Raw genomic sequence first — 143,601 nt, 5'->3', positions numbered from 1 at the left:
GTTGTTACTGTGTGTAGGCAGGGGTCAGTTCTTATTTTTACTGTGTGTAGGCAGGAGTCAGTTCTTATTGTTACTGTGTGTAGGCAGGGGTCAGTTCTTATTGTTACTGTGTGTAGGCAGGGGTCAGTTGTTACTGTGTGTAGACGGGGGTCAGTTGTTATTGTGTGTAGGCAGGAGTCAGTTCTTATTGTTACTGTGAGTAGGCAGGGGTCAGTTGTTACTGTGTGTAGGCAGAGGTCAGTTGTTGTTACTGTGTGTAGACGGGTCAGTTCTTATTGTTACTGTGTGTAGGCAGGGGTCAGTTGTTACTGTGTATAGGCAGGAGTCAGTTCTTATTTTTACTGTGTGTAGGCAGGGGTCAGTTCTTATTGTTACTGTGTGTAGGCGGGGGTCAGTTGTTACTGTGTGTAGACGGGGGTCAGTTGTTATTGTGTGTAGGCAGGAGTCAGTTCTTATTGTTACTGTGTGTAAGCAGGGGTCAGTTGTTACTGTGTGTAGGCAGGAGTCAGTTCTTATTGTTACCGTGTGTAGGCAGGGGTCAGTTCTTATTGTTACTGTGTGTAGGCAGGAGTCAGTTCTTATTGTTACTGTGTGTAGGCAGGACTCAGTTCTTATTGTTACTGTGTGTAGGCAGGGGTCAGTTCTTATTGTTACTGTGTGTAGACAGGGGTCAGTTGTTACTGTGTGTAGGCAGAGGTCAGTTGTTGTTACTGTGTGTAGACGGGGGTCAGTTCTTATTGTTACTGTGTGTAGGCAGGGGTCAGTTGTTACTGTGTATAGGCAGGAGTCAGTTCTTATTGTTACTGTGTGTAGGCAGGGGTCAGTTCTTATTGTTACTGTGTGTAGGCGGGGGTCAGTTGTTACTGTGTGTAGACGGGGGTCAGTTGTTATTGTGTGTAGGCAGGAGTCAGTTCTTATTGTTACTGTGTGTAGGCAGGGGTCAGTTCTTATTGTCACTGTGTGTAGGCAGGAGTCAGTTCTTATTGTCACTGGGTGTAGGCAGGGGTCAGTTCTTATTGTTACTGTGTGTAGGCAGGGGTCAGTTCTTATTGTTACTGTGTGTAGGCAGGAGTCAGTTCTTATTGTTACTGTGTGTAGGCAGGAGTCAGTTCTTATTGTTACTGTGTGTAGGCAGGGGTCAGTTGTTACTGTGTGTAGACGGGGGTCAGTTGTTATTGTGTGTGGGCAGGAGTCAGTTCTTATTGTTACTGTGTGTAGGCAGGAGTCAGTTTTCATTGTTACTGTGTGTAGGCAGGAGTCAGTTCTTATTGTTACTGTGTGTAGGCAGGGGTCAGTTGTTACTGTGTGTAGGCAGGGGTCAATTGTTACTGTGTGTAGGCAGGAGTCAGTTCTTATTGTTACTGTGTGTAGGCAGGGGTCAGTTGTTACTGTGTGTAGGCAGGAGTCAGTTCTTATTGTTACTGTGTGTAGGCAGGGGTCAGTTGTTACTGTGTGTAGGCAGGAGTCAGTTCTTATTGTTACTGTGTGTAGGCAGGGGTCAGTTCTTATTGTTAGTGTGTGTAGGCAGGAGTCAGTTCTTATTGTTACTGTGTGTAGGCAGGGGTCAGTTGTTACTGTGTGTAGGCAGGAGTCAGTTCTTATTGTTACTGTGTGTAGGCAGGGGTCAGTTCTTATTGTCACTGTGTGTAGGCAGGAGTCAGTTCTTATTGTCACTGGGTGTAGGCAGGGGTCAGTTCTTATTGTTACTGTGTGTAGGCAGGGGTCAGTTCTTATTGTTACTGTGTGTAGGCAGGGGTCAGTTGTTACTGTGTGTAGGCAGGAGTCCGTTCTTATTGTTACTGTGTGTAGGCAGGAGTCAGTTCTTATTGTTACTGTGTGTAGGCAGGGGTCAGTTCTTATTGTTACTGTGTGTAGGCAGGGGTCAGTTGTTACTGTGTGTAGACGGGGGTCAGTTGTTATTGTGTGTAGGCAGGAGTCAGTTCTTATTTTTACTGTGTGTAGGCAGGGGTCAGTTCTTATTGTTACTGTGTGCAGGCAGGGGTCAGTTCTTATTGTTACTGTGTGTAGGCAGGGGTCAGTTGTTACTGTGTGTAGATGGGGGTCAGTTGTTATTGTGTGTAGGCAGGAGTCAGTTCTTATTGTTACTGTGTGTAGGCAGGGGTCAGTTGTTACTGTGTATAGGCAGGGGTCAGTTGTTACTGTGTGTAGGCAGGGGTCAGTTCTTATTGTTACTGTGTGTAGGCAGGAGTCAGTTCTTATTGTTACTGTGTGTAGGCAGGGGTCAGTTGTTACTGTGTGTAGACGGGGTCAGTTGTTATTGTGTGCAGGCAGGAGTCAGTTCTTATTGTTACTGTGTGTAGGCAGGGGTCAGTTCTTATTGTGTGTTGACGTGGTCAGTTGTTACTGTGTGTAGGCAGGGGGCAGATGTTATTGTTACTGTGTGTAGGCAGGGATCAGTTCTTATTACTACTGTGTGTAGACGGGGGTCAGTTGTTACTGTGTGTGGGCAGAAGTCAGTTGTTACTGTGTGTGGGCAGGGGGGAGATGGTATTGTTACTGTGTGTAGGCAGGAGTCAGTTCTTATTGTTACTGTGTGTAGGCAGGGTTCAGTTCTTATTGTTACTGTGTGTAGACGGGGTCAGTTGTTACTGTGTGTAGGCAGGAGTCAGTTGTTACTGTGTGTAGACAGGAGTCAGTTCTTATTGTTACTGTGTGTAGGCAGGGGTCAGTTGTTACCATGTGTGGGCAGATGGTATTGTTACTGTGTGTAGGCAGGGATCAGTTGTTACTGTGTGTAGAGGTGGTAAGTTGTTACGGTGTGTAGGCAGGGGTCAGTTGTTACTGTGTGTAGGCAGGAGGCAGTTCTTATTGTTACTGTGTGTAGGCAGGGGGTCAATTGTTACTGTGTGTAGACGGGGTCAGTTGTTTCTGCGTGTAGGCAGAGGGCAGATGTTATTGTTACTGTGTGTAGGTAGGAATCAGTTGTTACCATGTGTAGGCAGGGGTCAGTTGTTACTGTCTGTAGAGGGGGGTCCGCTGTTACTGTGTGTAGGCAGAGGGCAGATGGTATTGTTACTGTGTGTAGGCAGGAGTCCGTTCTTATTGTTACTGTGTGTAGGCAGGAATCAGTTCTTATTGTTACTGTGTGTAGGCAGGGGTCAGTTATTGTTACTGTGTGTAGGCAGGGGTCAGTTATTGTTACTGTGTGTAGACGGGGGTCAGTTGTTATTGTTACTGTGTGTTTGCAGGGATCAGTTGTTACTGTGTGTAGGCAGAGGGCAGATGGTATTGTTACTGTGTGTAGGCAGGAGTCAGTTCTTATTGTTACTGTGTGTAGACGGGGGGCAGATGTTACTGTGTGTAGACGGGGGCAGATGTTACTGTGTGTAGGCAGGGGGCAGGTGGTATTGTTACTGTGTGCAGTCAGGAGTCAGTTATTGTTACTGTGTGTAGACGGGGGTCAGTTGTTATTGTTACTGTGTGTAGGCAGGGGTCAGTTGTTACTGTGTGTAGGCAGGGATCAGTTGTTACTGTGTGTAGGCAGGGGGAGATGGTAATGTTACTGTGCACAAGCAGGGGTGAAGTGGAAGGTGGGAAGTGTGAGGGTGAATCCAAGGAAATGTCACAAGTCAGGCCACTTTGTTAGTTTCCAGTGGTGCTGCTTGCCTAGCCGCTCTTCCTGTCTGTGGCTGGAATAAAATAAGGAATTACCAGTGCTATGTCAGTTCTTATTGTTACTGTGTGTAGGCAGGGGTCAGTTCTTATTGTTACTGTGTGTAGGCAGGAGTCAGTTCTTATTGTTACTGTGTGTAGGCAGGAGTCAGTTCTTATTGTTACTGTGTGTAGGCAGGGGTCAGTTGTTACTGTGTGTAGACGGGGTCAGTTGTTATTGTGTGTAGGCAGGAGTCAGTTCTTATTGTTACTGTGTGTAGGCAGGGGTCAGTTCTTATTGTTACTGTGTGTAGGCAGGAGTCAGTTCTTATTGTTACTCTGTGTAGGCAGGAGTCAGTTCTTATTGTTACTGTGTGTAGGCAGGGGTCAGTTGTTACTGTGTGTAGGCAGGAGTCAGTTCTTATTGTTACTGTGTGTAGGCAGGGGTCAGTTCTTATTGTTACTGTGTGTAGGCAGGAGTCAGTTCTTATTGTCACTGTGTGTAGGCAGGAGTCAGTTCTTATTGTTACTGTGTGTAGGCAGGGGTCAGTTCTTATTGTTACTGTGTGTAGGCAGGGGGCAGTTCTTATTGTTACTGTGTGTAGGCAGGGGTCAGTTGTTACTGTGTGTAGGCAGAGGTCAGTTGTTGTTACTGTGTGTAGACGGGGGTCAGTTCTTATTGTTACTGTGTGTAGGCAGGGGTCAGTTGTTACTGTGTATAGGCAGGAGTCAGTTCTTATTGTTACTGTGTGTAGGCAGGGGTCAGTTCTTATTGTTACTGTGTGTAGGCGGGGGTCAGTTGTTACTGTGTGTAGACGGGGGTCAGTTGTTATTGTGTGTAGGCAGGAGTCAGTTCTTATTGTTACTGTGTGTAGGCAGGGGTCAGTTCTTATTGTCACTGTGTGTAGGCAGGAGTCAGTTCTTATTGTCACTGGGTGTAGGCAGGGGTCAGTTCTTATTGTTACTGTGTGTAGGCAGGGGTCAGTTCTTATTGTTACTGTGTGTAGGCAGGAGTCAGTTCTTATTGTTACTGTGTGTAGGCAGGAGTCAGTTCTTATTGTTACTGTGTGTAGGCAGGGGTCAGTTGTTACTGTGTGTAGACGGGGGTCAGTTGTTATTGTGTGTGGGCAGGAGTCAGTTCTTATTGTTACTGTGTGTAGGCAGGAGTCAGTTTTCATTGTTACTGTGTGTAGGCAGGAGTCAGTTCTTATTGTTACTGTGTGTAGGCAGGGGTCAGTTGTTACTGTGTGTAGGCAGGGGTCAGTTGTTACTGTGTGTAAGCAGGAGTCAGTTCTTATTGTTACTGTGTGTAGGCAGGGGTCAGTTGTTACTGTGTGTAGGCAGGAGTCAGTTCTTATTGTTACTGTGTGTAGGCAGGGGTCAGTTGTTACTGTGTGTAGGCAGGAGTCAGTTCTTATTGTTACTGTGTGTAGGCAGGGGTCAGTTCTTATTGTTAGTGTGTGTAGGCAGGAGTCAGTTCTTATTGTTACTGTGTGTAGGCAGGGGTCAGTTGTTACTGTGTGTAGGCAGGAGTCAGTTCTTATTGTTACTGTGTGTAGGCAGGGGTCAGTTCTTATTGTCACTGTGTGTAGGCAGGAGTCAGTTCTTATTGTCACTGGGTGTAGGCAGGGGTCAGTTCTTATTGTTACTGTGTGTAGGCAGGGGTCAGTTCTTATTGTTACTGTGTGTAGGCAGGGGTCAGTTGTTACTGTGTGTAGGCAGGAGTCCATTCTTATTGTTACTGTGTGTAGGCAGGAGTCAGTTCTTATTGTTACTGTGTGTAGGCAGGGGTCAGTTCTTATTGTTACTGTGTGTAGGCAGGGGTCAGTTGTTACTGTGTGTAGACGGGGGTCAGTTGTTATTGTGTGTAGGCAGGAGTCAGTTCTTATTTTTACTGTGTGTAGGCAGGGGTCAGTTCTTATTGTTACTGTGTGCAGGCAGGGGTCAGTTCTTATTGTTACTGTGTGTAGGCAGGGGTCAGTTGTTACTGTGTGTAGATGGGGGTCAGTTGTTATTGTGTGTAGGCAGGAGTCAGTTCTTATTGTTACTGTGTGTAGGCAGGGGTCAGTTGTTACTGTGTATAGGCAGGGGTCAGTTGTTACTGTGTGTAGGCAGGGGTCAGTTCTTATTGTTACTGTGTGTAGGCAGGAGTCAGTTCTTATTGTTACTGTGTGTAGGCAGGGGTCAGTTGTTACTGTGTGTAGACGGGGTCAGTTGTTATTGTGTGCAGGCAGGAGTCAGTTCTTATTGTTACTGTGTGTAGGCAGGGGTCAGTTCTTATTGTGTGTTGACGTGGTCAGTTGTTACTGTGTGTAGGCAGGGGGCAGATGTTATTGTTACTGTGTGTAGGCAGGGATCAGTTCTTATTACTACTGTGTGTAGACGGGGGTCAGTTGTTACTGTGTGTGGGCAGAAGTCAGTTGTTACTGTGTGTGGGCAGGGGGGAGATGGTATTGTTACTGTGTGTAGGCAGGAGTCAGTTCTTATTGTTACTGTGTGTAGGCAGGGTTCAGTTCTTATTGTTACTGTGTGTAGACGGGGTCAGTTGTTACTGTGTGTAGGCAGGAGTCAGTTGTTACTGTGTGTAGACAGGAGTCAGTTCTTATTGTTACTGTGTGTAGGCAGGGGTCAGTTGTTACCATGTGTGGGCAGATGGTATTGTTACTGTGTGTAGGCAGGGATCAGTTGTTACTGTGTGTAGAGGTGGTCAGTTGTTACGGTGTGTAGGCAGGGGTCAGTTGTTACTGTGTGTAGGCAGGAGGCAGTTCTTATTGTTACTGTGTGTAGGCAGGGGGTCAATTGTTACTGTGTGTAGACGGGGGTCAGTTGTTTCTGCGTGTAGGCAGAGGGCAGATGTTATTGTTACTGTGTGTAGGTAGGAATCAGTTGTTACCATGTGTAGGCAGGGGTCAGTTGTTACTGTCTGTAGAGGGGGGTCCGCTGTTACTGTGTGTAGGCAGAGGGCAGATGGTATTGTTACTGTGTGTAGGCAGGAGTCCGTTCTTATTGTTACTGTGTGTAGGCAGGAATCAGTTCTTATTGTTACTGTGTGTAGGCAGGGGTCAGTTATTGTTACTGTGTGTAGGCAGGGGTCAGTTATTGTTACTGTGTGTAGACGGGGGTCAGTTGTTATTGTTACTGTGTGTTTGCAGGGATCAGTTGTTACTGTGTGTAGGCAGAGGGCAGATGGTATTGTTACTGTGTGTAGGCAGGAGTCAGTTCTTATTGTTACTGTGTGTAGACGGGGGCAGATGTTACTGTGTGTAGACGGGGGCAGATGTTACTGTGTGTAGGCAGGGGGCAGGTGGTATTGTTACTGTGTGCAGTCAGGAGTCAGTTATTGTTACTGTGTGTAGACGGGGGTCAGTTGTTATTGTTACTGTGTGTAGGCAGGGGTCAGTTGTTACTGTGTGTAGGCAGGGATCAGTTGTTACTGTGTGTAGGCAGGGGGAGATGGTAATGTTACTGTGCACAAGCAGGGGTGAAGTGGAAGGTGGGAAGTGTGAGGGTGAATCCAAGGAAATGTCACAAGTCAGGCCACTTTGTTAGTTTCCAGTGGTGCTGCTTGCCTAGCCGCTCTTCCTGTCTGTGGCTGGAATAAAATAAGGAATTACCAGTGCTATGTCAGTTCTTATTGTTACTGTGTGTAGGCAGGGGTCAGTTCTTATTGTTACTGTGTGTAGGCAGGAGTCAGTTCTTATTGTTACTGTGTGAAGGCAGGAGTCAGTTCTTATTGTTACTGTGTGTAGGCAGGGGTCAGTTGTTACTGTGTGTAGACGGGGTCAGTTGTTATTGTGTGTAGGCAGGAGTCGGTTCTTATTGTTACTGTGTGTAGGCAGGGGTCAGTTCTTATTGTTACTGTGTGTAGGCAGGAGTCAGTTCTTATTGTTACTCTGTGTAGGCAGGAGTCAGTTCTTATTGTTACTGTGTGTAGGCAGGGGTCAGTTGTTACTGTGTGTAGGCAGGAGTCAGTTCTTATTGTTACTGTGTGTAGGCAGGGGTCAGTTCTTATTGTTACTGTGTGTAGGCAGGAGTCAGTTCTTATTGTCACTGTGTGTAGGCAGGAGTCAGTTCTTATTGTTACTGTGTGTAGGCAGGGGTCAGTTCTTATTGTTACTGTGTGTAGGCAGGGGGCAGTTCTTATTGTTACTGTGTGTAGGCAGGGGTCAGTTCTTATTGTTACTGTGTGTAGGCAGGGGGAAGTTCTTATTATTACTGTGTGTAGGCAGGGGTCAGTTGTTACTGTGGGTAGACGGGGGGCAGTTGTTATTGTGTGTGGGCAGGAGTCAGTTCTTATTGTTACTGTGTGTAGGCAGGAGTCCGTTTTTATTGTTACTGTGTGTAGGCAGGAGTCAGTTCTTATTGTTACTGTGTGTAGGCAGGGGTCAGTTGTTACTGTGTGTAGGCAGGGGTCAGTTGTTACTGTGTAGGCAGGAGTCAGTTCTTATTGTTACTGTGTGTAGGCGGGGTCAGTTGTTACTGTGTGTAGGCAGGAGTCAGTTCTTATTGTTACTGTGTGTAGGCAGGGGTCAGTTGTTACTGTGTGTAGGCAGGAGTCAGTTCTTATTGTTACTGTGTGTAGGCAGGGGTCAGTTCTTATTGTCACTGTGTGTAGGCAGGGGTCAGTTCTTATTGTTACTGTGTGTAGGCAGGAGTCAGTTCTTATTGTTACTGTGTGTAGGCAGGGGTCAGTTCTTATTCTTACTGTGTGTAGGCAGGGGGAAGTTCTTATTGTTACTGTGTGTAGGCAGGGGTCAGTTGTTACTGTGTGTAGACGGGGTCAGTTGTTATTGTGTGTAGGCAGGAGTCAGTTCTTATTGTTACTGTGTGTAGGCAGGGGTCAGTTCTTATTGTTACTGTGTGTAGGCAGGAGTCAGTTCTTATTGTTACTGTGTGTAGGAAGGAGTCAGTTCTTATTGTTACTGTGTGTAGGCAGGGGTCAGTTCTTATTGTTAATGTGTGTAGGCAGGAGTCAGTTCTTATTGTTACTGTGTGTAGGCAGGGGTCAGTTCTTATTGTTACTGTGTGTAGGCAGGGGTCAGTTGTTACTGTGTGTAGACGGGGGTCAGTTGTTATTGTGTGTAGGCAGGAGTCAGTTCTTATTGTTACTGTGTGTAGGCAGGGGTCAGTTGTTACTGTGTGTAGGCAGGGGTCAGTTGTTACTGTGTGTAGGCAGGAGTCAGTTCTTATTGTTACTGTGTGTAGGCAGGGGTCAGTTCTTATTGTTACTGTGTGTAGGCAGGAATCAGTTCTTATTGTTACTGTGTGTAGGCAGGAGTCAGTTCTTATTGTTACTGTGTGTAGGCAGGGGTCAGTTCTTATTGTTACTGTGTGTAGGCAGGAGTCAGTTCTTATTGTTACTGTGTGTAGGCAGGGGTAATTTCTTATTGTTACTGTGTGTAGGCAGGGGTCAGTTGTTACTGTGTGTAGACGGGGGTCAGTTGTTATTGTGTGTAGGCAGGAGTCAGTTCTTATTGTTACTGTGTGTAGGCAGGGGTCAGTTCTTATTGTTACTGTGTGTAGGCAGGGGTCAGTTCTTATTGTTACTGTGTGTAGGCAGGGGTCAGTTGTTACTGTGTGTAGACGGGGTCAGTTGTTATTGTGTGTAGGCAGGAGTCAGTTCTTATTGTTACTGTGTGTAGGCAGGGGTCAGTTCTTATTGTTACTGTGTGTAGGCAGGGGTCAGTTCTGATTGTTACTGTGTGTAGGCAGGGGTCAGTTGTTACTGTGTGTAGATGGGGGTCAGTTGTTATTGTGTGTAGGCAGGAGTCAGTTCTTATTGTTACTGTGTGTAGGCAGGGGTCAGTTGTTACTGTGTGTAGGCAGGGGTCAGTTGTTACTGTGTGTAGGCAGGGGTCAGTTCTTATTGTTACTGTGTGTAGGCAGGGGTCAGTTCTTATTGTTACTGTGTGTAGGCAGGGGTCAGTTGTTACTGTGTGTAGACGGGGGTCAGTTATTGTGTGTAGGCAGGAGTCAGTTCTTATTGTTACTGTGTATAGGCAGGGGTCAGTTGTTACTGTGTGTAGGCAGGGGTCAGTTGTTGTTACTGTGTGTAGACGGGGGTCAGTTCTTATTGTTACGGTGTGTAGGCAGGGGTCAGTTGTTACTGTGTGTAGGCAGGAGTCAGTTCTTATTGTTACTGTGTGTAGGCAGGGGTCAGTTCTTATTGTTACTGTGTGTAGGCAGGGGTCAGTTCTTATTGTTACTGTGTGTAGGCAGGAGTCAGTTCTTATTGTTACGGTGTGTAGGCAGGGGTCAGTTGTTACTGTGTGTAGGCAGGGGTCAGTTCTTATTTTTACTGTGTGTAGGCAGGAGTCAGTTCTTATTGTTACTGTGTGTAGGCAGGGGTCAGTTCTTATTGTTACTGTGTGTAGGCAGGGGTCAGTTGTTACTGTGTGTAGACGGGGGTCAGTTGTTATTGTGTGTAGGCAGGAGTCAGTTCTTATTGTTACTGTGTGTAGGCAGGGGTCAGTTGTTACTGTGTGTAGACAGGGGTCAGTTATTGTGTGTAGGCAGGAGTCAGTTCTTATTGTTACTGTGTATAGGCAGGGGTCAGTTGTTACTGTGTGTAGGCAGGGGTCAGTTGTTGTTACTGTGTGTAGACGGGGGTCAGTTCTTATTGTTACGGTGTGTAGGCAGGGGTCAGTTGTTACTGTGTGTAGGCAGGAGTCAGTTCTTATTGTTACTGTGTGTAGGCAGGGGTCAGTTCTTATTGTTACTGTGTGTAGGCAGGGGTCAGTTCTTATTGTTACTGTGTGTAGGCAGGAGTCAGTTCTTATTGTTACGGTGTGTAGGCAGGGGTCAGTTGTTACTGTGTGTAGGCAGGGGTCAGTTCTTATTTTTACTGTGTGTAGGCAGGAGTCAGTTCTTATTGTTACTGTGTGTAGGCAGGGGTCAGTTCTTATTGTTACTGTGTGTAGGCAGGGGTCAGTTGTTACTGTGTGTAGACGGGGGTCAGTTGTTATTGTGTGTAGGCAGGAGTCAGTTCTTATTGTTACTGTGTGTAGGCAGGGGTCAGTTGTTACTGTGTGTAGGCAGAGGTCAGTTGTTGTTACTGTGTGTAGACGGGGTCAGTTCTTATTGTTACTGTGTGTAGGCAGGGGTCAGTTGTTACTGTGTATAGGCAGGAGTCAGTTCTTATTTTTACTGTGTGTAGGCAGGGGTCAGTTCTTATTGTTACTGTGTGTAGGCGGGGGTCAGTTGTTACTGTGTGTAGACGGGGGTCAGTTGTTATTGTTACTGTGTGTAGGCAGGGGTCAGTTCTTATTGTTACTGTGTGTAGGCAGGGGGCAGTTCTTATTGTTACTGTGTGTAGGCAGGGGTCAGTTCTTATTGTTACTGTGTGTAGGCAGGGGGAAGTTCTTATTATTACTGTGTGTAGGCAGGGGTCAGTTGTTACTGTGGGTAGACGGGGGGCAGTTGTTATTGTGTGTGGGCAGGAGTCAGTTCTTATTGTTACTGTGTGTAGGCAGGAGTCCGTTTTTATTGTTACTGTGTGTAGGCAGGAGTCAGTTCTTATTGTTACTGTGTGTAGGCAGGGGTCAGTTGTTACTGTGTGTAGGCAGGGGTCAGTTGTTACTGTGTGTAGGCAGGAGTCAGTTCTTATTGTTACTGTGTGTAGGCGGGGTCAGTTGTTACTGTGTGTAGGCAGGAGTCAGTTCTTATTGTTACTGTGTGTAGGCAGGGGTCAGTTGTTACTGTGTGTAGGCAGGAGTCAGTTCTTATTGTTACTGTGTGTAGGCAGGGGTCAGTTCTTATTGTCACTGTGTGTAGGCAGGGGTCAGTTCTTATTGTTACTGTGTGTAGGCAGGAGTCAGTTCTTATTGTTACTGTGTGTAGGCAGGGGTCAGTTCTTATTCTTACTGTGTGTAGGCAGGGGGAAGTTCTTATTGTTACTGTGTGTAGGCAGGGGTCAGTTGTTACTGTGTGTAGACGGGGTCAGTTGTTATTGTGTGTAGGCAGGAGTCAGTTCTTATTGTTACTGTGTGTAGGCAGGGGTCAGTTCTTATTGTTACTGTGTGTAGGCAGGAGTCAGTTCTTATTGTTACTGTGTGTAGGAAGGAGTCAGTTCTTATTGTTACTGTGTGTAGGCAGGGGTCAGTTCTTATTGTTAATGTGTGTAGGCAGGAGTCAGTTCTTATTGTTACTGTGTGTAGGCAGGGGTCAGTTCTTATTGTTACTGTGTGTAGGCAGGGGTCAGTTGTTACTGTGTGTAGACGGGGGTCAGTTGTTATTGTGTGTAGGCAGGAGTCAGTTCTTATTGTTACTGTGTGTAGGCAGGGGTCAGTTGTTACTGTGTGTAGGCAGGGGTCAGTTGTTACTGTGTGTAGGCAGGAGTCAGTTCTTATTGTTACTGTGTGTAGGCAGGGGTCAGTTCTTATTGTTACTGTGTGTAGGCAGGAATCAGTTCTTATTGTTACTGTGTGTAGGCAGGAGTCAGTTCTTATTGTTACTGTGTGTAGGCAGGGGTCAGTTCTTATTGTTACTGTGTGTAGGCAGGAGTCAGTTCTTATTGTTACTGTGTGTAGGCAGGGGTAATTTCTTATTGTTACTGTGTGTAGGCAGGGGTCAGTTGTTACTGTGTGTAGACGGGGGTCAGTTGTTATTGTGTGTAGGCAGGAGTCAGTTCTTATTGTTACTGTGTGTAGGCAGGGGTCAGTTCTTATTGTTACTGTGTGTAGGCAGGGGTCAGTTCTTATTGTTACTGTGTGTAGGCAGGGGTCAGTTGTTACTGTGTGTAGACGGGGTCAGTTGTTATTGTGTGTAGGCAGGAGTCAGTTCTTATTGTTACTGTGTGTAGGCAGGGGTCAGTTCTTATTGTTACTGTGTGTAGGCAGGGGTCAGTTCTGATTGTTACTGTGTGTAGGCAGGGGTCAGTTGTTACTGTGTGTAGATGGGGGTCAGTTGTTATTGTGTGTAGGCAGGAGTCAGTTCTTATTGTTACTGTGTGTAGGCAGGGGTCAGTTGTTACTGTGTGTAGGCAGGGGTCAGTTGTTACTGTGTGTAGGCAGGGGTCAGTTCTTATTGTTACTGTGTGTAGGCAGGGGTCAGTTCTTATTGTTACTGTGTGTAGGCAGGGGTCAGTTGTTACTGTGTGTAGACGGGGGTCAGTTATTGTGTGTAGGCAGGAGTCAGTTCTTATTGTTACTGTGTATAGGCAGGGGTCAGTTGTTACTGTGTGTAGGCAGGGGTCAGTTGTTGTTACTGTGTGTAGACGGGGGTCAGTTCTTATTGTTACGGTGTGTAGGCAGGGGTCAGTTGTTACTGTGTGTAGGCAGGAGTCAGTTCTTATTGTTACTGTGTGTAGGCAGGGGTCAGTTCTTATTGTTACTGTGTGTAGGCAGGGGTCAGTTCTTATTGTTACTGTGTGTAGGCAGGAGTCAGTTCTTATTGTTACGGTGTGTAGGCAGGGGTCAGTTGTTACTGTGTGTAGGCAGGGGTCAGTTCTTATTTTTACTGTGTGTAGGCAGGAGTCAGTTCTTATTGTTACTGTGTGTAGGCAGGGGTCAGTTCTTATTGTTACTGTGTGTAGGCAGGGGTCAGTTGTTACTGTGTGTAGACGGGGGTCAGTTGTTATTGTGTGTAGGCAGGAGTCAGTTCTTATTGTTACTGTGTGTAGGCAGGGGTCAGTTGTTACTGTGTGTAGACGGGGGTCAGTTATTGTGTGTAGGCAGGAGTCAGTTCTTATTGTTACTGTGTATAGGCAGGGGTCAGTTGTTACTGTGTGTAGGCAGGGGTCAGTTGTTGTTACTGTGTGTAGACGGGGGTCAGTTCTTATTGTTACGGTGTGTAGGCAGGGGTCAGTTGTTACTGTGTGTAGGCAGGAGTCAGTTCTTATTGTTACTGTGTGTAGGCAGGGGTCAGTTCTTATTGTTACTGTGTGTAGGCAGGGGTCAGTTCTTATTGTTACTGTGTGTAGGCAGGAGTCAGTTCTTATTGTTACGGTGTGTAGGCAGGGGTCAGTTGTTACTGTGTGTAGGCAGGGGTCAGTTCTTATTTTTACTGTGTGTAGGCAGGAGTCAGTTCTTATTGTTACTGTGTGTAGGCAGGGGTCAGTTCTTATTGTTACTGTGTGTAGGCAGGGGTCAGTTGTTACTGTGTGTAGACGGGGGTCAGTTGTTATTGTGTGTAGGCAGGAGTCAGTTCTTATTGTTACTGTGTGTAGGCAGGGGTCAGTTGTTACTGTGTGTAGGCAGAGGTCAGTTGTTGTTACTGTGTGTAGACGGGGTCAGTTCTTATTGTTACTGTGTGTAGGCAGGGGTCAGTTGTTACTGTGTATAGGCAGGAGTCAGTTCTTATTTTTACTGTGTGTAGGCAGGGGTCAGTTCTTATTGTTACTGTGTGTAGGCGGGGGTCAGTTGTTACTGTGTGTAGACGGGGGTCAGTTGTTATTGTGTGTAGGCAGGAGTCAGTTCTTACTGTTACTGTGTGTAAGCAGGGGTCAGTTGTTACTGTGTGTAGGCAGGAGTCAGTTCTTATTGTTACCGTGTGTAGGCAGGGGTCAGTTCTTATTGTTACTGTGTGTAGGCAGGAGTCAGTTCTTATTGTTACTGTGTGTAGGCAGGACTCAGTTCTTATTGTTACTGTGTGTAGGCAGGGGTCAGTTCTTATTGTTACTGTGTGTAGACAGGGGTCAGTTGTTACTGTGTGTAGGCAGAGGTCAGTTGTTGTTACTGTGTGTAGACGGGGGTCAGTTCTTATTGTTACTGTGTGTAGGCAGGGGTCAGTTGTTACTGTGTATAGGCAGGAGTCAGTTCTTATTGTTACTGTGTGTAGGCAGGGGTCAGTTCTTATTGTTACTGTGTGTAGGCGGGGGTCAGTTGTTACTGTGTGTAGACGGGGGTCAGTTGTTATTGTGTGTAGGCAGGAGTCAGTTCTTATTGTTACTGTGTGTAGGCAGGGGTCAGTTCTTATTGTCACTGTGTGTAGGCAGGAGTCAGTTCTTATTGTCACTGGGTGTAGGCAGGGGTCAGTTCTTATTGTTACTGTGTGTAGGCAGGGGTCAGTTCTTATTGTTACTGTGTGTAGGCAGGAGTCAGTTCTTATTGTTACTGTGTGTAGGCAGGAGTCAGTTCTTATTGTTACTGTGTGTAGGCAGGGGTCAGTTGTTACTGTGTGTAGACGGGGGTCAGTTGTTATTGTGTGTGGGCAGGAGTCAGTTCTTATTGTTACTGTGTGTAGGCAGGAGTCAGTTTTCATTGTTACTGTGTGTAGGCAGGAGTCAGTTCTTATTGTTACTGTGTGTAGGCAGGGGTCAGTTGTTACTGTGTGTAGGCAGGGGTCAATTGTTACTGTGTGTAGGCAGGAGTCAGTTCTTATTGTTACTGTGTGTAGGCAGGGGTCAGTTGTTACTGTGTGTAGGCAGGAGTCAGTTCTTATTGTTACTGTGTGTAGGCAGGGGTCAGTTGTTACTGTGTGTAGGCAGGAGTCAGTTCTTATTGTTACTGTGTGTAGGCAGGGGTCAGTTCTTATTGTTAGTGTGTGTAGGCAGGAGTCAGTTCTTATTGTTACTGTGTGTAGGCAGGGGTCAGTTGTTACTGTGTGTAGGCAGGAGTCAGTTCTTATTGTTACTGTGTGTAGGCAGGGGTCAGTTCTTATTGTCACTGTGTGTAGGCAGGAGTCAGTTCTTATTGTCACTGGGTGTAGGCAGGGGTCAGTTCTTATTGTTACTGTGTGTAGGCAGGGGTCAGTTCTTATTGTTACTGTGTGTAGGCAGGGGTCAGTTGTTACTGTGTGTAGGCAGGAGTCCGTTCTTATTGTTACTGTGTGTAGGCAGGAGTCAGTTCTTATTGTTACTGTGTGTAGGCAGGGGTCAGTTCTTATTGTTACTGTGTGTAGGCAGGGGTCAGTTGTTACTGTGTGTAGACGGGGGTCAGTTGTTATTGTGTGTAGGCAGGAGTCAGTTCTTATTTTTACTGTGTGTAGGCAGGGGTCAGTTCTTATTGTTACTGTGTGCAGGCAGGGGTCAGTTCTTATTGTTACTGTGTGTAGGCAGGGGTCAGTTGTTACTGTGTGTAGATGGGGGTCAGTTGTTATTGTGTGTAGGCAGGAGTCAGTTCTTATTGTTACTGTGTGTAGGCAGGGGTCAGTTGTTACTGTGTATAGGCAGGGGTCAGTTGTTACTGTGTGTAGGCAGGGGTCAGTTCTTATTGTTACTGTGTGTAGGCAGGAGTCAGTTCTTATTGTTACTGTGTGTAGGCAGGGGTCAGTTGTTACTGTGTGTAGACGGGGTCAGTTGTTATTGTGTGCAGGCAGGAGTCAGTTCTTATTGTTACTGTGTGTAGGCAGGGGTCAGTTCTTATTGTGTGTTGACGTGGTCAGTTGTTACTGTGTGTAGGCAGGGGGCAGATGTTATTGTTACTGTGTGTAGGCAGGGATCAGTTCTTATTACTACTGTGTGTAGACGGGGGTCAGTTGTTACTGTGTGTGGGCAGAAGTCAGTTGTTACTGTGTGTGGGCAGGGGGGAGATGGTATTGTTACTGTGTGTAGGCAGGAGTCAGTTCTTATTGTTACTGTGTGTAGGCAGGGTTCAGTTCTTATTGTTACTGTGTGTAGACGGGGTCAGTTGTTACTGTGTGTAGGCAGGAGTCAGTTGTTACTGTGTGTAGACAGGAGTCAGTTCTTATTGTTACTGTGTGTAGGCAGGGGTCAGTTGTTACCATGTGTGGGCAGATGGTATTGTTACTGTGTGTAGGCAGGGATCAGTTGTTACTGTGTGTAGAGGTGGTAAGTTGTTACGGTGTGTAGGCAGGGGTCAGTTGTTACTGTGTGTAGGCAGGAGGCAGTTCTTATTGTTACTGTGTGTAGGCAGGGGGTCAATTGTTACTGTGTGTAGACGGGGGTCAGTTGTTTCTGCGTGTAGGCAGAGGGCAGATGTTATTGTTACTGTGTGTAGGTAGGAATCAGTTGTTACCATGTGTAGGCAGGGGTCAGTTGTTACTGTCTGTAGAGGGGGGTCCGCTGTTACTGTGTGTAGGCAGAGGGCAGATGGTATTGTTACTGTGTGTAGGCAGGAGTCCGTTCTTATTGTTACTGTGTGTAGGCAGGAATCAGTTCTTATTGTTACTGTGTGTAGGCAGGGGTCAGTTATTGTTACTGTGTGTAGGCAGGGGTCAGTTATTGTTACTGTGTGTAGACGGGGGTCAGTTGTTATTGTTACTGTGTGTTTGCAGGGATCAGTTGTTACTGTGTGTAGGCAGAGGGCAGATGGTATTGTTACTGTGTGTAGGCAGGAGTCAGTTCTTATTGTTACTGTGTGTAGACGGGGGGCAGATGTTACTGTGTGTAGACGGGGGCAGATGTTACTGTGTGTAGGCAGGGGGCAGGTGGTATTGTTACTGTGTGCAGTCAGGAGTCAGTTATTGTTACTGTGTGTAGACGGGGGTCAGTTGTTATTGTTACTGTGTGTAGGCAGGGGTCAGTTGTTACTGTGTGTAGGCAGGGATCAGTTGTTACTGTGTGTAGGCAGGGGGAGATGGTAATGTTACTGTGCACAAGCAGGGGTGAAGTGGAAGGTGGGAAGTGTGAGGGTGAATCCAAGGAAATGTCACAAGTCAGGCCACTTTGTTAGTTTCCAGTGGTGCTGCTTGCCTAGCCGCTCTTCCTGTCTGTGGCTGGAATAAAATAAGGAATTACCAGTGCTATGTCAGTTCTTATTGTTACTGTGTGTAGGCAGGGGTCAGTTCTTATTGTTACTGTGTGTAGGCAGGAGTCAGTTCTTATTGTTACTGTGTGTAGGCAGGAGTCAGTTCTTATTGTTACTGTGTGTAGGCAGGGGTCAGTTGTTACTGTGTGTAGACGGGGTCAGTTGTTATTGTGTGTAGGCAGGAGTCAGTTCTTATTGTTACTGTGTGTAGGCAGGGGTCAGTTCTTATTGTTACTGTGTGTAGGCAGGAGTCAGTTCTTATTGTTACTCTGTGTAGGCAGGAGTCAGTTCTTATTGTTACTGTGTGTAGGCAGGGGTCAGTTGTTACTGTGTGTAGGCAGGAGTCAGTTCTTATTGTTACTGTGTGTAGGCAGGGGTCAGTTCTTATTGTTACTGTGTGTAGGCAGGAGTCAGTTCTTATTGTCACTGTGTGTAGGCAGGAGTCAGTTCTTATTGTTACTGTGTGTAGGCAGGGGTCAGTTCTTATTGTTACTGTGTGTAGGCAGGGGGCAGTTCTTATTGTTACTGTGTGTAGGCAGGGGTCAGTTGTTACTGTGTGTAGGCAGAGGTCAGTTGTTGTTACTGTGTGTAGACGGGGGTCAGTTCTTATTGTTACTGTGTGTAGGCAGGGGTCAGTTGTTACTGTGTATAGGCAGGAGTCAGTTCTTATTGTTACTGTGTGTAGGCAGGGGTCAGTTCTTATTGTTACTGTGTGTAGGCGGGGGTCAGTTGTTACTGTGTGTAGACGGGGGTCAGTTGTTATTGTGTGTAGGCAGGAGTCAGTTCTTATTGTTACTGTGTGTAGGCAGGGGTCAGTTCTTATTGTCACTGTGTGTAGGCAGGAGTCAGTTCTTATTGTCACTGGGTGTAGGCAGGGGTCAGTTCTTATTGTTACTGTGTGTAGGCAGGGGTCAGTTCTTATTGTTACTGTGTGTAGGCAGGAGTCAGTTCTTATTGTTACTGTGTGTAGGCAGGAGTCAGTTCTTATTGTTACTGTGTGTAGGCAGGGGTCAGTTGTTACTGTGTGTAGACGGGGGTCAGTTGTTATTGTGTGTGGGCAGGAGTCAGTTCTTATTGTTACTGTGTGTAGGCAGGAGTCAGTTTTCATTGTTACTGTGTGTAGGCAGGAGTCAGTTCTTATTGTTACTGTGTGTAGGCAGGGGTCAGTTGTTACTGTGTGTAGGCAGGGGTCAGTTGTTACTGTGTGTAGGCAGGAGTCAGTTCTTATTGTTACTGTGTGTAGGCAGGGGTCAGTTCTTATTGTTAGTGTGTGTAGGCAGGAGTCAGTTCTTATTGTTACTGTGTGTAGGCAGGGGTCAGTTGTTACTGTGTGTAGGCAGGAGTCAGTTCTTATTGTTACTGTGTGTAGGCAGGGGTCAGTTCTTATTGTCACTGTGTGTAGGCAGGAGTCAGTTCTTATTGTCACTGGGTGTAGGCAGGGGTCAGTTCTTATTGTTACTGTGTGTAGGCAGGGGTCAGTTCTTATTGTTACTGTGTGTAGGCAGGGGTCAGTTGTTACTGTGTGTAGGCAGGAGTCCGTTCTTATTGTTACTGTGTGTAGGCAGGAGTCAGTTCTTATTGTTACTGTGTGTAGGCAGGGGTCAGTTCTTATTGTTACTGTGTGTAGGCAGGGGTCAGTTGTTACTGTGTGTAGACGGGGGTCAGTTGTTATTGTGTGTAGGCAGGAGTCAGTTCTTATTTTTACTGTGTGTAGGCAGGGGTCAGTTCTTATTGTTACTGTGTGCAGGCAGGGGTCAGTTCTTATTGTTACTGTGTGTAGGCAGGGGTCAGTTGTTACTGTGTGTAGATGGGGGTCAGTTGTTATTGTGTGTAGGCAGGAGTCAGTTCTTATTGTTACTGTGTGTAGGCAGGGGTCAGTTGTTACTGTGTATAGGCAGGGGTCAGTTGTTACTGTGTGTAGGCAGGGGTCAGTTCTTATTGTTACTGTGTGTAGGCAGGAGTCAGTTCTTATTGTTACTGTGTGTAGGCAGGGGTCAGTTGTTACTGTGTGTAGACGGGGTCAGTTGTTATTGTGTGCAGGCAGGAGTCAGTTCTTATTGTTACTGTGTGTAGGCAGGGGTCAGTTCTTATTGTGTGTTGACGTGGTCAGTTGTTACTGTGTGTAGGCAGGGGGCAGATGTTATTGTTACTGTGTGTAGGCAGGGATCAGTTCTTATTACTACTGTGTGTAGACGGGGGTCAGTTGTTACTGTGTGTGGGCAGAAGTCAGTTGTTACTGTGTGTGGGCAGGGGGGAGATGGTATTGTTACTGTGTGTAGGCAGGAGTCAGTTCTTATTGTTACTGTGTGTAGGCAGGGTTCAGTTCTTATTGTTACTGTGTGTAGACGGGGTCAGTTGTTACTGTGTGTAGGCAGGAGTCAGTTGTTACTGTGTGTAGACAGGAGTCAGTTCTTATTGTTACTGTGTGTAGGCAGGGGTCAGTTGTTACCATGTGTGGGCAGATGGTATTGTTACTGTGTGTAGGCAGGGATCAGTTGTTACTGTGTGTAGAGGTGGTAAGTTGTTACGGTGTGTAGGCAGGGGTCAGTTGTTACTGTGTGTAGGCAGGAGGCAGTTCTTATTGTTACTGTGTGTAGGCAGGGGGTCAATTGTTACTGTGTGTAGACGGGGGTCAGTTGTTTCTGCGTGTAGGCAGAGGGCAGATGTTATTGTTACTGTGTGTAGGTAGGAATCAGTTGTTACCATGTGTAGGCAGGGGTCAGTTGTTACTGTCTGTAGAGGGGGGTCCGCTGTTACTGTGTGTAGGCAGAGGGCAGATGGTATTGTTACTGTGTGTAGGCAGGAGTCCGTTCTTATTGTTACTGTGTGTAGGCAGGAATCAGTTCTTATTGTTACTGTGTGTAGGCAGGGGTCAGTTATTGTTACTGTGTGTAGGCAGGGGTCAGTTATTGTTACTGTGTGTAGACGGGGGTCAGTTGTTATTGTTACTGTGTGTTTGCAGGGATCAGTTGTTACTGTGTGTAGGCAGAGGGCAGATGGTATTGTTACTGTGTGTAGGCAGGAGTCAGTTCTTATTGTTACTGTGTGTAGACGGGGGGCAGATGTTACTGTGTGTAGACGGGGGCAGATGTTACTGTGTGTAGGCAGGGGGCAGGTGGTATTGTTACTGTGTGCAGTCAGGAGTCAGTTATTGTTACTGTGTGTAGACGGGGGTCAGTTGTTATTGTTACTGTGTGTAGGCAGGGGTCAGTTGTTACTGTGTGTAGGCAGGGATCAGTTGTTACTGTGTGTAGGCAGGGGGAGATGGTAATGTTACTGTGCACAAGCAGGGGTGAAGTGGAAGGTGGGAAGTGTGAGGGTGAATCCAAGGAAATGTCACAAGTCAGGCCACTTTGTTAGTTTCCAGTGGTGCTGCTTGCCTAGCCGCTCTTCCTGTCTGTGGCTGGAATAAAATAAGGAATTACCAGTGCTATGTCAGTTCTTATTGTTACTGTGTGTAGGCAGGGGTCAGTTCTTATTGTTACTGTGTGTAGGCAGGAGTCAGTTCTTATTGTTACTGTGTGTAGGCAGGAGTCAGTTCTTATTGTTACTGTGTGTAGGCAGGGGTCAGTTGTTACTGTGTGTAGACGGGGTCAGTTGTTATTGTGTGTAGGCAGGAGTCAGTTCTTATTGTTACTGTGTGTAGGCAGGGGTCAGTTCTTATTGTTACTGTGTGTAGGCAGGAGTCAGTTCTTATTGTTACTCTGTGTAGGCAGGAGTCAGTTCTTATTGTTACTGTGTGTAGGCAGGGGTCAGTTGTTACTGTGTGTAGGCAGGAGTCAGTTCTTATTGTTACTGTGTGTAAGCAGGGGTCAGTTCTTATTGTTACTGTGTGTAGGCAGGAGTCAGTTCTTATTGTCACTGTGTGTAGGCAGGAGTCAGTTCTTATTGTTACTGTGTGTAGGCAGGGGTCAGTTCTTATTGTTACTGTGTGTAGGCAGGGGGCAGTTCTTATTGTTACTGTGTGTAGGCAGGGGTCAGTTGTTACTGTGTGTAGACAGGGGTCAGTTGTTATTGTGTGTAGGCAGGAGTCAGTTCTTATCGTTACTGTGTGTAGGCAGGGGTCAGTTGTTACTGTGTGTAGGCAGGAGTCAGTTCTTATTGTTACTGTGTGTAGGCAGGGGTCAGTTCTTATTGTTACTGTGTGTAGGCAGGAGTCAGTTCTTATTGTTACTTTGTGTAGGCAGGAGTCAGTTCTTATTGTTACTGTGTGTAGGCAGGAGTCAGTTCTTATTGTTACTGTGTGTAGGCAGGGGTCAGTTCTTATTGTTACTGTGTGTAGGCAGGGGTCAGTTGTTACTGTGTGTAGACGGGGGTCAGTTGTTATTGTGTGTAGGCAGGAGTCAGTTCTTATTGTTACTGTGTGTAGGCAGGGGTCAGTTCTTATTGTTACTGTGTGTAGGCAGGAGTCAGTTCTTATTGTTACTGTGTGTAGGCAGGGGTCAGTTCTTATTGTTACTGTGTGTAGGCAGGGGTCAGTTGTTACTGTGTGTAGACGGGGGTCAGTTGTTATTGTGTGTAGGCAGGAGTCAGTTCTTATTTTTACTGTGTGTAGGCAGGAGTCAGTTCTTATTGTCACTGGGTGTAGGCAGGGGTCAGTTCTTATTGTTACTGTGTGTAGGCAGGGGTCAGTTCTTATTGTTACTGTGTGTAGGCAGGGGTCAGTTGTTACTGTGTGTAGGCAGGAGTCAGTTCTTATTGTTACTGTGTGTAGGCAGGAGTCAGTTCTTATTGTTACTGTGTGTAGGCAGGGGTCAGTTCTTATTGTTACTGTGTGTAGGCAGGGGTCAGTTGTTACTGTGTGTAGACGGGGGTCAGTTGTTATTGTGTGTAGGCAGGAGTCAGTTCTTATTTTTACTGTGTGTAGGCAGGGGTCAGTTCTTATTGTTACTGTGTGCAGGCAGGGGTCAGTTCTTATTGTTACTGTGTGTAGGCAGGGGTCAGTTGTTACTGTGTGTAGATGGGGGTCAGTTGTTATTGTGTGTAGGCAGGAGTCAGTTCTTATTGTTACTGTGTGTAGGCAGGGGTCAGTTGTTACTGTGTATAGGCAGGGGTCAGTTGTTACTGTGTGTAGGCAGGGGTCAGTTATTATTGTTACTGTGTGTAGGCAGGAGTCAGTTCTTATTGTTACTGTGTGTAGGCAGGGGTCAGTTGTTACTGTGTGTAGACGGGGTCAGTTGTTATTGTGTGCAGGCAGGAGTCAGTTCTTATTGTTACTGTGTGTAGGCAGGGGTCAGTTCTTATTGTGTGTTGACGTGGTCAGTTGTTACTGTGTGTAGGCAGGGGGCAGATGTTATTGTTACTGTGTGTAGGCAGGGATCAGTTCTTATTACTACTGTGTGTAGACGGGGGTCAGTTGTTACTGTGTGTGGGCAGAAGTCAGTTGTTACTGTGTGTGGGCAGGGGGGAGATGGTATTGTTACTGTGTGTAGGCAGGAGTCAGTTCTTATTGTTACTGTGTGTAGGCAGGGTTCAGTTCTTATTGTTACTGTGTGTAGACGGGGTCAGTTGTTACTGTGTGTAGGCAGGAGTCAGTTGTTACTGTGTGTAGACAGGAGTCAGTTCTTATTGTTACTGTGTGTAGGCAGGAGTCAGTTCTTATTGTTACTGTGTGTAGGCAGGGGTCAGTTGTTACTGTGTATAGGCAGGGGTCAGTTGTTACTGTGTGTAGGCAGGGGTCAGTTCTTATTGTTACTGTGTGTAGGCAGGAGTCAGTTCTTATTGTTACTGTGTGTAGGCAGGGGTCAGTTGTTACTGTGTGTAGACGGGGTCAGTTGTTATTGTGTGCAGGCAGGAGTCAGTTCTTATTGTTACTGTGTGTAGGCAGGGGTCAGTTCTTATTGTGTGTTGACGTGGTAGGTTGTTACTGTGTGTAGGCAGGGGGCAGATGTTATTGTTACTGTGTGTAGGCAGGGATCAGTTCTTATTACTACTGTGTGTAGACGGGGGTCAGTTGTTACTGTGTGTGGGCAGAAGTCAGTTGTTACTGTGTGTGGGCAGGAGGGAGATGGTATTGTTACTCTGTGTAGGCAGGAGTCAGTTCTTATTGTTACTGTGTGTAGGCAGGGTTCAGTTCTTATTGTTACTGTGTGTAGACGGGGTCAGTTGTTACTGTGTGTAGGCAGGAGTCAGTTGTTACTGTGTGTAGACAGGAGTCAGTTCTTATTGTTACTGTGTGTAGGCAGGGGTCAGTTGTTACCATGTGTGGGCAGATGGTATTGTTACTGTGTGTAGGCAGGGATCAGTTGTTACTGTGTGTAGAGGTGGTAAGTTGTTACGGTGTGTAGGCAGGGGTCAGTTGTTACTGTGTGTAGGCAGGAGGCAGTTCTTATTGTTACTGTGTGTAGGCAGGGGGTCAATTGTTACTGTGTGTAGACGGGGGTCAGTTGTTTCTGCGTGTAGGCAGAGGGCAGATGTTATTGTTACTGTGTGTAGGTAGGAATCAGTTGTTACCATGTGTAGGCAGGGGTCAGTTGTTACTGTCTGTAGAGGGGGGTCCGCTGTTACTGTGTGTAGGCAGAGGGCAGATGGTATTGTTACTGTGTGTAGGCAGGAGTCCGTTCTTATTGTTACTGTGTGTAGGCAGGAATCAGTTCTTATTGTTACTGTGTGTAGGCAGGGGTCAGTTATTGTTACTGTGTGTAGGCAGGGGTCAGTTATTGTTACTGTGTGTAGACGGGGGTCAGTTGTTATTGTTACTGTGTGTTTGCAGGGATCAGTTGTTACTGTGTGTAGGCAGAGGGCAGATGGTATTGTTACTGTGTGTAGGCAGGAGTCAGTTCTTATTGTTACTGTGTGTAGACGGGGGGGCAGATGTTACTGTGTGTAGACGGGGGCAGATGTTACTGTGTGTAGGCAGGGGGCAGGTGGTATTGTTACTGTGTGCAGTCAGGAGTCAGTTATTGTTACTGTGTGTAGACGGGGGTCAGTTGTTATTGTTACTGTGTGTAGGCAGGGGTCAGTTGTTACTGTGTGTAGGCAGGGATCAGTTGTTACTGTGTGTAGGCAGGGGGAGATGGTAATGTTACTGTGCACAAGCAGGGGTGAAGTGGAAGGTGGGAAGTGTGAGGGTGAATCCAAGGAAATGTCACAAGTCAGGCCACTTTGTTAGTTTCCAGTGGTGCTGCTTGCCTAGCCGCTCTTCCTGTCTGTGGCTGGAATAAAATAAGGAATTACCAGTGCTATGTCAGTTCTTATTGTTACTGTGTGTAGGCAGGGGTCAGTTCTTATTGTTACTGTGTGTAGGCAGGAGTCAGTTCTTATTGTTACTGTGTGTAGGCAGGAGTCAGTTCTTATTGTTACTGTGTGTAGGCAGGGGTCAGTTGTTACTGTGTGTAGACGGGGTCAGTTGTTATTGTGTGTAGGCAGGAGTCAGTTCTTATTGTTACTGTGTGTAGGCAGGGGTCAGTTCTTATTGTTACTGTGTGTAGGCAGGAGTCAGTTCTTATTGTTACTCTGTGTAGGCAGGAGTCAGTTCTTATTGTTACTGTGTGTAGGCAGGGGTCAGTTGTTACTGTGTGTAGGCAGGAGTCAGTTCTTATTGTTACTGTGTGTAGGCAGGGGTCAGTTCTTATTGTTACTGTGTGTAGGCAGGAGTCAGTTCTTATTGTCACTGTGTGTAGGCAGGAGTCAGTTCTTATTGTTACTGTGTGTAGGCAGGGGTCAGTTCTTATTGTTACTGTGTGTAGGCAGGGGGCAGTTCTTATTGTTACTGTGTGTAGGCAGGGGTCAGTTGTTACTGTGTGTAGACAGGGGTCAGTTGTTATTGTGTGTAGGCAGGAGTCAGTTCTTATTGTTACTGTGTGTAGGCAGGGGTCAGTTGTTACTGTGTGTAGGCAGGAGTCAGTTCTTATTGTTACTGTGTGTAGGCAGGGGTCAGTTCTTATTGTTACTGTGTGTAGGCAGGAGTCAGTTCTTATTGTTACTTTGTGTAGGCAGGAGTCAGTTCTTATTGTTACTGTGTGTAGGCAGGAGTCAGTTCTTATTGTTACTGTGTGTAGGCAGGGGTCAGTTCTTATTGTTACTGTGTGTAGGCAGGGGTCAGTTGTTACTGTGTGTAGACGGGGGTCAGTTGTTATTGTGTGTAGGCAGGAGTCAGTTCTTATTGTTACTGTGTGTAGGCAGGGGTCAGTTCTTATTGTTACTGTGTGTAGGCAGGAGTCAGTTCTTATTGTTACTGTGTGTAGGCAGGGGTCAGTTCTTATTGTTACTGTGTGTAGGCAGGGGTCAGTTGTTACTGTGTGTAGACGGGGGTCAGTTGTTATTGTGTGTAGGCAGGAGTCAGTTCTTATTTTTACTGTGTGTAGGCAGGAGTCAGTTCTTATTGTCACTGGGTGTAGGCAGGGGTCAGTTCTTATTGTTACTGTGTGTAGGCAGGGGTCAGTTCTTATTGTTACTGTGTGTAGGCAGGGGTCAGTTGTTACTGTGTGTAGGCAGGAGTCAGTTCTTATTGTTACTGTGTGTAGGCAGGAGTCAGTTCTTATTGTTACTGTGTGTAGGCAGGGGTCAGTTCTTATTGTTACTGTGTGTAGGCAGGGGTCAGTTGTTACTGTGTGTAGACGGGGGTCAGTTGTTATTGTGTGTAGGCAGGAGTCAGTTCTTATTTTTACTGTGTGTAGGCAGGGGTCAGTTCTTATTGTTACTGTGTGCAGGCAGGGGTCAGTTCTTATTGTTACTGTGTGTAGGCAGGGGTCAGTTGTTACTGTGTGTAGATGGGGGTCAGTTGTTATTGTGTGTAGGCAGGAGTCAGTTCTTATTGTTACTGTGTGTAGGCAGGGGTCAGTTGTTACTGTGTGTAGGCAGGGGTCAGTTCTTATTGTTACTGTGTGTAGGCAGGAGTCAGTTCTTATTGTTACTGTGTGTAGGCAGGGGTCAGTTGTTACTGTGTGTAGACGGGGTCAGTTGTTATTGTGTGCAGGCAGGAGTCAGTTCTTATTGTTACTGTGTGTAGGCAGGGGTCAGTTCTTATTGTGTGTTGACGTGGTCAGTTGTTACTGTGTGTAGGCAGGGGGCAGATGTTATTGTTACTGTGTGTAGGCAGGGATCAGTTCTTATTACTACTGTGTGTAGACGGGGGTCAGTTGTTACTGTGTGTGGGCAGAAGTCAGTTGTTACTGTGTGTGGGCAGGGGGGAGATGGTATTGTTACTGTGTGTAGGCAGGAGTCAGTTCTTATTGTTACTGTGTGTAGGCAGGGTTCAGTTCTTATTGTTACTGTGTGTAGACGGCGTCAGTTGTTACTGTGTGTAGGCAGGAGTCAGTTGTTACTGTGTGTAGACAGGAGTCAGTTCTTATTGTTACTGTGTGTAGGCAGGGGTCAGTTGTTACCATGTGTGGGCAGATGGTATTGTTACTGTGTGTAGGCAGGGATCAGTTGTTACTGTGTGTAGAGGTGGTAAGTTGTTACGGTGTGTAGGCAGGGGTCAGTTGTTACTGTGTGTAGGCAGGAGGCAGTTCTTATTGTTACTGTGTGTAGGCAGGGGGTCAATTGTTACTGTGTGTAGACGGGGGTCAGTTGTTTCTGCGTGTAGGCAGAGGGCAGATGTTATTGTTACTGTGTGTAGGTAGGAATCAGTTGTTACCATGTGTAGGCAGGGGTCAGTTGTTACTGTCTGTAGAGGGGGGTCCGCTGTTACTGTGTGTAGGCATAGGGCAGATGGTATTGTTACTGTGTGTAGGCAGGAGTCCGTTCTTATTGTTACTGTGTGTAGGCAGGAATCAGTTCTTATTGTTACTGTGTGTAGGCAGGGGTCAGTTATTGTTACTGTGTGTAGGCAGGGGTCAGTTATTGTTACTGTGTGTAGACGGGGGTCAGTTGTTATTGTTACTGTGTGTTTGCAGGGATCAGTTGTTACTGTGTGTAGGCAGAGGGCAGATGGTATTGTTACTGTGTGTAGGCAGGAGTCAGTTCTTATTGTTACTGTGTGTAGACGGGGGGCAGATGTTACTGTGTGTAGACGGGGGCAGATGTTACTGTGTGTAGGCAGGGGGCAGGTGGTATTGTTACTGTGTGCAGTCAGGAGTCAGTTATTGTTACTGTGTGTAGACGGGGGTCAGTTGTTATTGTTACTGTGTGTAGGCAGGGGTCAGTTGTTACTGTGTGTAGGCAGGGATCAGTTGTTACTGTGTGTAGGCAGGGGGAGATGGTAATGTTACTGTGCACAAGCAGGGGTGAAGTGGAAGGTGGGAAGTGTGAGGGTGAATCCAAGGAAATGTCACAAGTCAGGCCACTTTGTTAGTTTCCAGTGGTGCTGCTTGCCTAGCTGCTCTTCCTGTCTGTGGCTGGAATAAAATAAGGAATTACCAGTGCTATGTCAGTTCTTATTGTTACTGTGTGTAGGCAGGGGTCAGTTCTTATTGTTACTGTGTGTAGGCAGGAGTCAGTTCTTATTGTTACTGTGTGTAGGCAGGAGTCAGTTCTTATTGTTACTGTGTGTAGGCAGGGGTCAGTTGTTACTGTGTGTAGACGGGGTCAGTTGTTATTGTGTGTAGGCAGGAGTCAGTTCTTATTGTTACTGTGTGTAGGCAGGGGTCAGTTCTTATTGTTACTGTGTGTAGGCAGGAGTCAGTTCTTATTGTTACTCTGTGTAGGCAGGAGTCAGTTCTTATTGTTACTGTGTGTAGGCAGGGGTCAGTTGTTACTGTGTGTAGGCAGGAGTCAGTTCTTATTGTTACTGTGTGTAGGCAGGGGTCAGTTCTTATTGTTACTGTGTGTAGGCAGGAGTCAGTTCTTATTGTCACTGTGTGTAGGCAGGAGTCAGTTCTTATTGTTACTGTGTGTAGGCAGGGGTCAGTTCTTATTGTTACTGTGTGTAGGCAGGGGGCAGTTCTTATTGTTACTGTGTGTAGGCAGGGGTCAGTTGTTACTGTGTGTAGACAGGGGTCAGTTGTTATTGTGTGTAGGCAGGAGTCAGTTCTTATTGTTACTGTGTGTAGGCAGGGGTCAGTTGTTACTGTGTGTAGGCAGGAGTCAGTTCTTATTGTTACTGTGTGTAGGCAGGGGTCAGTTCTTATTGTTACTGTGTGTAGGCAGGAGTCAGTTCTTATTGTTACTTTGTGTAGGCAGGAGTCAGTTCTTATTGTTACTGTGTGTAGGCAGGAGTCAGTTCTTATTGTTACTGTGTGTAGGCAGGGGTCAGTTCTTATTGTTACTGTGTGTAGGCAGGGGTCAGTTGTTACTGTGTGTAGACGGGGTCAGTTGTTATTGTGTGTAGGCAGGAGTCAGTTCTTATTGTTACTGTGTGTAGGCAGGGGTCAGTTCTTATTGTTACTGTGTGTAGGCAGGAGTCAGTTCTTATTGTTACTGTGTGTAGGCAGGGGTCAGTTCTTATTGTTACTGTGTGTAGGCAGGGGTCAGTTGTTACTGTGTGTAGACGGGGGTCAGTTGTTATTGTGTGTAGGCAGGAGTCAGTTCTTATTTTTACTGTGTGTAGGCAGGGGTCAGTTCTTATTGTTACTGTGTGCAGGCAGGGGTCAGTTCTTATTGTTACTGTGTGTAGGCAGGGGTCAGTTGTTACTGTGTGTAGATGGGGGTCAGTTGTTATTGTGTGTAGGCAGGAGTCAGTTCTTATTGTTACTGTGTGTAGGCAGGGGTCAGTTGTTACTGTGTATAGGCAGGGGTCAGTTGTTACTGTGTGTAGGCAGGGGTCAGTTCTTATTGTTACTGTGTGTAGGCAGGAGTCAGTTCTTATTGTTACTGTGTGTAGGCAGGGGTCAGTTGTTACTGTGTGTAGACGGGGTCAGTTGTTATTGTGTGCAGGCAGGAGTCAGTTCTTATTGTTACTGTGTGTAGGCAGGGGTCAGTTCTTATTGTGTGTTGACGTGGTCAGTTGTTACTGTGTGTAGGCAGGGGGCAGATGTTATTGTTACTGTGTGTAGGCAGGGATCAGTTCTTATTACTACTGTGTGTAGACGGGGGTCAGTTGTTACTGTGTGTGGGCAGAAGTCAGTTGTTACTGTGTGTGGGCAGGGGGGAGATGGTATTGTTACTGTGTGTAGGCAGGAGTCAGTTCTTATTGTTACTGTGTGTAGGCAGGGTTCAGTTCTTATTGTTACTGTGTGTAGACGGGGTCAGTTGTTACTGTGTGTAGGCAGGAGTCAGTTGTTACTGTGTGTAGACAGGAGTCAGTTCTTATTGTTACTGTGTGTAGGCAGGGGTCAGTTGTTACCATGTGTGGGCAGATGGTATTGTTACTGTGTGTAGGCAGAGATCAGTTGTTACTGTGTGTAGAGGTGGTAAGTTGTTACGGTGTGTAGGCAGGGGTCAGTTGTTACTGTGTGTAGGCAGGAGGCAGTTCTTATTGTTACTGTGTGTAGGCAGGGGGTCAATTGTTACTGTGTGTAGACGGGGGTCAGTTGTTTCTGCGTGTAGGCAGAGGGCAGATGTTATTGTTACTGTGTGTAGGTAGGAATCAGTTGTTACCATGTGTAGGCAGGGGTCAGTTGTTACTGTCTGTAGAGGGGGGTCCGCTGTTACTGTGTGTAGGCATAGGGCAGATGGTATTGTTACTGTGTGTAGGCAGGAGTCCGTTCTTATTGTTACTGTGTGTAGGCAGGAATCAGTTCTTATTGTTACTGTGTGTAGGCAGGGGTCAGTTATTGTTACTGTGTGTAGGCAGGGGTCAGTTATTGTTACTGTGTGTAGACGGGGGTCAGTTGTTATTGTTACTGTGTGTTTGCAGGGATCAGTTGTTACTGTGTGTAGGCAGAGGGCAGATGGTATTGTTACTGTGTGTAGGCAGGAGTCAGTTCTTATTGTTACTGTGTGTAGACGGGGGGGCAGATGTTACTGTGTGTAGACGGGGGCAGATGTTACTGTGTGTAGGCAGGGGGCAGGTGGTATTGTTACTGTGTGCAGTCAGGAGTCAGTTATTGTTACTGTGTGTAGACGGGGGTCAGTTGTTATTGTTACTGTGTGTAGGCAGGGGTCAGTTGTTACTGTGTGTAGGCAGGGATCAGTTGTTACTGTGTGTAGGCAGGGGGAGATGGTAATGTTACTGTGCACAAGCAGGGGTGAAGTGGAAGGTGGGAAGTGTGAGGGTGAATCCAAGGAAATGTCACAAGTCAGGCCACTTTGTTAGTTTCCAGTGGTGCTGCTTGCCTAGCTGCTCTTCCTGTCTGTGGCTGGAATAAAATAAGGAATTACCAGTGCTATGTCAGTTCTTATTGTTACTGTGTGTAGGCAGGGGTCAGTTCTTATTGTTACTGTGTGTAGGCAGGAGTCAGTTATTATTGTTACTGTGTGTAGGCAGGAGTCAGTTCTTATTGTTACTGTGTGTAGGCAGGGGTCAGTTGTTACTGTGTGTAGACGGGGTCAGTTGTTATTGTGTGTAGGCAGGAGTCAGTTCTTATTGTTCCTGTGTGTAGGCAGGGGTCAGTTCTTATTGTTACTGTGTGTAGGCAGGAGTCAGTTCTTATTGTTACTCTGTGTAGGCAGGAGTCAGTTCTTATTGTTACTGTGTGTAGGCAGGGGTCAGTTGTTACTGTGTGTAGGCAGGAGTCAGTTCTTATTGTTACTGTGTGTAGGCAGGGGTCAGTTCTTATTGTTACTGTGTGTAGGCAGGAGTCAGTTCTTATTGTCACTGTGTGTAGGCAGGAGTCAGTTCTTATTGTTACTGTGTGTAGGCAGGGGTCAGTTCTTATTGTTACTGTGTGTAGGCAGGGGGCAGTTCTTATTGTTACTGTGTGTAGGCAGGGGTCAGTTGTTACTGTGTGTAGACAGGGGTCAGTTGTTATTGTGTGTAGGCAGGAGTCAGTTCTTATTGTTACTGTGTGTAGGCAGGGGTCAGTTGTTACTGTGTGTAGGCAGGAGTCAGTTCTTATTGTTACTGTGTGTAGGCAGGGGTCAGTTCTTATTGTTACTGTGTGTAGGCAGGAGTCAGTTCTTATTGTTACTTTGTGTAGGCAGGAGTCAGTTCTTATTGTTACTGTGTGTAGGCAGGAGTCAGTTCTTATTGTTACTTTGTGTAGGCAGGGGTCAGTTCTTATTGTTACTGTGTGTAGGCAGGGGTCAGTTGTTACTGTGTGTAGACGGGGGTCAGTTGTTATTGTGTGTAGGCAGGAGTCAGTTCTTATTGTTACTGTGTGTAGGCAGGGGTCAGTTCTTATTGTTACTGTGTGTAGGCAGGAGTCAGTTCTTATTGTTACTGTGTGTAGGCAGGGGTCAGTTCTTATTGTTACTGTGTGTAGGCAGGGGTCAGTTGTTACTGTGTGTAGACGGGGGTCAGTTGTTATTGTGTGTAGGCAGGAGTCAGTTCTTATTTTTACTGTGTGTAGGCAGGGGTCAGTTCTTATTGTTACTGTGTGCAGGCAGGGGTCAGTTCTTATTGTTACTGTGTGTAGGCAGGGGTCAGTTGTTACTGTGTGTAGATGGGGGTCAGTTGTTATTGTGTGTAGGCAGGAGTCAGTTCTTATTGTTACTGTGTGTAGGCAGGGGTCAGTTGTTACTGTGTATAGGCAGGGGTCAGTTGTTACTGTGTGTAGGCAGGGGTCAGTTCTTATTGTTACTGTGTGTAGGCAGGAGTCAGTTCTTATTGTTACTGTGTGTAGGCAGGGGTCAGTTGTTACTGTGTGTAGACGGGGTCAGTTGTTATTGTGTGCAGGCAGGAGTCAGTTCTTATTGTTACTGTGTGTAGGCAGGGGTCAGTTCTTATTGTGTGTTGACGTGGTCAGTTGTTACTGTGTGTAGGCAGGGGGCAGATGTTATTGTTACTGTGTGTAGGCAGGGATCAGTTCTTATTACTACTGTGTGTAGACGGGGGTCAGTTGTTACTGTGTGTGGGCAGAAGTCAGTTGTTACTGTGTGTGGGCAGGGGGGAGATGGTATTGTTACTGTGTGTAGGCAGGAGTCAGTTCTTATTGTTACTGTGTGTAGGCAGGGTTCAGTTCTTATTGTTACTGTGTGTAGACGGGGTCAGTTGTTACTGTGTGTAGGCAGGAGTCAGTTGTTACTGTGTGTAGACAGGAGTCAGTTCTTATTGTTACTGTGTGTAGGCAGGGGTCAGTTGTTACCATGTGTGGGCAGATGGTATTGTTACTGTGTGTAGGCAGGGATCAGTTGTTACTGTGTGTAGACGTGGTCAGTTGTTACGGTGTGTAGGCAGGGGTCAGTTGTTACTGTGTGTAGGCAGGAGGCAGTTCTTATTGTTACTGTGTGTAGGCAGGGGGTCAATTGTTACTGTGTGTAGACGGGGGTCAGTTGTTTCTGCGTGTAGGCAGAGGGCAGATGTTATTGTTACTGTGTGTAGGTAGGAATCAGTTGTTACCATGTGTAGGCAGGGGTCAGTTGTTACTGTGTGTAGAGGGGGGTCCGCTGTTACTGTGTGTAGGCAGAGGGCAGATGGTATTGTTACTGTGTGTAGGCAGGAGTCCGTTCTTATTGTTACTGTGTGTAGGCAGGAATCAGTTCTTATTGTTACTGTGTGTAGGCAGGGGTCAGTTATTGTTACTGTGTGTAGGCAGGGGTCAGTTATTGTTACTGTGTGTAGACGGGGGTCAGTTGTTATTGTTACTGTGTGTTTGCAGGGATCAGTTGTTACTGTGTGTAGGCAGAGGGCAGATGGTATTGTTACTGTGTGTAGGCAGGAGTCAGTTCTTATTGTTACTGTGTGTAGACGGGGGGGCAGATGTTACTGTGTGTAGACGGGGGGCAGATGTTACTGTGTGTAGGCAGGGGGCAGGTGGTATTGTTACTGTGTGCAGGCAGGAGTCAGTTATTGTTACTGTGTGTAGACGGGGGTCAGTTGTTATTGTTACTGTGTGTAGGCAGGTGTCAGTTGTTACTGTGTGTAGGCAGGGATCAGTTGTTACTGTGTGTAGGCAGGGGGAGATGGTAATGTTACTGCATGTAGGCAGGGATCAGTTGTTACTGTGCACAAGCAGGGGTGAAGTGGAAGGTGGGAAGTGTGAGGGTGAATCCAAGGAAATGTCACAAGTCAGGCCACTTTGTTAGTTTCCAGTGGTGCTGCTTGCCTAGCCGCTCTTCCTGTCTGTGGCTGGAATAAAATAAGGAATTACCAGTGCTATGTCAGTGCCTCTCTCCCCTAACATGCGGTACCCCTGCTATTCCACCACTGTGCTCCACCCGCCGCTCTCTCGATGTACCCCGATCCTAGCCTGCAGGACCCCCTGCTATTTCATCACTGGGACCCACACACAGCTGTCGATGCCCCTCTCTCCTTGCCCGCAGTTCCCCTGCAAGTCCACCCCTGATACCCACACATTGTTCTTCAGTGCACCCCAATCCTAGCCTGCAGTACCCCCTGATATTTCATGGCTGAGACTCTCAGATTGCTCTGTTAATGGACCTCAGTCCTCCACTCCAGTACTCCCTGCCAAGAGTCTGCTCTGACTAACAGAGCCCGTGTGCTAGCCTAGAATTAAACATATCTAGCATGTAAATCACGCACCACAGATCATCTTGGTATCAGATAAATTGTCTCCAAAATGTTAACAAAAATGTGTATTTCTTCAACACAGTGAAGTGTTTCATTTTAGCACATTAGATTATATGACTCTATTGAGAAGCATTTATTAAGAGTGAGAGTTTTTAAACAAGTTGAGAAAATTCCTGACCCTGCTCTCTTGACAATGTTGTTAGTAAACTTAGAATCAATTCAAGGGTCATGTGTGTCCTATATGTAGAATAGACTCTTATCATACATGGAGCAAAACGTTAGACTACTAAATCAAAGAAAATACTTATTTTTTTCTAGAGCACAAACGTAGAATTTTAATATTGGAAGGCTGTGTTATATATGATAGCGAACAAAAAGGAGACCCTGTGAAATAAAGTGTTTGGCTAAGATCACACAGTTTAGTCATGCATGGACGCTAGGATTTATGACATTTTCCAGCTTGATGCAGCAGATTGGTATCTCTTTCTGACATCAAATCTTCATGGTTTTTCCTCGATTCTTGGAAGATAACAATTCCACTCGTGGGATAGGCACAGCTCTGGCAGATCACCTCAGTACAGTCCTTCAGTACCTCAAACTGGTCCAACACTGGGTCTAGCAAACAGCTCTGTCGGGACACCTCGGTCCTGACCTGCGTGACATCTTCTTGCTTGTTAGGTGCCAAGGCCCACCGGCATCTCTACGACATTTCACTTCAGAGACTCACACACATTGTTCTAGCGCCGCTGCCGGCGGAAGCGAAGCACTGACCTTCACAGCGCTTGGACCCACACACAGCTCTGCCAATGTACCCCAAGCCTAAGTGTCTAATTCCCTTTTTCCCTCCCACTCTCTTTCTAAACCGCGTCTTCGGCGCGTTGAGCTCTGTTTTGGGTGCATTACAGACCGTATATTTTCATTCATTCATGCATACATTCATTCTCTGGAATGCGTGTTGGCCCATCACTCGGGGTGGAGGTGAAGGGGTGGGGGTGAAAGGTCTTGAGGGGGCGCACAACCGAAGGTCAGCATGAATAGCCCACCCCTCACCACCCCTCCACCCCCGCCCCCCTAATGACGAGGTGTCATGGCGTCTGTGTCCTGATTAATGGCGGATAAAGGAGATCAGGCCTCAGTGTGACGAGGCGTTTATTCACGACCATAACTCGCCTCTCTGCCCCCACGAGAGTGTGTGTGAATACATGAATATGGTATGTGATTGATATCCGTCCATCATCCATCCTCTGGAGTCAGTTCTCCCTCCTCCTCCCCCAGTCCTCATTTGGGGAATAGCGAGGGCGCTTCTACCGAGAAGGAGCCGTGGACCCAGGCAGGGCACTGGAAACGTCGACTGCTTACGTAGCTCCCAACGTTGGGTTTATGTTGTTTCTAAGCGCTTCAGCTTTAATATATAAAGAGACAGTCGACGAGGAAGAGGTAATTGGTGCAAGATCCTAATCTAGGTTCAGGGGAGAAGCCGAGATTATAACTTCTGCTCTCGCAGTGTGAATTTTAGCCACTAGATGCCACGTATCACCTGTCTAGGAGCTGCCTTCGGATTGGTGATGGTTCCCGAAGAGGCCACTTTATGCCATGGCAGACAAGATCATCAACACAAGCCCAAAGGCGCAGTCGCCATCATATTCAAAGACACCATATGCTGCACCAACTCCCTGGACACTGCAACCAGCTACGAGGAGCACCTCACCTTTAAACTGCAAATCACAGCTAGCTTTACCCTGTGCGGAACCCTCAGATATAAATCACCAGGACCCCCTGCCAACTTTTCCAGTGACATCATAACCTTGTCTCGTTCCTCTCATCCACTCCAGCACCTCCAATCTCTCCGGAAACCTGAACCTACCACCTGGAAAACTGCACCAAGACCTACTCAATCACCCTCTTGAAAACTCCCAGATACCTCAGCTCACCCTGCAAGTCAGTGGGCCCACACTCTCCAATCGACACCTCCTGGGCCCAATTTTCTCCTCCTTCAACTACATCATGGTCGACAAACCATCAGCTATCCCCTGGACAGACCATGTCCTTTTCAGCTTCAGAATTCCCGTACCACAGGAGACCCACCACCTCTGGACACTGCTGTAAACACTTATTGGAGATGGACTGGGCTGCCGCTCTCTCCACGCACCGACTTGAACCCATCAGAAACTTGATAAGTGACAACAAGAAGGTCAACAAATGGATCATCGTGTGCACCCACTCTGTGGCCCCGCTCAAGCACAGTAATATAGCAAGAAAATGCAGAATGCTCAGCACAACTGGAGATCGAGCTAAGACTCGGTGGACAAAGATGTTCAAAACCACCCTGAGATGATACCTCCAGCAAAACTGGAAAACCAAGCGCACAGCCCTCGCAGCCTGCATCAATGCAAGCACCAGCAAGGAAATACTCCAACAACATCGCCTGCTCTCAAAACCTCTGTAACAATCTATTGGATGTCTTCTGTGAAAAGATCCCATCCATGTAAAGCAAGTTTAACCTGCAACAAGGTCCATTTGACCTTACAGCAAGTCTCCCCATCTCAGGTGAAAAACTGACCCTTACCACATAGTCCACCATCACCATTGATGACATTGCCACAACCATGATATCTATCTAGTCCAGAGCCCACTCAGACTCCTGCCCCCACCACGCCTTCCACAAAGGACTCACCGTTATCAGCAAAGCCCTCACTCCTCCCTAAATCCATCGGCATCTCCAAGTCTCCATCAACGCAGCCACCATCCCTAAAGCTTGGAAACACCGCAGTCACCTCCCTACTCTAGAAAATCTCAGCAGACCCAACCAAGCTCAGCAACTACAGACCGGTCTTCCTCCTACCATACCCAGCCAAGGTTTTATGGAAATTCATCAACAGACCCCTTACCAACCACCTTGTCAACCACCAGCTCCTAGATGCCACAAAGTCTGGATTCAGTCTTAAACATAGCACAGAAACGGCACTAATTGCAGCAACAGATGACATCTGTATGATCCTGGGCAGAGAAAAGACCACAGCTCTCATCCTTCAGACACTGTGGCTGTCGACATGGTATCACACCCCACTCTCATCACAGGCCTACGCAAGATCAGTACTCAAGGACCCCCTCTCTGCTGGATCTGCTCCTTTTTGATGCAAAGAACTCAAATGGTCAGACTAACACCATGCATCTTAGAAGCCCGGAAACACCTCTGCGGAGTACCTCAAAGTTCAACTCTCAGCCATATCTTCTTCAGCACATATTATTATTTTTCATACAGCAATGACACATGACCCATTTTGTCTCTCTCAGACAAAACACCCAAAACAATGAACAAGTTCACCAGCTGCAGGACCGAGGTTGCCACCTGGATGAAGTCTAACTGTCTCAAGCTCAGAAGTAGTGACCGTCCTAAAAACACCTCACCATAGGACTCCACCTGATGGCTGGCCAAACCCGAACCCACACCTAGCCCCACCTTCCACACCAGGAACCTCTGGATCATCACTGACAGCAATCTAGACAAGTGTGCACCAGTCAACGCTGTCTCAGATTTCTGGTTCCAAACCCCCAAGGATGCTGAGTAAGATCTTCAAATGGCATCTGAGCAACAGAAGAACCGCCACCCACTCCCTCATCACCAGCAGGCTGAACTACAGGATCACCCTCTGTGCCAGAATCACAAAGAGACTTACCGGAAGACTAGAAGCAATCCACAGCGTTACAGCCAGACTCAACCTCATCCATCCGCGCAGGACTCACACCACACCTCTGCGAGCTCCACTGCCTCCCAAAACACAAACGCATTCAGTTCAAACACTTCACCAACAAATTCAAAGCACTACATCGCACAGACTGGTACTACGCAAACGATCACCTCTCCTTCCATCAGCCAGGCAGACACCTGCTCTCATCCAGACTCCTACTCAAAAACATTCCCACATATACAGAAACAGAGCCGGAGATGGAGCCTTCTCATCTGTCCCCTAAAGCTTGGAACAACCTCCTACTACATATCCGAGCCCCCTCCTCTCTGCTTGAGCTTGGCAAGAAGCTGAAGACTCCGCTCTTTGAGTAACCCTCGTGTCCCGCCCTCAAAGCAAGACCTGATCAGTGCCAAGGCCCCATTACGGGTGATAGGGCACTTACAAATGCACATAACGTGCTCTGTTACAATCTGAGCTCCTCTCAAAAGTGTAATGTTTCTGAGAGCCTTCATCTCCAGCAAAGAGACTCCTCACAGGCAGTTTACACTTGCACCTCGGAGATCTCTGTGTGACCCACAGATCACAGGTCTAAGCCCCAGAAAAGGTAACTCAGCCTTCCATCATTCTTATGTTAATAAAATAATTACATCAGAGTAGAGTGATGCTATCACCCACTTAAAATGTAACATACATTTTAGGTTGTGCATTGGTCCATATATAAGCATTACTGACTGTGCCCGTGGGCAATACTGTGTGTTAATTAGGGGTGGGTGGGACTGATGAAATTTGATTCCTGAAAATTCAGTGGAATTGCATTAAAATTGAGTGAGATTTTGGGGAATTCTGCGATAAGGCAGAGTGGGCATCTGGCGCAATTTTCTCAGTGCAAAATGCACCTTTGCATCCAAAAATGGATGCAATAATGCATTTTGCGCTAAAAAAAATAGTGCATCACCTGGGGCCTTTAAAAATCGCCGCAGTGCATACCTCTCGGTACCCTTACATACTCTGCAGTAATCTGTACTTTTTAGAAACAAATTTAATGTAGATTAATTTTGCTGGTGGATCAGCAGAATTTATAAGTAATTCTGCGTTGCAAGAGTAGTTAAGAATTACCAAACTCCTCTGATTCCACTGGCGGAATCAGTAGTTCTGCCCAGGCCAGGTGGTAATTATTCCCCCTTCCCATGATAATGAGTACAAGCTGCAAAGAAGGGCCAATAATGAGAGAAGGATATTTAAAAGCTCTTATTTCATACAATGTATCTATTTGTAAAGTGTAGCTGACGCCCAGACCTTTCCTACCACTAAGGAGCAAAGCAGAGAAAGCCTGGAGGCAGATAAGAATGCAAATTTAGCGAAACAGAAAAGTTTTGAGGGAATGTAGACCCCAATGCTGCAGAACAGTAGGAAAAAAGTGTTGGTTTGTTTATCTCTCTCTGTACTGTTCTCCAGTATTTGTACTTAGGTTTCCCCTTGGGCAGAGGACCGGGTGGGGGTGGTACAGGGTGGCAGCGAGAGAACCTTCTGCGGTGATGTGTGTTGCTGCAAGACGGGGCAGGGCACCCTCGAGGAGCAGGGAGCTGGCAACCACACAGTGGTACCTTGGGTGATAATGGTGCATAATAACCACGCCCCTTTAAAGAGTAAAAAGCCACATTATTAGGGCAGGTGAACAGTCAATGCTTAAATACATAACAGCATATGTCAACATTGCTGCCTCACTGAAACCATTTTTAAAACTAGGTCTGACTCCACCCTTAAACACCCCCCCACCCCCCAACATGAACACCCCCCAGCCACACCATTGGAACCTTCTCATTTCATTCACCATCCATTCACCTCTGGCCCAACCATCGCTCCCCTGTATTCCCTCTGCCAAGGTCTTACCTGCCCCAAATCTTCCGGCCCATTTGGTGATCCATATGTTTTCTTGCCATCCAGGAAAAAACACTGAACAGGCATTTTTCCTGCACCCCCCCCGCTCTCAATGGAGCTAATGTACATGACAGGGTATTGTCTCCCAAACAGCCTGCAATATTGAAGAGTACCATTGAGACACCGTCAGTTTCTTTGCTAAGCTATTTTATACTTCAAGCAAGTACAATTAACTCCCCACTAAGGAAAACTTACCCCATCCCCCCTACGGAACATGGAATCTATACCTTCAAGATCTCCATGCTGTCGCCACAATCCCCTACCTTGGTAGAAATGCTCCACCTCTATATTAACTTTCCTCATGGCTCTTTCGATTGCCTTATATGTCACTGCTCCACACCACACCACCAAGCCACCAAGGCTGTCCACAATCTACATGTACACGACCACAAACGACCGATTGTATCCAAATCTTTTTTTATCTCCTTCAACAACCCAAAATCATACAACTGCACCAAGTTGTTCTCTCCAAGGTGAATTATCAATATATCCAGACAGGGTCTTCCGTACGAAAAGGTAGACAGCTATGGTAATAGTTGACCCCGCTTCATACCACCTCTTACCCACCATTCAATCTTAGTTTCAGTGGACCAAAATCCTACGTTCGTTCCCGAAGGCTGGGCTTCTGCCTGCTTTGCCGCTCACTTAGTATAGGAATGCCCAGTAATCCAAATGTAGAAACACGCCGTACCAGGACCTGCTCTACAACCTGAAATCAAGAGAAAACATATCAGGATCATCAACTTAATAATGCATCTCAATATCCCTAATATAATGTTTACAACACGTAGAAGACCATCTACCCAACTTCATAACTTCATTAAGCGAAAAGCCCAGCCTATTCGCCTCTGATGCTGCACCTATCTGAAATGAATTGGTACCAAAATCCAACGGGTTTCCCCCATGCGCAATATTCACTTCGACTTATTGCCAAAATCTGTGCAGGGAGTGCTTTTTCCTATCCCTATGGCAACAAACTCAAACCTGAATTAGCCCCCCTTCCTCTCTGAATCATAACCAAGCGCCCATTGGGCAGATACTATTTTACGCACATAGGATAATCCTCGCTGCTTTTCCCCAGTAATTTCCCCAGTAGATTACGTCCCACCTCAACTGCTGTTGCTTCGTAACCCCATAAAAAGTGATCCCTGCCTATTTACCTGTAATCGTTGTTGCTAAACTCACGTGTCAGTATTGAACATAATGAATTTCACAACATCCTCTCTTCTGTCTGCCAACCTAGTAATGTTTTTATCTCTTTTACATGCCCCACTGTTAAGAAATTCCTCCCAAGCTTGCCTCTACGCCTATGCTTTGCGCAATAGAATTTTCATTCAGTCTCAGCATTTTCACTCTCCCAGGCCTCATCTGGCTGCTTGTACCTCTGCCTTCCGAAAATCTGCTCTGGGCACCAAACCACGGAATCTCTGCCAAGGTGGATGAGACAATGCATCTGTAATGTTATTTGCCAGACCTGGCAATACTAAACCCAATATTAAACATTAAGCAACCGAGCATGAAGCTCTGCAACAACTTCAGCAACCTCTTCTCTTTTGCCTTCTGACCACTCACAAGAGCTAATACCATAGAGTTCTCAGCTTGAGATGTCACAGCCTTGCTTGTCAAATACTTTCCCCACAAGGCTCAAGCAACTAATAGGGGAAAAAAATCGAAAAATGCAATGCTCCTGCCTTCTGCTGTCCAGTGCCTAGGCCAATGATCCGAACACGACTTGTCTTCCCAAAACAGGCCAAGCCGCTGCCCCAACTCCATCTGAGACAATCTCAATCTGCCAATGAAAATCCTCGTCTGCAAACCACATGCTCACACCTTCGAAACGTTTCAAGAACATTTCCAAACTTCCAAGTCCACCCTTACTGCTGTTGAAAGGCTGATCCTATGGTGCAGGAGTTTAGTGGCTGCCACAGAGAAAACAATTCTCCTGCAATAGGACCTGGCAGCTCTGACCACTCTGCAGGCAAAGCTAAGGTGGCTGAGCAACTTCTGTACCTGTCTAAGTTGTAACTTTGGTGCTGCAATAGCTTCATCCAACAGCCGTAGCAATTCACTTATTTTGGTGTCTGGTAATCTAGCCACCGGGTTTACTGTGTCAAGTTCAATGCCCAGAAACACCAAAGTAGTGCTGGGATTTCCATCTTTTGGGGTGTTAGGGAACCCCAAACGCCTCAGACAAATCCTGCCAATTCTAAAATGCCAAACCACACTATCTGGTACCTCCAACTACCACAAAGAGAAAATCATCCAAATAATGCAGAGCATCTTCATATTTGTTCCTGTCTATGAAGCACCATTGCAGAAAAGTACTGAAACAGTAAAACTTTATCCACATACACTCTTCCTTCGAACCGCAGGCCCAACAATTAGAAATCGCAGGGGTGCACTGGAAGAAGTCGGAAAGCGGATTTTATGTCACATTTAGCCAACTCTGCCCCAACACCACAATGCCGAATCCAGGCCATAGCCGCATCCACTGACACAGTTTGCACCATGATATCCTCGTTTGCAATAAAGTAATTTACTGAGTAACCTTCTGCCCGGGACAAGTGATGTATCGATCTGTATTCTCCTAGAGCTTTTTTTGGCATGACGGCCCAAGGTTGAAATTATTAAATCCTGCAATAGTCAATAATCAAAAGGACCACCCTACTTATGAATACTTATGGAAATTCTTTGGCCAATTTCAAATTGTCATCAAATCTTTGCTGTCATGGTGCCTGGTACCCTATCCGAAAACCTTCTCGAAACCTCCATTCCATGGTCAAAGCTTCCTCTCTACGCAGATAAGATGCTAGCCATGAGATCAATACATCAACATTAATTGGCGTCAAAGCCTTTTTTGTCCAGGTTAGCTTTGTTTACTTCTCCATCTGCCTTGTCCAATGTAGCCAAAATTTGCCAATTCACCAAAACATTACAATCCTGCAAATGTGCCTCCACATTTTGCACATTTGTGCTTGTACTTACTATGGGCTTCTAGGACAGTATCTCCTGTTAAAGCTCCAGCATGCACCTGAGTTGGGTGGGGGTAACATACTCCATGAACCCTCCCTTGCCCATCTTACTTGTGTCTCTGTTTTCCTTAGTTCCACTGGGATTGTCACTTGGAGAAATTAACACCACTACCTCATACGTCCCAACACCTTTGTCCACCACCTGTGTACTCACGCCCTTGTCCATCAATTGTGTAATATGGTGTTTATCCTTTAAATCCCATAAACTTCCCAACCCGTCTCACCTGGTTTTAAACATTGACTCCTGCACGTTTGACGTCTCATGTAACCAGCTCCACTCTGTGTTTTCTGTGAACTTGTTCAAATCCTGTTGTCACGCCCCCGTTGTGTAGCACCTGAAAAATATCACTTCTCATGGACATATTATTTGCCACCTTTTTACCCTCCTCCCACTGAAGTTTTTCTTCATGCCAATGTGGACTTTCCCCCTCTTCAAGTTCTCCTTCCTCCTCTTCATAATCCAATACAATCTCATCCTCAATTTCCCACGCTTCCTCATTCTTACTCCCACTAGCATGTGCACCATCCCCACATCACCATCAAATTCTTTCCAATAAATTTTGCGCAAGGCTCCACATTTCTGGAGATGATTCTCCTCCCTCGATGTTAGAATGGTTGCGGCAGACCTCTCCCTCACTTCGGACCGGTGCCCTCAGGCCGCTTAAAGCATGACCGTTGGCTGCAAAACCATGCTTGCACTGCGTATCCAGCATTTTCCTATCGCAGCCCGTCAGGTTGCCTCAACCTGATGGGGTGTGGTCCTGCTCTCTTTACTGACCTTAAGCAGTGCCCTTTGTCAAACCAGGTACTCAAACCCAGTGTCCCTCTTTCTTCTGAAGCCTGACTATCATTGCCTCATTTACCCCAGCCTTTACTCAATCAAAGAAATACCCTTTTCCCCAATCCCTCAGTTCAAATATATACTTCCGTCCCCCCATGAACTTCTTGCAGCCGTGCAGCCTTCACTTCCCCTTCGTTCGCTCTCTCTGGGCTTTTATGCTTCTCAAACCTTCCTCGCCCTTCACTGAAACTGGCACTTACTCTCAGATTTACCACTGCACTTGCTATTTCGCTACTCATCCGACACCACCTGATGGCCCTTTTCAGCCAATGCGCCCTGAATAGCCGGAATCAGGTCATGCGCCATCTGCTACCCGCTTCCTTCTACTGCGGTTAGTCCACGCGTCGCTGACCCCGCTCAAAGGTGAGCATTTTCTTGCATGACTCCTCGTGCCTAGCCTCCAACGTTTTTTGCCATCTTCCCTTTTTCTCCCGAAGCGCGAGAGCGGCCGTGAGGAGCCACACCAGCCTCCTGCAAATTCAAATCAGGTCAAGCCTCTAGTTTTGAGGGGTCACTATGCTACGGCGAGGATACCGCTACCTCACGTTTTAGCTTTTCTTTTACCTTTGCCATTACCTTATGTTTAAGGGGTGAGCAGGCCAAAACCATAGCCGCTACCCCCACTCGCCACTTCATGTTGGGCCTAGTCAGACCCACCCAAGCCTCCGACACGACATCAAGCCATATCACATCTTCCCACTCAGTGTGCAAATACACCCTCAATGACTCAGGAACAGCTGCCCCGTCATCCGACATGGCACACCCAGTCCCTAAAAACTGTTGATGTTGAAATCAATCAATGAGCTATACTGGCCTAAGTCACCAAAAATCACCTCAAAACTAACCTCGCCAATCTGCCTGTCTAACAGGACCACAGTGTGACATAAATAGTCCCAGTTGCCACCTCAAACCTTGAACTGGCCTTCTAACCCTGCCCGCTGCCCCAAAGGCCAATCCACTGCCAACTTGGGCCTGGATTGTACCTCTCGCCCGAGGCATCCTGGGGCTGGACTACCTTGCGAATGCCACGCCCGGAGCCCATAGTCACGGGCCTGTAACCAGAACCACTGGAATTATGCAGCATCTGAGGATCCAATTATGCGGAAAGGATGACGAATTTAAGTTGCCAAAAATTGGTAAATTACGCAGCGTAATGGGGTACAACCGGCTACAGAGTATTATTACATTAGTCTCATGTGAGACCACTGTAGAGAAACAGACTACAGGGTCCAATGTGCAACAAGCAACAGAGACAAACCCCCTTCTAGCTCCATGAACCGGTATTATTATCCAGGACATAACCCTTGAGAAAGCCCCAGATGAAACTTGTTTTCTGTGGTGAAACGTGTAGGTTCTATGTGTTTTTTTTCCATAGCTCAGAAAGAAATAAACAAAGATGTGATACAATTTAATAACATTATTTTATGTTCAGTGCCATTTTCCTTCCAGTAATTACTCAAGTAAATTTGAATTTGCGGATTATATTAATTTGGTGTTTCAAACGTATTCTATTTTATTTTCTTGGATTTTGTAGAGCACATGGCTACCCAGTGGGCCTTCCAGCACTGATGACCAACAGGCACTAATCCAACACTAAGGGGGTCATTCCGACCCCGGCGGGCGGCGGAAGCCGCCCGCCTGGCGGGAACCGCCAAAAGACCATACCGCGGTCAAATGACCGCGGCGGTCATTCTGACTTTCCCGCTGGGCCAGCGGGCGACCGCCAGAAGGCCGCCCGCCGGCCCAGTGGGAAAGCCCCTTCAACAATGAAGCCGGCTCCGAATGGAGCCGGCGGAGTTGAAGGGGTGCGACGGGTGCAGTGGCACCCTTCGCGATTTTCAGTGTCTGCACAGCAGACACTGAAAATCTTTATGGGGCCCTGTTAGGGGGCCCCTGCACAGCTCATGCCAGTGGCATGGGCAGTGCAGGGGCCCCCAGGGGCCCCACGACACCCGTTCCCGCCATCCTGTTCCTGGCGGTAAGAACCGCCAGGAACAGGATGGCAGGAAGGGGGTCGGAATCCCCATGGGGCGCTGCAAGCAGCGCCGCCACAGAGGATTCCCTGGGCCAGGGGAAAACCGGCGGGAAACCGCCGGTTCCCCTTTTCTGACCGCGGCTTTACCGCCGCGGTCAGAATGGCCCAGGAAGCACCGCCAGCCTGTTGGCGGTGCTTCCGCGGTCATTGGCCCTGGCGGTCGGTGACCGCCAGGGTCAGAATGACCCCCTAAGTCTAAGTACTTAAATTTTATGGGTTAATCTAGCTTCGGGCGCAAATAAGAGAAAGAGGGCTCTCTACATCTCATTCTACAAATTTTTGGGGTATTTATGAGTCTTTCCACCTCAAAGCCCTACTTGGGGTGTAATGCTGCGCTAAGGACTGTAACAGCTGAGGGCATTTTTTGTGAAAGGCCCTCTGCACAATGCAGAGGGCCTTAAACTGTACTTGTTGTTCAATCAGGAGCCAGTGCAGTGGTGTAACAAAGACTCCCGCAGCTTCTGTGGTGCGGGGTGGCCCCTCAGCACAGTACCCTGGCCTGAGAGCTCCTGAGCGAGTCCACAGGTGGGGGACCTCCGTGTACTGTGCAGGGGGGGCCTCAAGTTTTGTTACGCCACTGAGCCAGTGTAGCACTGCAAGCGTGCTGATGTGTCGGAACGTTCAGAAGGCGAGCTGCTGCATTTTGTACTACCTGTAGCCCCTAGAGCATATAGGGGATCTCAAATACAGGGAGTTGCCATCGTCGGGGTGTGTTGTCACCAGCTGCTGTAAAACACGCCTTCTAGCAGGAAAGGGAAGAAGTTGTAATACTTTTCTAAGCATTTCAAGATACCCATAGCAACTGGCTGTGAGATTTCTAGCTTGGGATTCCATGGTGAGTGTGTTGTCTAGCCAGACACCCAAGTTTTTTAGTTTTTTTAGGAATAGGGGATTTCCCTAAACAATGTCGCCAGACGCACAAAGGCTGGTTGTTGAGGTGTTTACCTACCATCATGATTTCAGTTTTGTTCCCATTGAGTTTAAGACAGCACTTGGCCATCCAATTTGCCACTTCCATCAGGCAGGGTGTAAGTTGTACTTTTGAGCAGTGCTCTGAAAAGATGCACAGTACTATTTGGGCATTGTCTGCATGTTTGACTATTGAAAGCCCAAATGCTAGTACAACCTCAGTTAGGGGACACATATAGAGATTACAAAAATCAGGCTCAGAGAGGATCCCTGAGGTACCCCACATTTCAAAGGGAACATATTGAAGTAATAAGTTTTGTCTAACACTTAAAAACTCCTACCCTCAAGAAATGACGTAAGCCATTTATCGGACTGGGTTTTACACACATATTTACAACTCTATGTGTAAAGTCTGAGTGGTCTACAGTGTTGAATGCAGCACTTAGGTGTAAAAGAGTGACTGCAGCGGCACCTCCTTGGTCCAGGAACATCCTAAGTTCTTCTGCTACCCGAGTGGTGCCATTTTGGCACTATCTTGTTGCCTAAAACTAGTTTGAGTGAAGTGGGGAGTCTTATCAGATTGTGTCAAGAATGATAGATGTTGGTTCACATACACCTCCAGAACCTTCCCCACTCCTGATAGTAGGGATTTAGGTATGTAGTTTTTGAGAAGTAGCCGGTCCAACTTGTGATTTTTTAGCAAAGGGTTCACATCTGCATGTTTCCACGATGGGGGCTACCCCGCTCTTTAAAGACAGGTTAAACAGTTTCTGCAAGACTGGGAAGCCAGACTCTGCCCTTGTGCTTAATTTGTAAACAACAGAAGTGCCAGGGCCCACGTCAGGAGGCTGGTACAGCTTGCACCATCCATTGCCCCCTCCAGCTTTGCCAATGACAGTACCAACATAATTACTAAGCATCACACTCCGACACGTCTTGCCATTTCAGACTATTCCAGGATCCCAAAAATGTAAGAATGGCAAGCAGAAGTCATTATTATTGTATATTTAATTATTAATCAACTGGTGTTATGCTCACACCTAAATTGGTCAGACAGCGCCGCCCTCAAATCCGCCATCCACAGACATCACCAGCTCATCCAGACCAGCAAAAGATCTTTCTACAAAGAACGAATTGACAACAACGCACACAACAGCAAGGAGCTCTTCAGCATCATCAAGGAACTCACCAACCCCAAGTCCTGCTCTGCCGACCTCCCCCCACTCGCAAGACCTCTGCGACTCGCTCGCTACCTTTTGTTCACTGCAAGATCACAAACATCCATGGAAGCTTCGCACCGCCGTCCCCCACCACCACCACTGCCAAGGCCGACCACGACGCACCCATCCACAACAACATCCTGAGTGCCTGGACCCCCACCAACGACGAGGAAACCACCAAGACCATGAGCACCATCCGCTCTGGTTCACCCGCCGACCCCTGCTTCACCACATCTTCAATAAGGCCAGCCAAATCATCGCTCCCCAGCTCCGGACCATCATCAACAGCTCCTTCGAGACCGCCATCTTCCCGGAGAGCTGGAAACACGTCAATGCTCTGCTCAAAAAGCCCAAAGCCGACCCTGAAAACCTCAAAAACTACCGGCCCATCTCCCTACTCGCCTTCCCTGTGAAGGTCATCAAGAAGATAGTCCTACAACCAACTATCTTGCTTCTTGGAGGTCAACAGCCTACTCAACATCTCCCAATCTGGCTTCCGCAAGAACCACAGCACCGAGACCGCCCTTATCGCTTGCACCGTTGACATCAGGAGCAGGCTCGACAAAGGAGAAACTGTTTCCCTCATCCTCCTTGATCTTTCCACAGCCTTCGACACCGTCTGTCACCACACTCTTCGCAAAAGCCTCCACGACACCGGAATCCGCCACAGAGCATAGGATTGGCTCACATCCTTCCTCTCTGGCAGAACCCAAAGAGTCCGCCTCCCCACATTCCTGTCAAAAGCCACCAAGACCATCTGCAGAGTACCCCAGGGATCCTCACTCAGCCCCACCCTCTTCAGTGTCTACATGGCCCTGCTCACCAACATCGCCCGATCCTACGGCCTTAACATCGTGTCCTATGCAGACGACACCCAGCTCATCCTCTCTCTCACGAAGGACCCCACAACCGCCAAGACCAACCTCCACACCGGACTTCACGCCATCGCCAACTGGATGGAGGCAAGCTGCCTCAAACTGAACTTGGAGAAGACCGAGTTCATCATCTTTGGCTCCAACAGATCAGCGTGGGACGACTCCTGGTGGCCTGCCACTCTGGGATCTGCCCCAATGCCCACCACACACGCACGCACGCAACCTCAGCTTCATACTGGACTCATCGCTCTCTATGACCCAGCAAGTCAACGCCATAACATCCTCATGCTTTAACACCCTTCGCATGCTTCGCAACACCTTCAGAGGAATCCCCGTTGAAACCAGAAGAACAGTCACTCACGCCCTCGTTAGCAGCAAACTGGACTACGGCAACGCTCTCTACGGAGGAACAATGGCCAAGCTCCAGAGGAAACTTCAGCGCATCCAGAACGCCTCAGCACGACTCATCCTCAACCTCCCCCGCCACGAACACATCTCAGCCCACTTCAGAGACCTCCATTGGCTCCCCGTCAACAAAAGGATCATCTTCAAACTCCTGATCCACGCTCACAAGGCTCTCCACGACGCCGGACCTGCGCACCCCAACGAGTGTCTCAACTGCCACATCCCAAAACGCCAACTCCGCTCCACCAACTTCGCCCCCGCGACCGTCCCCCGGATGCACCGGACCTCAACTGGTGGCAGATCCTTCTCCCACTTTGCCGCCAAAACCTGGAACTCCCTCCCCGTCAACCTACGCTTGACCCAGGACCTCCTGACCTTTAGGCAGCACCTCAAGACCTGGCTCTTCGAGCAGTAGCACCCCCCAGCGCCTTGAGACCCTTGCAGTTGAGTAGCGTGCTTAACACATTACTGATTGATTGATTGATTGACAGCACCACCATGTGGGAGATTGTCACAAGTGCTGGTGCTGACATTTAAGTTCCATTGCTGGGCACTAGAACCCACCGGCTCAAATTAAGCAATGCTCTGCCCCATACTCCAGAATATAGGGGTGGGGCAGGAACAAGAAGTGATCCTGACTTGACTGTGCTAAATAAAGATCTTCAGAACTGAGAGCAGGGAAGGCCGATAGACATTTTCCAGGGCTCAGAGATTGCAGTATGTCCTTGCAACACTTTTTTCTTAGTGCTAATTATGTCATAAATATATTATGACTTGGAACCGACAGTCCGAAATATTAGCATTGAAGGTGGTAGATGAAAAGAAAACAAATGCACTTTCAGTGTAGAATATAACACATTCTTATGCGTTTTTCAACAGCCAGAAGCTGGGCTCGTCACAAAGGTGACCCCTTCCCTCAGAATTCAAGCGCCTCGGTACTTTTGGAATGTAGCAATGTGCATTGACTCTGGAGAGCAATGTGCAGTGTAAAACCTGAAATGTGGCCCACAAAGATTTACAAAACCACAAAGATAAATAGCCTCCCAAATGTACAACAACTGGGATGCTAGCAGGGCTGGAGCCGAGTCAGTCACTGGCGGGGTGCCAGTCAGATGCGCCTGACTCTGCCCACACCCTACCATCCTTTCGCCCCCACCACAGCCTCATCGCCTGCTGGCGGCTGTCCTCCCAAATCGAGCTGTATCTCTACATGGGGGTACATTTGCATCCCTTCCTCTGACCCGTCACATAATGAGCCTTCCCAGGAGTGATGTGCGCGCGGGAAACTTTGGCACCATTGATGGGTCCTCTATCAGCTTATCAAAACGTCATTCCGGTGACCCCTGACCCCCACTGCATTATCCAGCTGCCATTCTTGCTGTCACAGCCCGTGAGGGAAGGGGCGCAGGAACGGGCGCCCCCACCCACGCGGCCCAATCCGCCTCTGATTGATATCTGATTATGCGCAGCCAGAGTCCCCGCCAAATACATCTCCCACTTGGAAGGCGCCTCGAAAAGGCATTGACATATCCACTGACACACGTCTCAGGCACCTGCGCCTGTCACCGCCTCCGCTTCCGGCTGGCAGCTGCTTGTCCAGCTCTCCATCATGGCGTCCAGCGCGTGTTTACATCTTAAATGCGTTTTTAGTACAGCTTTTCAAACATTGGATTTATTTGTTTATTTATTCTGGCATCCGTGGGACCCCGAGGTCTTTTAGGACTCTGTGCACTGTACTCAAGCTAACCAGTACTAAAATGGTTGTGCTTTCTCCCTAAAATACGGTAAAATTGGCTTTCAACAAATTGGCACATTTAAATAACTTACAAATCCCTAGTAAAGTGGTACTGTATGTACCCAGGGCCTGTGCATTAAATGCCACTAGTGGGCCTGCAGTAGTTATTGTGCCCCCACTTAAGTATCCCTTTAAAACATGTCTCAGGCCTGCCTCTGAAGTCTGTGTGTGCAGTTTTAAACTGCTAATTCGACTTGGCAAACATTTAGCAGGCATAAACCTCCCTTTTTAATAAATATGTCAGGCTAAAGGTAGGCCCTGAACAGCCCAAAGGGCAAGAGCAGTATATTTAAAAGGTTGGACACTCCTCAGGACTAAGACATCCTCCTGAAAAGTTACAGGGGCAGTCAGGCTCCCTCACTACACCCCCTTAGAGGTGTGGTCAAAATGGCGGGCATTTTTATTTTCTGACTACTCCCTTGTTGACTTGTTAGTGGACTGGCCCTGTAGCACCCATGTAACAAATGACATAGACGACTCCCCCAGGACTGTGGATTGAAGCAGAGAGACAAAGAGAGGTGACATGACGTCTGGTAAAATGACACTATGAGAACAGGTTTGGACATGCCGGAAAGGGGACCCAAGGAACTAGAAAACAGGCAGGACAGAGAGAAGAGAACAGATCTATCCAATTGCAAGGTGACAGGAGAGCACTAGAACCCAATGCAAAAATACTGTAGAGGTTGATAACGCAGTCAAACCATGTGTTGGTGTCCACATAATGGGGTGCCAGGGATCTGGCATTGAGGGGGCTCGAGAGCACCAGGCATAGGTCAAAGTGAGAGATCAGTTGAGGTCTAAACTGATGTCTCAGTCAATGTAGGGGCCCTGGATGTTCCTAGGCGCAGCACCCACAAAGCCCTTCCTCGCAGGTACCGAACATTGGTGGCCCCTTTCTCAGCATCATGTGGGTTCGGCCAGTATTTTCTGTCTGTAGGGTCACCCATGAAGCCCATGACCACAAGCTCACCCATCTGGAACTAAGAACCCGTATGTAGTGTGATGGTCCAATGAAGACTTAAAAATGTGGTACATACAGAACCATAAAGCTAGACACTCTTCAGACATTTCCAGCATAGGGACGACCAGCTGCTTCCAGTGGGTTATTACCCCAAGACCTGGGGTCAAGAAGAACACAGTCCATGTCTCCTTGAGGCAAGGAAATAGCCGATACTGGCTCACATGGGCTCAGGATAGTGCAAAGCAAATAAAGAACACTGGCTCAGCACTTTGATCCTCTGGTCCACATATTCTTGGGACAGTTACAGCAAGGTGAAGTTCAGTATCCTGGCTGGTCCGCGGCGACTCAGGTCCTAGCTGCATCCTACACGTGCCGTCTGTCAGCCGGGCCTTGCTCAGGTCTTCCTTGGAAGCAGATCAGCTTCTGTTCTCACACCTGGCAAAACAACACCTTCCTACGAGGTTCAAATCAGCCGTCTTCACCTCTGAAGATTTGTTCCCAGACCTTAAAGTGGGACAGCAAAGTGTAGAGCCCTGTTAGTGACAAAAAATCACTGTTCAGGTGCAAGGAGTGTTTACTGCAGTCCTGGACTATTACTGGTTGGTGGGGGCAGTATTTAAGCAGATGTGGAAGAACTGATGGCAAAGCAACCAAGATGGGAGTGTCCTCAGATTTTGAGCACTCGGCAGGTCAGGTCAGACCTGGATAGACCTGCTCCTATCCAGGCATTTGCAGAGGATGGGGAGCAACTGGTATAAATAGATTGAGGCATTTTGTGCATTTGCACGGCCAATACCTCAACAAAGGCCTAGGGATGTGAGGAAACACCCAGTACAACACTTTATTGTATTGGATGAGCACTGTTTTCAATCTGGAGGCCACAGGAATCCTGACCAACATTTTCACACCATTATAGGCCATGTTCAGAGTCTACCCCAAGGGACACTGAAATTCAGAACTGTGTGCCCCCACTTTAAATGCTAAACTTGCAGTCCAATCCAGGGAGAACAGGAATCCAGGTCTGCATATTGACCCAATTATAGGGCGCCCCCATCTTCCATTCATGGGACAGGTGAACTCACCTTAGAGAATTTACCCAATTATAGGCCACACCCACAGTCCATTCCAGGGGACACAGGTGCCCAGGGTATATACCCGATTATTGGCCACACCCATAGTTCATTCTCATTATCCATTCCAGGACACAGAGACCCATTGGAGTATATCCACACAGTTAAAGCCACCTATACAGTTCATTTCAAGAAATTTGGGAATCCAGCCCAGAGTGTTTTCTCAGTTATAGGCCACAGAGGACACGCAACTCAAACACAGGAATTCCAAACCATGACAGGTTAGGGTGGGCGTAACTGGCGTAATTTTCTCCAGCATTGCTCCTAATTACAGCAAAATTACTTGCAATTATGCACAATTACGTGAGAAGTGTAATCCAGCATCTAGCACTATTTTCTGCAAAATGGGCCTAAGGATGCATTTTGCGCAAAGAAAATAACACTTAATGCTACAGGACACAAACACAGATGCCAGCAGCCACTCACTCTCTCTTAGTTCGTTGTTCCTGTGCTCCTGCTGTAGGATTATTGCACCAAATTACTCAGGCTGGCGTAATCATATAATTTTGGTAATTTTGCATTACAAGAGTAATGTGTAATTACTGAAATTATTCTGATTACTCCAGCGTAATTAAAATTCACCCAGGCCTATTAACAGGCCACACCCATAGTGCAATTAAGGGGTGACAGAAATCCACCCTAATATATTTATTCAGTTATAGTCACACAGATAGTCCATTCAAGGAGATATGGGAATCAAACTCAGGGGGTTGTTTCACCTCATTATAAGCCATACCCAGAGTCCATTCCAGGAGCCACAGGAACCCAGCCCAGTTTATTTACCCAATCATAGGTCACATCCTTAGCCCTTTCCAAGAGACACATATATTATTGTACCTAGTTATAGGCCACACCCATATTCAGTGCCAGAAGACACATAGTCCATTCCAGGCGACGCATGGATCCAGGGCTGGATCTGAGTACCGTGATAGGTCACAACCACTGTCAATTCAAGGGCATAAGGGAATCCAACAAAGGGTGTCTTTTCCCCCATTATAAGCTATACCCACAGTCCATTTCAGGGGACCCTACAACCCATTCTATGGTATTTACTCAATTATAGGCCACGTCCATAGCCCATTCAAGCAACACAGGAAAGCAGCCCAGGGTCTTTACCACGAGGGATGATGTGTCCATTGAGGGAGGGGAATATCTTAGTCAATGATATTTGGTGGGGTGGGGGTGAATCTCAAATTTTCCATCTAAAAAAGTAGTGGAGGGGTGAGATGACCAGGATTCAAGCTGCACTGTTTCCATGAGGAAGAGGGTCAGAAATAATGTGTATTAGGTGGGCCCCTGTCTACTGTGGCACAGTGGGTGAATGTCCGTGGCTTGAGATGCTATCCGAAGCGATTGTCGCTATTTAGTCCAGTGATTCATAGCCTGTGGTCTGGGACCCCTGGTGGTCCATGACTCCTACTCGGGGGCCAACGACTGTCCAGAAAATCAAAAGAAGTTAGTGCGGGCAGGGATGAAGGCACATGCTGTAGAGTTATTTGTGTGATTGCGATGATCAGGTAAAAATAAAAATATCAAGGTAACTGGTGATTAATATACTTGCTGTAGAGGTCTGAGCAGAGCACACCTTTTAACACGCAGATTACGGATTTGTATTTCATAGATAACCCAGTGGGTTAATGATTTTGTCACAGAGATCCCTTTATTACTTTCACAAAATACTATTTCTCTAATCTACTACAGTAACCTGCGTCAAACAGCTGAACACAAACGTCAAGGCATTGGTTTAAAAAAGCATTGTTTTTTTCCCCTCAATGTTTTTTCAATCAGAGATTGCTAAAAAAGGGTGCTCTTGTGTAGGAATGGTAATTGTTCAATAGAGCAAGCAACCCCAAACATTTGATTCCTTACAGTACAGATTATATGCAACTCATACACCCAGTAGCACCCATTTCCTACACACCGATTTACACACTTGTATGATTCAATGTCTGTGTATAATACGTGTGTCACACTATAGTAGGAGGAATATGCTATTAAAAAATAATTCATTAAATATCTGAGGGGGCGATGAAGAGGTAAGGGACACTGTTAGAGGGTGGTAGGGAGGAAATCCATTGAAAAGAAGGTGGAGTGTCAACAACGATTGCCTGGGCGCCACCAGCCCTAAAGCTAGCCCTGGATTGATAAAAGTGTATACACATAACAAAGTTAAATTGAACATTTTAATATGCTCTGTAAATGTAAAGCAATTTGGAACTGGAGGCTGAAAATTAAGTTGATATCCTTAGCTAGATTTCATGGGAACAGTACAAATATGTCAAAGAGCTGTATTGATGATTAGTGGCCTCAATTGTAGAACTAGCATAATCTGACAGAAAGCGAGGACGCATTAAGGGCATAAAATACAAAGCGGCACGGTGGAGCATAGCACCTACCTTTGACTTTTAGACAGAATCCCAGATTCTGAAAAGCTTCAATCTTCCCATTAAAATTATAATTTTATATTAGTTTGTGACTTAAGAAAAATATTTCATATTTTGTGTATTTGTTTTGATGTTTACTTGTCTTCTGTAGTTTTTTTTTATTTTATTTTTTTAGGTCCAAATCCTATAAATTGTTTATGCGGGGATTCCCGGCTTCCAGTAATAATTCTGTGGGACCCTCAGAAGTCAATAGGCTAAGAACCTCTGGGTTAGACTATATGCAAACATTCTTCCATCACCCTTTGGGTTTTTGATTGCCAGTAGTACGCCTGGAAACCTGAGACTGGTGCTGCTTTCCAAGTCTACTCCTCCCAATGTTTGTGAATTCCAAAAAGTAGTAATTTTGCACCCATTCAAGGAGCACCTGTATGGGTGCAGAATTACTCATTTTTCAGTAAATCGGTCCCTATATGGACCCAATTCACAAACATAATTTACACTTTTGAGTAATTTACACTTTTGAGTAAGTTTACTACTTTTTAAATTCAAGTGTAAATTTACTCCAAAAGTGCAACTTACATTTTTCCAACAAATTGAAGGGCCAAGAGCTATTCAGAAACTGAACTTCTAAAGTACTGCCAAAAAACAGTAGTACTTTAGAAATACAGTTTGTGAATAGCCCCAGGCCCTCCAGGTAACTCCTAAAGGAGTCATGTAAACCCTAAACGTGACCTAGATTCTTGCTGTAGAAAGAGGGACATTATAGTCCATTAAAATAAATATTAAAGGTGGTTGTACAGCGCACATCCTGAACTTATGTATTTAAAAGTGCTCTCATATGTGATGATAAATTAGAAGGGGGCTCCGAAATAAAATGTTTGCCTGGGATCACACAATTCGGACAAGCAGGGAAGCCCCTGTTGAGTCCAGGTTTTCTAATTTCACATTTTAAATTCATTCACAATGTGTACACCTCTGTCTCTCACTCCGTTTCTTGTTTTACCGCAAAGCTCACAGTCTTGTCTTTTATTCTTGGACCAGAAACATACATTGCAGACTCGACTCAGGACCCCTTGACCCTACTAGCAGACCAAAAAATGCACCTATTAAGGGCGTCACACCCTAAATATCCCCTGAAGATATGCCCCACCGAAACATGTTCAGTGTCTTCCCAAGAGGCACATCCGAAGACCTAGGCTGGGCCACCAACTTAACAAGTGCACCTTGCGCTGCTCTGTGATAAAACCAGCCCAAGGTGGCACCCCTGGCATCGAGAGGGTTAAACCGAAGGGGAGCGGTGCACGGGAGCCAGGGAGGACGGGGTGACAGACAGGGGAATTATCCGGGGGAATTGCGCAGGGGTCCAGACTGATGGGACATCATCCGGGGAATTATCCAGATGGGAAAGGGTGACAGGGAATTATCAGCGCGGCGGCCCTCGCCTTCCCGCCAATTTACAGCCTGATGAGGGAGCCGAGGCGCAGGGGATATCCTGACACCAGAGTGACAAATAATTTAGTTTCTGCTTATTAGGGCGAATGGGTGTAAGAAAAGGACTGAAGGAAATTGGTACAGCGGGGGGGCTGCAGGGGTGAACAATCAAGCTCACTAGATTCGTGCGCCTGCTTCTAAGAGCTATGCTCCCTCTGCAAGCCAATCCAACCTTCAGTTCTCCTGAGGTCGATAACAGAGTCACTCTCGAGTTGCGCGAAGCCGACACGTGTAATTCACACCCATACAATCTTCAGTGTTTTTAGGATAAAACACGACACCATCACATTTTTCGATTTAGACTTTTGCTTGTGCAGGCAGTGTGCTTTTTCCAAGTCCCCAGACAATACCATGCGCTGACTGGCCAGCAGATGGCACGCGGCCGCCAGTGTCTGTGCGTTGCCTGGGCCCCCAGTGCACGCATACTCTGACTGACTCAGGTGTACTTGTCTGTCTGTCCCTCTGGGCCTCAGTGCACGCATACTCTGACTGACTCAAGTGTACTTGTCTGTCTGCCCCTCTGGGCCCTCAGTGCTAGCAGACTTTGACTGACTCAGTTGAACTGGTGGCTGTCTGTCCCTCTGGTCCCTCAGTCCCTGAAAACTCTGACTGCCCCAGGTGTACTAGTGTCTGTCTGTCCCTCTGGGTACTCAGTGCTTACATACTCTGACTGACTCAGGTGTACTTGTCTGTCTGCCCCTCTGGGCCTCAGTGCACGCATACTCTGACTGACTCAAGTGTACTTGTCTGTCTGCCCCTCTGGGCCCTCAGTGCTAGCAGACTTTGACTGACTCAGTTGAACTGGTGACTGTCTGTCCCTCTGGTCCCTCAGTCCCTGAAAACTCTGACTGCCCCAGGTGTACTAGTATCTGTCTGCCCCTCTGGGCCTTCAATGCTTACATAACCTGACTGACCCAGGTGTACTTGTGTCTGTCCACCCCTTTGGGCCCTCAGTGCTTTCATACTCTGACTGACTCAGGTGTACTAGTGTCTGTCTGTCCCTCTGCGCCCTCAGTGCTGACATACTCTGACTGACTCGTGTACTTGTGTCTGTCTGCCCCTCTGTATAGCACTTGCACTGTAGCTGGCTTTTCGCTTTATACGTCACATAGATCTGCAAATTCATTTGACTTTTGCCAAACCACCCAGATTCCAGCCAGCCACACTGTGCGTAATGTTGCTTAGTCTTTGCTGCCCCCTAGTGGGATTAGCTGAGAGTGCATTTCATTCCTCCATAAAACTGCCGACACCGAGGGCTCTCTTTTTTTAACCATTTGTACAGCGCTCCACACACTATTGTGTGGCTCCAAAATGCATTTTTTGGATCAGGAGCACCTTGTGGAAATGTGTTGTTGCAGAGTCTTGAATTTGCTGTGATCCTTTGTGCAGCTCTGCCAATTTTCTCAGATCCGTGCGCGATGTGCTGCTCCAGTCCACGTTTTTTCTTTGAATTCTAGGACTTGTAACATAATAGGACTACAAGTCCCAGAATTCAAAGGGAAAAAAATTCGGATTTAAGCAACACGTCACGCATGGACACTGAAAACTTGGCAGCTGTGTTTTGGGTCAATTACTTACGCCAAAAGGACAAGAAATAACGTTGTTAAGCTGAGCATTGCGGTGCAGCACCTGGTTTAAAGGCATGGATACGCATAGAGGACGCAAGCCACTGAAAGCTCAAGTAAGACTCGAGCCTTAATCCTGCCTCTTGCTCGAGATCCTGCTGGAACCTCGCACCCATAGCGGGTTGAGCTCTCATGAGATTTCTGCCTGCCTTCCTCCCTGTCTGTCCAGGATGTTGCATTAGACCAGAGCTGCTAACTGTAGAGCTTGGGACCAGGTTCACTTCTTCGGGTCAGCTCAACATCCTGTTATTCTGTGCAAATCATTTAGAGGGTCATTTTGAACACGGCTGTAAAAACCGCCTACGACCGTGGCAACGGCCACCAAAAGACCGTCGCCGCGGCTACCAGCCATCCACCAAATTATGACCACAGCCGAATTTCCGCCAGAAGGATGGCGGGAATCCGGCTGTGGCCATGCCGGTGAATAACGGTAAGTTCACGCCAGTAGACTGCCGTCAAACATATTATGAGAATAATACCGCCTGGCGGTATTCTGCTGGCGGACGCTGCTGGTGGCAGCAGCGCCCCATCCCATCTCCTGCTGAAGGACCGCCTGGATCCAGGTAAGTGGGTGCTCCGAAAGGGGAGTGGGGTGGTGGGTGTTTTGTGTGTATGTCTGTGCGTGCGAGTATGCAGGTGTGTGTTGTGTGTTGTATGTGTGTGCATGTTTGGGGTTGTGACTGCGTGTATGTTGAGTAGTGTGAATCTGTGTCTGCGTGTATGTATGTAAGTATGTGTGGATGTGTGTGAATGGATACATGTATGCGTGGATGAATGTGGGAATGGGTGTGTGTATGCATGTGTGTGTGTGTGTGTGAAGGGAGGGGCGTGTAGGAAGGGAGGGTCTGGAGAGGTGGGGGGGACCTGTGGATGGGAAGTGGGGTGGGGAAGATCCCTCTCAGTGACAGGGAAGGGATTCCCTGTTACTGATAGTGCCTACCACCGTGGTTTTCATGGCAGTAAGGAAGCCACGAAAACCATGGCGGTAGGCAGGGTCATAATCCCACAGGCGGAAAAGTGACGGCTGCCGGGCTGGAGATTGTTATTTCCAGTCCGACGGCCGTTACTGCCGTTGCGTTCGGTGTGGTACATTGGCAGTTTGGCTTCAGCAAAACCGCCAATGTCATAATATGGAGGAAAGTACCGCCAGCCTGTTGGCAGTACTTTCCTCCATATTACCACCGACCGCCAGGGTCCTAATACCCCCTTAATCTCCCCGTGCATATAATCAATGAATGTGCCCTTGTATAATGCAACTGGTGCACAAGCAAAGTGCTTGACGTAAAAACAAAGCCTTAACTTAAGGAATGACAAATAGATACTCATTTACTGGCTGGATTGTACAAAGTGAAACCATAAAACCAGGATAAACCACAGCTTCCCCGCTTAAACTGTCTATTCTTGGGTAAATACTGTATTTCACTAAAATTCTTTTTCCTTCATTATTGTGTATGAATGCACTTTCAAATATGTGAGTTCAAACTACTAATTGTACAAAACTATCACTTTTATTAAGTACTTCTCAGGGTAGTGCTATAATGTGCCCTGTTAATGTCAAAGCTTCCGCATGTGAAAGAAATGCACTTTTTTGAATTTTGTAGACACTTTATCATATTTTACATGATGTTGTATGAATTAGATAGAATTTATTTTTCAGGGCTCGGCTCGTGCACAGGCTCTAAGATCCGAGCCAGGCCCTCCGCTCGGCTCTCCCTGTTAATTTGATGGCCCCGCCCACCTCTAGATACGCTTTCTGCCAGGTAAGAAGTGGAAGAGCAATCAAGGTCGGCAATATTGTTTTTTCAACAAATGTAAGGGTAAAAGAAAGACCTATGGGGAGATAACAATTGGGTTATGTTTGTATTGCTTTTTGCAAAGACTACTCAACCTTCTGTCTCACTAGGGTAGGCTTCAGAAAATAACCCCATAGACTTCCTATCACAGTGCATCTTAATCTGGGACCTGAAAAGATGCCCCTGATAGGGAAGATCCACCAAGCAAACTCAGAATCGTGTCTACTGCCAAGGGGTGCCATGAACCACGGGATCCTAGCATGTATGACAGAACCTGTCCTATGTCTTCAGACTGCATCAAAAAGGATCCTCTGTGTCACTTCTCCTACACGTGGTATAATGCACTGATGGGGCCGAACAAGCATTAGTATGCAATGCAGCGAGTTCTTGAGTTTCTTGTAATCCCTTTTAACAGGACCACTGCAGTCAACTGGCAATGCACGACCAAATTATGAAGCATCAATTGTACGGAGTATGCTGCAATGGAAAGGAAATCGATGGAGCATACTATGTGATCAAAGGCACGTTCTGTGGCACATTTTATGCATTATTTTCTAGCTATTATGACATTTTAATACAGAGGTCGAATATCAGAAATGACAAGTCAGTCATTCCTCTATGCTTGCTAACTTTAAAGCCATTAAGTTGGGTGATAATAACACCTTTTAGCTACAGCACTCATGGAGGCACACTCGTGCTATGATGCACTGTTCCAGAAATGCTTTATTATTACGAGTCAAATCTGACACCCACATTGACGGTATTGTGGAACAAATGCCTATGCTAGGTACACTGGGGTGGAGAGAGAGTTTGATGATTGAATAAGCTATTCCTGTCACAGTAAGCGTAATGGAAGTGGCCTTATGAAGGCTCCTGAGTTGGTTGTGTGATTGGGCCTCCCTGAAGAGCTGATGAACAGTAGTTGGTTGGAGATAGGGTGAAACAGACATTGTGCAAGTGAACCTTTGTTTGGGGGATCGGGTGCATACTACCCTTACTCTATGTGGTCTGATGATGTGTTTTGGTCCAAATTTTCTTTGTTTAACTTTGAAAAAATGGGAGTGTGAGGGGTCTAAATACTGACCGGAAAGAATATCCAGTTCACAATATAGAGTACTACTATATTGTCAAGATAAGTAGAAGTGGCAAAAAAGACATATTGTCCACTTACAATTGGCTTAGAGCTCACCCATTGCTTATCATTGGTTGGCTTTATTGCCACTCTTATTTGCTTGCTTTTTATTCGTCAACTTGTGTGGGCTTTACTTCCTCTTCTTGTGTTTGTTCTACCCCTGGAGCATGGACACATTACTTGTGTCCTTCTGCTGCTCACTTTTGAAATGCTACTCTTTTCTGCTTGATTAAGCGCTCCACAAAAGTGCTTATGTGTTCAAGCTGTCTCCCACACATGGTTGCCTTACCCTGTCTGCTGCGCTCTGTGTTGCTCTCTCCTGTCTGCATGCTTCTCCCTGCCCCCTCAGTGTTGTGCTCGCTTGTGTACTGCTTTTCCAGCACTGCTTTTTTTTGCACATGTGCTTCTCCTCAACAGCTCTATGTTACTCTCTCTTGTGAGTGATTCTCTCCTCCCTGCACTCCACATTCCTCTCTCTCTCACCGACGGGGCTTTCCACTGCCCTCCGTATTGATTCCCCACTCCCGCTGGGTGGCTTCTGCTCTTAAGCTGATTCACCCCTTGTATTGATTCCTACACCATCCGTGCCTCAAAAAGAAGACAAAAAACGCTTTCATACGCTTATTATTTTTTGATTTACAGATCCAACTCAGATCAGAAAAGAAAAAGAACAAAAGGCCTGCCTCATTTTGGAGGCACGCAAAAGAACGCTACATGCGCCTACAAAAAGAGGCAGGTGTGTGCGTCATAGCATCTTTTTTTGTTCACTCTTTAGCCATGCTGCACAGCATCGGGGAAGTGACACAACATCACTAAAAACATTGTCAAAGGCAAGAGGTCCCAAACGGGAGACCTATTGGCTTTGCCAATGCTTGTTTATATTGGTCACTTCAAATGAAGTTGCACCCTTGCTTCAACAGCTCCCTTAGTTTCATGATACACATTATTTCTGAAAAGATTTTTGGTAAATGTATAATAATAATCTACCAAGTCAGGGTATGACCTAAACCGATGGTTGTGCTTGACAGAATATTTACAAGTGCCCCCATGCTATTCATCTGGAACAAACACATAATTTGTAATGTTCTGCAAACAGGTAACATTGTTTTGCTGTATCTGACAGCTGTCTCTCTTTTTAGTGAAAGCAAATGTTTGCCATATACTGTAAACAACTGGTAATTAACAATTCCCCTACGCAGCCTGAAGTCATGTTCTTCATCTGTGGCCCCACGCATCATTTCCACAAAACAATGCGGACAAGATCACCTTCAAATCCACCCATAGATGCAATCTTCAGCAAATATGTGCCACCAAACGCTTTGCGCTCGCAGGCTTCACTGACACCTGCACCAACAATAGCAAGGAGATATTTGCCATTGTGAAGGTTTTCACTTCCCAAGCAGCTGCCTCCAACAGCATCACCCCCTCACAGGGTCTCTGAAACAAGCTTTCATAGTTCTTCTGCAGCAAGATAACCGCCATATATGACAACTTCTACCTCAAACTGGACCCGACAGACCTCACAACATGACTTCCCATCTTGCACAAAGAAACAGCCATGGCCACACGGCCAGCCATCACGATGGACGAAACCTCCCCCACTGTGCAGTCCATCTACTCCGGAGCCCATTTGGACCGTTGACACAACACACCTTCAGCAAAGAACTGCACCCCATCAGCACAGCAGTCACTCAGATTCTGAAGAACCCTATTGAGGCAGCCACCTTCCCAGACACATGGAAACACACCAAAGTCCTCTCCCTGCTCAAAAAAGCTGTCTTCAGATACAAAGATGCTTGCCAGATACAGACGCATCTCCCTGCTTCTGTACCTGGCCAACGTCCTAAAGAAACTTATCAGCAATCCCCCTCACCAACTGTCTCAATGACCACCAGCTACCTAATGTCACACAGTCTGGCTTCAGACCCAACCACATCATAGAAACAGTCCTCTGTGCCGCTAAAGACGACCTCCTTAGGATCCTAGACAGAGGAGGCACTGATGTCCTCATCCTTCTGGACCTCTCCGCCGCTCTCTATACGGTATCTCATCCCATCCTTATCTGATGCCTGTATCAGGTTGAAATCCAAGGTGTTCTCTGCTGGATATGCTCTTCTCCGACCAGAAGAACAGTCAGTCAGCCTGATCACCCCCCCCCACACTTCTGGCACCCACAACCTCGTCTGCGGAGTACCTGCTTCAATGCTTATGATTCTATTTGCAAGCATTATCCACATTAACAACATTGACGTCCTATTCAAGGCTGACAACCTCTCATCTAAAAAAGTTGGGTCTAAAGCTTCAGGGTGGGCACAAATGCAATCATCAGCTTAACACTACTTCTAGCTTGCCTTGAAGTGGTAAAAGTGTCATCAGCCAGGCTTTTGTCAAGAAGAGGTGAAATCAAGTGGTGACTGTTTAAGGAGTTTGGAAAGGAAACAGAAATTGAATACTTGGCAGGCCTTTGTGAAGTCATAGGGGTCCAGCCTATGCTTTAAGTTTGGGGGTTCAAAGTGCAAGCTGGAGTTGAGAGGGTAGCACAAGAATTTTGTTAATAGGGAGCTATGATGCACATTCATGGCTTCTTGGTGCTTTAATTACTGACCACCTTCAAGTCAAAGACACTGACTACCATGTGTAAACAACGCAGGCTGGCGCTAGGGTTGCCACCATTCTCAGAGAAAAATACCAGCCATTTACTCACTTTTTAAGGTTCTGCAAAGGCCCAACCTGCTTCTTAGGTAGAAGTTTATATAAATTAGTTTTTAATCACTTTAAACCTCCCCTTTCGGTCTTTGTTTACTTATATTATGAATCTGGGTTCATTAGGGCGTCTGTAGAGCAGATTTTGAATAGTACATGGAGGGGTCCCACTTCTGACTCACTCAGGAGCTCTCATGCCTGGGTACTCTGCTGGGGGGGGTGGAGCGAGGGCCAACACACACACACAGCGGAGGCTGCGGTGGACTTTGTTATGCCACTGATTTTGAAGAATTTTCTTTTAAATTTACTGCTTAAAGTATATTCTGATAAAAAGGAAAAAATACTGGTTCCTGGTCATTTTTGCAATTTTTGTTGGGCAGAGACATTAAAATACGGGTAAAACCAGCCAGGTGTCAATCCTAATTGCAGCCTGTGCAGTGTGGACCTGGGATGCCCAAATGCAAGCAGCAGGGACACTGAGTTAAGAGGTTGTGGTAGGGTCAGAGCTCCTGCCCTTAGAGGTGGGGAGCCAGGTTCGAATCTCGGCTCAACATCCTGTGATTGTGGGCAAAACACTTAGGGGGTTATTACAACTTTGGAGGAGGTGTTAATCCGTCCCAAATGTGCCCGATGGTGGTATATCCGTCACTTTACCGTCACTTTTGGGACGGATTAACACCTCCTCCAAAGTTGTAATAACCCCCTTAATCTCCTCCTGCTTACCAAACATAAATGTGCCCTTGCGTGATGCAACTGGTGCTCACATAAAGCGCTCCAGTACCTTCCGGTCCAGTTTCCTATATAAAGCTGCAAAAAAAAGTCAAAAGGCGATGCCTGCTGGTTCCCTCTCTTTGACCCTGGCAGTGCACTGGGGGCGGGGCCTCTTCGCCTCCGTCACGAGGTGGATTGGGAGGAGGAGGCTCAATGCCCCCCTCGCACCTCACCCGCCCATGGCTGCCAGCAGGCGCCCGGGGCAGGTCACGTGCTTCCCGCCTCCTCCTTCCGGTGGACTTGGCAGAGAGACTTGAAAAGGCGGAAGCAGGAGAAACAAGGGCCTGTTGTGAGAGCCCCACCCCTCCCTGGTTTACCCCCCCCCCCCCCATCACTCTTTGCTTATCTGCATCTAGAAGTTTATTGCCCTCTCTCCTCAGCTGTGATTGCCCCTCCGCCCCCTCGCAGTAGGTGGACAGGCGCATCTCTCTCCCTCATCAGTTTCTGCAGCCCATCTCTCCCCCCAAGCACCTCACGGGCTGTCACCCCTCTCTGCCCCATGCCCCCTGATTGCCCCGCTCCGCCTCTCCCTCTCGCCATTCCCTGCATCCTGTCCCTGAGTGCACCCCCCATCTGTCCAACAGTTTATGCCCTCTGCCAGTCACCCCTCCGAGGACCCATAAATCTCTGCTGCACTCTCTCTCCAGCAGCACCCCCCCCCCCCCCCCACCCCTTCATTTCTGTTTGCAGAAGTCGCTGTACTCTCTGGTTTCCTTAGCTCACTTCTCTCCTCAGAGGTCTCTGGACTTCCCCTCCCCGAATTACTTCTTTGCGTCTCTCAGGAGCTCCAGCACTCCCCTCCTCTGGCACTTTGTTACCAGCATCTTCTCTTCACAGAAACTTCTATTCTCCAGCTGTCCTCAGCAGCGCCAACCCCCTCTCTTTTCTCTTTGTTAAACAGCTCCCTCTTCTGCAGTACCCCACTCTCCACTGTCTGCCACTGGCTTCTGGGGGGGGGGGGGGGGGGGCAGGGCAGGTGAGTCCTGTGCTCCAGCTCTATTTGCCCTGACCCCACCACCACTGCTCTTGAAAATGTGCCAGGAGGTAAAACTGAAAAAAACAAACTGACATGGCTGGTTGCCAACTACCTTCAACTTCAAAGCAGTGTTGTTTGCTGAAAATATTTACATCCGACTTCCTCTGCATGTGTAGGTTATGTTATCATAGTTTTTATTGCACGCTAATCACCCGAGAGGGTATCCAGGCGCTAGTGCATCTAAATATAAGCACATAAAGATACATGTACACATGCGTACTAAGTCAGATGTAAACATTTTTAGCAAACATCTAAAAATATATTCACACAAATTAATATTTATATATCTAAAATCTTTGTAGGTGTCCCCACCAGTTTAAACTGTGTCCCTGAGTCTTCCTCCTTGGGGTTCACTTCTAGAGACGCCACTGCCTTCTGCTTCCCCCTCTTATCAGCAATTTACGGTCCCTGATTTCTATTATTTTTCCCTTTCTCAGTTCCTAACATCATTGCTAAACAGTTTCCTCTGTCTGCCATTCTCCCCAGCACCCCCCTTCGTCCTTTTACTGCCCCCAACACTTCATCCTTTCTTTATGCCCTTGAACATTGTATTTCCTTAGGAAATAAATCCACCAGGACACTCTAGTTAGGTCGAGCGTGCAAGCGCTCAGGCCTGTTGTAAACTATCTGTAGCTTTTAACCACGCCCACCTCATGCCCTTCACTATCACGCGTTCGTAGGCTTGCCTTTCAAAAACCCTTTGTTATCAGTGGTAAATGCTGTACGTTTGTCCCTCCTTGGGGTGGTTTTGTTACCGCCTTGGCCTCGACCCTGCTACATGGATAACTGCACGTTTGCTGATATGTTTTACTGCGAGCAAACTTCTTTTTCCTTTTGTGTCTGTCCTTCCCACTCATGCTCATGGCAGCCGTGGCGCTTTGCATTGGCTCGCTTATGTCAACTGTTTTACTATTCATTTTCAATTTATGTGGTAAGAAAAGTCCAGTTAGGAATTTATAACGCTAATAGCTCTATCTTGAGCAAATGCAACACCCACTGCATTGCAAATGCTTGTTTATGTTCTGGCTTTTCATTTTACACACCATTGTAATTGTGTACTACAAGCACCAGAATGCATTTGGTTGTTAACAGAAAGCCCTGGACTGGACCATTGTCTCCTTAGTAACTTGGAGCCAACTGGTAACCACACAGGAGGAGAGTGAGGCAAAAACTAACCTTAAGCACAACTATCACTGTCACCTCCAACTTGCTCCTGGACATCTCTGTTGCCGCTGCATTGGAGTTGTATGTATGTATGTGACATATTGTGAAAAGCTAGTGGCAAAGCAAAGCAGCTCTGTGTATGAAGAGGGTTCCATAATGGGTGTGCAATAATTGTGCACTGAACCGGACACTTGAAAGCAGGGCCGGTTGACTTCGCAACGATCGAACGGATGGTAGGAGTGGTTTGGCTCTCAGCTGTGAGCTTGGCCGGTGATGAAGGATATATTTTTAGGCTGTGTGGGCGGGGCGTTGTGGCTTCATCTGACGCAGCACTATCAAATCTTGAAAAAGGGAAATTTTGCAGTGACTCAGTTACCGCTCGACTCAGTTTTGCGACAATGCAATGAGAATTGTCGACAGAAAAACACTCTTCATTAACATTTGTTTGGTGTATCTTGAGGAGTCTTGGATTTTTTGGGCTTCTTTTTTCTCGAAGAGGACAACGGGCTTATTGGAAAACGTTGAGGGAAAAATAACTTTCTTCTAGGGGAAGACTGCAAAGTTCCAGAAGAAGGTTACCGTGGTATGAAGCTGATTTTAACTTTTCCACTTAAAGAAGGTCGGATTTGATTTTTCTTTTAGAATATTTATGTGTCGAACACTGCTGTCCTGGGCTCCCGCCAAATTTTGTTTCAGTTAACTGCCAGCTACGTAGACCTAAAACTGCTCTTCTGTCTCAACCCTTTGCTGTTTCTTTGCCCAGTAATTTTTTTTTACTTTAATACTTATCCTGGTGTCCAATGTATCTTTGGTTTCTGGGCGCCAATTCTGATGTCATAGTGGACGTGATCACAAGAAAATCTAGTTTAGAGAACCCTCTGCAATGGGAGGCGCGTATTTTGTCCAATACAAGAGCCTTTTTTCACCCGCCAAATCTTTTCTGTCTACCCATTGGGCGTTCGAGTGGTGGGGCGATGGTTGGCGTAAGGAGTGGCGGTACGTAAGGGGTCCTATTAATTTTTTTACTCACCACTTTTTACAAAGACGGGCCAGCGTGCTATTGCAGTGCTTTTCTGCCTCCGCCATGGCATCGGACCCCTATAGTACCCCGTTGCCCCCACCTGGATTTAGGCACATTTACATTCCGGGCTTCGACTGCCTATTCCCTGATCTGTGTGACTTCAGGTGAGTACCTATTGGTTTTTTAGCGTATGTATCGGGTGGGGAGATTTGCGTTTGGAATATGACAATTTTTGTGAAATGATGACAACTGGATAAGATCGTGGGGAGTTTGAAGAGCAGAGGCGGGCGACTATGACCAGCTAATGGCGCCTTCCCCATCCCCATGTGGCCAGTGAACGAATCTGGGGCACACAATTGCTGACTAGAAGAACTATTTTTCTTTCTAAGCTTGGTTTTGTAGAATACCACAATGCCTTCAGAAAGGAGGAAGGCTGCAGCCTCCTGCTTCCAAACTTAAGGATTGTTTGGTACATATGAAAGTGATGTGGGCAAATTATACATAACTAGAACGCTTATGTGTAGTTAGCATTGCGATTTCAATTGGAAACAACAGCTTATTCATTATGATAGTTATTACTCATACTCGCCAACCTCGGATATCCGTATTGAGGCAAATTCCCTACTTTGCATTCAACATGTCATAGCAGAAATGTACTGTTTATCACAAGCAGTTGAAAAGTCCTACTGTTCAGAGTAAAAATGAATTCAGACTCCTAACAGATACATTTGCTTCCCTTGAGTGTGATGTTTTGAAATTTAGGGAACCCAAAACATTGGCCATGCAAGGTCTACATCAGCCAAAGTCTACAGTAAGTGACCTTTTATTTTGCAAGTGAACAGTTTTGTAAATTTAGCAAAAATAACTGATATGGTGTTCGCTCTTGAAGAGTCATTCAAGTTACTGAACCTACATTGTTTTTCAAGTCAGCTGCCCTTAAATGGGGAAGTAATTCATTTAAAATGTAGATTTCAGATATAGGGAGAAACAATCGTGGGTGGAATCCAATCAAGACATTTTTGATCAAAACCTTTTTTCTGGACTAGGCAAATTTAATGCTTGCTGGAGGCAGAAGCAAATGTCTCAGTCATTCTGCAAAATAATTGTGTGGTGCTTATAAAAGGGGCGCATGGGAGCACAAATTGTGACAATGTAACTAGCATATTCTGTTCTGCTCATCCACTTTTTTCCTCTCTTTGGCTCCTGAAACTTTTTACCCTGTCTTTGTCCCGTGCTTTCCTATTTTTGTTTTCCTGCCCTTGCTATCACACTCACCCACCCGCCCCTCTTTCCACTTTCACAACCGAAATTTGGTGCCTGGCTTGAGAAAATATCTGTATTTTTGTTTTGCACAATCACTTAGGTTGCCAAATGTAACGGCATCCTTGGTAAATCTCATGGTCAAACCTTTCGCAATACAAGTCCACTCCCTGTCCAGTAGCGGCAGCTCCTTTTCTCCGCGCCAAAAATGTAACGCCTTCTGATTGGATGTCGGAAAATGGGTAATGGATTTGGAGGGAGAGCAAGTGGAAGGTTATCGTATGTACTTACTGCCTCCATTCTTTTTGCCCACATGTTTCTGTAGCGGCTTGTCGTCTGCACTTGCCATGGCGCCGATACATGCTGTGCAGCACTGTGCCCATCTAACTCTGGGGCTTCTCCCCCATGGTCAGCAGTGGGTATTCCTCTATCCCCAGGGCCTCAGGCTAACCCACGTTGGCTTTCAAGGGGGCATTAGGGCTCTGGAGAACCTAGGGCAATGCAGAGGGAATGGTAGGTTTTGGCGCCACTATGTTAGGTAGGCATATGGTGGGCACTGGAGCGTACCATGTGGACATTAGCAACACACTTAATATACCTTCACATGTAGCCAATGGAAGGATCTGGACTGTACCATCTGTTCTTTGATCACAGTTTTAAACTCAGAAATTTATGACAATAAAATGTACGCAGAGATTTCAGTAGTAAGTGTTTACTGGGTCTGGTTTTAAGAATCCTTTTTCAAGGGATTCACACAGTTGTTTTAGACTTTTGAAAAATAACTCTATGTTATAGATAACTCGAGTACAAAACTTCTCAGTATTCATAAACTAACAGATCACAGGCGGGAGGTGCCATTACTGAGATTATCTGATACCTGGAAGCAGCACTGATGAGATGAGGCCCCAGTTTTGAATATTACATGTATTACAGAAACCAAACAGAATGCTTTGTGGTAGGAGAATTCGAACATCACACATGTAGGGCAGAATATGAGGTGGATTATTGCACAAATACAAAATAAACGTAGCTTTGTTCCCAAGGGTGTGGGTTGCAGGATTTTGGTGGAAAGGACAAAAATGGTCCTGAAGTTCTGCCTAACTATCTATCTGGTGCCCAACGCAGGTCTGCGAGGGCCATAACGCAGCCAGTAAATCCTGAATATGTAGAATGGATTCACCGATTCCATGCCTGCATCTGACACCATATAGTTATTTTCTGAAGGGTTTCGTGTCAACGTTTGCCAAACCCCATGTTGTTGACAGGGGTTTTTCACAAAACTGTGGTAAGTAAATGATGTGTTGTTTATCATCAATCAAAGGACTGCTTATTGGTATTTTTTACACGACGTGTCCCACTAAGCTTCTAATCGATTACATTTCTTAGCAAGTAGTCCAAGTTAGGAGAGAGTATTCGTTGCATCTTCCGTCTGTCACTTGGTCCCATCTTTGTCCTGATGTCGTGTCATGGTTCTGTATGTGATGCCTTGCACTTCCTCAGGATTCTGTCTCTGTGAGCTGGAACCAGGGGAAGCCACTCAGGGACTGAGCTGATAACATGAAGTCCCTGCTGGCAGGGCGGCCTGTGGCATGGGTGAGCTGGGCCCACACCTAGGGTGCTGCCCTAGGGTGGTGACCTCCATAGGAGTACAGGAGCTGCCTGCAGTAGACTCTTTCTAACCTGGCTGCAATAAAACTGTGTTAAACACTGGCACTCCTGTCTACATTTACTGTTTTTTTATTTTCATGGCCATCCTTTTTCTTATCCAACTCACTTTCTACCCGCCTCGCTTATCTTTCCAACACACCAACGACGGGGGCAACAGATTTGTTGTCACCCAGGGCGCTATCTCTCCAAAGACCACCTCTGCCTGCTGGGGTGCTTAACAATATACCTTCTTACCTGATTGCTGAACTGATCTACATGGGGATAAATATTTTATCAGATTTACATGGCTACCTCTAAGGATCTTTACCTGTATCAATTGATCCTCAATTGTAACAGTAATCAAATTTCAAAGTGACCTTAATCTAATGGCTCCGTCAATCTGGGAGTTGTCAATTGCGGAGAGGGGGACTTGAAAGTGGATTGGAAACATGGGGTCCTGAAAGGTGGGGCGAGGAGGCACAGGGTGAAGGCGTGCAAGTCCCAAATCTGCCTGGATAACTCTGGCAGAAGGTAGGGAAATGGTCCTGTAGGGAAATTTGCAGAAAATCACTCTCACTTTCACTCTTCACTGATCAGCTCATCTGTACTTAGTTTGTAAAAAAAAAAAAAAATACAATGCAGGGGCACAAAATATTTCTTAATAGTCTGCTGCTGGTGCTGCCGAGTGCCGGTGCTGCCAAATAGCAAAGCTGCCTAGTCATGAGTCCACCTCAGGCGTCTTTCTTCCACCACCCTACACTTCCTGACTCTATCTCACTCTTGCAAGATTTTTCATCGCTGCTCTTTCCAATTGTCAGTGTTTTTGCATTTTTTTCCTCTTCCTTCTCCATTCCTCACTCTTGCACTACGACACAGTCTGATGATGAAAAATACGCCTCAGGCCCTAAAAATGAGTGCTGGGGGCACTGCCTGCAACCCCTGCACAAATTAACCCCTGCCTGAGTTGTAACTTCCTCTCCAGTCCAGTACGCTATCTCTCTCACTTTCTACCTCAATGCAAATCCCCTTTTTGATTCCTCACTCCTCCCACGGGAGCCGACGCCTGACAAGCATTGGAACCTAAAAAGCAAGCTGGCGATTTCATAATCTGAAGGGTCTGCGCGTGCTGTTTGAATGAGGTTTGGTGCAGATTCCCCTGTGGTAATACTCGGCGTGATCACTCAGCACTGACACCCCGCCCCCGCAACATCCTTGCAAGAATGGCGTCAGTGGGATGTGGGCTTAATAGTTCTAAATGTAGGAGGACTCCCCACCTCTGACGAAAATGGTGGGGAGAAGGGGGGGCTTGCCTCCTAAATTCTAGCCTGCTTCACCACGGGTCCAAAGATTTTTTTTGCATTTTAATACATCCTAGCCCGAGCGCTTTATATGAGCAACAGGTTACATCCGACAAGGCAGGTTTTGTTTTCTTTGGGCACAGGAAGATTACGTGATTTGCCCAGAATCACAGGATGTTGACCCGGCGCCGGGACTGGAACGCAGCCGTTCTGGCGGGAAGGCCGCATCTCCTTCCTCCCATAGTCCCCCTCTTGCATCCCATGCATGGGAGAGCCTGCTCGGCCTCTTGTGCTGGGTATGGCCGGGTTTTGCTGCTCATGGCACCGGGATATCCCATTCCCAAGGTAAGGTCTCTTTAAATGAAAGGCTTACAGTCTAAGGTAGCTGCCAGGCTGTCAAGGATAGTCACACCTCAGTGTGCTGCCATAAAGCAATAAACGCATTTTATAGCAATTTTTAAAATTGGAGGCACAATGACATCAAGCTTGTATAACATGGGACCGATAATATCTTTGCATTTTGCAAACAGTACATGGTCGACTGTTTGTTGTCGATTAACATCGTGGATGATTAATTAATTAAGGGAATATTGCGTGGCATTATTGGTGACAAAAGAAAAACAATGTTATCAGTACTGCTATTAAGAAATAAAAGACTTATAAACATCAAAATCAAAGAAAAATGACTGTCTGCATCCGTCTTCCCTCCTGCTGCTATGAAAAACACTGTAAGATTCACTCTGTGAGTAGAAGGGGAATAGTCCCTGTGTTGTAGCAAAGCAAAAAAAGACCTTCAACTCAAGCCTAAATCTCAAACTTTGTTGATCTGTGTTCTGTCCACTAAATTTTATATAGTGCGGGGACAGAGGATGGGGGATGAGTGGGCAGACCTGATCTAAGGCTGGGATCCTCTCTGAGGCGGTCACCAAGCGTCACCTGTTTTACACCAAGCGTCCTATCTAGCACATCAAGAACCTTTCGTACAGACTGGGGGTGATGGATCTCGATGCCTTCAAGTACCAAAGGAAAAGGTATTGGAGAATGACTTTTGTTGGTGACTGCAACAAGGACCACAGGTCAACAGCAGCATTTGATCAAACACCGCACCATTTTGAAAGTTCCCTTGCAATGCCTTAGGTTCACTGAGTATTTATGGGGGAGGGGTGCTGGGCATAGAAGGTATTTATTTTACTGAAGGTCATTTGAGGTCAAGTTCTTGGTATCATAGCCTTGGAGAGCACTTTACCATACTTCTTGCGCTGGATAGTTTTAATAGAATTATATCTGGGGATAAATGTATTCTCACCTGAATTCAGTCATGTGAGATGTTATGTTCTTAGTGGAAAAGCTTCCAGTGCCTTGGCTTGTCACTTTTAGGTGTTTTTTGTTCAGATTTCTGGATGCAGATTTTACTGGTTTCCAAATGATGGGAAATTAAAAGGTCAAGTTTTTCAGCTTTCTTTTAATCCATGCAAACCAATGCAGTAGGTCGTGTTATGGATTACGAAGATGTTCTGTGCTGGTCTACGTTGAAGATTTCCCCACCGACTTGGGCTTTGAACTGGGGGTGAGCAGGTGGTCCAGGCCCTGTAACATTACGTTAACCCCTGTGAATGTGTGCAGTGGATTTTGTGTTTCTGATACAGAGTATGTACTAGTGACTAGCTGATTGGGGATCTTCCTATAGGGAGCTTGAGAGATGGGGCCATGTTTAGCCTTTCAACTAACCAGTAAGCATGTGTATTGGGTGCATGTGTGTTTGGTGAATCTTGGTTAGAGTGCATGTCAACTGTTGTCTGCTGGTTGTGGCTTTTCTCAACAAGTGACCTCCAAAGGTGGGGATGGGCCAGTGACCTTGCTGACTTTCTAACGCTTGTGAGTACGTTCAGCGGGCCTTGTGCTTCAAATGTGGGGTGCATGTCAGACTCTTCCTGCGGTGGTATGTGAATTGCTGCCTGTTGGGTATGGGGTCACCTAAAGGTGTGGTTTAATGGGAGTGTCTTCTTGTCCTTATTGTGCGCACACATGTTTGCCACTTGTGGGTTTCCCCAAGGGCCCAGGATCCAAAGAGAGAAGTGTGCTGAGTGACCTTGCAACATACCCGCATGTGTTTGGTGGTATTTGATGTCCAGCTGGGGTTTGTCTGCTTGTGTCTTTTTGTTTTTAGGGTGGGTCCATATGAAAACATCAAATGAAACAACAAAACTATAGTCTCAAAAGCATCTGCCGCCAAAATATCTAACCACATTAATACCTCACAAAAATAGATTTTGATCTTGGCTTGTTTAAAATTTCTAACTCTAGATAACATCACTTCACTCTTGCTTTAGGACCAGGTTAATTTGCTTTTCTTCTTCAAGCAAATTTGGGGGCGAGTGTTTGATATTGGGTTGAGGTTCAGGTCTACATGCGTCTAGGGAGGTTTTACTAAGGTAGATATTTTGCCCATAGATTATTTAAGCCTACGCCTTTGGATTTTTTGGCTTGTGTTTTCAAGTGCCACTGTTAGTGTACAGTCCCACAGCCAGGACACAATCACAGTGGAGACGAAGAATTCCAAAAAAGAAAAAAAAAAGGCAGCAGCCCTTCGTCTACTTACCTACAAACTGGAATGATGCTCCTCTACCCTTCAGGACTGCCCCACCTCTGCTCCGATTTTGGAAAGAGTTGAAGACTCGCTGTTGTGAAAATGCAAGAGTCATTAGCTGCAACAACTCTTTTATTCCTAAACATCCTCGGTGGAAGGTGCCAGACCTCCAAACTGCACCCCAGTTCCTCGCCACCTGCTGGGGCTTAAAACAACACACTCCAGAGAACACTTAATGCATCACACAGAACACCTTTAGAGAATTCCAAAAACAAGATGGGAAACAGAACACAAAGACCTCAATAGATAGCACGTTGTGGAAGAGAACATGTTAACCCCACTACATTGACCTCTTCAAACAACACTACGTGATGTAGTCAAACTCTACTATCAAGCTGCCTCTCAAATCACGTGTCGATTGTGTCTTTGAACCTGTACAGCTTCCCGCTGCCTTTCAGCTTGATTCTTGCTGTCCAAATACCAGATACATGTAGGTATAATTTCTTTTATCTGCTGGTTTTAGGTTTCCAGGGATGGGTTCTATATGGATTGTCATGTACTGTGACCTCTCAACAGAGCTTGCAAAAAGTGTTAGTTTCAGTTTGTCTCACTATCTCACAGAGATGCATTTTGTCACACATCCTACTTGGGAGCTGCTAAATAGAAACTAAACCAGCTAAACACTGAGATTATTTACTTTTTCATGCTTGAGAAACTTCTTGAAAATTTGAGTTAAGGACCATTAAATTATGTGGCTCTTGGTCCTGAATAGGAGGGTTTCTCTTTTTTTAAGTGCGGGATCTGGAGACCAGCTCTGGTTGCTCGACATTTCAGGGTTCAGAAGATGGACGCAGAAGCTCTACTATTGGTCAGTCGCACCACCTAGATTCACAGCAATCTGTATCACGTTGACGTAGGAACCGAAGCTTAAGCTCTAGCCAGGGATGAGCATAAGGGCTCTACATAGTTATTGAAGAAGCAGGAAAAGTGGCCCCCTTTGGAACACTGTAAAATAATTTGTTAGGTTGAGACTTGAATGAGCCCAAGCAAACACTAGCGACATTAACCCAAATATTTTGTTATTTTATTTCAGGTGCATTCAGTAATTTTACATCTAGCTCATGGTAGTTTTACTTCCGGTGCCAAAGTTGTTATAGTTCAGATACAGCCCCCTTTCACAGAGGCCAGAGGTAACATTCTCACATCTGAGACATTAAATTATATTCATGTATGAGATTATGTGTTTTTTAAAATCCCGTCATAAAAATCTGGGGGTGGTGTGAGATTAATTTCAGAGAGATAGGGGGTCATTTTACACTGTTAGTAAGGTAAAGTCTGCGTGTTCCAAGGACTTGTAAAGTGTATCTCTTTTGAGCAACTTTTGAGGTAATTTTTTTATACACCTAATGCAACCAATGTCCAGCGCCTTGAGACCCTAACAGGTGAGTAGTTGTGCTTTACAAACTCTGATTGATTGATTGATTGTGGTGGCATGAGGATAAAAGATCGGCCACATCACTTCCTGTGATGTTGTTACAGACCTAGCCCCCCTTGTCATTTCCTGTGAGGTCTCTAAATATGCTAACCAGTAATCACATCACAGACATTGAAACTCTGACCTCTGAGAGCAGCTTGCAACACATGCTTCTTTTACCTCAGGTGGTTCACGGCTACCATTTATGAAATTACATTGTCTTCTCTGTCTCTAAAGTGTGATTTTCATGTTAATTTAATTTTCCTATTTGTACAAGCTTTAAGATGATTTTTTAGGGCACCAGGTCCATGGCCACATCTAGGTTAGTAAGTCAGATTTCTTTGATGCGTCAGTAACTTCCTGGAATTTACCTTGCTGGTGCAAATCTAGAAGGTTTGTATGTGCACTTATCAGACATGTACAACAACGCCATTTGACTGTGTAACTGTACAACTTACATGTGCAATTGGGTTGATTTACACATTAAATTTACGTTTTGTACTTACAAAATGTGAATTCACTCCCATTAATCAATTTACTGTCCTGTAAAATTATACTACAGTCACTAAGATGGTGTAATATTACCTGGCAGCAAATTTGCTCCAATAGACGTGGAATTAGCGTTCCAAGGCAGGAATATCTTTGAGTGTTTTTAGCACATCCAAACACTTATGAGTATTCACAAACGTTTTCTTAGCACCTCTTTACCCTGGAAACAGTCGGAAATTTACTCCTGTTAAGGGCAGAACTAAACCCATGTCCCGGATGGGAATAAGCACAAAGCTACTAAAAAAATTGGTAAAGGTGTAGGGAAGAGGATTTTCCACTGTGAGAAATATTTTCCCCGCTAAGAAAATAAAAAGTTTACAAGTGCAAATTCAATGTTGATAACGTTTTTTCATACGCGTAATTACACACCAAATTTATAAATTGGTGTAACTGAGAAAGTGGCAAGAACACTCAAAATTTCCCAGTGCTGCCCCTGGAATTCTTTGAGAATTCCAAAAAACTGATAAAGCTATTCCAGATGTATTTATAAACCTAGAGGTCTAGATGTGTGCATTTTTATGAGACCTGCAGTGTCATTCTAATATCCCTGGGCATCACGTCACTGCTTTACACCCTATAGGCTTTCTCCCTTCACTTCACTGAACTGGTATGTGCCAAAAAATGACTTGCGTTGAAAATATCTTCTAATGGCACTAGACAGCACACATTACACCCCTTCTCAGTGCAACCGAGATTTTAAATCTGATGGCACAGTATGACTGTTGTGTCCTTTGAAGTTGAATAATTGGAACTAGTGCATTTATTTACTTTCACACTGACATGTGCATTTCTGTACCTTACAAGAGCAATGCTCAGTTTCACATGCCAGTTTCACTACTTTCAGTGGTTGTATGTCAGAACATTGTGGCCAAAATGTAGACTGCCACTATACTGTTGTAAATAAGTATAGACTTGCTATTCCTAACTCTGTTTACATACCTTCACAGACCCAAACAAGAAACTGATTTGTTCCAATGCACATGTATCAGCCGCTGTAGGAAGTTGGCTCTGTATGTGCTATTTCAAAGTAAGGAATAGCATGCACAGAGTCCAAGGGTTCCCCTTAGAGGTAAAATAGTGGTAAAAAGAGATAATACTAATGCTCTATTTTGTGGTAGTGTGGTCGAGCAGTAGGCTTATCCAAGGAGTAGTGTTAAGCATTTGTTGTACATACACATAGACAATAAATGAGGTACACACACTCAGAGACAAATCCAGCCAATAGGTTTTTATATAGAAAAATATCTTTTCTTAGTTTATTTTAAGAACCACAGGTTCAAATTCTACATGTAATAGCTCATTCGAAAGGTATTGCAGGTAAGTACTTTAGGAACTTCAAATCATAAAAATTGCATGTATACTTTTCAAGTTATTCACAAATAGCTGTTTTAAAAGTGGACACTTAGTGCAATTTTCACAGTTCCTGGGGGAGGTAAGTTTTTGTTAGTTTTACCAGGTAAGTAGGACACTTACAGGGTTCAGTTCTTGGTCCAAGATAGCCCACCGTTGGGGGTTCAGAGCAACCCCAAAGTCACCACACCAGCAGCTCAGGGCCGGTCAGGTGCAGAGTTCAAAGTGGTGCCCAAAACGCATAGGCTAGAATGGAGAGAAGGGGGTGCCCCGGTTCCGGTCTGCTTGCAGGTAAGTACCCGCGTCTTCGGAGGGCAGACCAGGGGGGTTTTGTAGGGCACCGGGGGGGACACAGGTCCACACAGAAATTTCACCCTCAGCGGCGCGGGGGCGGCCGGGTGCAGTGTAGAAACAAGCGTCGGGTTCGCAATGTTAGTCTATGAGAGATCTCGGGATCTCTTCAGCGCTGCAGGCAGGCAAGGGGGGGGTTCCTCGGGGAAACCTCCACTTGGGCAAGGGAGAGGGACTCCTGGGGGTCACTTCTCCAGTGAAAGTTCGGTCCTTCAGGTCCTGGGGGCTGCGGGTGCAGGGTCTCTCCCAGGCGTCGGGACTTTAGGTTCAAAGAGTCGCGGTCAGGGGAAGCCTCGGGATTCCCTCTGCAGGCGGCGCTGTGGGGGCTCAGGGGGGACAGGTTTTGGTACTCACAGTATCAGAGTAGTCCTGGGGTCCCTCCTGAGGGGTTGGATCGCCACCAGCCGAGTCGGGGTCGCCGGGTGCAGTGTTGCAAGTCTCACGCTTCTTGCGGGGAGCTTGCAGGGTTCTTTAAAGTTGCTGGAAACAAAGTTGCAGCTTTTCTTGGAGCAGGTCCGCTGTCCTCGGGAGTTTCTTGTCTTTTCGAAGCAGGGGCAGTCCTCAGAGGATGTCGAGGTCGCTGGTCCCTTTGGAAGGCGTCGCTGGAGCAGGATCTTTGGAAGGCAGGAGACAGGCCGGTGAGTTTCTGGAGCCAAGGCAGTTGTCGTCTTCTGGTCTTCCGCTGCAGGGGTTTTCAGCTGGGCAGTCCTTCTTCTTGTAGTTGCAGGAATCTAATTTTCTAGGGTTCAGGGTAGCCCTTAAATACTAAATTTAAGGGCGTGTTTAGGTCTGGGGGGTTAGTAGCCAATGGCTACTAGCCCTGAGGGTGGGTACACCCTCTTTGTGCCTCCTCCCAAGGGGAGGGGGTCACAATCCTAACCCTATTGGGGGAATCCTCCATCTGCAAGATGGAGGATTTCTAAAAGTTAGAGTCACCTCAGCTCAGGACACCTTAGGGGCTGTCCTGACTGGCCAGTGACTCCTCCTTGTTGCTTTCTTTGTTCCCTCCAGCCTTGCCGCCAAAAGTGGGGGCCGTGGCCGGAGGGGGCGGGCAACTCCACTAAGCTGGAGTGCCCTGCTGGGCTGTGACAAAGGGGTGAGCCTTTGAGGCTCACCGCCAGGTGTCACAGCTCCTGCCTGGGGGAGGTGTTAGCATCTCCACCCAGTGCAGGCTTTGTTACTGGCCTCAGAGTGACAAAGGCACTCTCCCCATGGGGCCAGCAACATGTCTCTAGTGTGGCAGGCTGCTGGAACCAGTCAGCCTACACAGATAGTTGGTTAAGTTTCAGGGGGCACCTCTAAGGTGCCCTCTGTGGTGTATTTTACAATAAAATGTACACTGGCATCAGTGTGCATTTATTGTGCTGAGAAGTTTGATACCAAACTTCCCAGTTTTCAGTGTAGCCATTATGGTGCTGTGGAGTTCGTGTTTGACAGACTCCCAGACCATATACTCTTATGGCTACCCTGCACTTACAATGTCTAAGGTTTTGTTTAGACACTGTAGGGGTACCATGCTCATGCACTGGTACCCTCACCTATGGTATAGTGCACCCTGCCTTAGGGCTGTAAGGCCTGCTAGAGGGGTGTCTTACCTATACTGCATAGGCAGTGAGAGGCTGGCATGGCACCCTGAGGGGAGTGCCATGTCGACTTACTCATTTTGTTCTCACTAGCACACACAGGCTTGTAAGCAGTGGGTCTGTGCTGAGTGAGGGGTCTCTAGGGTGGCATAAGACATGCTGCAGCCCTTAGAGACCTTCCTTGGCATCAGGGCCCTTGGTACTAGAAGTACCAGTTACAAGGGACTTATCTGAATGCCAGGGTGTGCCAATTGTGGATACAATGGTACATTTTAGGTGAAGGAACACTGGTGCTGGGGCCTGGTTAGCAGGGTCCCAGCACTCTTCTCAGTCAAGTCAGCATCAGTATCAGGCAAAAAGTGGGGGGTAACTGCAACAGGGAGCCATTTCTTTACACAAGCCCCCCCCAGCCCACAGGCCAGGAGACTCAGCCCAAGCTGGGAGAGTCTTCCTAGTCTGTCAGGCGAGGAAGAGTAGGAGAAATAGGCTGGTTAGTTGCAGGGCCTACTCTGCCTTACATCCTTCTGTTCAGGTCATTCCCTTTGGGGAACTGACCTACTTCCACAGTGATAGGACCTAGTCTGAATTGCCTCTTGTCTGCCTCTTCAATGTCTCCACCCATTCTTTCTATTTTGGTCTTAGAGGTATCCACCTCTGCTAACCTTATCTTGGCCAGGGTTACCCCTAGCTTACCCAGAGAGGTTACCCAGAGCTGGAGTAACCCCACCATGACCAATAGGGTCAGGGGGCCTAACTTGCTATTTGGCATGGGGTCAGACCACCATGCTAAGGATAGTGCAGCCATAAAGGCTAACACCCAGCAGAGGCCACTGACAGTTGTCAGTGCCCAGAACCACACCTTTAGCTCTTCACCTAAAAGGGAAGGGGCTAAGTTACAGGCCTCTTTGGGTTCAGGTTGCCTGTCTGCTGTATTAGAGTGGGGGGTTACCACATCTTGTAGTAAACACCCTTCTTCCACTCTTTCTTCTGTTAGCTGAGGAGCCACCCACTCAGGTTTAACAGTTGCCTGACTAGCCAGGACTTCTTGTGGGTCAGGTTGGACTTTATCAGGGCCATTTTTGGAGTTCTCCCCTACTGGAGCAGAATCTCCTTGGCTTGCTGTAACCTTGGCTAAAGGTTGTCCACCCTTCCTACTCTGTTTTCTTTTCTTCTTCTTCTGGGGCCTGCTTGCATTTACTGCAGAGGCAGGACTTCCAGAATCCTTGGGAGAGGACTGGCACTGGACCAGTTCCTCTCTTGGGCTCTGACTAACCTCTGGGTAGTCATTTCCAAGGAGACAATCAAGGGGGAGGTCTGTACTGACTACTACCCTTCTCCAGCTAAGAGTGCCACCCACTTCTATGGGTACTAAAGCCACAGGCCTCTTAGTGACCCTGTCTAGGCTAACTCTTACCCTGGCAGTCTCACCTGGGATGTACTGGTTTGAGAGCACCAGCCTGTCATGCACAATAGTGTGACTGGCACAAGTGTCTCTCAGGGCAGTGGTTGGGATTCCATTCACCAGTAGGTGGTGGAAGTGTCTACTTCCCTCTGGAATCTCCAACTCACCTGTTGGGCCCTGTTTCCAGTTGAAGGCTATGAAGACCTCCTCATCTGAGGAGTCATCTCCCATGGCTACACTGGTTACCCCTGGAATTTTGTTCTGGGGTTTGTTTTTGGGACAAGAAGTGTCCTTGGTGTGGTGCCCAGACTGTTTACAGTTGTGGCACCATGCCTTAGTGGCATCCCAGTTCTTACCCTGGTACCCACCTTTGTTTTGGGTTGTGTCTTGGGGCCCACCCACCTGTTCTGGTTTTTGGGGGCCTACAGAGGACTCTTTTTCTTTGTTTCTAGTGTCACCCACTTTCTCCTGGGGAGTTTTTGTAACCCCTTTCTTTTGGTCACCCCCAGTGGAAGTTTTGGTTACCCTAGTCTTGACCCAGTGGTCTGCCTTCTTTCCCAATTCTTGGGGAGAAATTGGACCTAGGTCTACCAGATACTGATGCAACTTTTCATTGAAGCAGTTACTTAAAATGTGTTCTTTCATAAACAAATTATAAAGCCCAACATAGTCACACACTTCATTTCCAGTTAACCAACCATCTAGTGTTTTTACTGAGTAGTCTACAAAATCAACCCAGGTCTGGCTCGAGGATTTTTGAGCCCCCCTGAATCTAATTCTATACTCCTCAGTGGAGAATCCAAAGCCCTCAATCAGGGTACCCTTCATGAGGTCATAAGATTCTGCATCTTTTCCAGAGAGTGTGAGGAGTCTATCCCTACACTTTCCAGTGAACATTTCCCAAAGGAGAGCACCCCAGTGAGATCTGTTTACTTTTCTGGTTACACAAGCCCTCTCAAAAGCTGTGAACCATTTGGTGATGTCATCACCATCTTCATATTTTGTTACAATCCCTTTGGGGATTTTTAGGATGTCAGGAGAATCTCTGACCCTATTTAAGTTGCTGCCACCATCGATGGGACCTAGGCCCATCTCTTTTCTTTCCCTTTCTATGGCTAGGAGCTGCTTTTCCAAAGCCAATCTTTTGACCATCCTGGCTAACAGGGGGTCATCTTCACTGGAGTTATCCTCAGTGATTTCAGAGGTGTTGGTCTCTCCTGTGAGGGAACCAGCATCTCTGACTATTATTTTTGGAGTCAGGGTTTGAGGGACCCTGTTCTCCCTAGATAGGACTGGTAGGGGGGAATTTTCCTCCAAGTCACTATCCTCTTCCTCTGAGTTGCTACCCTCAGAGGGGTTGGCCTTTTCAAACTCTGCCAAAAGCTCCTGGAGCTGTATTTTGGTAGGTTTGGGGCCCATTGTTATTTTCTTTATTTTACAGAGTGACCTTAGCTCCCTCATCTTAAGATGGAGGTAAGGTGTGGTGTCGAGTTCCACCACAGTCACATCTGTGCTAGACATTTTGCTTCTAAAAGTTGGAATACTTTTTAAGAATCTACAACTGGTTCTAGAATCTAATTCAAACTTTTACAAACTTTTAAACTCTAAAAGAAATGCTAAACAGGATCTAACACAAGGCCCTAGCAGGTCTTTTAAGAATTTAGACAACTTTTCAAATTGCAAAAATCAATTTCTAATGACAATTTTGGAATTTGTCGTGTGATCAGGTATTGGCTGAGTAGTCCAGCAAATGCAAAGTCTTGTACCCCACCGCTGATCCACCAATGTAGGAAGTTGGCTCTGTATGTGCTATTTCAAAGTAAGGAATAGCATGCACAGAGTCCAAGGGTTCCCCTTAGAGGTAAAATAGTGGTAAAAAGAGATAATACTAATGCTCTATTTTGTGGTAGTGTGGTCGAGCAGTAGGCTTATCCAAGGAGTAGTGTTAAGCATTTGTTGTACATACACATAGACAATAAATGAGGTACACACACTCAGAGACAAATCCAGCCAATAGGTTTTTATATAGAAAAATATCTTTTCTTAGTTTATTTTAAGAACCACAGGTTCAAATTCTACATGTAATAGCTCATTCGAAAGGTATTGCAGGTAAGTACTTTAGGAACTTCAAATCATAAAAATTGCATGTATACTTTTCAAGTTATTCACAAATAGCTGTTTTAAAAGTGGACACTTAGTGCAATTTTCACAGTTCCTGGGGGAGGTAAGTTTTTGTTAGTTTTACCAGGTAAGTAGGACACTTACAGGGTTCAGTTCTTGGTCCAAGATAGCCCACCGTTGGGGGTTCAGAGCAACCCCAAAGTCACCACACCAGCAGCTCAGGGCCGGTCAGGTGCAGAGTTCAAAGTGGTGCCCAAAACGCATAGGCTAGAATGGAGAGAAGGGGGTGCCCCGGTTCCGGTCTGCTTGCAGGTAAGTACCCGCGTCTTCGGAGGGCAGACCAGGGGGGTTTTGTAGGGCACCGGGGGGGACACAGGTCCACACAGAAATTTCACCCTCAGCGGCGCGGGGGCGGCCGGGTGCAGTGTAGAAACAAGCGTCGGGTTCGCAATGTTAGTCTATGAGAGATCTCGGGATCTCTTCAGCGCTGCAGGCAGGCAAGGGGGGGGTTCCTCGGGGAAACCTCCACTTGGGCAAGGGAGAGGGACTCCTGGGGGTCACTTCTCCAGTGAAAGTTCGGTCCTTCAGGTCCTGGGGGCTGCGGGTGCAGGGTCTCTCCCAGGCGTCGGGACTTTAGGTTCAAAGAGTCGCGGTCAGGGGAAGCCTCGGGATTCCCTCTGCAGGCGGCGCTGTGGGGGCTCAGGGGGGACAGGTTTTGGTACTCACAGTATCAGAGTAGTCCTGGGGTCCCTCCTGAGGGGTTGGATCGCCACCAGCCGAGTCGGGGTCGCCGGGTGCAGTGTTGCAAGTCTCACGCTTCTTGCGGGGAGCTTGCAGGGTTCTTTAAAGTTGCTGGAAACAAAGTTGCAGCTTTTCTTGGAGCAGGTCCGCTGTCCTCGGGAGTTTCTTGTCTTTTCGAAGCAGGGGCAGTCCTCAGAGGATGTCGAGGTCGCTGGTCCCTTTGGAAGGCGTCGCTGGAGCAGGATCTTTGGAAGGCAGGAGACAGGCCGGTGAGTTTCTGGAGCCAAGGCAGTTGTCGTCTTCTGGTCTTCCGCTGCAGGGGTTTTCAGCTGGGCAGTCCTTCTTCTTGTAGTTGCAGGAATCTAATTTTCTAGGGTTCAGGGTAGCCCTTAAATACTAAATTTAAGGGCGTGTTTAGGTCTGGGGGGTTAGTAGCCAATGGCTACTAGCCCTGAGGGTGGGTACACCCTCTTTGTGCCTCCTCCCAAGGGGAGGGGGTCACAATCCTAACCCTATTGGGGGAATCCTCCATCTGCAAGATGGAGGATTTCTAAAAGTTAGAGTCACCTCAGCTCAGGACACCTTAGGGGCTGTCCTGACTGGCCAGTGACTCCTCCTTGTTGCTTTCTTTGTTCCCTCCAGCCTTGCCGCCAAAAGTGGGGGCCGTGGCCGGAGGGGGCGGGCAACTCCACTAAGCTGGAGTGCCCTGCTGGGCTGTGACAAAGGGGTGAGCCTTTGAGGCTCACCGCCAGGTGTCACAGCTCCTGCCTGGGGGAGGTGTTAGCATCTCCACCCAGTGCAGGCTTTGTTACTGGCCTCAGAGTGACAAAGGCACTCTCCCCATGGGGCCAGCAACATGTCTCTAGTGTGGCAGGCTGCTGGAACCAGTCAGCCTACACAGATAGTTGGTTAAGTTTCAGGGGGCACCTCTAAGGTGCCCTCTGTGGTGTATTTTACAATAAAATGTACACTGGCATCAGTGTGCATTTATTGTGCTGAGAAGTTTGATACCAAACTTCCCAGTTTTCAGTGTAGCCATTATGGTGCTGTGGAGTTCGTGTTTGACAGACTCCCAGACCATATACTCTTATGGCTACCCTGCACTTACAATGTCTAAGGTTTTGTTTAGACACTGTAGGGGTACCATGCTCATGCACTGGTACCCTCACCTATGGTATAGTGCACCCTGCCTTAGGGCTGTAAGGCCTGCTAGAGGGGTGTCTTACCTATACTGCATAGGCAGTGAGAGGCTGGCATGGCACCCTGAGGGGAGTGCCATGTCGACTTACTCATTTTGTTCTCACTAGCACACACAGGCTTGTAAGCAGTGGGTCTGTGCTGAGTGAGGGGTCTCTAGGGTGGCATAAGACATGCTGCAGCCCTTAGAGACCTTCCTTGGCATCAGGGCCCTTGGTACTAGAAGTACCAGTTACAAGGGACTTATCTGAATGCCAGGGTGTGCCAATTGTGGATACAATGGTACATTTTAGGTGAAGGAACACTGGTGCTGGGGCCTGGTTAGCAGGGTCCCAGCACTCTTCTCAGTCAAGTCAGCATCAGTATCAGGCAAAAAGTGGGGGGTAACTGCAACAGGGAGCCATTTCTTTACAGCCGCCATTTTTAAATATACTTTCAATAAAGACATTATACACATCCAATGCTGAATGCATCCATATATATTTATATATACACATATATATATGTATGTATATATATATATATAAATAATTGTGTGTGTGTGTGTATATATATATATATATATATATATATATATTTTATTTTTTTTCACTGAAAAAAACCAAAGGTTACAGGACGTTATAGATAGGTTCTGAATTTGCTCGTACAATACCATAGAAATTCAGCACGTACAGTTAGAGTTCTTTCTAGTAACTATAACTCGAGCCCTAAGGTATCTATAACTCGAGCCCTAAGGTATCTATAACTCGCACCCCTGACATGCACATTTTTTTTGTCAAAAATATTACTGCAAATATCTCATTTATATTATCAATGGCCCGGTGGTTAACCCCCTATAACCTCCCAACCTTACACTGTGCACGGCCCTAAAGTTGGCTGTGAAAGCTCCTGCCAAGTCAGAGCAAACAGCTATGTCCGGGATCCCAGCAGCAGAGCTAAGGTGTAAGGGTGTGCGTTCCCTGGACCCCCTTTTTTTTCTCTAACTTTTTTCTGGGACTTGGCTGAAGCAGAGTACCAAAATGGCTGCTCATGCTTCCTAGTTTGAAGTGTTGGCAGCCAATAAGATCTCTGTAGCTCATTGCACGAGCTCTTATTGTGCACCAGGTCATTGAGGAGGATCTGCGGCCCTCGATAGTCCAATTTATTTTCCCTTCAATATCTAAAAAACTACTGAATGGATTTATACAAAATAAGTGAAAGCATAATCTGCACACCCATAGCTGCCTTTTTGCCAAATGTGGTGACATTTCGTCCAGCAGTTTGGGCTGTAGTCGTGTCCAAAACTATGGGAATTAACATGGGAAACGCATGTTTATGGACCCCCCTTTTCCTCGGCCTCTGCTTGACGGATCACCCCGAAACTTCCCATGCACAATAAGAATCACCGGCACACATTTTTTGTGAAAAATGTGTGATGATTCATCACACAGTGTTAAAGATATAGGCAAGTCAAAAAATGCTTTTTCTATGAAAACATGGTCCTAACCTTAACTGCATAGTCGTGACTGCCACTAGGTAATTTTATTGATATACATATATATATATATATATACAGATATCAAAATACACAAGTCCCGGAATACTGAAGCATCCCCAGTGGCGGTCCGACCATTGAACGGGGAAGTCCAAATATAACAGTAGCGTATCCTTGCACAATAAAAGGAAAAGGTATAGACACCTTTGGAAAGTTCCAAAATACTCTTTACTATCGACAGATTCCTCCCCCCAACGGGTTTCAGCAGTGGCCTTGATTACTTGAGCCTTTTATTGTGCAAGGATACGCTACTGCTTTATATATATAAATATATATATATAGTTAAGAATATAATATTTATACTTACTTTTACAATATTGCAGTAGTCAGCATTTTGGCAGGTCGATATTAAAATCTCGATCTTCTAATAGAAAACCTTTTCAAAAGGAGCCTTGGATTTTCAAATGTTTGCAATGTTGTCAAAATAAACTGCAATGTTTATTTTTTAATGTTTGCTGTCAATAGGCAGATGTTGTCTGTACGAACTGTCCCATTGACAATGCTTTGTGTGATTAGCAATGCTCCTCACGCTAATGCTACAGAATGTGATTATAGATGTTGTCAATGTATTGTATAACTAGGGCCAAATCACAGGCTGTATGTCTGGAAAAGGCACATTGTGTGATGGAAATGCCTGTGAAATGGGAAGGTGGAAGTGGCTTGAAAGGGCTGTGGGCCCTTCTTCTAAAGAATCTGTCTCCTCAAAGGAGGTGGTATTGGATGCTAAAAGTGAAAGCAGTCCATGAGGCGAAGCTCCCTCTAGTGAATCCGTTTGCCTTCAATGGAGGGTGGGGTGGGAGCATAGATTGGTCCAAGGAATTGAGGCTGCGATTTAAAAAAAAAAACATTTTGATTTTACAAATGTGAATGCTGGGATGGAGGACTGCTGAGGCTTGCATCCCAGGGTTCACATTGGGTTGCAAGGATGAAAACTGCTTCCCACCCTATAATATAAATAAGGCTGGAGGTCTGCACATCATTTCAGCCTGTTCCTTTGCTATATGGGACTTTGTACACCACTTGCACCATACAGTGAGAGGCTTGTTGATTTGCAAAAAGCAAACACTGCACTGTGACCAACTTCCTTTCTACACCCACCCTTTAATGCTGCTTTGCTCCTTCGTATTTACATTTCTACATTTGTGTGTTTTCTCTGTTAGCATTTTTCGATGCATTTAATTGTTTATCAAACATAGGTACTGAGTATTGGACCATATACTACTGTACTATTTTTTAATTATTTGCACTGGTTTACTTTGTTAAACTGTCTTATGTATGGCTCCGTGGGTGGATGGAAAGTGTTGGGTGGCATCGTCACACATTGCAGTATTCCACACCATTTTACTTATCCCTTGTGTATAGAATGTCCTGGTCCCAGAGAAGCTTATAGTTGACCCCCTACGACAGAGTGAACCTACCATCAAAGAGAAACACTTGCTTAGAGGAACGATGGGGCGATGGAGACCAGACTTTTTCTGCTTGAGAGCAAATCAGTTGGGACCCAAAGTGTCCTATGTTGCAAGAAAGGCCATTGTGGTGTTCGCCTGTTTAACTGGGACCATGACTAGTGTGGGTTCTGTTAATATTTCGTGTATATTCTTGGTTGGAGTGTGGTTAAGTGTGTGCTCGGCTGGAGTGTGGCAGGGTGTGTGCTCGGCTGGAGTGTGGTTAGGAGTGTGGTTCAGTTTGTGTTTTGCTGAAGTGTGGTTAGGTGTGTGCTCGGCTGGAGTGTGGCTAGGCGTGTGCTTGGCTAGAGTGTGGTTAGGTGTGTGCTCGGTTGGAATGTGGTTACGTGGGTGCTCGGCTGGAGTGTGGCAGGGTGTGTGATCAGCTGTAGTGTGGTTAGGTGTGTGCTTGGCTGGAGTGTGGTTAGATGGGTGCTCGGTTGGAGTGTGCTTATGTTTGTGCTTGGCTGGAGTGTGGTTTTGTGTGTGCTCGGTTGGAGTGTGGTTAGGTGTATGCTTGGCTAGAGTGTGGTTAAGTGTGTGCATGGCTGGATTTTGGTTAGGTGTCTGCTTGGTTGGAGTGTGGTTAGGTGTGTGCTTGGCTGGAGTGTGGTTAGGTGTGTGCTCCGTTGAAGTGTGGATAGGTGTGTGCTCGGTTAGACTGTGGTTAGGTGTGTCCTCGGTTGAAGTATGGATAGGTGTGTGCTCGGTTAGAGTGTGGTTAGCTGTGTGCTCTGTTGGAGAGTGGTTAGGTGTGTGCTCGGTTGGAGTGTGGTTAGGTGTGTCCTCGGTTGAAGTGTGGATAGGTGTGAGCTCGGTTGGAGTGTGGTTAGCTGTGTGCTCGGTTGGAGAGTGGTTAGGTGTGTGCTCGGTTGGAGTGTGGTTAGCTGTGTGCTCGGTTGGAGAGTGGTTAGGTGTGTGCTTGGTTGCAGTGTGATTAGTTGTGTGCTCGGTTGGAGTGTGGTGAGGTGTGTGTGCTCGGTTGGAGTGTGGTGAGGTGTGTGCTTGGTTGCAGTGTGATTAGTTGTGTGCTCAGTTGGAGTGTGGTGAGGTGTGTGTGCTCGGTTGGAGTGTGGTGAGGTGTGTGTGCTCGGTTGGAGTGTGGTTAGGTGTGTGCTTGGTTGCTTTGTGATTAGTTGTGTGCTCAGTTGGAGTGTGGTGATGTGTGTGTGCTCGGTTGGAGTGTGGTTAGGTGTGTGCTCGGTTGGAGTGTGGTTCAGTGCATGTACTGAAGATCTTTACCAGTTCATGTACGCGCCATCTGAAGGGTTTATACGAACAGACCTCAAGCCAGTACAGTCGGTACATGTACTGGCTTGAGGTTTGCCTATGAGGTAACCGAGGCAGTATATTTGTTAACAACTTTCACATCCTTCCAAGCATAATACAAACTCTAAAACCCTTTGGCCAGGTCATAAGGAAGCTGCCTGAATTAATTGTTAACATACAGTTAGTTTCGGTATTTTTAAGAAACTACTAAAAATACATATTTTATGTCTTGAAACACTAATGTCTCTGCCGATTTATTTTGCTTTTCCTAAATGTTTTTAACGTTTTCTGGTGCCTTGTAAAGCACGCTTATTCTTCTAAGGTGGGGCCCTGCTGTAGAACATTGCTAAATCAATACTTAAAGATCCATATCTGTGGACTATAACATTTTTCTAAGTGCAGTCCTTCAATGACCTCCTCTTGCTTATTTACAGGCTTACAATGACATCTGATTGAGAAAATAGGTGCTTCTTTGCAGAAGGGACGGGGTGGCGCACAGGGGAGTGGGCGGGGGGGGGAAATTAAAATAAAATTAAAAATAATTTAAAAAACACTTACCTTAATGCTGTGCGCCTAACCGCTCCTCCATCTCCTCGCTGCAGGCACAGGCTCCCAGCCTGCCCTGAGGCCAATCATGACGCTGCTCAGAGCAGTGTCAGGATTGGCTGGGAGCACCTAGCCAGGGCGCTCCCAGGCAGACTGGGAGGCTTTGCAGGCTCTCTCCAGCCCGGCAACCATATTGCTGGGCTAGAGAGAGCCTACTGTGCAAGTGTGTTTGGCTGGCCCGAGATGGTGGGCCAAACATACATACGCAGTGAGGAGGAGTGCTGTGCGCTCCCCCTCACTGCTTGTAACCCCCGTGACCCCGCTCCTTTTACCTTTTTCTGATAAATATTTTGAAGCTGCCACTGCTGGCGGGAGGGGCGATGCTCCTCCGCCCTAATGGAGGAGACACCCCTGCGACTTTGGGCATAGTGTACTTTATGTGAAAAGAAACGTTGGTAAATAAATCTTTAACTCAAACATTACATTTTACTACTTTTAGTGACACAGAATTACAGATGGCCTTCTTCAAAAATAATTACAAAAAATAAATTAAAAACGAGTTTGGAGTGTCACTGGCACCATATCTCTCATCTCCTATTCAGCCCCAACTATTTTATAACGAGGTCAAGACACGCTTGTGTTAATGGTTTGTATTTAATTTCCTATTTGGATAAACTTCACTTCTATGATTTTTTTTCTCATTTTTGATGCTACTGCACTTCAGGACAGGACACATCCTTTTAGATTTGTTCAGATGCAAAACTAAAGCGTTCAGTGTATTGTTTCATGTATATTTCATTATGTGCCACAGTACATGCTCTTTTGATTATGTCTTACTACCATAAGCAAAAGACAGAGATGTTCTGGAAACATTTGGCATATCCAGAATGTCCTTTTGAGGATTACTCGTTGGGTTTTAGACACCAGAGGCCCTTTTGTTTGAAGATGTCTGGTTGAGTTTTAGATTCTAGAAATGCCTTTAGGAATGAGGGTGTGTAGTTGGGTTTATATCCCAGAATGCTCTTCTCCTTGAAGCTAAAATGATGCGTTTCAAAACAAAAGAAGCAAGAACTCCAGAGAAATATTTCAATATTTCCTTATTTAGGGTAGCTGTAGATGCCCTAACTAAGGTACCACTAACTAATTTCTCTGGAACGCTTGCTGCTTTCCAGTGGAGGGGTATTGGAGACACTTAACTTTGGGAACTTGTAAACACACAAACTGAAAAGGCCCAGAAATTCACCAGGTATGGTTGCAACACACAAGCGCACCATCAACCCCTGCCTTATGTGAGGTCAAACACTTCTTACTATTACATTATAGCTCACTGTCAAGTCACAGGAAAGGGTCTATGGCAAGGGTGAGGGCCCTCAACAACAGGTATAGCCCGAGGCATAAGGGATGTAAGGCTATTAAAACATTCCATGCAGTGAGGGTAGAATGTTCTCAATTAAAAAGGGAGAAACAAAAAGACAAACATTGGAATGTTAGAACAGACAGCTTATACCAGCAGTTATAGGCCCGCCCTACCCCACTGCCTTCAATGGGACTCTCTACATTTCCGTGTTCTAATGCGTCATAGAAAAATGTGTTACTATTATCTTGTACCCATCATAACATAACATTTAATAAGTTGGTCCCCCAAAAAGATCACAGCTAAGGTGAGGTGTAATCAGCACTTATGTGATCACCTAAATATAGTTTTCATAGATAAACTAGAGTTTATTGGTATTATCACTACATTTCAGTCTAGCTGAGTTTAAGAAGGAACTCAGTACTTGCTTCTCTGGAACTGATAAAGATCAACTGAGCAAATTAATATTTAAAGTGAGATCTGGCGCACTGAAGGATCCTTGCCTGTCAGTCATCTTAAAAGAACTTTCCACAGTAATAAATAATCTGCTGGGACTGTTACTCAAAAAATGACTCCTACAAGGTCATTTGCTGAATACCAAGCGTAAGCGGGCAGTAAAATTAGGGTATACCAAGCGTAAGCGGGCAGTAAAATTAGGATAATTCTCAGCTGAAGAAATTAGGTTAGAACGTGAGGTTCCCCAAGGGTCATTTCTATCTCTGCATCTGTTTGACTTGTTTAGCAAGCCTCTGACAGGGGAGCTGATACCTATAGGTTGTAGAATATATAACCATGCAGATGGTTAGCAGCTGTTAGCTCATCTAGATTGTACCTCCGTATCATATGTAAAATTTCAAAACACAATGAGATTTATTGCTGATTGGATGGGTGTCAATCAACTAAAAACTCAATGTGGACAAGATGGAGATAGTCTTACTGAAGAATAAAACTAGTATATGGAACCATCTATACTGGCGAGTGAACTTTTCCCTACTGATTCCTACAACCTGTGCAAAGAGCCTAGGCACTGTGATTTATGGAAATCTTACATTACTTCTCAAATAGATTCTACTGCATCTAAGTGCTCTATTCTACTTAAAATTGTGCAGGCAACTGCACCACTATTATCTGTTGAGGCACAGAAATTGATAGTAATGGCAACCATCACCTCTAGACTCAACTATAATAATTTGTCTTATTTTGGTTTGCCTAATATAATTCCACATAAGTTACAAATTATCCAAAATGAGGCTGTAAAACTTGTATTTCTTCTTCCTAGATATTCCCAAACCATGCCACTATTAAAGAAACTCACCTCCACTGGTTACCAGTTAAGGAACATACACAGTTCAAATTGTGCTGCACAGTGTCCAAAAGTATGAATAGGATAACTCCTAAATGTGTGGCTGAAAATATTGAGAAATATCTTCCTACATGGAATTTGAGATTGACTTATGGTACCAAAGTTCTGTAAATGCAGATCGGGAGGCTGGAGCTTTTCAGTAGTGACCCCTGTACATTGGAACTCCCTGCCAGATAAGGTCCGTCACAAAACTGATTTCAGGTTATTTTGTATGGTCACTGCAAACCTAAAATCACTTTTTCCTGCCCATCCAATCCTTGCTCGCAGCCACGAGGAAGATCTTATGAAGTGCCACGTGTACATAGTCCTGTACACTGAACATTTTGATATCATCATCAGTCACTCTTATTGCCCTCACAATACCGCTCAGGTTAATCGAAGACAGAGTGTTGTGGGCTAAAAGGGGGAAGAATGCATCTAGAAGTGGCCCGCCTCACTGGGTCTGATGCTTGCTGCACCAACTTCCTCCTCCAGAGCACAACCAGTTAGGCACGGAACTGATGCTCACGTCTTCACAGAGGTTATGCTGGCCATGGGTTTATGCACGTGGTAGGTCTGAGACTTACCTCATTGCCAGTTATTTTGATATACAGAAGTCTGAGCAGGGATTGGAGCACTACATGTCTACAATTTTGGGAAAACATGTCTGTAGACAACTCTCTGCCTTTGTGGAGTCCCAAAATCTGTTACTCTACTCCCAATCAAGGTTCAGATCAAGAAACAGTACAGTGTCCGCACTTTTAGGAGCCACAAAACATCTTAGGCAGCTCTCAGCGCCACCTTTGATACTGTGTCTACATACTCATGGGAGACTTATCCAACTGGGGATTCAGGGAAAGCCTTGGTTTGGTTATCTTCCTTCCTGAGGGGCTGTACCTTTCAAGTTTCCTCTGGGGAAGTTTTGACCATGTGTCACGCAGTGGCTTCTGGAGTTCCTCAGGGATCAGCTTTAGGTCCAGCACTTTTTAACATCTAGGTGTGCCCTTTGGCCGAGGTGGTAGAGCACTGTGATCTTACTTTATTCTCTTACTCCCATGATATGCAAATCATCCTATCACTATCATCCACTCATGACCACAGCTCTGTATCCCGGACCTCTTGTCTGTTTAAAGTAGCCTCCTGGATGAATAACAATTTGCTAAAAATGAATGGTGATAAAACGGAGGTGCTGATCCTTGGGAACAAATCCGAGCCTCTAGGGGCCTCAGCAATGCCCAGCAGTGCTGAGGAGGCTCTGATTCCCACTTTTAAAGTCAAGAACTTAAGCTTCTTAATTGATAATAAGCTCTCCATGAAGCCACAGGTGGCAAAGGTATCTGGAGCTTTCTTTGCCACTATGAAATGGCTCTGGAAATTCATCTGGATGCTTCCTACATCTGCCCAAAGAACTATAATCCACGGACTTATTCAATCTTGCCTGGGCTATGGTAGCATCTTGTACCTGGCAGTGACAAAGCCTCCACAAGATGCCTGCAGGCGGTGCGGAATGCAGCTGTAAGGCTGATTTTTTTACTACCAAAGCATGCCTCTGTAACTCCTAACTTTCTAGCTAGAGGTGGAAAAACCAGTCCATTTCAAGGCTCTGTGTAATTGTATCAACCTTCTTGCCACCTGTATTGTAGCAACCTCTCCTAGTGCATTGTCTCTACGATTAAGCTCACTCACATGGGAGGTCGTACTTTTTGATTTACAGGCCCAAAGCTTTGGATCACTTTGCAAAAATAATTGAGATCCTGCACATCGCTGCGAGCTTTGCACAGACTATTAAAGACATGGCTGTTTTGAAACATCTAAGCCAGCTACATCTACCTGTGGCTGCAAGTGCCAGGAAACCCCAAGTGCGTAGCTGTCAGCACTATGTAAGCATTTAACTAACTATGTGGGTTTGAAGGGTATTAATCAGTGTATTCAGCAGTGAACACTGGAACAGACACATGCATGTGCCATGGTATGTGACATGCACCACATGCATGACTAGCAGTAATTGAGCCACTTGAGTCACTCGTGTTGTGGTGCACGCTATACTTTATTTTATGCTGTGTATGATCATTCTTAAAGGGACCTCAAACTTTTAAATGTGTGCCTTACCCTCCACTAGTAAAACCTGAAGTCTGTGACAAGAAATTTGTGGTTTTAACGAATACCTATATTTGGGTGAACTGCTTCAAATTATGTTATTGGAGAACTTACAAATTCTCCCTCCGTCACATATTACTGCTGCTATCGATCTTCTCATTTAACACTTGCCAATTTCCCACTGTAACTTCTGCAACTTTAATGAACTGCTTTCTAGAAGCTTTAAAGATGGTATTAAAAGCATTGTATTGTGGTACCTTAGATGTTTTGGCCTGACTCAGATGAACCGATAACAACTATGATCATACAATGCAATTTTTTAAAAAGCTAATAGGTAGGTGGCTATTCTTCCCTCTGTTATATTAACAGAACTAAAAGACAATCTAGAAGAACACGAATACTTTAAAGCAGTGGTTCCAAACCTGTGGTCCGGGGAGTCCTGGGGGTCTGCAAAGCCTCCGGCTTAGAAAATAATACAATATTAACAAATTAGGTCTGCAGCTTTCAGTAATGACTCCCTGGGGTGGTCCCTGGATTTCAATAAGGATTCAGTGAGGGTCCCCGACTACTAGTAAGGATAACATGGTGGTTCTCAGAAGTCAAAAGGTTGAGAACCATTGCTGTAGCTTTCTAAAACACTTAGAAATCTAAACCAAAACAGAATCAAAATATTTACTGTGAATACAAATTAAAGCAAACAAAGCCAACGTATTCACGTTGGAAATATGTTTTATTGTGTCTTGCGTGTAGTGATTTAAACATTGTAAAAGTCCATCCTCCCTCCAGCTGTGTGATTTGGAGTCACCTTTCTTCTAACCAAAGGGTAAAATGTAGTCTTTCTACTCTGTTTGATGAAGGGCTGGATGTTTGTCTCTTTTCGCTGTCTACGCTGTTTCCTCTCCCGTCAGCCATCTAGGTCAAGGGCAAAACAAGCCTAATAGTTATTACATATAATCATTAACTGCGACCATTTACACAGCGATGTGCTACATCAGTGGCGCGACAAGACCCTGATCTAAGGAGGGAGACAAGTGTAACGAGACCCCCGTGGGAGTCGGTGACTGTCAGTGCCAGGCCCTGCCCTCATTAAATATGGCGGCTGGGTCACGTGACGCCGCGAGGGCGGTACACCGAGCCGGGGATTCCCCAACGCATGGTGAACGCTGCTGCAGAAAACCAGCAAGCTGGGGGCTCAGAAGCGGAGGCTGACACGGCGCCGGGCAGGCAGAGGTATGGCGGGTTGAAAGAGAGAGGGGAGTGCATGCAATGACTCATCTTATTGCCTCGGCTTGGAGCAGGCAAATGAATGACTCACGCTTCTGCCTCAATTTCTCATGCAAACAACTATCGAGATTTGTGCCAGAACCCCCGCCCCCCAAACCAATACAGTCTTCCAGCCCTGTGAGAGTCACTCGCTTTTCAAGCTTCCGTTATTGTCCTTTAGAATGACTTTCTTGTCATCAGAGACCTGCTGAGGCCCCTTGATTGAAATCTACAACCTGAAAAGCAGCGACACCGCCCTGTGCGCCCACAAATACCCCCATCCTCTACTTTCCCAGCACTTGTTGCCGTCCGCTCTGTGGTGTACCCCTGTCTTTCAGCACACTGGCACCCACGCCCTCTCCAGCAGATCTGCGACTCTGCTACTACCCACGCCTTCATTGTTGTGGATTAGTCCCCGTCCCAAAACATAAAAACATGCTCTGCCTAGAATAGAGCTCTTCCTAGGTCGCCCGGGTTTGGCTGGCCTCATCCTGCAAACCATCTCCTCCTGCTCCCTAAATCACCTCCTCCACTACCCTCCCCCCAGCCATCTCTTGTCTCAAACCCCTCCCCAGCCATCTCTTGTCTCAAACCCCTCCCCAGCCATCTCTTGTCTCAAACCCCTCCCCAGCCATCTCTTGTCTCAAACCCCTCCCCAGCCATCTCTTGTCTCAAACCCCTCCCCAGCCATCTCTTGTCTCAAACCCCTCCCCAGCCATCTCTTGTCTCAAACCCCTCCCCAGCCATCTCTTGTCTCAAACCCCTCCCCAGCCATCTCTTGTCTCAAACCCCCCCATCCATCTCTTGTCTCAACCCCCCCCAGCCATCTCTTGTCTCAACCCCCCCAGCCATCTCTTGTCTCAACCCCCCCAGCCATCTCTTGTCTCAACCCCCCCAGCCATCTCTTGTCTCACCCCCCCCCAGCCATCTCTTGTCTCACCCCCCCAGCCATCTCTTGTCTCACCCCCCCAGCCATCTCTTGTCTCACCCCCCCAGCCATCTCTTGTCTCACCCCCCCCAGCCATCTCTTGTCTCACCCCCCCCAGCCATCTCTTGTCTCACCCCCCCAGCCATCTCTTGTCTCACCCCCCCCAGCCATCTCTTGTCTCACCCCCCCCAGCCATCTCTTGTCTCACCTCCCCCCCAGCCATCTCTTGTCTCACCTCCCCCCCAGCCATCTCTTGTCTCACCTCCCCCCCAGCCATCTCTTGTCTCACCTCCCCCCCAGCCATCTCTTGTCTCACCTCCCCCCCAGCCATCTCTTGTCTCACCTCCCCCCCAGCCATCTCTTGTCTCACCTCCCCCCCAGCCATCTCTTGTCTCACCTCCCCCCCAGCCATCTCTTGTCTCACCTCCCCCCCAGCCATCTCTTGTCTCACCTCCCCCCCAGCCATCTCTTGTCTCACCTCCCCCCCAGCCATCTCTTGTCTCACCTCCCCCCCAGCCATCTCTTGTCTCACCTCCCCCCCAGCCATCTCTTGTCTCACCTCCCCCCAGCCATCTCTTGTCTCAACCCCCCCCCAGCCATCTCTTGTCTCAACCCCCCCCAGCCATCTCTTGTCTCAACCCCCCCTCAGCCATCTCTTGTCTCAACCCCCCCTCAGCCATCTCTTGTCTCAACCCCCCCTCAGCCATCTCTTGTCTCAACCCCCCCTCAGCCATCTCTTGTCTCAACCCCACCTCAGCCATCTCTTGTCTCAACCCCACCTCAGCCATCTCTTGTCTCAACCCCCCCTCAGCCATCTCTTGTCTCAACCCCCCCCCAGCCATCTCTTGTTTTAACCCCCCCCCAGCCATCTCTTGTCTCAACCCCCCCCCAGCCATCTCTTGTCTCAACCCCCCCCCAGCCATCTCTTGTCTCAAACCCCCCCCAGCCATCTCTTGTCTCAACCCCCCCCCAGCCATCTCTTGTCTCAACCCCCCCCCAGCCATCTCTTGTCTCAACCCCCCCCCAGCCATCTCTTGTCTCAACCCCCCCCCAGCCATCTCTTGTCTCAACCCCCCCCCAGCCATCTCTTGTCTCAACCCCCCCCCAGCCATCTCTTGTCTCAACCCCCCCCAGCCATCTCTTGTCTCAACCCCCCCCCAGCCATCTCTTGTCTCAACACCCCCCCCCCCCCAGCCATCTCTTGTCTCAACACCCCCCCCCCCCCCAGCCATCTCTTGTCTCAACCCCCCCCCCCCCCATCTCTTGTCTCAACCCCCCCCCCCCCCCCCGACAAAACCATCTGCCCCAGTGTCACCCTCTCCTCCTAGCTGCGTCCCCTCAATCCCACCCACCAGGTGATCGATGTTTCTATTTTTGTTGTTACAGTATCATCATCATTAGCAGGTCCTGGAGGGGGCGGTGCCCGCTGACAGGCCATTGTTGTTGTTTTGGTCCTCGGCCTGCGCTGGGCTCGGGGCCATGCTTCCGTTCTAATGATGCCCCGCTCGTGGTTGGTAGAACGCCGCGCATGCGCAGCACAAAAAATGCGCCGTTGCGGCTTCCGTCTTGTTGGAAGTAAACTGGGTGGCTTTGGGGAACCCCACCCACCTTTCATCACGTGACACTTTCGCGCCTTTTTGGTCGCCATGGCAACGTGTAGGTCTCCTTCGCTGGTCTCCATGTTGACGTTCAAACATGGCGTCCGTGTTTGCACAGTGTGTGCGGGCCCCGAGGCTGCTGTTTTTCAAACTGTAACGCTCACTCATTTTATGGTGTAGAACGTAATATTTACTGATATGCTGAAACGAGGTCAGTACTTCAAATTTTATAGGGGGTGCTATAGCGACGGTCTTGGCGTAAGGCACCGTGCCGGTCTAAGCAAGCAGGATGCTGCTGTCACTGGAATCACATTGTAAACACTATTTATATAGCGCTCACTGCCCCTGACGAGTCGTGGAAGCGCTTTGCGGCGAGCAATGCGCGGCTGCGGAACCACCGCAACATTGGAGGTTCTTAGTAGATATGTAATACTTTTTTTTTGTAGGATGTGTATGTCTGTTTGTAAAGAGGTTTTTGTTAACGCAATCACGCCAGTGTGGTGCAGTTCTGAATACTGCAAATGTCGCGACTTCTAGTTACATAACAAGTATTGGCAAAGCCAACGGGCCTGGCTGTTACAGGCCCATTGATGTGCATGGTTGTGTGTGTGTGTGTGTATATGATATATATTATATGAACAATGAAAAGTAGGAGGTAAAAGAGACATGTTCCTGAAGCTTGGTTGCCACACACTCTCCACATTTATAATAGTACAGGACATCCTAAAAAGTAGGGCACCTAGATAAAGTAACCTGTAATGTTACATCACAGGAAATAAACCTCCAGTCGTAATGCCACAAAGACTGTAGCTGGAAGAACTAGCTAAACGGAGAATATTGTCTTAAAGAAAGAAGAAAGGAAATAAAGCATCGCTGGAGTACCACATTGGGCTTAGCATTGAAGTAGAGTTTTTCTTTCTTTTTTTTTTTTTTGGCAGATAGGTACCTGTCACTTGTTAAATTCCACCAAAGTGCACAAAAGCAAATGAAGTGAAGTAGGATGACTTGTTGTCCCTGATGTGTATATGCTGTGGTGGACGGTAGCAAAATGTGAACTGAGTTTAGTGAGCCCCGGTTCCAGATGGTTTTTTTTGATCTTCAGTGCACTCCTGCAATACAGATATGAGCTAGGAGCAGAGAAGCACGTCAGTCTGCCTACTGATGTGTCATTCTGACCTCTAAAGCCTTTTCGCTCAATTGCCCACCACATTTCTGTTGTTTAGTCAGGCTGATTTTGACTTCCTGAAGGATTCCTTCACACACACCCTTCTTTCCAAGCTTTCCACCTTCCGATCCTCTAAAACCTTAGTGTGCCAAAGCCATCACAGACATGCCCTCTCAGGCAGTTCATGCTCCACTTTTCACCTGCATATTAACAAGCGTTTACAGCCACACTGATGTAGGTTATCTTACAGTCACTAGCCCTGGAATCGACCCATGCACACTGCTTACAGTACCTCCAGATTATCTCATAAGGAACAGTTCAGTGTACAGCATAAAATCCCAGCCTCCAGTCCTTCATTACGTATACATTTGGAAAAGGATTCTAAACTGTTGATTTTTATGTGATTTCAACGCCTTTTCTGTTTCCTAGCATGGGCATATATAGTGTACACTAAACAACTTCACAATATGTTGTTATAAGTTTATTTTTACATTTTAAGGTGATGTGGGTATTGTATATCTTTGAACTCTCAGTCTTCTTTTGTGATGGTATAGTCCCATATGTGGTGCTGCATGCTTCTTTCTTATTTCCATTGCTCTCTTTCGCTCAAACCCTGCCCTCCTCCCTTTACTTCCAGCACTGCTGACACCACTGCTGGTTGCATCTGTGGCTCAGCTGGACCCCCACCTCAACCTGGCATGGTCGAATCTGAAGCCGCCATGGATTCGCTTCCTATGAGTCAAGAGACATTTTCGCAGCTTTGGGGCTCGTAAGTATTGAAGAATATATTAATCCGCTTTTTCCTTTACCCTGTTTGGGAGTGCATTTCTGATTGGTAGGAGTCTCAGAACAGGACGGATAGTCAGTTTTGTTTTGATACAGATGTCCTTTCTTCTTTCAGAGTTTGATGTCCCTCAAACTTAATTTCTCCTATCATGAGCAAGCTCTTCGCATCCATGTTTATCATTCATGTATTGACGTCAGGCAGCTTATGACAGGTTGTGTCCTTTAAGTGTTTACTTTGTTAGTGAGGGGGCAAGAATGCATTCGCTATTTAGCCTTTTTTTTTTTCGTCGACCAGAAGCCTCCTGCCAAAAATATGCTATTAGCTTGAAGCCTTCCCACCTCACCAAGATGTCCCTGAGGACTGGCAGATACAGTACACACTGTCTCAGGCCCTCAAACATGCCCCTCCATTAAATAAATAAAATACATCTATTGGGAATGGACTGCGGCCTTAGGCAGCTAGCAAGCATAGTGATTTAATTATGTGACTGTGGCATCTGCTGTAACCTGCAGGTTATGAGGCTAAATTCTGGACCATCCAGAATGACATGGGGGTTTTACAGTAAAAATATTAATGTGTGTGTGTGTGTATATATATATATATAGAGAGAGAGTTTATTTTGTATTGCCCATTTTAAGAAATGAAACCCATGCATTATTGGTAGATGCATGTAAAGCGAGACATCAACTACCATGAACTTTTAGGCCTACCCAAAGTATTGTATTGCAGGGCAGGTATGTTCTAGTCATCAGCAAAATGATAGGTGCCATATGTTAAGTGAGACAGATTCTGGTGTCGACAGTGACCTGCTTTTGCTGTTATTATTTTTGGGGATTTTACAATAGCTCTAGGTGATACCTGCCCATTGAGACACGATTTAAGAAATAGTAAAAATAAGAAATGTCTGTTTCATGAATACAAGTGGAAAGGAGCTTTTTCTAATGTGTCATGAACTATGTTGGACCTTGAGTGAACTTTGGGATATACTTGTAGCGAAATTAGTAATACCCTGAAGAAGCTCAGTAGAACAGAATATGTTGGCTGGGCTGTATTTATTTGTACATGGAAAGAAGACATTTTGGAACTCGATAAAGAAGAAAATAATACACTTATCAGATTTCTGATGGTTTGAACACCTTCTGTAATCTACTTAGGGTGTGCCCTAGTGCTCTTGAGTAACATGACTAGTCCTGTCCGTGTGAGGTACTAGGTCTGTCTCCCTGTGTCTGTTTCCCAGTTTCATTCCCCATGTGTGCACAATTTTAATGTGGCAAAGCACATGCCTTTAATATGGTATAATAAAGGAATGAGACAGCTTTCTGTGTGTTTATCGGACTCCTAGGCTGTGTATTGAATTACTGCTTAGACACTGGAAATGTACCTCTAAAGTTTAAAAACATTTAACGCGACAGATTACGCATATTTAGTAAATGTGTGGCCTAGAAGTTCCAAAATCAGGGAATGGCAGTCTGTAATAGTATACTGCTGGAGTATTCGTCACAAGTCGGAGCAGCTGCAGTAGCTGCATGTTCAAAAATTAAATGTGGTTCTATTTACAGAGTGCCTTGGTTGTCTTGGTCTTGCATTTTGAGAACAGGGTCTGTGACGTTGGTTTATTTGCCCCGTAACAACACAGGTTGTGGTTGATATAGAGGGTATGTGAGCCAAGGATCGACCAGGATGCTTTGTATTATTTGTGACTATCTGTATTTCAGCATTGATCATCCTTGTATTTATCAGAAAAGCAAAAGCAACGACAAAAAGTTTGGATCTTCATTTTCTTCAAGTATCCTGTTGCCTACAACAGGGAGACTGGAACTTACCCATGCATCTTAGTCTGCTTATTAGTCTGCACAAATTAAGCCTTCTGCCTCCAAGGTGCTTAACTAATAAGCAGTGCTCGCCAGATCTGCCCAGTGTCATTCCTTTTACACTCCCCTACTACTTGCACTTTTTCAATTTTCTTCCTATTTAATGGAAGTCCCTAAACTGGGAATTAGACTTTATTAACTTCTTTCCTTCTCTACTTAAAATATTGAGTTTCTTCAGTGTCTCCTTTAACTGGTCCATGTTAAGAAAATCTTTGTAGACAAAAGGCCCTTGACTAGTATCTGCTGTTAAGTGCAGGATGCATGACTAGAGTCTGGTATTTGAAGTGTAGAGGGTGCCTTTTGGCGTTTGGTTTTACTTTAGGGCGTTGTCTCTTAGTGTCTCATTTTGAGGGCAGCCATATTTGATTTTCCTGTTAACCTCTTGGGGCACATGACTCTTCAGAGGTCGAGGAGATGAGCTATTGGGAAGGGTTCAAGCTGTCATCTGCTTTTGGAAGAGGAAGGGGTGTCTAGAACAAGAAGTTTAGAATACTGACTGTGTGGGGTGTGAGTTTTTTTTAATTTATTAATTTTGTTTTGCTGTTCTGTAGGACTTGCCTGGTCCCCGATTTTTGGCTGATGTAATGCTGTCTGTTTTGACCAATGACTCTATTTTGTGCTTGACTTCATGTGCCAACCTGTAGCGGCATAGGGTTCACTGTTGAGACTTTGCACATCTCTGTGATTGTTTAATTCTGATTTTTTTCGTGGTTATGCACATGTTTTACTTCATTTGCGTTAAATGCTTATTTTCATATATTTGTGTGCTTCGATTTGATATCTGGGAAGTGCCTTAATAAATTTCCTACACATACTAAAAGTGCTGCGTTCTTTGGCATCATTTCCTCTTAGTTTAAACAAGAGCAACACAACTGGTAATGGCTGGTATGCAATTTTTAGACAGATAGCCGCATGTTGATGTCAGGTTTGGCAGTAAGCTGGCTGGGTTGGAGTTTGAGTGGATTCTGTCATCTTCCGTATTTTTGAGTGATGTGGATGTTGTCATATTTTGTGCTTACTTTACCAAATAGGTCTGCTTTGTTTAATGCTTGTTTTCTTTCTCAGTCTTCCAGAAACGCTCCTGCAATCTACTGATGAATCTTTCTGGGTAAGTTACAGAAGATAGGTGCTTGGGGAAGGGTCTCGTCTAAATCCGGTGTTTGTTCTTCTGCATTTTATATCCATTCAGCCTTATATAAAACTCTTACAAAGGCCAAGGAATTTACCATTCTCCAATGAAAAAATATACGTCACCATGTAAAACGAATACAGAATGGTTCAACGATATTTAGAGTGTATATCATGGCTCGATGGTAAACAAATGTGCACCATTTTGTCTGAGTGACTTAATATGTATTGTGGAGGTCAGACTTCCTACACCTGAGTGCACCACCCCTACCTATGCATGTCTAGGCCACTCCTCTACCTGCCCCAACTGTCCACTTCTGAGTCACATTCTCCTGATGGCTTTTCCTATCCTCAACTCTTGCCATTCCTCTTGGCCAATACCTGCTTCCTGTGCTTTATCCTTGCTGCTCTGCCATCCAAGTTCCTCTCTAACCGGGACTGCAATGTTTTCTTTTCTATTTAATTAATCTTTGGACATCAACCTTTAAAACCTGTGTTAATTGTGTGTTTTTTGTTTTTTTTTGTTTTTTTTTTAAAATAATTTTTGTTGATTTTTGACTTGAACTATCAGAAAACACAGAGCAACGCACATAAAAGAATCACATGGAAAAGTTATTGAGAAAAAACACGCAAACTCAATACAGGCTTTTTGCATTTGTAAGATGTAAACCAGAAGTCTACATGGCAGTTCGTAAACATTTAGTCCTTTTGGTAGACTTGAATATTTTTGATGATGATCGAAGTATAGATTAGTAGATTTGCAAGCTATGAAAGGCTTGCCTTTTGAAGAGCGGGGTGCTTGTAGCAATTGTAGGCTTACAAGCAATCTGAAAATATATCTGCATTGGTTTTTAGGGAACCTTCTGAGAGACCAGGAGAAAGCTAGTTTGTGGCACAATCTGCTCTTATCTGCCCACCTACGTAAAGGAGCCTGATCTGATGCATATTATCTGAATTCTACTATTTGCTTGTTTCTAAGGGACTTATAAGATCGTATTGTTTCTTGTTTATTGATAATAGTAAACTATAAATGAACCAAACCGGATTTAGTTTCTGCAGCACTCGGAAGGCACACATTAATGTAAAACTTTGTATTTATGATCTCTACACTTGCGGTCTGTATAAGTATTCATTGCATTTATAATGCTTTAGCTATTTCTAGAGAGTACTGCTTTGTGTCTGTTTAGAAATTAGCCTTTTCAGATAGTTTATTCCAAGAGTTGGAACTGTAAATTTCACTCCTGGTGACCACATGTAGTACTAAAGATTTTAACAATTTTGTTTTTCACTTCAGGAGAAAGGTTAATGGCTGAAGTGAAAGGGAGGATTTGTGACCTTTACCTGTGGGCTAGATCTTGTTCTACTAAACACCCCGCTCTTCCATAATCGGGGAAATCCACAGCGCTCTGCCCATGAGTCCAACCCTGCAGCACCTTCTGCATTTCCATTACGGGGTCCAGCTTCTGCTCTGCAGAAGCACTTCAGTACTGAAACGCAGCTCCCTTAATAATTCTAGTAATGGGATATGTACAAAGGTCATTCTTTGCACCTCTTGCCCTAAGCCTCTGCCATTTTCCAACAAGTACTGTAGGTCCAGGGCATTGGTGAGAGAAATTAAACTCATTTTCTGTCTATTTCAGTTTATTAGCTGGTGTCACACAAGGTAATCTTTCTGATAACCCAGCTGCTGTACTGCAGGAGCAGTAATTTTCTAGCTAGTAGCCATTAAAAAAAACTAAATAATCACCATGCTTAAAAAAAATGATTGACAAGCGTTCATTTAAGCAAGATAAGATATCTGGAATGTTGGTACTCCTCTAGGTGTATCTGGGAAGCATCATTACATTTTATATTTTTATTGGATTCCATGTAGGGCACTTAAGAGACAGGTTAACTCCCAGCATGCTGATTGTGAGAAAAATACATTTTAATTTAGCGCCCTTGATAACATTTGAAAAAAAATTGGCATGCATTTCCCAAACAGCTGTGGGTAAACAATTGCCTTGTCGTGGACACTGATTTCCACTTTCATGTGTCTCTAATTCCTCTGTGAACTGCATCAAGTGTGTCTGCTTTTAGGATTGTTCAATATGATAAAAGTATCTGTTAAACAGGATAATCACACTGACACATTCACATCCATGTTAATTATCCTATGAGTCAAATTCATTATAATAGCTTATTTCTTATGCTCTTTAGTGTTCATTGTATGTATTAAAAGCTTTTCTACAAGATCTTTAACTGCTGCACCGGCTTTAGTGGAAGGTGCCCGCGAGAAGATTGGCCTTTGCCGGTCACTGTTTTATGTTCCAGCGCTGCAGAACTGCGATAGGAAATTGCCAGCTTTATATTTCAGAATGATAAAACAGTTGTTGTTGCCTTGAAAAAGAGTATGTTGTGCGCACCACCTCCTGAAACTCGAGAATAGGCTTATTACATACTAACTAGGCTAAAAACTAGCATAGCGACTACGAGTTACAGAGTGAGGGTGTTAGGGCTGTAGGACTCAACAGCAATGCTAGAAATGTTCTTGTTTTCATTATCTATAACCTTCTTCACTGCAGTGCTACTCATACTCTGTGTGGTTATCATTCGCCTATTATTCTCTAGAATAGGATTTAAAATGCCTATCCAGTTTCTTTGTGTTATTTGAGTGTGTTGTTCGTTAACCACAGAGGGTTTGGAGTTCCACTGTGCCCTTGACCTTTTTAAGGGCTTGAACCAGGAAACGCTTCCTTCAGAGTATTGCTCAGTGGGTTGTGTATGGATTGCAGTCCAAATGGTTTTCTAATTCTGGTTGACACATTGACGAAGTCCTTCACCCCAGGAGTTTAGAAACCCGACCTGTGAGACTCAACAGCGACCCTAGAGAACATATCATCTTAAAAGATGACCGTTTGTTGATGTGATTTTGCTCTAAGGAGCTTTCTTTTGTCAGGGTTCATTAAACCCATTTGAGAGAAAGAGTGGGGGTATCCTTGTGGATTGAACACAACATTTAAAATTGCTGTGCCTGTAACATAAGATGTGCGCTGTTTCGCCACATTGTTGAGCACTTGCGTGAGTTCAACATAGTTTTTTTTTTTTTTTTTTTTAACAATCCTCCCTGATAAGAGAGAACATTGTTTTTCTTCTGCTGTGGATGCCCCTCCTCTTTCCTTGAATACCTCCCTCTTTGACTTGGTTACCTCCCGCAGTTCCCGCCCTCCTTTCCTTCTCCGCCTCCTTTCCTTTGTTCTGTTCCTGATGGTCTGGCTCTCTTTACATTTTCCTATCTACCACATAGCTTCATTAAGCTGTCTCCTGCGACTGCTACCTGGAGTTATTCCTATGTAATGGCACCCATTTGAGACTACGCATTCCACGTGGGTCTGATTGGTCACCGAATGTAGCACTGCTGCGCATCGTGCTCTGATTGGTTGCAGTTATGAAGTTACAGTTCAGAATGCGCGCCTCGCGAGCCTGCACCCATTCTTCGTTCACGGTCTCTTACAGCACCAAGACTTTGACTACGCTCTTGACATGGGCCCGCAACCCCAGTTGCAGCAGGAGGATGTCAGTAGCACTCTCAACAACGATGTCCTGGGCGCCTACGAAGTCCCACTGCCAGAGGCCCCGCCACTTGAATCCCCAGCTGCTACCTCTACCGTCCCCTCGACTGAAGACTACCCTGGCACCTACAACTTCAAACTGACCTTCCAGCAGTCTGGCACTGCTAAGTCAGTCACTTCCACGGTAAGTGGGCACGGTTAGAGCGGTCACTGGCTTGTAGTTTGGTGGCTTGTGTACGCTCGTAGTAATAATTGTATATAGTGTTTTTACTTTGCTTATATTACTTTGTAAGATGGTCTACATGCTTTTGAGTTGCTTTGCTGGCGGGTAACCCGGAGCAGTCGCTGGTGGACAATTGCCGCAGTCGCACTGGCTGATGCAGTATAACTGCACGGCTGCTAGGTTCGCTTTTTAAGTTCTGGGGTTTTGATTTTGGGAGGTCCAGGAAGTGGTAGTGAGTGATCGCTGAGTAGACCTAGCAACAAAGTGAAGCTCATTTTAGGACATGTATGAAAAATGACTGGTATCATTTAATGTATACCCTACATAACCTCCAGCAGGGATGAGATGTTTTTTTTTTTTTTTTTCATGCTTTGGATTTGCCAATGTTTTCCGTTTGTGATGATGATTATGAGGTCGTCTAGCATCATAGAGAGACACAATTTTAACTTTAATTTTAATAAATAAACACTTCATGTACTAGAGCACCTTTTGGTATCATTAGTGGGTGCTGTAATCAAAAGTCCTCATTTCATAAAACTCGGTAAGGTGAAAATGTGAGTAATTACTGCTGAGATTCGAACAAGCGGTCCCAGGATCACAGGTCTGCTGCTGGGGCTGGATTGACTGAGCTATCCTACTAACCTTTGAGCCGGTCTCCTGCAGTTTGGGCAAATCTCGGTAGCATTCGCCTCAACCCACTGAGATGTCTTTCCCTTCTCCATTGTTTTCCGATGTGGGTGCACATGGGCACTAGGACATGCTGTGACATGCCCAGTATCCTGTTTCTGCCCCTCGCCCCCCTCCACTGCCAGGCATCTGCACTTCTGGTGCACGCCCGGGCATGTCCGTGGAGTGGAGGTGGTAATTTCACTCTTCCAATCCTTCTTTCTGGGCTCATCTCATCTCTGAACTTGAATCCAGCTGGAGGTGAATACTTTTTGTACTTTAAATTTATGGTTTTTTTGGGTGGTCGGAGCTACCCACCCCCTGCTGACAGAAATCGATGGAGCCCGCTGGGGTAGCCGGTGAGGGCTTGTCCACGTGTGCGCTTGGGTGTGAGGAGGATTGCGCGTGGGAGTGAGGTGCGTACCTTTCCAGGGTTTTACAAAGTACTTAACACTTAAAATTCATTTGTTAGTGGAGAAATCCTTTACTTCTGTAGTTGATTTGTGGCCAGGTCTTATCATTCCGTGTGCGATGTGATCGGCAATGCAAGGCTTTTCCTGTCCAAAATCAGGATTGTGTTGATTTTTGTGAAATTTCTGGTGCCTGCTTTTTCTGGGGGTCCCTCTGACTCCTTGGAGGCGGCACAGTAGGAATGAAGACGCAAAGATGGCGAGGGGTTTATGGCCGGGCAGGTTTGTCCATCACAGGGTGAAAAGTAGTGGGAATTGTAGGGAGTTGGGGACCTGCTTGGAGAGGCGGTGTGATAATTTGAGAGAGAAAATATATATATATTTTTTCTGTTCCTCTTCAGTGTAGTCCTTGCGAAAACTACAGAATACAACAGTAACATTTTAAAATGAATAGTGAAAAAACGACATCCGTTTACTTAGTCACTCAACCAACCCCCACCCCCCCAAAAAAAACTCCACCTTATATTAGCGTCTCCTTTTATAATGTTAAACTTTTGTTAGTTGTGTCTCCGACGGGGAAATCGAAAGTTTGCCCCTGTTTATTTTCCTCCCGCCATTAACAACGCCCGTGTGCCCCCCGCAGGCGCCCTCCTTTGGTGAGACTTGCACCCCCGGCGTTGAATGTGTGATGTGTTTGTTTTAACATCAGTGCTGTAACGAAACTGGAGGCCCCCCAAGAACTCACTCAGAAAAGGTGCTCAGCTAAGGGGAACCCCTGGAGCTCGTGCCCTCCGCACCGCGGGGGCCTTTGGTACGTCCCTGTTCAAGATCTGTTGTTATAAATGACAAAAGAATCCTGGCGGTACAGCCAGGATGAAACACGAAAAAAGTTGGATAGGGGAATAAACATTTTCTTAAGCTTCGGTTTTGTGTATTATGTCTTAAGAAGGACACCCAACGTTGTGGATTTCTCCCTTTCTGTTTATTTCGTTGTGTATGTTTAGATGGACGGGAAAGCATTAGAACCGCTGTGTTTTTTACACCAGGAACTATTTTTATGTTAAAAAAAACTTGGTTCAACAGCGGTAGTTTAAACCTTTTTCATAAATAATATGAATGTTTACGCGTTATACTTTTAGGCAAAATAACTTAATTTTATTTCGCCCCTGCTTCCCAAGGGATGCGATTTTTAAAAGTAATTTATTAAGCAGGTGTTAAATTTTAATTGTGGGTGGACTCGCGCTTTCGTTATATTTTGAGGCAAAGTCCGACAAAAAGCGGTTTTGCTGAAAATCTAAAATCTAGTGGCTTTAAGGCTGCTGCGGTTTTACGCGGCCGGTGTTCTTCGAGTTGCTGCTTGCTTCTCTAATCTGAGCTTTGAATTGAAATGTAATTTTTTTGTTTCCTTTTTTTTAAACTTTTGGGTAGTTTGGAGAGGTTTCTTTTCCTAGGATGTGTGAGGAGTGGTTTGCGACTGTTTATTTTTTTCTCCATTTTCCATCACAGTAATAACGTGTGTGTGTATATGTATGTATGTATGTGTGTGTAAATATACATATATATATATATATATATATATATATATATAGTGACATTTTGCCCTTGTGTTCAGTTAGAGTTGGTGTACATGAACTGGCGGAGAGAACGCACTACCTTTTCAGCCAAATGTCGCTAAAAGTGAAACTGCTTAATAAATTGTCTACTAACATGTAACCAAATTTGGGCAGTTTCTTAAATGATAAATTCCGTAATGCTGGAGACGGGTAGATTGCACGCGATAACTTGCATGACAGCAGTTTATTTCTGCCTGCAACACGGGCTGTTTCCTTTCTGTTGAAGTGCATTTTTATTCGGGGGGGGGGGGGGGGGTCCCTACCATGTGCCGGTAGTGTTTTTCTTTCTGCATTTATCCGGGGTTAAAAACGGGAAAATAGTGCAGGTGAAAGTGGGGCCATCAGACCCCAAATCAGATACAAAAAGAACGTGGGCCCAGTTCCTTCGGATGTGTTTTGCGGAAATCAGCCCTGAAAATTCAGCGGAAGACCTGGGCAGGGGGCAGATGTAAAGCAGGGTCTTGGGACTCAGTGCGGACACTCTGCAGGCCTGCCCCTGTGTAACAGCACCGCGCGCACCTCTCCGCCTCCACAGGTACCCTACTGCTTTAACTTGTTGTGGGAGCTTAGATCCAGAAGTACGCCTTCCTGTCTGTCTGCAGCCCGGAAAGGTTTCTTGATGTAGCCAGGCTGTACTCCACCCGTCCCTGTGAAAGGCAAATGGTGGAGTTCCCTTGAGTGAGGAGTTGAGACACTAGTCAAGTGGTTCTTTTTAAGTAGTTTGATTGCCATTAAGCTCAACCTTGTCATTTTCTTAGAGTAGGTATTCTTCGCTTTACATTGATTTAACATGAAATGTACTAAAAACATTGTAGTAAGTTATTCGCAGAAAAAAATATACCAAGAGCGTTTTCTTTGGTGGTGAGTATTAGAGAAATGGGCACTCTCGCACAGTTCCTGATTTGTACAATGTTTTATTCGTTATGCTTGGATTAAAATCCCAGCTTCTTTGCTTGACCAGATTGCGTGATTTTGGGCCAGTAACTTTACCGGTCTCCATTTTCAGTACCATCACATTCTTGAGCATTTTGAAGTCCTTCAGATGAGAGGCAGAACTAACACGGTTTATTAGACCACAATATCTTAACCATGTAATGCATTTATTCTAGTCTTTTAGTCATGTTTGGGCATTACATATTGACTTTGTTCCTTGTTTAATGGCTTCTCTACGAAGATATAGTGGGCTTCACAAATGTTTCGTTTTGAAAAACGAGTACCTTTTTTAATAAGTCATTCAGTGCATCAACATGATCTAATGCAGCGATTCCCAACCTGTGGTCCGGGGGAACCCAGGGAATCCAATAAGCCTCCTCTGGAGGGCTATGACTGTTTGATTTTTTTTTCTTTAACAGATTAATAGTGTTTATAAAGTGGCAAAATGTACGATTAAAAAAATTAAAACATAATATAAATATCAAGGTATTTAAAAATCGAGACTAAAAATCAAATCCGTATCCTCATAATAATTTATGGGGGCAGTGCAGATGCATCAAACAGAATATAGTATGGGCAGTATGTGACTTTAATTAAATTTAATAAAGCTCCAACCTTATTTATTTTTTTTGTTTGCAAATTAAATAAAATGTCATTTCAGCACAAGTTTCATGAATGCTTTTCTGTATTTTTGTATATTGTTTTAAGTTTCAAATCATCAACAATGTTTAGGCCAGGGTCCCTGTTTCCAGTAATGACTCACTGGGGATCCCCAGATTCAAATAAAGCTTTAATGGGGGGAGTCCCTGGGTTCCAGTGATAAACCTGGGGTCACACAAGTCAAAATGTCTGGAACTTCTGATGTAATGTACTCAGTGAGGGCTAGAGAACACAACAGTCCATGATTTTTTGCTACTAGCTGCAAATTGAAACAAGCGTGAGAAAGCCTGACTTACTTAAGGTCATTCATTTTGGAGGTGGGGAAATCTCTAACCCTAAAATGTGGGGAAAAACGAGATAACACTGCGCATTTTCAGCACAGTCCTCCAAAAAAGCTTATGTATGTCAATAAAAAAATTGTGTGCCCAGTACATAACACTCGAGGCACAAATCAAGATTGTTTATTATGTGTGCGCCTTGGATGCAGTGCGATCCACAGTGTGGATGTGGGTGCTGGCACTTTAACAATTCCTGTACCAAAATAAATTAGACCAGCGTTTCTCAAATAATCAAGGTGGGACCACCTTAGTAAGGGTGCTAAAAAGATATTCCAGTTTCTTCTCCGTATGTATTACATTAAGGTGAAATTTAAATACCTATACAGGTACGTGTGTGAAGTGGTGATGAAGATCCGAGGGCCGAGTGGCTGTAGAGGTTGCTATGGCTGTGCTCTGGGTGGTATTGGTCAGTTTTTAACCTTTAGTTACGGTTTGTAATAAATCATATAAAGGGCCACTGGAATTATGCGGCAGAGGAGGACCAAATTATGCAGCAAGGTTGACTAAATTATGAGGCGATACAACGGTCTGAGAAAAGAGGTCACTTTCATTAGTACGAATTTAACACCCATACACAGCAATAAGCAACTGAAAAATGGTTTGTCAAATGCCTTGGTGTGCGCAGGAACTTGAGTCGCCATATGTTTTGTAAATTGTGGTCCGTTTGTGCCAGAAACACTTAATTTTTTTTTTTTAAATCACCTGATAATGCAGCAGATGAAGGACAATGTGGAAAATCCATAATTATGCGACAATCACTGCGGCTGCAGAATCACATAATTCCAGTGCTCCTAATTATATTCCATGTATTAGATAGTTGGAAAAATGATAATCAAAATATACCTTTTAGCCAATTTCTTTTAGTAAATGCGATATACTGTTGCCTCCCAATCTTGATCCTGTACCACACGCAATGACATATCGGCTTGGGTTATGTCTCATTCGCACACACCACTCAGAAAAGTGTTGTCCCAGTCTTTGCATGGCCACGCACCCCAAAAAATTAAGTAAGGAAACATTGAATATGTGTGGATTTTTTTTTTCTTCGTGATTCTCAGGTGCTGTATGTCATGACTGCGAATTCCAGAAGCTGTGCAGACTGACAGATTCGAGTTAAAGAAGGCAAATGTTTCCTAATGAAGCTTAAGTGGCTACAGATATGCACATTTGTACTACTGTGCACTTATTTCCAAAGGAATTGGATATGGTTACTTTCAGCATTGAAAGCTAACCAGCATTCAAGAAGGAATACAACCATTTTTGTTTATGACAAAGTCTTAACAATAGTAGTTGCATATTAATTTTTTCACAAACCTCAAGGAAAATGTGGCTAAACAGATAACATTAGCAAACATTTACCATTGATAAATCCAGATGGAAATGTAAACTAATACCAAGAAGCCCATTTTTATGCTCAGTCATTCAGCCTGCCCGCCTTCCTCCAAATAAGCAGTTCTGCTATTAGCGTTTCCTTTTCTATTCTTCAAGTTTGGTTCCGCTTTTTTTCCCTGTCCATTAATTGAAAGTGCCATACTTTATAATTAGGGGCGAGCGCAAAGCGCTCCGTCCCCTATTCTAATCTCTCTTTGGGCTTCTAACCACACCCATGTCACGTCAGTCACTTTCATTGGTTCGTGGACTTGCCTTTTAAAATCTGCTTGCTTTCATTAGTGAAAGGCATGCATACGTCATGTCTTTTCTGGTGTTTAGCCCTCCTCGAGTGCACCAACCAACTACTGAAAACATACGAGACTCGATGTTTTCCATCTGTTGCTAGACTACTTTTTCTCTTTATTTCGCAGCACGATTTCGCTGGGCAGTAGTTGAGCGCTCTGCATGACATCGATCCTGTTCCATAGGTAATTGCACTTTTGCCGGTTTCACTGCGAGCAAACTTTTATTTGCCTTTGTGTATCTGCTTTGTGCTGATGGCGGCAGTTGGCTCGCTTATGTGAAACTTTTACTTTTCAGTTTATCTGGCAAGAAAAGTCTGGTTAGAAGTTTACAATGCTAATAACTCTAACTCAAGCAAACGCAAGACCTCGTTCCATTGCAAATGCTTGTTTTTATTTGTAGTCCGTTTACAATGCCCCTACCTGAAGCCAACTTAGAAATTATAGACTATATATTAAGTCTCGTTGTGTAAATAAACAAAAAATTGTTTGGTGGGAGGAGGTGGGGCTACATATTAGTAAATTGTATGTAAATTTTCTGGCAGTTTTGTATAGCTAGGTCCTTGTGTGCTTGTGTTTTTTTTTTTTGTTTTTTTTTATTTTTTATTATGTTATATAAAACAATTGCTGCTCGTCGGCAGGAAGTGGGCTCCCCACAGTGTTCTTTCCTGCTAATTGTTAACTTGTTACATTTCAAGTACTTGGTATCTTTCTTTGTGTTTTTGGGGGAAGATACTGGAGTAAAGTGTATTTTTTAAATTCATTTTTTATGTTTGACACAGGTGTCCTTCAACTTGGTTTTTGGTTAAAAACTTCAAGAGAATGTTGGTAAATATTGTGGAAGCTAAAGGAGCCTTTGTTTAATTTTCCTGAAATCTACTAATGTGTGTTCGATTGTGCTAAATCTGATAGGGAGGTCTAGTTTGTTGATATATATATATATTTTTATATTGCTAAAGGAGGGTGCTGTTTTTGGCTTCTTTTTCCTTACTGTGATACGTTGTTGTGATGTTGCTCTGATACGTTGCTATTTTTCACTGTGACTTTTCTAAGATGGAACTAGCAAGGAAGTGCCCGGGGTGGGGGGGGGGGGGGTTGTTTGTTTGTTTGATTGTTTTTTTTTTTTTTGTGCTAAATAATAATGATACTACAATCAACATTGTTACTAAACGGCACCTTTTTTGACAGCCTCAGCAGAGAGGCGGAAAGACTGACTAACCTTGGTATGTTTAGCTATTTCAAACGGTGTAGAAGTTAGCTTGAGTGGCCACCATTGCTATGAGCTCCCTGTTTAGTTTTCATTCTTTCGTTTCCATACTCTTAAACCTCTGGTCAATTGTCCAAAGGCAGTTCTTTTGTTTGTGCACTTATCCAAACCTCTGCAGGAAGCCAGAGTAGAGTACACAAGAGACTAAAATTGAACTCTGAGGTATTTTTTCTTTTCTTGAACAAGTGTAACATTTTTGGGAGGTCTACGGGTGGGGAGAGATTTGTGCTTCATATGTGCATGAATCTCACCCTTAGATTGCAGCAGGTCGTTTGCCATGTTGACAAACAAGTTTTCCATCGTTCCCTAAACTTTTACGTTTTATATCTGATAACATCCATCTTGAACTTATTTAGGGGCACTTCACTTGCCTGTTCTGAGACATTCTATTTCACTTCATGTAGGTCGCCCTAGGCTCTCTGCACACACAGCGTGTCCTAATGCTAATTCTCTCTTGGTTGTGATTCGTGTTTTCCAGTCGGTTCCTTTGAGAAGCCATTACTTTGCTTTCGTTACGAATCGTAATTGCAGTGTGTACTTTGTTTTGTAATGCGCTCTGCAGTTTCTTTATATTTTAGTGTTCACCGTACATACACTGTCTGCAACAGAGTTAAATGCTGATTCACTGTGAAAAGTGGCATTTTCTGTGAGCACCCTATCCCAATCATACAGTGTGCACTTTACAAATTAATCCATGCTGTTCTTGTTCTTCCCTGGGTGGTGCTGTTGCTATTACGGTGTCTGATGTGCAGTGCTTTAAATGGAAAAATAGAAGTGCAGGTACTCTCTAATAGAGTACCTGCTTGTTTCTGAGAAGTGCCGGTACTCTCTAATTAAAAGTATTACGTTTTTCTTGAGATATGCCGGTACTCTCCCTCTCAAAATAAAAAAGAGCCGGTACTCAGTACCGGAGAGTACCGGCCCATTTAAAGCACTGCTGATGTGTGAATCTATAGACAGAAGTAACGTCTTAAGCAAAATAGACCCTGTAGATTTCCTCTTTGAAAGCGCCACAAGTCTACAGAGGTGGCGTTGCTGCAGCTATGAATGAGCACAGTATTGCAGATGCGGCCTCCTGAACAGGGCCGTACACTCCAGATCAGGGCTGACCATGGAGTTCTTCGATGGCTGATTGGTTTCCACCCCTTTCCCTGCTAGGCTTGCATGCATAGACACAAACCTCTGCCAGTACTAACCTCGCCGCAGACAGCCTTCGGTTTTTAGAGTCCGAATTTCTTGCTAGGAGGCTTCCTCAGGCACTCGGGTCTACCTGTAAAGAACGTATTTGCGTAGTATCCACATAAGGTACGCAGGCAATGCGGAAGATCTGCAGTGATATTTATCAGTAAGGGTGGTGGTTGTGTAAGAATAAGGTGGGGGTTGGCGTTTTTCTGAGAGTGATGCTGTGTGGTAAGCCCTCGTGGAAGTGAAATGTTGGGGACTTAAAGCTCTTTGGGGCAACCACATGTGGGGTTTTCAAAACCTACCCTTCCAGTCATGGTGGGGATTTGCAAATGCGGAGTGATGTTAGGCTGCCATGCCAGTAGCTTGAGAACTTTACCTCATGTTCACTTAGTGTGTTGGTGTTTAATTCCCACATGAGAGGAGTAGTAATTTTAATGCCATCAGCCGGGTAAGGGAAAGTCGACTCGCACTGAAGGAGCAGGGGTTGAGTATTTGGATGCCTTCTTGTTGGCTGGTCGGTCGTTTTTTTTTTAGGGTTTCTGTTATGAGTTTTTAGCATTGTCCCCATGGGAGTAGAGTTTAATGTATGTAAAAATTCTATGGGATTTGTTTACCCCATGAAACTGGTTTGGTGGCTTTATCTTCCTGGTTGAGCAGAGCCCACTCTTGTAAGCCTCCATATGCTGTTAGGTTGGTTGTGGTAAAGCATTGGGAGTTTGGGGGGGGGGTGGGGCACATGGACAGCTTAAGAGGCTGGCGTCGTGCTCAGTGAGAGGGCTTGAGAGAAACTCTGGGTATGAAATACTTGTGGTTTTGGCGAGTTGTGCAGATCATTTGAAGAGGTTGATGCACTATGAAACACTTTGGGAGGAACATTGGGCCCATCTTGCAAGGTTCTTGACCTGCTCTGCGGGACTTTATATTTGATCACCTTCGATCTATCAGATTTTAGTGGCACCAACCTACGCAGTCAGAACCTTTCAGTGTATGCTGTACCTCTGAGAAATACTGTGCCACTTATCGTTGGTTATCTCTCAGGCTCTACTTTTTAACAAAGCATTAACATTCTAAATATGTACCAACACAGGCACAATATGTAGTTAACTGGTTGTTTAGACACCTGCTATAGTCAGCTACTTACAAAACACACATTTGCCAGGCAAATTGCTACAGTACTTGGGTGTCGCCCACCACTGTCTGTTTGAATGAGTGAATAACTTGGGCCTATTGGCCCTACACCTCCAGAAAACCGCATATGATTCCCGTGTGAGATGGAAATGTGCCCTATACTTGCATTAATTACCAATAACAAGCAGCTGGTAAGTGCCCTTGAACAAGAATGTTTTTTTCGACAGACCAATCGAGATTTCTTGTATTGACTAATTTAGGAAACAACGTTTCTCTTTCTCCTCTAGTACTCACCAGACTTGAACAAACTCTTCTGCCAGCTTGCTAAGACCTGCCCAGTTCAGATGACTGTCTCCAACCCTCCTCCCCCAGGCGCCATTGTTCGGGCCACTGCTGTGTACAAGAAGTCCCAGCACATAGCCGAAGTGGTGAAACGCTGCCCTCATCATGAACGAAGCGGCGATCCTAATGATGGTAAGTTAATTGATGAAGACGGCCACCCATGCCCTTCCCTGACTCCATCTTTTACTGTACACCCCTACGCTCCCTTCCTCCTGAATCCACCACCTGGTCCACTTGATACGTCCAATGCCCTGAGCTGCATTTTTGTGTCCCCAGGTCATGCTCCCCCCAGTCACCTGATCCGTGTGGAAGGGAATTTCCAGGCAGAGTATATGGAGAATGTGACAACCCGTCGCCATAGCGTGGTGGTGCCATACGAGACTCCGCAGGTAAGTGATATTTCCAAATGCACTGGCTAAAATGGTGAAATATTTTGTGCCGCGGTTTGTGATCTGCCTTGGTTATATGGTGTTACCAGAATGGGTCCTCTAATATACTTTCTGTATTTAGTGTGATATTTTCCACAAGATTTCCTGGCTTCATGTTCTGCAAGGTGGTACTTTTGCATAAGTTTGCAACTGTGTTTTTCGGAACTGCACATGGAATACAACCACTGCGCTTATTGACATTACTACTCACCTGTTTCATTCTTGGCGTGCAAGGTATGTTGATTTGTGCCTGCTCTTACCTCCAGGTCGGGTCCGGCTGTACCACAGTGCTGTACAACTACATGTGCAATAGCTCTTGCATGGGAGGCATGAACCGCCGACCGATCCTGACCATCATTACACTGGAGTCTAATGAGTAAGTGTGCCTTGTCGTTGCAGGAGAGTGTGATTTTAACTGAAGAGTGCAGCCTAGATTTTTACCTTTCATGGGGGAGATCTGTGCTCACACCCTTCTTCTTTCTTCACAGCGGTCAGCTATTGGGACGCCGCTGCTTTGAGGTGCGGGTGTGTGCTTGCCCAGGCCGAGACCGCAAGACAGAGGAAGAGAACTTTCACAATAAGAAAAAGCCATCGAAGAATTCAGTCAACAGTGGGACCAAGCGCAGTATGTGAAGGGCTTTGGGGGTTCAAAGAAGCATTCTTGTAGACATGCAAAGTTTCCTCCACTGGGAGGTCAAGGTATCTAGACGGAGACCATATGTGCAAGGACTGAGGGATGAGTGAAGATTGCGAGGTTTCCTGTTCCGACACAGCAAATGCTCCATGGAAAGTGTTGACAATTATTTTATCTTGGCTCTTAACGTTTTGGTCTATATACAGATCTATTTATTTTTCTTTCCGGCCCTCTCCTTTCTAAATGTTTCCTATCAGTCTCCTAGCTTTTGTTCTTTCTGCTCTCATCTCTTCTTATTTTCGTCTTTGTCTTACCCTTTCTCCCTTGCTCTCCTTTTGTTTTAATGTCCATTTGTCTATTTACTCCTGTCCCTCTCTCATCCTGTCTTCCTTCCTCTTCCTCTCTTCGTTTTTTATTTATTCTCTTCCATTATTCCTTTTTCCACTTCCCCAGGTCTGACCTTCTGCTCTCTCTCTCAGCATGATTTTCCCCTTTTCAGTTGTTCGACTTTTGAGGTAATTATAGGATCAGAATGGCGATTCTTTACAGAACAGGTGACCCATCCCCAGAAATCCAGAAGCCTGGTTGCAGATAAACCCCCATAGGACATTTGTATACAAGCACAAGAAGGAAAAAGGTACAGAATGCCTTCTGGGTGCTAATTTGTTTCGTAGGACCAGTCTCTTTTAAGGTCTTCTCTTGTTTATCTTCACTAGACTGTATTAGCAAAGTTGGATCAGGACCTTCAGGCTTTATATTGCTGAACTCTAGTAGCTGGCAAGTCGTGGAACAAGCAATTCAGGAGTAGCAAGGGCTGCATGGAGTATCGAGGCATACTGGAAAGCAAGCAGTGGAGACAGGAGTATAGAGAGCACCAAACCGGAGGAAAGACCCAACAGGAAGAGGTAGGTCACAAAGGAGCCATAATAGCTTTGGATACCCCCTAATGTTGGTGGCCTCAAAAACCATGATGGTATGGGTAACTGTCTATGATAAATTTGACAGATTGACAACCTGACCATAATAGCCATCTTGCCAGGACTGGACGTGCCACCTCGACAAACCAAGTACTACCCAGGCAAGAAGGAAACAAGCCTGAGGGCCCCTGTTTTGAGTCAGCAACTATTTTGAAGGAAAAACATCAGGAACCAGGCCATTATACAGATTAGATGTAGAGAAGTCCTTGAGGCCGGACTTAGTAGGGACAGAAATTGAGATCCACACCAGATTTTCAGGACAACCACTGACTGAATAAAAAATTTCCGTTCAGCTCAGGTATATGTTGATTGTTTTTTTTTTTTTTTTTGGTGTGTGCGCTCTCCAAACTGGCATTGATCTAGCCTTTCTTGGCGTGAGTTGGACACGCTGTGACAGATATTCTTAAAGATTGATGCTACTCATGAGCAGTTTCCAGGTTGGATTGAGACACAACTTGACTCCGCCTCCTCTGCTCTTATCACAGTCATGGTTGTTGCTGAAGAGGCAGTCTTGTTATCTTTGCTTTCAGTTTACCCATGGTACATCCCAAGTTACTAAGTATGGCAAAAATAGGGGCTGGTTTGATTCCTCAACCCTGGTGTCCCTGTCCTGCCTGATCATGTTCTCCCAGATTCTAGAAAAAGACCAAGGCCTTCTTAAGAGTATAGTGGTCCTGGGACCGCTGTACCTGCGGTGGTGGTCCGATCACCGCTTCCTCGGCGGTCTGATTGCCAGGTTTTGAAGCTGACGGTCAGATCACCACAAGATCACTGCAGCCACCGGGATCTTGGATCCTGCGGCAGTCGGGTAAGGAGTGTTCTATCGCGATGCCGGCACCGCATGCTGATCACCACCTCCCTTTCTGCCAAGCTTTTCGTGGCGCGGAAAGACTGGGAAGGGGCCCCAAATGGAGCCCCTGGGTGATTGAGCCCATTTGGACAGTGTGGCTGAGGGCACATGTTGTGTTCCCCCTAAGCCTGCATTGTTGGTGCACGCTGCATGACACACAGTGCGCCCAAGGTACATGTGGTGCTGCACTATGGCAAAATGACCTTGAGGCTCACTTTCTGAGCCAAAGAATGCCACCGCAGTACCACTGTCACAGATACCCCGCTAGTCTAGCGGTGTTGTCAATATACGGCGGTCAGGATGGCAGCAGCTTGGAGCCTTTCCCCGGACTTCCACAACGGGTTCTGGCGGTCGGACCACCAGAGTAATAATCCGGGCCTACATCTTCCTCTTACAGAAGCCCTGCAATGCACTGGGACTGGCGAGTTGGCTGCACAGTAAGAGATCCCAGGGGCCACACACACACACCACTGGGTTCTGTGATGCGTCCCCAAGACTCTCCTCCACGCGTATCACATTGGGTGATCACAGGTTGAGGGATAGTTGGCCGTGGCCAGATTCTGGTTGAGACTGAATGAAGATAAAATGCGGTCTCTCTAATTATTGGTCTCCATCAGCAGGTCCCTAAGGTGCAGTGTGTGGACCTGAGCCCCTCAACAGCCTCCACACAGTGCATTCAGAGGGCAAGGCTTCAGAGAGAGAGGTTGACTTCTTTGCTTAGCCGCCTACAACTAATTTGATTTTAAAGCAGGAATTAAACGTGTCCGGATGGCACTATAGGGGCTGAAAAGAAGGTTGTTGAGGAAGGGTATTCATGGGTAGCAGCCCCTAAACAATCTTGCGTCTAGTTCTGCCTGAAGTGACTGTACTGATGCCTCTTGCTTTCTCGTGCCACCACCATGCCATTTCTTCATGTGCGCCATGTGGCGGCACACTCCTTGTGCTACCTTAACTTGTGGTTCAACCGTGGGTCTTAGTTTATTTGGAGAAGTGGCCCAAGCAAATTACGCATCGGTTTATATAGTCTAAAACCGCTTCAGTTTCTGAAAGTCATTGTTTTATTTATTTACAGCGATCAAGGGATACCAAAGCTGTGCTGTAAATTGCGTTCTTCTTATGGGGACTTTTTCTTGTTGCTAAAGTGACTGCAACGTTTGTTCATTCATCCAATGGTATTTTGAATTCTTTTCTAATTTGTAAAAGGAGTGGGCACTTGCGTGCATTCTGGAAAAATAGTGGTGTTCTGATCACTTTCATATTAGTAATTATTATAGGCTTCCTCATTCTAAAGTGATTTGTTCACAACATTCTTTTGACACCATGGAGGTTTGTCTGGAATCCATGTTATGTTTATTTTGCACACAGTATTTCCAATTTATGCAGATGAGCGTTTGCAGTGTGCTGTTTGCTCCTGCTTAGTTATGCTAAATGAGCACAAGTGATGCCGTTTTGTACCTGAAACCAGAAGGCTTGAGAAAGCAGCCACTCTAATACTGGGAGTTTCTTTACTATAGATCGAAAAACTAGAATTTGCCACTAACTAGTGCAAATAATTATTCAGGATTAGGGGACCAATCGTATTATGTATATTGAAACCTTTTCAGTGGCTTCTTCCTCTACCCATAATGCAGATCAGGGGGTCGTTAAATTTTGAATTGGCTGCAGTTTCTTTCTGTACCTTGGCAACGTTACTATTGAAATTATGACTAATGGAATGATAATTGGATGAGAAGTCATTACAAATCTTGAAAAATGTATGTAAAGATTGGCTTATTTAGACTGGTTGGTCAGCTTTGAGTGGATTGAAGAGTGAACTGATGATAGAGTATAAATTGGTTAATGTTTTTGGCTTCACTACTTTGTGCTAGTGGTAAAAATATTTTGGATTGCGTGAAACACTTGTCGTGCGTTAACTGTGGTTACAAAAAAATGACATATGTACACCTATTTTTTTGTGGTCACTGAAGTTTTGGCAACCTCAATGGGCTAGGGTAAGAAAACTATTTGGTGACATTAACCACTCTATACATAGCACATTGAGTATGCTTAATTCATAGAGATGGAAGTTATACCAGGCCTCAAAATCATAAAAATGTCACTAGACCTGCAGGTCGAGTAGATTTAATAACCTACTCGACCAAACTGTAATGTACTTGACCTGGAAACGGGTCTCAAATTGTGTGATCCTAGGCAAATATTGTATTTTACAGTCGCCTTTTTCTTCATTCTCACATATGATTAATGCATGACTTTCCTCTTTTCTAATAGCTTTGCTATCAGGGTAGCAGAGTTTCTCAGTTTGTTTAAACAATCACTTTTAATAAATATATTACTAAATCTTGATGTGGCAGCGCACTGTCATTTACAGACAGAAAATTTCCAAGAAATGTCCATAAACCTTCCCACTAACTTGCAGCTTTACTGATTAAACTATATCGTGTATTAACAATAGTCTGTGAAAATTGGGTTTCAGAAAGCATTTATCAATTGCACATCACCAAGTAAAGTGTTCTGACCTTTTTCATTTTTCACCCTATTAAAATATTTTTTTTCATCACACAGAAGTACAAAAACTGGTCTTTCACAGATACTGAAATAGATTTTGAAATGTTTGTAAAGTTGACTTAATTATATAAATGTGCATTAGGAAAAAACCGATACCAACAGCCTTTCATTTCACATAGGTCAGACAGGTCACCTTACAAAATCCTGGAACTCTGCAGCCACAAGGAAAAGTATTTACCTTGCAAGAAGACAAATTGACTTTTAATCCATGTCTCTGAACATTGCGCGAATGTGATGAATAGGATTTAAAGGCATCTTAATTGGTAATTTAGTTTCTGACTGAACAGAACACCTGTTCTTTGTTCACTCGCCAGAGGGGGCGAGTAGGATCTAAAAATAGCTCAACCTCATGAAATAAAACTCGTTATAGCGAGTGGTTGAGTAGATCTTTTGAGCCTTGGTTATAGTGTAGTAAACCATGGGCTTGTGAAAGCTTGACTGAGATTCTTTAACTCTTAAGACCCCTTCCCTGATTTATGTGCTCTAATTTATCCCAGTATCATCACCCCTTTCCTCCCACAGTTAGTATTTAGCCTTAACAAGCTATCTGTTTAGGCCTGTACTAATTTGGCTTAATTTGCTCAACAGCCATCAAGGATACAACTTTGACTGAAGCTGATGCAGAACATCCCAAGAAGAAAGCTACTGAGGAGGAGGAAATCTACACTTTACAGGTTCGGGTCTTGGAGGCGTTTTAATCTGAGTTTTTGAGCGGTCTGAGGGAGACGCCTTTAGTTAGTAAACATATCTGCTGCCTCTATCAGGAGATTATTTGTGGTAATTGACTCCTGCATACATTGAGATCCTGCATATACAACACCTGTGGGATGTGGAGTGTTAAAGTGGGCAGCGGAGTGCCTGAGAACACAGACTGATCAGGTGAGGGTGTAGCTGGGCAGGTAAACTGAAGGGCTGAGAAGTTGTTAAGAATAAACTCACTTCTGAATGCTATTGCATTTACAGTTTTGAGTCTTCATTTGTGTACATGTTATTAAAAGTAATCTATTCATTTTAATGTTATTTAACTTTGTAAATCAGTTACAGACTCCCAGGGAGACTCGGACCACTTGTTAAGAAACAGTGCTGTGGACTTTAGTATGGGCTGACCAAAAGCCTATAGGTGCTGCAAATGTATCTATATCTGGTATATTGATTTGATTTATTTTTCCTTCTTTAGAAAAAGAAGGCACAACAAGGTGCCTTGCTTTAAATAATAGTTAAGACCATGTACATGCTGATATCCAGGCACTGCGGCTTTGAAATAATAAAGTTGGGAACTAAATGGATGCTTGCCTCCTTGCCTGTAAACAAGATTTGGGAAAATGCTTGACTTCTTGGGTTTTGTTACAGGTGTCCAACTTAGTTCATTTATTTAGAGTTCATGTAAGCTTCAGAAATTGTTCTTGTGTAGTTAAGCTTGAAAGTTTAACCCTTAAATAATTGATTACGTTATTAAATAGTGACTTTAAAGCTAGAGATTTGCTGCTGCAAGCTCCCGCTGCTAGACATTTCAGATGTTATTTTTAGTGTTTTTTTTGTAGTCACTGATCATGCTGTCTCCTTAGTTCATCAGTTAGACAGTCGAGTCCGATTCCTTCTCTATATATTTACTCGGCTGTCTTAACATGGTCTTAATTTGGTTTAAGTAAGGACTAGCTGATAAGCAGCTTTGATCAAAATAAATTCTTCCAGATTAAGAGGCCTTGGTTGGAATAAGTGTTTTGTAGTTTTGGTGCTATTGGTTTGAATGATCTCATTGGAATTGGTGATTTTGGTTGGTTGGAGTAAATAATCTCCTTGGAATTAATGGTTTTGGTTGGAGTGATGGATCGCTTTAGAATTATATGTTTAGTATTCTAAATACAGAATTTGTGTGTTTTTTTTTTATTTTTATTTATTTTACAATATCTAGTCTTCTTGAATTGAATTAGCATGGTTACAGGTAGCTTTTTATAAGGAGCTAGTTCGGGCATGGTTGAGGTGGAATAAGGGGGCTTGCAAGAGTAAACGGCTTGGAAGGTTCACTCTGATAGTCTGATCAAAGCTTTCTTCACCAACAGATCCGCGGCCGAGAGAGATACGAGATGTTGAAGAAACTCAATGATGCATTGGAGTTGAAAGACCTGATTCCACAGAGTGATCAGGAGAAAATCAAACAAAAGTGAGTTTTCCCTTGAAAGTCTCTCATGGGTCTCCTCTTAATCAACGTCTCCTTGACTCATCCCTCTCATTTCCACCATATCTGCTATTGTTCTACCCTTTTTTTTGCATTTTCAGCTTCTTAACTTGCATAATGTAAGTTTTGAACTATTTTACTTTTTGTTTTGCACAGGTTCCAGAAACCTCGAAAGGAGCGTGAAAATCTTGCCCCCAAAAATGGCAAAAAGCTGCTAGTTAAAGACGAGACTCAGGACTCCGACTGAAGTGCGTTCAAACGTAGAATTGCAATGGTCTCGGCGCTGTGTATTCCTTCGCTAGTGCTAGTCTGCTGTCCCCAATGGCCCAGGACTTTTCCCCAAGCTCCTCCCTTCATGCCTGCTGCCCTTCCCAGGTGGGGTTGAAAAAGGCCAGTTGTGATTCTTCTCAGGATTATTGGAGTAGAGCCATATGGCCAAAGCTAAAATTCACTGCCAAGTATAACACTTTTTTTTCTGAAATTAACTTTTTATATCACTTTCTTTTTTTAAATAAACAATGCTAGAAAATCTGTCTCGGTGACTGGTTTATGTTGCAGTGGTCTCAAGTAATTTTGGGAACCAAGGGTTTAGAGTTCCTGAAGTTGGTTAGCAGACCCCGTAGAGTGCATTCAGGCATAACCTTTAATTAATAATTTTGAAGCACTAATCCCTATAGATTCCTATGCCATGTGTCAGCCTGTCATCCAATGGTTGAACCCAAAAATGTATGTTTTCTCAGAAGTAGAAAATTGTTGACTCTTCCTTCAGAGGCCTGTTGGGAAGATCTTTTTCTTTCATTTGAGATGGAATCTGTGACATAGCGTGTGGTTACTGCAAGGTATTATTTGGACCTCCTTCAGAGACTTTCCAACTAACACACCTTGACCTGATTGTGTTGAGGAAATCAGCCAAAAAGGGACCTTGTATTTGGCAATAGTACTCGGATTATTTGGCCTCCATTGCCTTACTATAATAAATATTTTTGAGTTATTGAAGATGAGATAACAGCCCAAAATAGACTCAAGCCATATTCCTGCCATTTACTTTTCTCTCTACAGGGCACCGCCGCTTGTGTGGAAAGCCAGTAGGACTATGAAGAGAAAAAGGCCTTTCCCTGTGGTCCTCAGTCAGGGTCCTCCTCCATGTGTCTGGGCTCCTCCGACGAGGTTTGGCTACCAGACCCGGGTGTGAAAGAGCAGCCTTCTGTAATGCATGTCTTCTGTGCCACTCATCTACTGGTTTTCTTGAGGCCCAGCTTAGTAAACATGAAGAGGAGTTTAAAGACCATCTCCGACGGTCCTTGAGAGCAAACCCTCATGAGACCTGTGTGTTCCTGCCATGTAGTCTTGCCCCTCATTCATTGCCCGTTCCCCATAGTAACTGCTTGTATAGTGTTGGAAACTTGCCTTTGCTGGAAGGTCACTCAGATTTTGTATTTTTTTTTTTTTTTTTTTAACTGACCCTGACTTTTTTTAGCTGGCTATAGATCTTTGTGCACTTTACATTTTCTAACCTGTGGTAAAGTGTTTGCGCTCCTCCTCCTTCAACATGATGGAATAGGCACACCTGTGATTGGTATCTTTAACTTGCCTCTCATGACATAGCCCTGGCAATTCTCGGGTACTTAGTGCTAAGTCTCAGTTACCAGTTTGTTCTACTGTTCTCAATGTCCTAGTTTTTTGGTTAGTGTGAATTTAGTGGGATTTGTCTCCAGCGGTAGCAGTAAATGTTTAATGTTTAAAGTAGAGCAGCATACAAACAATAACTTTTGCCTGACTTGGCCGTGTTTTTTAAGAATATTATAAAGTGTTTAACGTTTGTTGCATTTGTTGGTCTCCCAGCTGTTCATTCTGGTCAGGCTGCAGAAATCATTGTGCTATCCACTGCAGTGACAGTGCAAACTTAACTACAGGCTTGCCACGGTAATCCTGGCTGTGCTGGTTGAGACTGCAAATACGACCCCTGTTGCAGACCTAAACCCTCATTTTAAATAATGGCACCCGGAAGTAGGTCTCATTTTATATTTAGGAAGGGAGCATGGTATTTAGGTGCAGGACAAGTAAAATGTTAATCTTAAATATGTCCTTACAGTGAAGAAAGGGTCTTAAAGGTTATTTTTTTTTACTGTAGAGCAGGGCAAGCTGCTCTATTGCCATCCATTGGGATTACAATGTTTGGTTTAGTAGATGTTCTCTCTGCCTAGAAAACAGTTAGAGAAATATTTCAAGGACCTTTTTTAATAGTAAAATAAAATCCAAATTAAAAATTTCTCATTATTTTTGTCTAACTATTACAGAAAAGGGCACTTTAGAAATGTTACCTGCCCAATGCATCTAAGGCCTTTCGGTGCCTCCCAGCTGTCATCTGATGGCTCCCCTGTGGTGAGGTGTGAATTGCACCCAGGAGCAAAAAAATGCACCAGCATGGAAAGACAGAGGTTGCCTATTTGAACCTGATAGAATATGCTGGGGGCAGTGAGGATCCTCTTTGACTTTAAGGCTCATGTCCTGCTTGATTGCCATGTGCTGCTTCAAATGTCTACTGGGTTTAGATAGAAGATTTGTGGCCAAGTAGGGAAACTAAATACCCAAACAGTTTGTTTATCCAAAGTCTGATTGCTGACATTTCAGCTTTGATTTTTACCACACTTCTGTCACTGAGTTGGCTGTGGGTACAGGGACTGCTTACATTGGATTTTAGTGTTTGATGTGAGAAGACACCAGCATTACTATACAACACAACACAACACTATACACACACACACTGGGCCCTTTGCCCCCTTTGTTAGGACATGCACAGAGGTCATTCCCACCCACTAGCTTGTGCCAGTCATAAACGTGGCATCCACTTTAGAACACTTCTGGACCTGAGGAAGATCAGAAGAGGACTGAACCTGCTTTCTGCATCCTGAGAAGAGCACTGGAGGACTGGCCCTGCTCTTTATCTGTTTTGTACCCAGGATAAAGAAGTGAACTCCAGTCAACCGGACTTTCATGTTGGACTCTGCCTGCCACCTTTTGAATCTCTAATTGTCTCCCCTGAGGTCTTGAGCTGGGTGGGTGGTAGGGAGGAGCTTTAAAAATGTGCTCCTATGGTGAATTGGGACTTGAAAGACTAAACTCAGAAGGTAAAATCTTTGACCAAGAGGAACTTGGTTAGTTTATTCAACCAGCACTCCCAACACAGTCGGTGCCAAATTGCACCTAGGGCCCTGTTCTTTCACAACCATTGACTGTCATTGGCACTTTGTGCCTCTTGGTGCTATTTCTATTTAAAACTTGAAAGATTCATCTATCCAGTTACCTTTATTAGATTTTTGTAATTTAGGTGTCACTTCCTTTTAATAAATTTGACTATTTTTCTAAAATGTTGTGGAATTTTTGTTTTGCTTTTCTGTTTTAGTACTGCACAAACACTTTATACTTTGCCTCTAAGCTAAGCCTTTTTACTCTGTGCCACAGGTACTAGGGAGTTGAGCTCAGGTTTTTTTAGTGACGTTTGTGTTTCATGCTTACAAGGATTGTGATGGTTACTTGGGGTGGGACGTACCTCCCTTGCCTCCCTCAACTAGTAGCGCAGTTTCCTACATGTAGCAGTTGACTACTGAACCTCTCATACTAGTGATTTTGATCTGCGGTGCTGGGATATTGATAGAACATCTGCTAATCTGTTTATTCCTGGTATGCCAACATTGCCACTGAGGTCTACGCCACAGATGGTGCCGGCTATAAAAAACAAACATGACTGGCTCAGAGGTCAAATTGTGGCGTGGGAGCTCAAAAGTGGAAACTTTAGGTTTTGATTCAATAAGTGTTATTGCCATTGGAATTTATGCGCCCAGCTATATTTTGACACTATGTACTGTTTCCATATCCATACCAAAGGACATGGACCAACCATCATCTGCTCGCACGCCTCTTCTAATCCCCATTCCAGATCTTTTGTCAAGATGTGGAGGCTGACCTGAAGGAGAAAGGTGAGGCTGTAGAGGAGCTTTTAGGCCAGGTTGTACCACAAATACTTGGAAGACCTGGTGGTTGAAGGAAGAGGCCAGTGACTGAGATTAGTGCAGGGTACGGGGCAAAAGGTTCATTCCTCTCTGGTTTTAAACCGAAAGATTGACACCATGGATAGGGTGGTATTAACACTGGCATTCCGTCACATACATTCCATCCTTTGTGAATGCTGAAATTCTCAATGAGTGCAAAAGATCCATCAGTTAAAAGAGAAATGTAGCCTAACAGCTGACCAAATAAGAGGTAAGTGATAATAAATGTAAATTTTTGAAATTTATCCCACTTTTTAATCTGGAATTTAGCCAGGAGAATGTCCTTAAAGATTCCATCAAGCAGCCCAGCTGGATTCCTGGGCCCGGCCACACTAGGTTTGAGTCCAACTCCCTCACAGCTGCAGACCAGGCAGGCAGAAGAGGCACGTTGACTTTACGGGTTTAGCAAATTAGAAGTGTCTGAATATCCACCTGGCATGAGTACCCCCCTTTTCTGTGAGATAGCATGTCTTTTTCTGCTTTTATTGGATCATTTTCTAATTTTCGTTCCCCTCCCCCCTTTATTTTAAGCATATCTGGCGCTCAGTTATCCATGAACAGTAAATCAATCCAGTATTTGTAAAGTGTGACTTGTCACCCGCTAGTAAATGCAAGACAGAGGTCAGATATTGTCCTCCGACCACACGTACCTTTTTCTATGCGATCTGAAAGAGGAGGCCCCCGTGGCTGGATCAGACATTTTTAATAGCCTAATTGTATTTTTAGTATTTAACAATAAGGAGAAGAAGGGAATGAATGTGTTCAGAGTTACAAAGATGCTTAGAATGGCGACTGCCTTGAACTATCCATCGAGTGGACTGGGTTGTCAAGTACAAGTGACCATTTTACACAGCACAGCATAAGCACCCGGACACTGGCTGTTTTGTGTATACAGAGATCAACTTCACAAACCCGTATCCCTTCAAGACTCTTGGTCAAGGCCAGTATATTCCTCTGCCTTTCTGCTGCTTTGGGATGCTAATGCGAGAAGTCGATTAACGTGCTGGGCTGAGTCTAGCCACGGCTTCAGATAAGACCTTAGGAGGTAGAAATATCTATTGCAGAAGCCTAGACATCAAACATTTCCCTATAGAAATTTCCAAACTTATTTAGTTTCTGAATCCAGTCAAACTCGCCCCTCTTATTTTAAGACTCCAATTTACAGAGGGTTGTGTGTGGGGCATTTTTGTGAGGAGATATTTCATGTAATATTGCGGTAAACATGTATGGGGAGGCTCAATTTCGAAACTTCAAAAACATTTTGAATGGACAACAATTTATTTTTTTCAAAACAAACTGGATTTTGGGGAAGCTGAATTTCCAGGGCACGTGGATTAAAGGGGTCCACTCCACAGTCAGCCCTGTCCTGGAGCCCTGCGGTCCTGAAAGTGAGCGGGCCAACACATTCATTGAGCCAGAAGGCTGGTTTGGCACCAAATTTCAAAGCACGAGCCGAGCCATACAGCGACCTACCTTGTGAGTCACACAACCCAATAACCTGCGAAAAGAAAGCACGACTACATTTATTTACAGAAAACAAAATAGTTTTCTCATCTCGACAACTATGTATCTCAATAGATCACTGCCCTGAATGATAACTAAAACTTGTCAGTTCTAAAAATACACCTGGAATAGTATTGCATGTTGCTATCTCTGGCTTATCAAAACTCGAAGGACAAATCATTTCTGGAGGTCCCTACACCTCAATAACATTCATAAAATAAATGAACAAAAACTTGCAACGTGGCACGGAGTTTGCACAAGGGCATTCAGTGGAAGAAGCCCACCAGAGGCCTGTTGCGATTGTGCCAGTGACATACCCTCTTGCAGAGCCCAAATACAATTGTTAATGGCTTCTGGTGGGCGCTTTCACTTCAATGCCCTCAGCCTGGTGGCCGACTGCTGCCAGCTTGTGCAAACTCTATGCCAGTCACAGGTGACCGGGAGCAGAGGGCAGAAATGCAACTAATCTCTTGAATTGGTCCCTTGAAGTGTGCAAAAGCCTCTATTTACAGGGCTTTCTGCATGCTCTGGGATGTTCTGACACAGGAAGCATCCAGGCCCAGGAGATCTAGAAGTAATTGACCAATGGGGTCTTGCCAGTTGGTACCAGTCATAGCTGCATGCCCTGACCTGTGTGAAATCCAAAGATTTACACGATTCAGGTTTTAGGTCTGGCTCTCATCCCTCAGGGTATTATGTTAGCTATAGGTAGGACCACTGGCATTTAGTGACGGGAGAGGACCAAAGTATGTGAGGGTTGAGTAAATTATGTGGCAATTTTGCGACAGGAGAGGACCAAAGTATATGTGAGAGGGTTGAGTAAATTATGGGGCAAGAAAAGGCAAATTATGTGGCACATTTTGTAATAGTATTACTTAATTATGTTGTCATTAGTACCAGTTTAACCCCCAAATATAGCAATAAGCAGCGGAAAGGGGACCAGTCCAGTTTTGCGAAGGGCCTTCACCACGCTGCTACATGTCTTGCTCCATTTTTTTTTTGTGTAACTTTTGAATGGTTTAAGATAGTAACAATTTTTTTCTTAAAATCTGCACATTAAGTAACAGTTAAATTATGCAGTAAATCTATAATTATGCGAAAATTGCCACGGCCGCACAATCTCATAATTCCAGTGGGCCTGGTTATAGGATAGGATTTAAGGCTTAGATATACTGGACACGTTCCTCTGTATTGTAGGGCAAGAGCACTTGCTCCTGCCAAAACATGTTCATTAACTCAGTGACTTAGTTGTGTGAGAATTTTCATAACTTTATTTCTATGATCCACTGGCTGAATTTAAACGTTCCTTACATCTTTCGAAAACGCTCCAGCGCACATGTGTACACCAGGCCTAATTTAACATGCCTACCGTCACCTTTAAACTTTGGGATTTTTTCCTCTGCAGAGATTTAACCCCTTTTACCCTGGTTTTAACCAAGGGGTGGGCAGAATTCACAGAAATTGATTTGGTAGAGTCGCATAGTTGCATTAAAATTCTGCCACATACCATGGTGGACAGTGCGGGCATTTGACACTATTTTCTTAGTTCAAAAGGCACCCTAACGTAAAAAATGAAGGCAAGCATGCATTTTACCTTTGAAAATAGTGCAGCCAAAACCCACTCAGCGCCCTTGCGTACTCTAGAGAGATTAGAAGTTTTAATCACTGCAGAGTATGTACGAGCCCAGAGTGGTGTATGCAGTGGTTCCTAAGCTTTAGAAACTACTGCATATCAGTCGGCACCCTTACATACTCCTCAATAATTAAAACTTGTAATCACTGTAGCGTGTGCAATGGCGCTTGTAATCACTGCTGGGTATGCAATGGCGCTGTTCGTTTACCAGTAATTCTGTTGCAAGAGTAACTCAAAATTCCAACAGTGGAATAGAAAATTCTGTTCAGGCCGACAGGCGATGTTTATTGACCAACCCGCTGTGAGTGCCATCAACGTGCAGCAAAACACTGGACTCGCGGCCAAACAGTTGGAAGCATGTCGTGTTTTATTGTATGATTTGGGCCTAGTTGAAAGGGGTGAATTGTGGGTCATATTTTATGCTTTGACTCTAGTAGGAAACGACAAACTCCTTTCACATTTACCACTCCTCTCAAAACATACATTTTAATAAAAACTGCTGCGAGTTGTGCCACTCTGCCTGTGTGTGTTTTCTGGGAAGCCTGTATTTTTTTCTCCAGTCAGCTTAACAATCAAGTGGGTTCACTGAAGGTGATCCCAGGTATAAGGCTTTGTTTGGCATCAGAGATACCCTCTGGTATCCGAGGGGTCTACTAAAGTGTACCCTCCTTTTATAAAGAAAAATTGTGTGGCCTTACTGTGCCCTAACTGAGGGTGCGGCAGCAAGATTCTGGTGCAGTTCTTCCCAGCCTATGGTCCGGCAACTCCTGGGGGTCTGCGGTCTGTGACTGCTTAGAAGATTAACTGATATTAAAAGATTAATAAAGTGTTTATAAATATAGTGGTTATTTGTACAGTTGAAATGTTTAAAACATACTGTAAATGTCAAGGAATTTGGAATTGGAGGCTAAAAATTAAATTAGTATCCACAGATTGCTCCGTGGGAGCAGTGCAGGTGCATCAAACAGAATCTAGTATGGACGATGTGTGGCTTCATTTGAACTTAGTAAAGCTCCAACCTTCCTATTACAATTTTTTATTGTTTGTTTGCTTGCAAAGTAAAACATGCTATTTGTGTATGTGTTTGATGGAATGCTTGTTTATACAGTTTTAGGTCTTGGCTGTAGACGGCGCAAATGCGTTGTCCTTTAAGACATGCTGTATATACATCTGGGGCTTCAACCTGCACATAGGCTTGCCATTTGCTGGCACCAACGTTGCTCCATTTTTTGTTATCACCATTTGTCAGGGGCATACATAGGTCATGCACCTTCCGGTGATAAGTCCTCGCCGAAAGCACTGGTAAAGAACTGCAAAGATATGCAGTAGGTATTTTTTAGCTTCTGTTTCGGGGATACTTTTTTTTTTCCCCCTCCTAAGTGGGTGTCCATCCCGCCACACATTAGGAGCACTGTTGTGCCGACTTTATTATAATTATATTTTTTTAATTGCCTGCAGCTGCCCTTTTGTATAGCGTACTCACCCCCCCGTTCTTGCTTACACCCCCACCCATTGTCATCACAATCCTTACCCCGTTGGTTCGTGTGACACCAGTAAGTTGCCACCTGACACATTTTTGTATTATTCTGTTCACGTACGTTTCGATAATTTCCCTAACATGCTTTATGTTGAGATTGTCCATAACAGTTCAAATAATATTGGTATCTGGTAGGCTTCTTGTGTTGTCTCTTTCTGTAGCCGGAACATCAGATGAACACAATAATTAATTGCTGTGATGCACACATACAATGTTCACGATGGTAGCATGTTTAGCACAGAGCTGCCTAGCTTTGAAGAAGCTTAATTTCAGAGTAAAACGAGTTGCTGGGTTGTTTTAATCGCTTTGTGTTTTATGTTATTCTAGATAATGAAAGCCATATTTTGCATTCTTATATTTCAAGTACAATACATGTCAGAGGAGGATGCCATGTTGTACAGAATTTTATTAGTACTTCTGGATGAAACAGCTGCTACGTTAAGGAGCAGCACCATCTTGATGTACGGAAAAGCGAAGCTACTAGTCTCATCCAGCTGTTGTCCTTTTTTAGTGTCTAACCAGTAATCTTGCACAAGCTTCACTGGGGGGATGATCTGTAGCGTGGAGGTCAACTGCTCCAACCAATAGGGGCAACACATTCAGGGATCTGTCTTGTTTCACAGGTACAAAATCTCTACAATCTATACAAACTGATCATTCCAGATTTAGATCAGCCTAAGGTAGTAACCACAAGAGCAATGGGCCAGTGTAGTTTGACCAGAGACTGCCAACGGTGGTAGCATGATGAGCGCTGTAATTATGTAGCCAGTTATTCATGCAAGTGTACAACACTGACCTAAAAGTATTCTGCTACATCAAAAAGCCAGTTGCCACCATAACAACTCTAAACGCGACACCAAACTGAAAAATCGCCCCTATAAACACGACACCAAACTGGGGGGGGGGAGGGAACCACATGGTATATATAATAATTTACAGACAGTAGAACAAACCTAACTTAGCAGTGCCGAAAACGTAGGTTGGAGAACAAAATAAGACAGTAGGAATCTTCCGTGGTCATTTCTGCCTTGTTAAGCTGTGTAGTTGATACTAGTTCCAATCAGTGGATTCACACATACTTCATTAATACTGCGGTCTTCTTTTCATTGTTTTGAGGGGACATGCATGGAGTGAGTGTAAGAGGCCATTTGCCAACAGTGTTTTATTGTTCTCAAAACAGATGTGATTTGTGCTTGTTCACAAAACTGTAACATGCGACCTTTTGATCGACAGAACCATTGCGCTGGAAGTGCAGTATGCCATATATATATATTTTTTTATTTCTCAACTAACGATTAGCTAATTCTACTTTTGCTTTCAAACAACTCAAGTAATTGTAATTGTATTTATATAGCGCTTACTACCCCTGACGAGGCGTCGAAGCGCTTTTCGATGAGTAGCACGCTACTCCGGTACCCAACAAGAATTAGTGATGGATTAGTATAATTTAATAAGGAGTACAGTTTTAGTATTATTATGAGTTAATTTGAGTTGCGGATATGCGAGTTTGTTAGTTAGATTGACTGGAGTAATGGAGGGGTGGAGGAAGAAAGAAATCCAGAAGTGTTAATTGGGAGTTTATCCTTCATTTGCTCAATCCAAAGGCTTGAGATGAATAAAAGGGGGGCGGAGGGGAAAGAGGATGTGGAAGGGTTAGGGAGAGCATAGTAGCAGGGTGAGATGAATGCAGGAGAATTTAGTAGGGTTGTGTGGGAGGTCACAGAGGTAGAGTGAGGTTTGGTGAGTTAGATGTGGGGGTGGAGGGATGAGCTTAGGCAGAGATATTTAGGAGATGGAAGTGGTCGAAGGGATTTGGGATGAGTCCGAGTGAGAATGGAAGATAGTTTGATAGAGACATGACATAAGAGCGATGAGTAGATAAGTGTGATAAAAAGAGAGCAGAAATTCATAGAAACATGCCAGGCACAGAAACAACATATACACATATATATATATATTTATACACACACACACACATGACTATACACACACATCTGCACATACAATACATAATTAGAAACCTGGGTAAAAAATACTTAGTCGTCCATCCATCATCCTGGTAAAAAAGGCGGGAACTCCCCCACCTACCTCGAGGGTGGACGGGGCGTGGCCCAGCGGGCGGAGCCCACAGCAGGTCCTTTCTGTTTTTTTTCATGTTGGGTCCTTTCGTTCAGTGTCCTGTACCTAGCTCTAGTCAAGGCTTCTTCTTTCCACCAATTGTCCCAAACTCCTACGCTCCACCCCGTGCCAACCTTCTAGTACATCAGTCACTCAGCATTCCAGACAACAGCTTAGACATACCGGAAGCTGTATATGCATTTAGGTGTATATGTATGTGTAGGGCATGAAGGGGCTTTTCTTATTGCTATACACAAATGCATTAACATAGCCAACGCCTATAGCTATCACTTTGCTGAGACCAATTGGCATTGCCAATGCTTGTTTGTCTGTTGTTTTGCGGTTCAAAACATCTCCAGTTTTTAGGCCTGGGTCCTTGGGTTTCAGGTCCTCTGCTTCTGATAATTCAGTGGTGTTCACAGGGTTTCAGGAATGATAAAGTGGGAGTCCAAAGAAGTCAAAAGGTAGGGAACCACCACTGTGCTGGTGCATCAGCCCAGGCCTGTTAGCCTGTACCCCTGCCAGCAGAAACAAAGGCTGTTTAATAGATGGCCCCAGTAAAAGGCCTGTTACCTTCACCATGCCTGTTTCCTGTATTCAGTATAGGAATGTGCGGTGCACAAGATTATGGTTCCCTGTGCATTTAGTTGGTATTGCCCATCTTCGACGCCTCACCCTGCATCTACTCTCCCCAGTCCATTTCATAAAAACCTACATACCTGGCTCTGTTTTTTAAGCATCCTTTGAGTACGAAGTTGTCACATCAAATTAAATCTTACATTTCAGTATCTCAGGTCTGAATTGTCCTTCGACCCATCGAAATCTCAAATACGAGACACAAGAGTTTACCAAGATCCTTAAGTCAGTCTGAATCAAGCCCCTGGAATAATAGTTGCCTTAGCGCCAATGTGACTGAAAACTTAAGGCCCAGTGCTAAGGTGCTATAAAGACATTTTCGGTCATATGGCGTCCCCTGAAAGTGCTAGGACCTACTAGGTTTTTGTGAAAGACTTATTTGTAATTGTTGTAGTTGCTAGTTAATCAATAGACTTTTGACTGATATTTTAGTGCTGTTTACTGGGTCATTCTGAATCTGGCTTCTAATCTCCACTTCCGGGTCAGGGCTTCACCGCCGGTACTCACTTACCCTGCAAGAGTCGAGTGTCCAAAGTGAGTTGGCTATCCGTGGGGACATCTTAAGGATTTTGGGGGCCGGGCGAAAGATATTTAGGGGCCCCTATTCAAAGCAACTTTGAATTTATCATCTAATTTAATTTATTTCAAGCACTCTTTGGCCAGGTCACGGAGAGTGCACAGGCGCGCTCTTTCAAATGCTAAAGTTCTTACATCTAATATTCAAGGATAGTGACGTGTGTTTTCAATATTGTAACACAGCAGATAATCTCTTGTGACACCCCCTCCCCCCCCAACCATTTCTCAAATGTGATGTCCTGTTTTGATCTAAAAGAAAGGTTTATTTATGTTGCAGGAAACATAAGCACGTTTCTCTGCAAAGTGTTATAATAAGACTTTCACACGTCCCTCGCATTAAAAAATAAATCAAATGTAAACAATATTAAGAGTTTGTTTAAGAATTATTCAAGGTCATTGGGACAAGGCTCTGCAGAAAAGAGATGGTTCTATCGGGGAGGGGGGCTGAAAGGCTGGGGCTCTGGACGATGCCTACAAACGTCTCTGGCCATACTGCTCAGCTCCCTAGTGGTACGGCCCTAGGACACCAGTGTGAACCACAGGACGCAGTCCGGCCCACCCCGCCTGCCGCGTGACACCAGTGAAGGAGCTCGCGTGAGTGCACGCGAGTCTGTGTCCTGTCGGCTCTACTAGCGATGACGCGTTCCCAGGCGGATGGTATGTCTGCACGTAGGACTCACGTGGACGTTTTCCATAGTAAACACGACCAGGGGCCCAGGGAAATGAGCACTCGCTAGAATTTGAAAAGTAAGCGACCCGGAGAGCAGGTAATCAAATTGAGCCAGTAAATGAATGAGTTCACTTGCAGAGCGCCTGGAAGGCCAGACAAGTCAAGCAGAGGACGCCGAGCGGCACATACTGCAGCAGGGGCCCTGAAGAAAGGTAGGTGCAACACCAAGGGGTCACTTACAGGGGGTGTGATTTGGCCGTCCCTGCACCTGCTAGCAGCTCACAGGAGGTGAAACACTGCACTTTATTCTCCAGAGTGAGACCTCAGTACCAGGGCCAGTCTAGGGCTTGATGGAGCAGGGTCAGTCTAGCGCTGCATAGATCAGGGCCAGTCTAGGACTCTACAGAATAGCAGCCGCTGGGCTGCCTTGTGGTTTGTTGGAAGGATAAACCACGGTGATGTGATTTTGGCAGCCATGTTATTTTAGACTTAAGCCCAATGATATACACTCAAGTATTTTTTCATATTAGACAGTGTGGTATGTGCCTGCATTGGAATCACTCGGGGTTAGGGAGGCCATTTTAATATAAATTTAAGCCCAGTGACCTAAAGGCATCTAGGATAGACAACAGAGCCATCCGTATATGTTGAATCTTCTAAATAGTAGATTTGCTCCCAGATAGCATAACTGCACCAAGAAACATCCAGTCACAGAGCAGCATGGTGGAAAATGGAAATATTCCTGTGGATGACACAGTTTGTTCCTAGGCTGCTTGTACTGAGCTGGGAAAGAACTATAAACTACAAGCATTGGCAAAGCATGTGGGGTGCACCTTTAAAAGACAGTTTGGAGCTGTTGGCTTTGACAATGCTTATTACCACTGCTATTGCAACAATGCCTACTAATGCACCATGACGCATGCACACGCAAGTGTAGCCATCTTGGAGTGTTTTTCTATTGAAGAAACAGCTTTTCCAAGATTGCCAGCGATGCACGTGTCTTTAAATAGGCTATAGACATTTTAGACAGTAAATTAGAGAGTATACAAAAAAAGAACCTAGCATCCCCATAACAGTCTGGAGCTGCCAGAACATTGTAAAAATAATAATTGGTAAAAAAAAAAAAAAAGTGAGCAGAGGGAAGAGGGCAGGAGAAAGATGTAGAAACAAGGGACTGGTCAGGAGGATGATCCTATGGGTAAGAAAGCATAGGAAGCCATTCTCTCCCATGGAGTGCGAAGTGAGAAATGAAAAAAATAGTTCCCTGATATCGACGATGGAAGGATACAACACACCCAATAAAAAGGAAGGTAAAGAAGCTGTATTCCAGAAGTAGGAAAACAAAAATAAGGAGGGAAGCCAGGGAATCTGAGCATCAGCATCAAAATGAGGTAGACAATAAGGTCATCCAAACTTGAGGAAGGGGCTGACCTAAAGCTTAATCCATGACTCATTGTGTTGTAACAATAAGGGCCTGATTTACAGTTTGGTGGGCGGGGCACTCCATTACAATAGTGACAGAGTATCTTCCTTGTCAAACTGAAGTTCTTACCTCATCATTTAGGTGCAGTCAGAACTTAGGTATGTGACAGCAGGAGACAACTCTCCGACAGAGAAATACCCGTCTGACGGCCCAACGAGGTAGGATCCATGAGAGGTTTGGCCATTCGTCCACCCACCCTATTTTGAGTGGGTCTAAAAATGGCCAGTTTTTACTTTCACACACAGCCATCCAAAATGTGGCAGCAAGTGAAACTCAAAATATTTTAATAAACCCCCGTCATTGGAGAAATATCCCAGGTTGTGGGGATTCATTGTTTTTTTTTTTTTCTCTTTCAAAAAGAAGATCCCACTTTGGAAATAAAGATAGTGGAAGTTTGCTGTGCGGCACCATCACGTTGATGTGATGGTGGTTCCTGCCAATTTTAGAGAGATACTCCAGAGTGGCAGATATCTCTAAACCTTGAGTACTGTTACTCCATCAGGTCAATGGATGATTTTAAATACCATACCCCACAATCTAAATCAGCCACAGAGTGTTCAACCATGTACAGCTAAAGCAGTCTGTAGACCAAACCTAAAAAAGGACATTTAACCTTCTCTGGTCTGGACCGGACCAGAGTGGATCTTACAGAAAAGACAAGGGGCTAACAAATTGCCCCAGCATGTGTTTTTTGGGTAAGTGGGCCATTTTTTGCAACTTTTTCTAGTGTGATCCTAGGGAACAATTAAAATAACCAGTTTACTGGACTGCTGCTTGCTTTTTGGGACCTCCTTTACTCTGTTTTCTTGAGACTGAATTGGACATGGGACAGCTAACAGCTGACCAAGTGTGCTATTGATATCTACCAATAGGGTACCTGGGTGTGAGCATGGGGCTGTTTGTTGGGACCCCTTCACCTTCAGTTTACAGAGGGTGATGAGGGCCCTGGATCTCTAAGGGTTGCTCCAGTGTTTACTCTGCTTCTATGAGAAATATGCATGAAGAAACAATGGTATCAGAGGGAGCTGTAAGCAGAAGAAGGTTCCTTTGATAATACAACAGTGCTAATGACATTAATTGTTGTTGTGCGATAAGACAACAATAAAAAGATGTTATTAAAAAATGCTACTCCAATGTCCTTTTGGTATTTTGTAATAGGATCATAGGGCAGGGGTTTACTGTCCTGGGCCTCCCTCACCCTTACTTTCCTAAGTATGAAGGATGTCCAGAGCAGTTGGCCGTATGCAAAATTGACCTTCAACCAGGAACAAACTTACCATGCAGTAGAATCTATGCTCTCGCGGAGGAGGAAAATCAATTCTTAAGAGTACCTCAAACAATATCTTGCTAATGGATGTATTTGTCCTACCCAATCTCCTGCCTCTTCTCTCTTCTTTGACCCTGTGAAGAAATGGAAGACTGAGAACTTGCTTCGACTTTCAAGTTGTTAACCTGATTACTGCTAAAAATCAGTATCCACTACCATTGATCTCAGTACTCTTAAAAGAGATGAAGAAAGATTTTTACTAAACTAGATCTTCGTGGCACTTATCATTTGATTTCAGTGGCAGAGGAGGATGAGTGGAATACTGCCTTGGATACCAGGTTTGGTTTGCATGAATATCAAGTAATGCCCTACCGGTTATTCAGTGCTCCCGCAACCTTACCTTTTGGCAATGATGTCTTGACATAATTTTAAACCATCTAATCGTGGTGAACATCAACATTCTAATCTTCCCAAAAAAACCTAGAAGAACATGCATAGCATGTAAGAGCTATTATGAAGGAATTGGTAGAGAACAGTTTTTATGTCATGCTTGAAAAGTATGCTTTTCGTGTGGACCAGATAGAAGTTTTTGATTTTATCCTGTCATCCATAGGAATTTCAATGGACCCCATCAAAATACATGCAATCTTGAATTGGTCATCACCCAAAGATGTGAAAAAGTCCAGAGCTTCATTGGATTTGCAAACTTTGATCGTTGTTTTATAAAAAAAAAATTAAAAAAAGAATTGCTCCCATAGCCAGTCTCTTGAGAAAAGGTATTCAATGTCAATGGTCCTAGGAGGCAGAAGAATCCTTTCAATACCTTAAGAAAACTCTCACGTCAGCACCAATTGTGCTTCATCCAGATCCAGAAGATGCATTTTATGTTGAAGCAGAGGCCTTAGATTAATCTATTGGAGGAGTGTTATCCCAGCAACATAAGAGCCCGGGCAATTACATTCTGTGGATATCAGATCTCGAAAATTATCCCCACTAGAGATCAACTAGTCAATCGCAGATAAAGAACTGCTGGCAGTCAAGGATGCTTTTCAAGAATGGCGACGTGCTGGGGGCAAGACATGTTGTAACAGGGTACACTGACCACAAAAATCTTCAGGTTTTCAAATCTGCCAAAACCTTAGCCCAAAGACAACTGAGATGGTTGTTATAGTCCTCAGAGTTTAACTTCACAATCACATATTGACCCGGTCAGTCAAGTCAAGAATGAGCATCCAACGATAACAAATACAAAAGAACCGCAGCCAATCATTCCGACTGAAAGAATAATCTGCTCCTTACAGTTTTCTGACTTAAAGAAAAAGGTTCAGGAGTCCATTTCAAAAGAAGAAATCTTAAAATGGGCACAGTATGATACAGAGAGAGACCTTCTTTTCTACAAGGATGCACTTTACTTACCAGCTCTAGATTTTCAGGAATTTGCACTAAAGAATTGTCATGATGATCAGCTGGGAGGTCACAAAGGAATATTGAAAACAACTGATTTAGTAAGAGAAACTTTTAACGCCGGCAATGGACACTCAAATAAGATAATATATGCAAACCTGTGACGAGTGTATTAGGGGGAAAAACGAATCAACAGGCTCCTGAAGAGGAACGTCTACCACTTCCCACATCATCTCAACCATGGCACAGTATCACACTGGATCTCATAGTAGATCTACTCTCCAGTCAGCGCTATAGCACCGCCGTAGTGTTTGTTGACACCTTTTCTAAGATGAGTCATTTTGTCCCCCCAAAAAAGGATTCCCAGTGCACCAGAATTAACCCAACTCTTTTCACAATAGATAGTTAGGGCACTTGGTATTCATGTGGTGGTAATCTCCGACTGAGGAATCCAGTTTGTCTCTCACGTCTAGAGGGCCTTTATGAAGAGGCTGGGAATAGACGCTAGATACTCCACTAGTTATTATCCTGAGACTGAAAGGCATCCCGAGAGCATCAATCAGGAGTCTGAATATACTTATGTTTGTATCTCTCTTAGACCAGGAAGGGGAGCGGCTGGACTTAAGTTGAACAATTGAATTTGCATGTAACGATGCAGTTCATGCATCCAATAGTTAGTCTCCCTTTTATTTGAACTCAAGAAGGCTCCCAAATGTTCTTATAGGCAAGTCAGTCAGTATAGTTCCTGCAGTAGATGAGTTTAGTAAAAAGTTTCTAAAGCTTACAAATCTGCTAAGGAACACTTATCTGAAGCTAAGGCCGTGTATAAAAACATGCAGATAAAAGAGGAGAAAGAATCCTAACTACACAAAAGGGGACAAAGTGTGATTATCTACCTGACTTTTCTGCCAAAGGGGAAAAAAAAGATTCAAGCTAGGTTTCTAGGACCCTTTACAGTCGATAAGGTAGTGAATCCTGCAACAGTTAAACTAAAATCGCCTCCCCAGGTTAAAATTCATCCCATATTCCATGTTTGTTTGCTGAAGAAGAGTCCTCCAAACTGAAGTCTGACTGCTCTTCCAGATCCTGTAGAGCTTGATTCTGACATGGAGTATGAGGTTAATAGAAGTGTAGACTCAAAACACAAGGAAGGGAAATTGTACTATTTGATAGAATGGAAAGGATTTGGCCCTGAAGAAAGATCTTGAGAACCATCTCAGAGCACTCATGCCCTAAGATTGGTTAAATAATTTCATCCCTCATATCCTGACAAACCCATAATGGAGGAGCGTCCTTTGGGAGAAGGTACTATCACGAACACAGTAGCAAATATACAAACTCACTCTACTGGCAAGTGAAGACTGATCTACTCACCTTACTTTTGTTTGAAATTGAGAAAAGGCATTTGATGACATTTGAGACATATCTTGCAATGCCATCTGGTTTGCACTGCTGCACACCTAAAATGGTGGGTTCCTATGATCGGCTGTTAACGCTCTAGTTTTCCTTGCGCTGCTCTCCTCTTCACACATTTGCACCCTGACAAATGCACACTTCAGCTATCATCACAGCGAGGAGGGTAGCGTTTTTTCAGAGCTCCTGCTTATTGTAATTTTTT

General features: G+C 45.3%; 1 protein-coding gene across 3 annotated transcripts; it reads left to right on the top strand.

The window, feature by feature from the left end:
• The first annotated feature begins 67,015 nt into the window (after nt 1-67,015).
• Nucleotides 67,016-125,640, top strand: TP53 (tumor protein p53). Of its 3 annotated transcripts, none has more exons than XM_069218743.1 (11): nt 67,016-67,163; nt 100,340-100,471; nt 103,426-103,468; nt 106,984-107,223; nt 117,423-117,609; nt 117,754-117,866; nt 118,172-118,281; nt 118,394-118,530; nt 123,520-123,605; nt 124,992-125,092; nt 125,264-125,640. In XM_069218743.1, the coding sequence occupies exons 2-11, from the start codon at nt 100,401-100,403 to the stop codon at nt 125,352-125,354; spliced, it is 1,179 nt and encodes a 392-aa protein (XP_069074844.1). In that variant the 5' UTR covers nt 67,016-67,163; nt 100,340-100,400; the 3' UTR covers nt 125,355-125,640. The 3 variants fall into 3 exon arrangements, with proteins under 3 accessions (XP_069074844.1, XP_069074842.1, XP_069074843.1); XM_069218741.1 differs by lacking the exon at nt 67,016-67,163 and adding an exon at nt 95,842-95,978; XM_069218742.1 differs by lacking the exon at nt 67,016-67,163 and adding an exon at nt 98,601-98,748.
• The last annotated feature ends 17,961 nt before the right edge of the window (nt 125,641-143,601 follow it).

The sequence above is a fragment of the Pleurodeles waltl genome, chromosome 12 (genome assembly GCF_031143425.1).
Source record: "Pleurodeles waltl isolate 20211129_DDA chromosome 12, aPleWal1.hap1.20221129, whole genome shotgun sequence".
In the NCBI taxonomy this organism is placed as follows: domain Eukaryota; kingdom Metazoa; phylum Chordata; class Amphibia; order Caudata; family Salamandridae; genus Pleurodeles; species Pleurodeles waltl.
The sequence above is the reverse complement of the archived record's forward strand: the minus strand, read 5'-3'. Positions and strand labels throughout refer to the sequence as shown.

Bases quoted from the DNA above. Each gene is read 5' to 3' on its own strand.
- TP53 (XM_069218741.1), top strand. From the start codon at position 95,902: ATGGTGAACGCTGCTGCAGAAAACCAGCAAGCTGGGGGCTCAGAAGCG. The intron at 103,469-106,983 runs GTAAGTTACAGA...GGTCTCTTACAG, and splicing joins CTACTGATGAATCTTTCTGG to CACCAAGACTTTGACTACGC. The intron at 118,282-118,393 runs GTAAGTGTGCCT...CTTTCTTCACAG, and splicing joins ATTACACTGGAGTCTAATGA to CGGTCAGCTATTGGGACGCC.